Source organism: Diceros bicornis, chromosome 15 (genome assembly GCF_020826845.1).
Source record: "Diceros bicornis minor isolate mBicDic1 chromosome 15, mDicBic1.mat.cur, whole genome shotgun sequence".
Classification (NCBI taxonomy): domain Eukaryota; kingdom Metazoa; phylum Chordata; class Mammalia; order Perissodactyla; family Rhinocerotidae; genus Diceros; species Diceros bicornis.
This window is the reverse complement of record NC_080754.1, coordinates 30703236-30847414: the sequence shown is the minus strand read 5'-3', so window position 1 is coordinate 30847414 and position 144179 is coordinate 30703236. Positions and strand designations below refer to the sequence as shown.

General features: G+C 41.9%; 3 protein-coding genes across 8 annotated transcripts; all 3 read right to left on the bottom strand.

Annotated features, from left to right (window-relative positions):
• Nucleotides 1-13519: 13519 nt before the first annotated feature.
• On the bottom strand, nt 13520-15321 carry LRRC15 (leucine rich repeat containing 15). Its single transcript, XM_058555561.1, has one exon. The coding sequence runs from the start codon at nt 15310-15312 to the stop codon at nt 13561-13563; it is 1752 nt and encodes a 583-aa protein (XP_058411544.1). The 5' UTR covers nt 15313-15321; the 3' UTR covers nt 13520-13560.
• Nucleotides 15322-50384: 35063 nt separating this feature from the next.
• Nucleotides 50385-55187, bottom strand: GP5 (glycoprotein V platelet). Its single transcript, XM_058556098.1, has one exon. It carries the CDS (start codon nt 52713-52715, stop codon nt 50799-50801), a length of 1917 nt encoding a protein of 638 aa, XP_058412081.1. The 5' UTR covers nt 52716-55187; the 3' UTR covers nt 50385-50798.
• A 1885-nt stretch (nt 55188-57072) lies between these two features.
• On the bottom strand, nt 57073-141851 carry ATP13A3 (ATPase 13A3). Of its 6 annotated transcripts, XM_058556092.1 has the most exons (36): nt 141461-141851; nt 140627-140667; nt 140089-140206; nt 138883-138975; nt 115826-115924; nt 113845-114018; nt 113006-113188; nt 112648-112718; nt 110881-110961; nt 109628-109697; nt 107694-107828; nt 107162-107234; nt 104126-104257; nt 102529-102708; nt 102229-102386; nt 101303-101491; nt 99667-99728; nt 96132-96282; nt 93514-93630; nt 92887-92904; nt 92641-92794; nt 92424-92544; nt 89260-89384; nt 87601-87776; nt 86948-87070; nt 86790-86869; nt 86145-86187; nt 85948-86057; nt 85544-85640; nt 84584-84656; nt 82221-82398; nt 80763-80950; nt 75343-75431; nt 69026-69106; nt 67086-67175; nt 57073-60533 (listed from the first exon to the last, which is right to left on the bottom strand). In XM_058556092.1, the coding sequence occupies exons 5-36, from the start codon at nt 115874-115876 to the stop codon at nt 60339-60341; spliced, it is 3768 nt and encodes a 1255-aa protein (XP_058412075.1). In that variant the 5' UTR covers nt 115877-115924; nt 138883-138975; nt 140089-140206; nt 140627-140667; nt 141461-141851; the 3' UTR covers nt 57073-60338. The 6 variants fall into 6 exon arrangements, with proteins under 6 accessions (XP_058412075.1, XP_058412074.1, XP_058412079.1 ...); XM_058556091.1 differs by lacking the exon at nt 138883-138975; XM_058556096.1 differs by lacking the exons at nt 110881-110961; nt 138883-138975.
• Nucleotides 141852-144179: the final 2328 nt, after the last annotated feature.

Sequence of the window (144179 nt, the reverse complement as noted above, 5' to 3'; positions counted from 1 at the left end):
AGATTTTTAGTTTACTAAATATTAATTTTTTAAAACAAGAGCCAGCGTCCACCCACAGGCCACAAATTGGTGATGCAGCTGACAAGTGTGTTTTGTTTATCAGTCTTTTTTTATATATGAACCATTAGCCAACATGTAAAAATTGAGAAATATCACATTAAAAGTCCAGATTTCAGAATGATTTAGAGGCACTGGACTCATTCCCTCATGACAAGACCAAGGGGGTGTGCACCCCCCAGGTCATTACCTCTCCCACGGACGTCACCATTTCCACGCCTTGTAGTGGTTTGAGTTCCATGAGTTGCAAACCCAGATCCATCACGTTCTAGCTATGTCACCTTGGGCGTGTTACTTAATCTGCCTGTGCCTTAATTTCCTTATCTGCAAAATGGGGATAATAATAGTGCCTACCACGTGAGGGTCATTGTGAGGATTAAGTCAGTAAATATAAATAACACTATGTTAGATCAGTGTCTGACATAGAGTGAGCAATTAATAAACTATGCTAACTATTGTTAAAGGTTGCAAGCCACCATCATTACAGAAAAGGTTATCTGAACACCAAAAAAGTAGGAAGAACAAAATGTCCTTTAGATAGAATACATTTGGCTTTACCAAAAAAAAAAGAATAAAAAGAAAGAAAGAAGGAGGCAGGAAGGTAGAGAAAGAGAGAGGAAGGAAGAAAAGACAAAGAAAGAAAGAAGAAAGTGAGGAAGGAAAGAAGGAAGGGAGGGAGGAAGGAAGGAAGGGAAAAGAAAATCCTCGTGCAACATAATTCTAATTTTTCTCAATTTATCTCGCAGTAAGAACTCGCAACCGGGATCCACGTCGGGGAATCTTGACCCCTAACACGCTTTGCTGGCTGCCTCTCTGCTGCCCTCTGCTGGCTGCCTCCTCCCTCGCGAGATTCATCTTCAGGCCAAAGGGCTCCAGGCAAACACGGTCCTTGCAAAGGCCACGTCCGCTCCTCCCGTTCAGACATTCATTAACTCTCAGGTTTTCCAGGAATTTGTCTGCCTAATCAATACAGAAGGGACAATTTCTCCCTGAGAAAGTGCACACCTGCCTTGCGGGTCCTCGGACTCAGGCGGAGATGCTGAGTCAGCCGCAGGAGGCGGATTTTACCCCGCGGTAGGGAAGGACTTGAACAGTAACCGCGCCTGCCGGCGCTTAGGACACAAGAGCTCAGGCGCCTGCGTGCCTCCCGAGTCTAGACCCCTGGACCAGCCGGTACAGAGTTCAGCTTTCACGTGAGACTTTATTCTCTTGAGACTGTATGCGTAGAGTGCAGATAAGAAGGGGAGGATTCTGGCTGAAGAAGGATGAGGCGGCCATTGTTCCTCCACACCTGCCACCTGGCTGCCCCTGGGGGTCCTACACAAACCCCTCGGGATCCTGAAAGAAGCCTACCCTGACCCCAGGAATGAGGCACCTGGGGCACGTTTCTCCATCTTAGCAACAGCACAGTCCTTCGAAATTGTGGGTTTTCACGACTGTCCTTTCTGTGAGAAGATAGGTGTCTTCACCTCTCTACACTCAGCGTCCAGCTCAGGGTGGACTCACAGTGGGCTTGGTTAGGGTTTGTGGAGCTGAACCCTCCATGGCTGAGATGAGCAGCTTGGGAGGCAGAGGTGCCCTTCCCTGTCCCTGGAATGGTTCAAGCCCGGAGTGAATGACCACCAGCCATGCTGGGAGAGTGGCCTCAAATCCTCTTCCTCCAGAGAGCAAGGAAATTGTTTTTAACATGCCATAGTGTTAGCAACGTACCAGTCCCCTTCCTTGCTAAGCCCTTTGGTCCTTGGTTCTCAAAGGCAGTTTCCAGAAAAAAATCCACTGAAATGCACATGAGGCCCTAGAGACCATCGGGCCAGCCTCCTCGTAGAGTGAGCCAAGGCCCATCAGGTGTCCACAGCGGGGCCTGGGTTAGAACCCAGGCCTCTCGATTTCCTGATCCCTCCTGCGGGAAAAGCTGGGACCAAAGCGAGAAGTGCACGATGACAGGAAAGGCAAAGGTTTGTGAGGAACACGGTCCTCACCTACTGGGCCAACCTGAGAAGGCGTCCTCTCTTCCCCTCAGCCTGTGCCTCTAACTGCGAATCCACTGCCATTTGGAAATAACAAGCTTCAGAAGTTCCCAAAAAAGGAAGTAAGTCAAGAATTTAGGACTTGAATCAAAACTATGGCATGGGTGGCACAGAAAAGCAAGGGTAGACAAATTGGCTGAGGCTCAGGTGGATGGGGGAGGTGGGGGGACCCTCTCTGATGTGGGAGGCTGAACCGAGGGGGCTATTCCCACCTGCCAGTTCTCAAGGCTCTTGCACATACATCTTGATCCTCAGAGCAAATCTACAAGTGCAAAGAACACAGGAACCAAGGCTCCCAAAGCTACTGCGACTGGTCCAAGGGCACGCAGCTAGGAAGTGAAGGGCCAGATTAGTCCCGATCGCCTGAGCGCTCAGCAAGGTGCTTGACATGACACCACAAGTCTTCTGCACCTCAGCAGCAGAATGGGGGGGGGGGGGGAGGTGACGGGGGCAGGCCTGCTCGTCACACCTGCAGGACCCAGGGGGAACACGTACAAGTGGAACTCACTCAATGTCTGTCCCCTTCCTTGCCCACCTGATTCTCTCTGATACTGTGAGTAGAGACCCCACCCACAGCTGCCCCCTGGGCACCCCACATGCCTAAGGACGTGCACTTCTGTGACGTGGTCAGCCTAGGGAAGATGGACCTGGGGAGAATCCACACAAGCCCCGGGTCCTGGGTACCTGAAGCATGGTTTAAAGTGGGGCACACCTCTGGATGGGCATGTCCCTGTGGTCTTGCAAACTTCTCACCCCTTGGGGGTGTCATGGTGGGATGAGGTCCAGAACAGGGCCCCGAAAGTTCAGGGGAAAACCTCTTTTGTCCAGTCTATTGGGGCAGGAAAAAGCCAGGGATGATACCCACAGTGAGAGTGTGGCCGCTGAGAATTTCCAGTTGATCCACTCCCAGCCCAAGACTCATTCTCTCTTCCTCTAGAATGGCTAAGAGTTTGTGCTCTGGAGCCAGACGATCTGGGTTCAAATCCTGTCTCCATCCCTTATTCTGTGTGGCTTTGGCTGAATTACTTAACCTCTCTGTACTTCAATTTCCTCAACTTCAAAACAGTGAGCTTAGATACTATCTTCCTCATGGGGTTGTTCTGAGGACAGAATGAGAAAATGTGTGGAAAGCTCCAAGCCCAGAGCCTGGCACACAATGGGCACTCAGCAACATTAGCCATCCTGGTTATTCTGAGCTCAAGCCAGCCCCGGCTCTGTTCTGAAGTAGTCACAGAGGTTAGCTATGGAAAAACCGTTGAGATCATCCAGCCGCCCCACTTAGGGACCAGCGAGATGCCTCTCTACAGCACTTTTTCTGGTTCTTTCCTCCCAGCCAAGGGGAACATGTAATTGCTTTGTCCCTGGTTTAGTGGAGCACAGATTCTGATGGCTCTGGCCAGGATGCCCTGGACTTGGGCCCCTTCCCCACCCTGCCCTTAAGAGCAGGTTCCTGGGAGGCTCTGGAGATGGGAAGTGCCCCTGCCTAGGCGCTGTGGAGGCTGGCACCAGAGGGGACAGTGGGGCAGCAGCCAGAAGATTCCTGCTTCTTGTCTGGGAAACAGCTTCTGCATTTGTGAAGAGACCAGCACATGCCCACGAAAATATTCCATGCTTTCAGCAAGCCAAGGAAGTCTGGCTTTTTTTTTCTTTTTTGGTTGACCAGTTGCAAATGGACTCTTTCCTCTTCTCAAATTGCTTTTGGGTTGGTGCATTTCTATGTGTGCCTAAAGCCAGTCTGTCATCCACCACAGAGCCAACCCTCACTATTTCCTGAGGGTGACCAGAACCCAGAGCCGTGGCCCCAGACCCCAGGGGACTGCTGTTTATAAGGCGGGGCTGCCTGCATCAGCATCTGCCTCACCACCAGGACCAGATTCTGCCCTCCAGGCTCCAGCACATCTGGGAGCAAGAAGAGGCGCTTCTGAGGCTCATACAGAGCCCCCGACTGCCTCATCTCGGTCCCTGGGAAAGACCTGCTGCTCCCTGGACCTCGATCTCCCTTCCTCTCAACCCAGGAAAATGAGCCAACCCAGGAAACTAGCCAGGCCTGGGTGGGGCTCCTGCCTCTGCCCCTCCCCGGTCAGCCCTACCCCAGTGCTGCCCAGGGTGTCCCAGGCAGTGAAGTAACCCCTCAGAGTCCCGGGGTCTGCGTTGGTAAATTAAGAACAATTACGGTAATAATAATAATACCTAAATTACAGCATGGTTAGGGTTATAGTGGCAATGAAGCGAGATAATTGGCACCGGGTTTCTGATACTGTGATATAATAAGAAATATACGTTTTCTCTTCATCCTGGTCCCTGGCACAGAGCTCCTAAAACCCTTGGAATTCCTGAGTGACAAGAGTGAGAGGAGTGTCTTCTGTTGTTCATAATAAGCCCCTTTCAACCCACACCTGAGTTTATGCCAATGAAGTGACTCTTGATGGGTCCCTAATAGCTTCAGGATAGAGGCTGGTTGCTGAGAACCCAACCCTGCAATTGGGCAGTTGGAACTTTCAGCCCTACCCCTACCGCCTCCTCCAGGGAGAAGAGAGGGAGATGGGGTCGAGTTAATCACCAAGGACCAACGATTTAATCAATTGTGCGTATGCAATGGAACCTCCATAAAAACTCTAAACGAAGCTGTTTGGAGAGCTTCTGGGTTGGTGAGTGAATCCCTGTGCTGGGAGGGTGGCGCACTCCAAACTCCACAGGAGCAGAAGTCCTGTGCTTAGGACCCTTCCGGACTTTGCTCTATGTGTACCTCTTCATCTGGCTCTTCGTTGCTATTCTTTTTAATATCCTTTATAATAAACCAACAATAGTAAGTAAAGTGTTTCCTTGAGTTCTGTGAGCGGTTATAACAAATTATCGAACCTAAGGAGGGGGTTGTGGGAACCTCCCTTTTATAGCCAAGTCACACAGATGTATGGGTAACTGAGGAACCCACTACAGTCATGCGTCACTTGACAGGGACTCCTTCTGAGAAATGCATCATTAGGTGGTTTTGTGGTTGCGTGAACATCATAGAGTGTACTTACACAAACCTAGATGGTATAGCCTCCTACACACCTAGGCTGTATAGTACTAATCTTATGGAACCACCATCGTATATGCCGTCTGTCATTAACCAAAATGTCATTATGTGGTGCATGACTGTACTTGCAATTGGCTTTGAAGTTGGCGGGGGACAGTCTTGTTAGACTGAGCCCTTAACCTATGCGGTCTACACTAACTCCACGTAGGTAGTATCAGAATTAAATTGACTTATAGGACACCCAGTTGGTGTCTGCAGAGAATTGGAGAATTGCTTGGTGGAAAAACTCACACATTTGGTGTCATCAGTGTTGTGAGTAGAGAAAAATCACAGTAACAGGGATATAGCAAAAAACAGAAACTACCTAAACGTCCAACATGAGGGATCAGTTAAATGAATTATGCTACACAGATGTAATGGAAACGTTCTCTGCTGCCTTTAAAATTATGTTGTAAATATATATATTTATTGACAAGATATTTGCAATACCTTAAATGAAATATATCGAGAGTCCCAAAATGCTGAGTTTCCATTTTTAAGGTATGTTTGTGCATATAAAACATAATAGAAGATTAGACACAAAATATTTGCAGTGGTTATCTCAGAAAAATGGGACCGTGGGTGATTTTAATTTTTTCCTTTTGCTTAATCATGTATTTTCCATACTTTTAAAATAATAAACAGGTATCACTTTTGTAATAAGATTGAAAGTAGTTATAAAAATTGAGATAATTATGTAAAACACACAGCACAGTTACAAGTACATAATAGAGGCTTGCTGATTTCTTTCCTTCCTTGCAATTACGTTGCAAAAGCTCAAGAGAGCTTGCCTATCAGCTGTCACAGCATTCTGGAAGATGGCTAACATTCTGAAATAAGAGGAGGTTGTGAACTGGGCACTGTCCTTTCTTCAAATGCTCCCCTCAGGGCCCCACCTCTAACCTTCACATACACAGTCCCTTCCACTTTAGACTGCCCCTGTCTACCTTTTCCTGTTGCTACCTGTCCCCATTCTACCTCCTCTCCTGGGCCAGCACAAGTCACACTTCCCTGAGGAAGTCTTCTTTGACTGCCCCTCCTTTGGATCCCGCAGGTCACCATGTCCTCTGTTGAACACTTCGGTCCTTCTGCTCTGTATTCTAATCGGTTGCGCCCACCTGACCGTGAGCCCCTGGGGCCAGGGTCCCGCAGCCCGCAGCATCTCTGCACCTGGCTGTGCACCCCAGCACCACAGTAGGGGCTAGGCACAGAGAAGTTGCCAGGGCCCTGTGTGCTGAATTGAATGGAATAGGTTTGTGGCTCTCGTGACCCTGTATCTCAGGCCTCACTTTTCATCCTGCTTAGTGGAGCAGGGAAGCACTTGGGCTCTGCAGGCGCTGTGACCTCGGTTCAAATTCTGACACCACTACCTACTAGCTGTGTGGGCTTAGGGGCAGGTCACTCCCTCTCCCTAAGCCTCAATTTCCCCATCCATGATTATAATCCTATCTCTTAGGGTTAAAATTAGTACTCAGTTGGAGATAAATATGCTAAATTAGATAGTAAGTATAAAGCACTTAACACAGTGCCTGGCAAATAGTAAATGTTCAAGAAAAGATAGCTACATACATGTTTTATTCCTAGAGCATCTATATACTGTATCTTCTAAACCAGGGCACTTTTGGGAATGAAAAGGGGAGCTATTAATAATTATGCCAGGATGACAGGCATAAACCCGGGCAGGACCAGGCAAACTTGGACATATGGTGACCCTGTTTATCCCCACCATCCATTCTGAGCTCCCTGGCACAGGGACCAGGTCACCTTCATCTCAGAACCTTTCTACTGCAACCTGCCTCTGCCTCAGCCCACACTATCCTGGCTGAGAACCTCAGGGGCTTCTCCCCCCCAGGGTAGGGCAACACGGGGACTGCAGCCTGCCTGGAGTTGGGGGCATGCTCTGAAGCCTGGAAGGAGCAGCCAGCCCCTCTCCTGGCCCCTAGCTGGGGCCCCAGGCCAGATTCCTCCCACATCCCCACAGACCCAGGATCCCTGTGGTGACCCCAGGAGACCTACCGTGAGGGGCTGAGCAGACAGGGACCGACTGCCCTGGCTCTTCCTCGGGAGCAGAAGGGTGTCTAGTGTGGTCTGTGGTCAGTGTGAACCCAGCAGCCCCAGGGCTGATCAAAGTTCCAGGCAGTGGTTCCTCCCCTCACGTGACCTGAATGTTCCCGGAATGTTACCAAGGTCACAGGATGGGAAGAGAGAATCTGGGGCAAGACCTCTGAAAATTACAAAATGACCCTGAACTGTTCCCATGGACAGATCCCCAGTGGGGCCAAAATCCAGCTAAAGTCACGGTCTTGGCACGTTTAGGACCCCAAGGGCATCCACCAGGTCCTAGAAAGTTCCTAGTAGGCTGTTCCTGGGGTGAAGACTGGGACCAGGGGTCCACGCTCCCACCCTCTCCCTATGAAAGGCCAGGCTGGTTCCCAGGAGCTGGACCTTAGCTGGGCAGCCACCCATAGGCCCCTGCTCGGCTCTCAAGGCCAGGAGAAATTCTGGAAGGGTGTGGGCTTATTATTTTGTTTTGCTTGTTTATTTATTTAGTGAACTAACTTTCTGAACCCTTTCTGAGTTAAAAGGGGGAAAAGATACAGGGAGGTGAGTTTGGGCCCAATATAGAGAGGAACGCTGTCCCCCCAGGGCCATCCCCAGATGAAAGAAGCTGCTGTGGGAGGTGGCGATTTTTCTGTCTCTGGAGATGTTCGACGAGGGGCTGCAGAATGTGCATGGTGTGTGTGTGTGTGTGTGTGTAGGTGAGTGTGTATGTTTTCAGGGATACAAGGTGGAAGGATGACCTAGATAAGCCATCTAAGACCATTTTCAACGCCCAGAGTCTACCATTCAAAGTCTGATGGCTTTTAAACTCGTTGCATGGTGTTAATATTTATCTCATGCTTTTTCAAGTCCAAACTAATAATTCTTTTGCATATGAGCAGACTTCATCAGCCAAATTGCAGAGGTCTGATAGAGTGTAGTGAAGAAGAATTTTTCAATGGAAACATATGACAAATCCACCCTTTGGCAGAGAAGAGTGGGATCATGTAAGAGGGGAGAAAGGCTATGAACAAAATGCTCCCAGCCCCACCCTCAGGAGCGCCCAGGCTGGCAGGGGCAGGATGGCAGATTCGAGGACTGGCTGGTGGGGAGGTGGCGTACCTCTGCAGGAGACTCAACCAGGCTGGGGGAACAGCCCCATCTGCCCTGTGCTCTGAACAGGTTCTTAAGGCACCAACACTCACCTCCAGAAAGAGATCTTGTCTGTCAGTCAATGTCACGGTGCACAAGAGAAATTTGGCATTCAACAGATCCGGGTTTGAATCCTGGCTCTTCGACTCGCTAGCAAATTATTTCATCTATACAAGTCTCTGCATTCTCATCTGCGGCATGGGTGTGACAGAGTGCCTGGGGAGGTGCGTATGTGTGTGTGTCTTCCTGCATATGGATGTAAAATCACACTGCAGATATTTGCAGCTGGAAGGACCCTGGGCTTATGTGTGCACGTGTGGAGGGGAGATTCGCATTAAAAATTCCAGGGATCTTCTGGGAGATGGGATGAAGACTCCAACTCCTTTCCCCATTATCCAAAATTCCAGGAACTGTCTGAGTGGACAGGGTCAGTGAGTAGGGAGGGACAACAAGGCCCCGCCCCAGTCATTGAAGCTGGAGTCCAGCTGTGATATAGTGAACACACTATTGACCAATGTCCAGGGCCAGCCTCCTGGGAAGGGCTTACACCTGGCAGAAGGGACCTAAGAGCTAAAAGAGCCCACAAAAATATGGTTTGAAGCCCCTTTACTGGGCATAGCAGTGGGATAAAGGAACAGCAGAGGAAATCACCCCTCTCTTAAGCACTGGACCTGCGCCAGCAGCCGTGGCAGCTCCTGGACCCTGGAGACCTGAAAGAGCCCTGGGGACACCTGGACACCTGGGGGGTGTCACCTTCACTCAGATGGCGTCTTCTGAGAGCCTGTGACTCACTGAGCCTGGTGCTAACCAGTAATAGGAGTCCAGAGGTGTGCAGGATGGCCCTACCCACCTAAGCCTGTGTGTATGTGTGTGTGTGTGCGTGCCTGTGCGTGCACATGCACGTTAAATGAATGCCAAGTGAACTTCATAGTGACATAGAAGAAACCCCAGCCTGGGAGTCCAGAGGCCTGGCTGTAGTGCAAGCTCAGCCACTAGCTCACTAGGAGACTCTGGGAAATTCATTTCCTGTCTCCATCTCACTTTCTTCATGTAAAAACTGGGTTGAACCTATTCTTAAGGCCCCTTCCAGCCACAATGGCCTATAGACATCATCTGTTATTTCATTTTTGGTCCCCACTCACTCTCCAAAGTCCTTTTCCCAGCCTGGAATCTTTACTCTGTGAGGGATTGTCCGCGTCAACCTTGCACGCATGTGACAAGAGTTGAATCAACAGGTGTGAGATCCCCTAGCTAAGACATCCAGAGAGAGCACATACGTCCTGTGTATACCATTTATTGTTGATTCTGTACACCAAATTTGTTATAAGCAGCATCCAGCAAAGACGGGCCCCCAACCCTGCCCACCAGGGCTCACACTCTATAAAACCCCAGGGGCCTAGAAGTTTCTAAATGCGTCACCAAGTACCTGGGACTATTTGCAATGATTCTCTAAGCGAGGCAAACGTGATCTACTTTTGCAGGCAGCATGAAGGCAATGGGTTGGTGAGAACAATCTCTCCTTAGGTGAGGGAGAAGCTTGGACTGGAAGGAGTTTGGCCTGGAGGAGTGTCTGCCCACCCTCTCTGAACCACAGCGATGGCTTCCTCCCCAAGACCACCACCGCAACAACCCAGATTCAGTTCTGACTGTGGGATCCGTGGGCTGAATTCTTTGAGTGGTTTATAGCTAAAGCCTGGGATACAGCCAATGTCTGTTTACCAACTCTAGTTATCTAGTTATCTCTAGCTGTCTGCTCTCCATAAGCTTCCTGAGTTTGGAAATAGATTCCTAAAACTGCATTACACTATCTGAAAGGTTGTGGAAATTGTATTGTTGCCCATGAAGCGTTCTGAGAAATATGTTGTGCCTTTAAATTCTAAAGGGGAGGAACAATATATACACTGCCCAACAATTTCCATGAGGGGCCAGTTTTTCTTTAAGGGATGGGTGAGTTTAATTTTTTCCTGTATATATAAAGCTTTCGACTCACACAGTACCAAGTGGGGTTCCACTGGCTGAGAGGAACAATAAGAGTGACTCCCATTTTCTTTGGTTTAGTGATGAAAGCCCAAGACAGGCCATGAAAGTCTTCAGTCTTCACAAGTCTGAAGAGAGAAGGAAAACCCACAGCCTGAATACATCGAGCATTGAATAACATTGCGGAAGAACAAGAGGTTCTAGACTCTGTCACAAGGGTATGATGGTAGTGTTCATGCCCAGCGCATTGTGAGGGTTAAAAAGAAAAGGCCTGTGAAGCGCTTTAAAGGTACCTATGCACAGTGAGCATTTTTGGAAAACAGTGGTTCTAATTGGCTTTTATTATCTTTCTTCCCACATTGACCCTCCACGCCATATGGAGGCTGCTGGGACTGGCAAAGTGACCTACAGGCCAGGGAGTAAACGGGAAAGGTAAAGTGAACTCTGAGCCCTACCTCAACTTTTCGGGGGCCAATTGGCTCACTCCACCCCTGAGAAGTGAGCAAATGCATCGTCCAGTTGGAAAGTAAATTCCACCCAACTTTTCTGGCAGCTCCCTGACCGGACAATATGGTTCCGAGAGGCCAAAAGGCCTGCCCAGGAGGAGACGGCCCGAAGGCTCCATCCAATCCACTCTGACGGGAGGAAAAAACGGGCAAGCTCAGAAGGGTCCACCAACCCACCTGGGTGCTCCTGCTGGGGTCATCTGAGGACAGCTGCCCTCAGGCCAGCCTTTGGCCTGGGGACATGTTGATATTCTGGGCCGGAGAGGAAGCTACGCCAGTGTCACGGCCAATGCCGGAAATACCCAGGGGTTCTAGGTTCACATTGGCAGGGCACTCTGGATGAAGAGGACTCCCTCCTCACTTCTCTGCCATCTGTGGACCACTTGTGCCCTTGCACAATGAGACGTTGGGGCTGACTCATAAGAAGCAGCTTGAGGAATGCAGTGCCAAACCATGCTTCCTGTCTGGAGGAAAGCAGGCCGAGCTTCCCCTTTTGGCCCCAGGATCAATATGGCAGGCCACCATCAGTGGTACAATGCTCATGCCCCAAGCCCTGGGCTTACTTCCTTTTGGGCCCTCTCAAGCCTTGGTACATGTCCACCAGTTGCTAAAAATATTTGGAAAACATTTGGAGACCCAGATTTACCCTAGAAAGATGACGTCTTTTGCCTCTGACAGGCCCCATCTCTCCTAGACTCCTGGGACAGAGAGGGAAAAGCTACAAAGTGCACTAATTCTCACACGTCACTTCCTGGACGCTTTTTGTTGGGGACCTGTCACCATCATGCTGCTAAGGCCCCAGGGAATTTCTTATTTGTCTTGTGGGGCAGAGAGAACTAGTAGGAGCCAGTCAGGATTGATGGTGGATTTCCAAATCCTTATAGCATTGGCTACAGCTCTTTCCTGGGCAGACATGGACACCTACAATTCTCCATTTCACTACTTTTACTTCTAAAGTGGTAGGCCAGTTGTCCAGAGAAAGATGCATTTCCATGAGCATAATTTTTTTATCTGTGTGAATATGTGTGTTGGGCAGCAAGGGCAGGTATTTGTGTGAATGTAACTCAAGGAGAATAACCCTGGACCAAACTACTCAACTCTTACAACCAGACTACAGGCAGGAGGAGCTCCAGAGAGCCCCCGACCCAGTGTGACCTACCATGTACCCTGATGTTGCCTGCTGTACGTGAGAATTCTGCAGTTCAGTTTCTAGCTGACTGTAGTGTTGATGGAGAATTTTACCACGACATTAGAGGGATTGCTGGGTTCCATTACACTTGGCTGTTCAATTAAAGGATCTCATCTCTGAGCTATTTAACTTCCCCAAATGGAGAGTGAAAATTAAAAACAGATATAGGCATATCATGCCCATAAAAGGCCCAGGCAGAGGGACCTCCAATGAGCAGCAGACAGCATGTCAGCAGGAAAGAGTGTGTGGTTGCATTGGCCTCTGTAGTCGAGATCATTCTGACCTGGCCAGTCTGGGTGCCTCAGGGTCTGGGAATTTAGTAAAATCTCCTGTCCAGGCCAGAGTGTACCCACATCTTCTCCTCCACCCCTGGCAGCTGGGACTTTGTAAGGGCTAGCTTGGGGGGTCACTGGGGGGGCCCCCCCTGGCTCACGGGGAGCCAGTTCCCAGGTAAGTCCATGCCATTTCCACAAGCCCCAGTCTTCTCCAATAACAGCCCACGATGGAGGATACTAGTGATGTCCTTCTCTTGATCTGGATGCTGATCACACGGGTGTGCACAGTTTGTGAAAATCCATCGCACTCTACATTACCATGCTCCCACTTTTCTGTATGTATGTTATACTTCAATAAAAAGTTAAAAGAGAAAAATCCTAGGGGTGAACACAAGGACCCCCAAGTACCAGGCTCCTTTCTCCACCGAGTACCAATAAGCTGATCTTAATGTCTTTAGGGGTCAGAAATTCAACACTATTCTATTCCTTAAAGGACTAAAATTTTCAAAGCAAAGTTTGCAGTTGGGAAATCACATTCTGTAAAAGGCTGAATGTGTTGCACTGGGGCCTTTCTTCCTTTTCCAGATGAAAAGCACAAGAGAGACAGGGAGGATGGCTCTGTCTCCAGGAACTGAGCGGCATCGTTCTTCCTTCTCTCTTTCATAGCAACCTGAAAGCCGGGCGGTTGGCAGTTCTTAAGAAACCAGCTAAATGGGTTGAAGCCTTCTTTGAGGAGAGAACTCCCCCTGCCTTCAGGAGTGGAAAATCGAGAAAGACTTTTCATTTGAGGGGACAGGGTAGAGCCACGTCACAAACGAGAGGAGCAAAAGAAGAGAAATCAGCTTACATAATACTTGGGAGAGGGGCAGTCCCGGCGGAGAACTATTGCCACAAAGTGCGCAGGCGTGTAATAATTGAGTCTACAGAGGCCAGCAGGGGTGCGGGCCCAGGGAAGGCTATTCCTGGAGGAGAGATGGTGAGACTTTGGAGGAGGAGCTTTCCTGAAGGAAGCCCAGGGATGTGAATTGGAAACCCCACAGGGTTTTTGCCATGGCCAGTTGAACATCCCTGGTGGTAAGAAGGTCCTGCAAGAGCTGGTTCTCCCGTTGAAACAGGAGAACCAGGCAGGTCAGCAAAGGGTAGCGGCACCTCTCTCTTGGGGACTAGAGACAGGGAGCAGGGGATGGCTCTGTGGACCCAGAGGTGTAGGCAGAATGACAAAAGTCCCCGATCCTCCGGTGGTCCCACTATTCCCCAGCCCTGCCTCCAGCCTGCCTCTTTAACACTCATTAGGTGCCTTCATCTGCATCAGGACTGCATGGCTCCTCTTCTTGCAGCAGCAACAGCAGATGCAGGCAGCCAGGGAGCAGGCCAGGGCAATAATGCCAATGACAATGGCAGCAATGGCCAGCCCGCTCTGGGTCTGGGTCATGCCCCACGTGCTGTGGGCATTGGTGGTCACGATGGTGGTCAGATCGGTATAGTCCATGGGGCTGGTGAACTCAGTGGTGGAGGAGATGGAGGTGGTGTCAGGGTGGCTGGACGTGTCTGGGTACCGTGGCATTTCTGAGTTGCTGGGCACATCAGTGATCTCTGGCACCTGGACACTGGGGAAAGCAGCATTGATGTTGATGATGATGAGGGACTGGCCTCGGACATTGGCTGGGCTGAAACACACTGGGAGGGTGTCTGTCCTCAACCTGGGCTTGTTGAGCAGGAGCCAGTTGTGGAGCGGAAGGATGTCTGAGTCACACCTCCAGGGGTTGTCATAGAGCTGCAGCTCACACAGGTTCCCCAGGTGGTCAAAGATGCCCATGGGCAGGTTCTCCAGCTGGTTGTTCTGCAGCTGGATGGTCATGAGGCCGTTGACGTTGGCGAAGATATTCCCTGGGAGCTGTCTGAGGCGGTTGTTCTGCAGGGAGATGTTCTGCAGGTTGGCCAACATGCGGAAGACATGCCCGTCCAGCTCCTGCAGTGCGTTGGTGTGGAGGGACAGCTCCCGCAGCTCCGTCAGCCCGTTGAAGGCGCCGGGGGAGATGAAGCTGATCTGGTTGCGGCTGAGGACCAAGACCTGCAACTGGTGGAGGCTGCTGAAGACGTTGTCGGGTAGAGAAGTGATGTGGTTGTCGTAGAGCCAGAGCTCGCGCAGGTTGTACATGGGCCCAAAGATCCCCGGAGAGAGCTCCTTCAGGGAATTCCCAAAGAGTGTGAGACGGTTGAGCTGGGGCAGCTGCATGAAGATGCCGAGGGGCAGCTGGGAGATGTGGTTGTTGGACAGATAGAGTTTCTGGAGGTTACGGTTGTTGTGGAAGAGGCCAGGGGAGAGCATACCAATCTGGTTCTGCTGCAAGGCCAGCTCCTGGAGGTTGCCAAGCCCATCAAAGGTGCCCATAGGGATGTCCGAGAGCCTGTTCTCATATAGCCGGAGGACCTGGAGGTTGCCCAGGTGCTGGAAGACCCTGGGTGAGAGGTGGGTGAGGCTGTTCTTGCCCAGATTGAGCTTGGTGAGGCCCACCAGGTGGTCAAAGACGCCGTCGGGGATGTACTCCAAGTGGTTGCCGTGCAGCTGCAGCTCCTTGAGGTTGCTGAACTGGGAGAAGTGCGCTGGCTGGATCTGTACCAGCTGGTTGCTGGACAGAAGGAGCGACTCGAGGTTATCCAGGCCCTGGAAGAGGCCGATAGGCAGAACTTGAAGCTTGTTGTTGGCAAGGCTGAGGTACCGCAGCGAGCCCAGGTTGCGGAAGGCACCAGGCATGATGTGGGACAGCTCATTCTTCTCGATCCGCAGAGCGATAAGGGCCGAGATATTGAGGAATGGGGACTCACTGAGTTCGGTGATGTGCGTGTTGAGGATCTGCAGGCTCATGGCGTTCCAGGGCAGGGGGGTGGGCACTGCCACAATGCGCGCCCCGGTACACTCCACCTGGGAGGCCCTGGAGCAGGTGCACTCACTAGGGCAGCCATAGTAGGCCAAGCCTGCACCCCAGGCTTGGCAGCCCACCAGCAAAAGGAGATAATGTTTCAATGGCATGGCCTCTGCAAGAGGAGAGAGCACACATGAGTCAGAGTCATCTCAGCAACACTGCAGCTGTTTTTAAGCCAATGTTAACCTTTGGTGCCAAACACTGTCTTGCCTTTGAACCCCATCACCACATACGCCACTTATGTACCCTATGGTCTGGTCAGCAAGCCTCTTCGTCGTGACCCAGGTCTTCCTACTTCCATGCCTTTGCCCAAGCACGTCCCCCTCACCTGGAGTGCTCTTCGTCCTCATCCAAATCTTCCCCATACTTCCAAGTCTAGCTCAAATGCAGTCGCCTCTAGGAAGCTTTCCCAGATTCCATGAGTCAGCATTGGTTACCGTCCCAATGGGGGGGTCTTCCCAACCCCCATTGTGGCCATGCCACAGCTGGCCCCGTATGGCATTCGCTGTATTCCCATCTGTTTCCTTCACTAGTTAACAAGCTTTTCAAGGGCAGGGATGTTCATCTTTCATCCCTATAGTTTCCTTAAGGCAGGAACAGCATCTGATCCATCTCTGTATCCCTCACAGCAATTGAACTTGCTGGTTGAACATGGCCTCCTCATGAGGAATGGATGAGAATTGAGAACAAATAAATAGGGCCTGAATCTGGGGGAAGATGCTAAGGCCACAAACATGGTGTCCTGCTGGGAGCAGCAGCAGCAGCAGCCAGCAGACGTGGGACCACACTGCTGATCTGGGGGAAAAGACAGGGGAAGCTCAGCTTTTCCTCTCCTGGGCCCCACCCTGCACTGCCCCACCCCGCCCCATCGACACTACCAACAACCTGCCCCTCTGTTAACCCTTTCACAGATGCTTCATCTAGGTTTAATTCAAACTGCTTCCCAATGAAAGGAAATTATCTGCACTACTTCCTGTCTCCCTAGAAGGGGCTGTTGTGGCTCAGCCAATGCCTGGGGTCTGCCTACTGGGTACTAGTCCCAGTTTCCACAAAGAAACATTGAGCAGCCTTGAGTAAGTCCCAGAAAACTTAAGATGCACTTCGAGCTAAACAGTGTAGGTCCAGATGCTCCCACAGGCATGGTGCTGACCTGGGAATGGGGCCAAATTCATGAAAGTTTTGGTGTTCAGTCAAGGATGATGATAATTTTTGGATAGATAGATAGATAGATAGATAGATAGATAGATAGATAATAGATCGATGATAGATAGATAGATAGATAGATAGATAGATAGATAGATAGATAGATAGATAACATAAAATGTATAGAACATGGAGACATGGGACATGAGGACTGGGCCTTACGTGAATATTTAAAGACTACTAACTAGCTGTTTGACCTTGAATGAAGCTTGAGGCCTCCAAGCTCACCTTCCCCATCTGTTAAGTGAGGATGACAACCTCTGCCCCCTCTTGAGGCCGTTGTGAGGAGTGAATGGATGAGTGGGTGTGAGGATGCCCTGTACAGTGCTGTGCAAATGTGTGCGGCTGTTCCAAGCTCCTCCACAACATGGACTTTATAGACTCTTGGAGGCAGGAAGGCCTCCAAGTGCTTTTAACCTTGGCGCTCTCAATCAAAGGACTAAGGATGTCGTTGCCTGTGCAGAGCACCTGTAACTTCCATCTGAGCTTCAAAGGGGTCTCTAACTCCCCAAGGGTAAGAACTGCTGATCAGACACTCCCATCATTTTATGGGGATGCAGGAAGCAGAGAAACTGAGGCTCAGAGCTCAAAGCCTGGATCTCCAGATTCCTGGGTGAGTTCTTTGAGTGTTAATGCAGTGCCTCTCTCCTTCTAATGAGCAAAAATCCTGAGTCAGAGGAAGCAATTTCAAATGATGGCCTCTAAGGCATATACTGGCTGGGTGGAGACGCTATTTCTCTCTTTGTTCACCTGAACTCCTGCAGTCCTGAGTCTGGCCCGTAACTCAGAATAAGCCAGGCTTCCCAACCTGGCCTCAATTCAGTGCACCCCTCCCCCGACCTCTCTGTCTGAGGACAGAACCCAAGTTCATCCCACACCCACTCAGCACTTGATTTTTCATTGATTCACAGCCCATCTGAGTGCTGACCTGCTGTACTTTTGCATTAAGGACTTGAATAAGTATGTAGAACGGTGGAGAAAAGAAAGAATAACTTGGCCAATGGAGTCTAGAGGCAAAGGAATGGGGCCAGATTAAGCTATGGACACATCTAAAAGGACGAACTCGTCTAGACAAATGTCAGGTCCAGAAGATGAGAGCAGAAAATGAACAGCCTCGACAGGGGGCACAGAAAAAGTGATTCAACATCCCCCCCAGGAGAAAGACTTAGGGCTTTTTATTGATGGTAACAAAGGAAGGAGACTGCCCACAAAAGGTAATGTGATCTTAGACTGCATTAATAGAAACATTAAGTGTGGAACAAAGGAGGTGATGGTCTTACTCTACAGTGCCCTGATCAGGCCACACCTGTAGTGCTGTGCTCAGTTCCACCCTGAACTTCAAGAAGGCCAATGACAAACTCATCTCTTGAAGGCCTTCTGGAGAAGAAGAGGATGGTGAGGGGACCCAGAAACCACAACATCTGAGTATCCATTGAAGGAACTAGGGATGAGTAGCTGGAAGGAGAGAAGATGCGAGGAGCCTATAAGCACTTTCCTAGTAGACACGAAGGGCTGCCCTGGGATAAAGAAAACAGTGTGGCTCCAGAGGTCAAAACTAGTGTGCAGAAGCTATGGGGTAGCAGATTTCAGTTCACCACCAAAGAGAGCTTGTCCAAATCAGAATGGACAACCCCGCAGAGGCACTAAGCTCCCTGTCACTGGAAGTGTTCAAGCAGAGGCTGAGCAACTGCTTGGTAAGGAAGCTGGAGAGAAGATTCCTACAACTGGTAGGGTACTGAACTAGATAAAAGCTGTCCATCCCCAAGACTTTAGGATTCTAAGGCTGAGTCCTAGAGCAAGGATATGAGCTCCATCTACCAGGACAACCGTGCCTGTGCTCCCAGGGGTCTGTGCAGACAGGTGTGGGTCTTTGCCCGTCCCATTGGTATATGAGTGTGAGAGATTTACCCTCTGGACTGACTTACAAAAGGTGAAGCTCTGATTGTTCTTGGTGATGTCCTCGCTAGTACTTCTTTCTTTCTTTCTTTATTTGAGGAAGATCATCCCTGAGCTAACATCTGTTGCCAATCCTCCTCTTTTTTGCTGAGGAAGACTGGCCCTGGGCTAACATCTGTGCCCATCTGCCTCTACTTTATATGGGACGCCACCACAGCATGGCTTGATAAGCGGTGCCTTAGTCCGCACCCAGGATCTGAACCTGCGAACCCCGGGGCCGCTGAAGCAGAGCGTGTGAACTTAACCGCAACGCCACAGGGCCGGCCCTAGTACTTCTTTATTTTTAGTGTCTACTCCTATGACCAGCATGCTTCAACATGGCGTTGTAGCCTAAGTATCAGAGACTAACTTAAGTGCCCATAACCTGGCAAGCCCGGGGCCATCTCTGTTGAGTTTCCCCATCTGCAAATGAGGACGTGGGACAAGGTACCCTTTGAGGACCCATCTCAGTCCTTCACTGGGTCTGCACTCCCCAGCTGGGGAGGGGGCATCCAGCCAGCCCCAGGAAGGGCCCAGGGCCAGGGGACAGTGCCTCATGGCTTGGGAGCAGGAGAGAAAAGATAATTCCCTTATGGGAACAGAGCCACTGTTGTTTAAAATGGACCACACTCTGCTTGACAAATATTGCAAGAATTTGCAGATTTTCCTTTTTATAAATCCTCATGTCTGCAGAGCCCACCCCAGTACCACATGTTTCCTGTTTTCCAGCACTTGTTCCTGCCACATCTGGCACCAACCGCTCTGCAGGCGCTCCAAAGAGCCCACCTCAAGCCCAGCTGCAGAGCCTCAGGGGAGGGAGGGCCACAGAAGCAGGCCTGGAGAGCCAGCTGGGCACTTGGATTTTCAGCAAGTGCTGCTGGCACACGGCAGCCCGAGGCCCTCAGGAGCCCTGCACGCAGCCGCCTAATAGCCCACGCTGCCCAGTGCCGCTTGGCAGCCACGACAAATGCCAGTTAAAGACCCACAGCGCTGCCCTAATTACACCCTCCTCCCCAGGTGGCCAAACAAGTCCTCAGTCACTGCAGCCACTCCATCCAGCCCCTGTCCTGGGAGGGGGCGCAGCCTGGCGTGTGTCGCTGGCCTGCGAATTCAGTGAGCCGAGCAGACAGAAGGACAGACAGACAGACAGCTCACCTGGACACTTCAACATGGTCCCTCCCCAGGAGTAGAAGCACTTGGACCAGGCGCTCCAGCTGTGGGTCTCTTTAGCAAGAACTGCCTATGACTCATGAGTGAACACATAATTAGCCTGGAAGCCCTGGGCTTTGTTGGTTGGTGGGTTGGGACTTTTTTGGTTTAATACTATCATTCACATTCCCTAAACACGAGGTACCCTGGGAGGAGACGCCTTCTTATTTCAATGCCACGGAGCAAAGCTTCTGGAAAGAGCCTGGGAGACAGATGTCCTGCTCTGGTCTTGACACTAAGTTGGAGTGTAAGTTTAAGTAAATTCTCCAGGCCTCAGTTTCCTCCCCCATAAAGACTTCCAAGGTCCCTTGGCAGCTCTGATATCTTCTGACCAGAGACAGAAAGGAGATTTGGCCTGAAGCCCCTCCATTCTCTTCATCCTCCCTTCCCTATAGGTCATGCTGAACTGCCAGCAGTGTCATCTGGCCCAGCCCCACCTTCATGCCGAGGCTTGAGGAACTCATACCCATCTTCTCAGGCCCACCTTGTTTCAAAAGTTTTCCACACAGGGCAATCCCACCTAATTGGCGCATCTTCACATAGCCAATAGCCGTTTCATGGGATCCAGGAGCTGAGAAGGGCCTTAGGAGCCCTCTAAGGACCAGAGTTCTGCCCCCTCCCAGTGCACCTGGGGAAACTGAGGCCCAGAAAGGAGATCTCCCTCCCTGGCCCGTGCCCTCTCTCCACAGAGGTCTCGCTAAACATGGCCCCATCTGAAGTGAGATGTTGCCCCGTCCAGCTGAGGGAGACGCCAGGTTTGGAATTGTTGGGAGGGTGTTTCCCCCACAGTCAGTGTTGGCTTCAGTCAAGCTTCTCACCACTAGTGCTCGGTCCACTGGATCGGAAGCCACTGTCTGATTGACAGGCTCAGAGCATCCAGATCTCCCCAGCTCACTAAACAGGGAGTAACCACGCCCTCCCCCAGATCAGTCCATAAAAATCACCTGGAAGTGCCTGGGAAGCTTACTTAATAGAAGTGACCTCATAGCATTGCAGCCACGAAGATTAAATGAGTTCATACAGGGAAAGCATGCAGACTCGTTCTCGGTACAAAATGAGCACCCCATAAATGTTACTTACAATTACTGTTCATTCTGCTGTTGAGTAAAATCAGGCTTTCTGCAGGTCTACCCACAGAGATCTTGATCCCTAGGTCTGGGTGGGACCCAGGACCCTGCATGTTTAACAGATTCCCCAAGTAACTCTGATGCAGGTGTCCACAGCCCACATTCAGAAGCAGCACTTGAGGCCTAGACTGGCTGGGACACCCCGCTCCTGACCTGTGTTATTTACTGCCAAGAACAGAGAGATCAGGGAGGCTGCAGGTCAGGCCACAGGCCTGGTCCAGCTCCCTCTATCAACACTTCCTCAGTGGCCCTTTCTGGATCCTTGTCAGAAATCTGGGGTTTGTGCTAAATTGAACCCAGTGATAGAGGCTGCTTCCAGAAGCAGCACTTAGAGCCCAGTGCATTAGAGGTGCGAGGGCCTTTTGAGACTATCTGATCAAACCATCTGGTCATTTTGTAGATGGGAAAACTAAGGGGCCCAGAGGGAGGAGGGGACTTGCTCCAGATCACACAGTCAGTTGAAGATTCCTGACACCCAGATCAGGGCTCTACCTTACTGTGGAGCTTGGTGAACCCCTGAACCTTATCAGGAGGCTTCAGGACTTGTCGCGCAGGACCTGGAAGTGGGGGAGAGATAGCTTTGCTCCTTGCATCCTAAAAAGATCTCAGGCTCATATACAATCCACCCTTTGCTGCCCAGTATTATTAGCTATGGTCGAGGGCCTCTCCCAACTCCCAGGCTGCATGGTTTGAGGGATGTTCTTCCTTAAGACTGCTTTGATGCTCATGTTTTCTCGGTTTCACCTGAGTGGCCTGGAAGAGTGGAGGGAAGGAACAGAAGGGGTCACCAGAAGGGGTTGATCCCGTAATCTCAACACAGAGCCCCATTCAAGGCTCTACCCCAAACACGAAGCATCCTGGAGCCCCAAGGGAAGACCAGACACAACCTCATCCCCACCTGGCTCAACTGTGGACCCATCTCTCATGGTCCTTCAAAGCCAAAATATCGTTCTTTTGTTTAAAAAAGAAAATAAGCAAGAAAAAGCAAGTTCTTTCCAGCCCCAGGGTTAGGGGAGGCAGGGCTTCCTGCCGAGGCCAGAGCAGGGCTGTAATTAGCTTGCAAAAGCCACAGGAGATACTGACAAACTTGCCAGCAGAGAAGGGAGAAGCTGGCACATGGGACTTTTATGAAAGAAGCCATGGCTAGAGCCCCCTTCCCAGGGTAACACCTGGGGGCTGAAATTAGATGGAAATGGATCAGCCCCTCATCAAAGCATCTTGGAAGCAGTTTCTAAATCCTGTGTCTCAAAAGCCCAGGGAGACAGTGAAACCAGAAGCTGCAGCCGATCTTTAGTGGTCAGGATTTAGGGAAGCAAATTGCCATGTGTAAATCACAGCCTCTGGAGTGTTTGCTGGCAGGACCAAGCTGGGACAGCTTGTCTCCCATTTCTCCTTGTTTCTCCACATCTGTATCGACTCCCACCCACGCCCCAGCACCCCTCCATTTACTGAGCAAGCCCAGGTACTGTCCCCCAGCCCTGGGAGTGCCTTCTGTGCCCTGACTTTCTGCAGGGTCTGTTTAGAACTCTTCCCCTGGCCCCGACCTCTCTCACATGCTTGTCTCATCACGGCAGAGCCCACCCGGCTGACTCAAGACCACAGGCAAATGGGACTGTCTGGCCCTGAATGTACCCCAGATGTGCAGTTGATGCAGAGTGGAAGAAGTGACAGCCATCAGAGAATTTCCAAATTATGGAGACCGTGGCACCAACACATCTGGCAGCCGTCTGAGAAACGGTGACATAATCCCAGATAATCCTAAAGGAGATGCTGGAGTGCGACAGACAGGCATCTAGCACCTTCTGTCTGAATGACGTGTCATCCAAGAGAGAGTCACAGCCTGCCCTGAGGGAACACATTTGGCTCGAGAAGTAGACTGGCTCTCTCACACTTTGGCCTGGGTGGGACATTCTAGAAAAGATCTGATTTTCCACAGCTGGTGCCTTGGCCCCACTCCTGCCTCTGCATTTGGGCAGAGATGCTGGTAAAGGTACAACAGTCACAATTTTAAATGCACGCCATGCTCATCACATATTCATCTCCAGCCTTGACTCTCCCTGCTCAAAGCCAGCAGCCTCGGCCATGCCCCGACACCTCTGGCTGGTAAGAGAGGAAAGCTGCCAGAATGGGTCGCCTAAGCCACACACAGACTTAGAACCAGGAATAATTCTGAGCCCACAGCTGGATTCCAAATTGGAAATCTGAACCAGGCACCAGCCCATCTGCTGCAGTCACTTTTGTAGCAACTACAAGTCTATGAAAAGAGAACAGATCTGTCGCCCAGGAAGCCCCCGTTGGTCCTGGACAGACCCAAATGCAGGGCAGGCCACTGGTGGCCACCACAGTAAGGGCAGGGGAAGAGGCTGTGGGTTCCAATAACCTAGTCTTAAAAAGAGAAACTCCTCCCCCAACGGAGCCAGTATCCAGAAAGAGGTAAACTTGATGGGCAACGGGTGTGATACTGTAATCAACTTGCAATGCATCTTGCCCGTCCAAAACATCTTCTCAGCACCCTAGCTTGACATCAAGGGACGGGAAAGGTAAGTGGAGCAGCAGGCTGGTCAGGGATCCGCAGAGGGGGCTGGTGGCCCCAGGCTCTCTGGGCAGTGGGAGGACGGGCTCAGCCCCTCCAACGCAGGCTCCACTTGGCCGCTCTGCGCACACCCACCGGCACCCTGCCAGCCCTGCCCCAGGGAGCAGGGTCAACAGAAAAAGGGGAGGGAGGGAGGGAGGCCAGGTTCTTCCAGGCGGGTCGGAGGGAGGAGGAGGCAGGAGGCCAGCGTGCCTACTTACCAGCAGCTCGGCGCCCGCCCGCCCGCCGTCGACCAGAGGGAGCCCGAGAGGAGGACGCTCAAGGCTGCAGCATGAGTGGGGCTCGCCGTGCGCGCCCGGTATTTAAACGCTTCCTGGCGTGAGTCACCGCAGGGGGCAGTGTCGGCGCGGTGGCGGGGAGGGGCGCGTCCGGACAGACGGCACAACAGACCGACGGAGGCACAACCTGCCTGCTCAAGGGGAAGGGCTGCGGAACGGGTGTTCTTCTGCCACGTTTTTTTTTTTTAAAGAACACATTTTCCTCTTTTAGCCGATGTTTCTTGTGGCCTCACTCGCTGCATTGGCCGTTGCGGCTCTAGAAAAGGCATTCATTCTTGTCTTTTTCCTTGAAAATTTTATTCGGAAGTAATTTCAAATTTACAGAAAATTTGAAAGAATAATACAATGAACACTCTTATTCGCTTGAGCCAATTCACCTAGTGTTAACATTTTGGAAAAAGCATTTATTTTAAATTCGAAGGAAAGATAAAGTTACCCCCAGGGTGTCCCTCCTAAAAACAATGTTTCTGTGCCCTTCTGACATCATCCTCTGTCCCCTCACTGCCCGCTCCCTGGGTGGGTACACACGACAGTCAAGGGGCATATTTGAGAATGAGGGGCTCCCTGTGTCCTTCACTTCTGCATTGAGGCCCAGCCCTGCTGCCCCTGTGGGGACAAGAAACCGTTTCTATTCATGGTATCACCCAGAGGGTCTGGGGAGGAGGAGAAAGAAGTCAGAGCTGGAGGGGCGGGGAGGCTGCCAACTCCCAGCTTCCCCTTAAGATGGAGCCTCAACAACCATGAGCTGCACTGGGCTGAGCCACTTGCCCTTCCCTGACTCAGTTTACCCTCTCAGCCAAGTGAGGAGAGTGATATTTACACACAGTGCCTGGTGGAACGCCAAGAGCCTTAATTAATGTTTGCACCGGGCTTTGAGATCTGCGATGAAAGGAAGATATAAAAGTGCGTAGTGTTATTACTGAAATAGTCATTGGGGTGGCTTGCCATGGTCCAGCCCTACAGCCTGAATCATGCCACATTCCTCATCACCAGGGCGCCGTGATTCACAGGCAGAAACAAAAGTGCCCTGTCCATTAGGTGACACGAGCCCAGGAGGGGTAGGCACGGCTTGAGTGAGTCTCCGCACAGCTCCCAGCCCCATCTCTTCAACCACCAGCCTCCCTGCCAAATAATATTCCATGTGGAATGCCCTCCCTCTACTACCTGGCACCTCCACATCCCACAATGGGGGGTCTTCAACTGCCTTTCCATAGAACCTGCAAGAATAAGAATGCCCTCTTTGCCTTCTTTCCTTCCCCCATAATCCTAACATTCAGCCACTCTGTGCTGGGGGCTGTGGACCACATGAGGAGGAACCAGATACTTTTCTTTCCCATGAAGAGCTGACACTCGGGGGAGGGGGAGGGAGGATGAACATTCATGAAGCACCTTCTGTGAACCAGAGAGCCCCCAGGTACTTTATTACCTCTATACATTATTTCATCTATACCGGGTGTCTCAGCCTCGCCACTATTGACATTTGGGGCCAGAGGGTTCTTTGTTGTGGGGAGCTGTCCTGTGTATTGTAGGATGCTTAGAACAGCCCTGGCCTCTACCCACTAGATACCAGTAGCGTCCCTCCCAAGTTGTGACAACCAAAAATGTCTCTACACATTGCCAAATGTCCCCTGAGGAGTCAACACATGCACATACACGTGCACACACACACACACACACACACACAATTGAGAACCACTGATCTACCAAATAATCCTGTGATTGGGAATAATTGCCCCCATTTTACAGATAGGAAAACTGAGGCCAAGGGCAATTAACTAATTTCCTCGAGTTCACATGCTAAGTGACAGAACCAAAATTCAAACCCCAGACGGTGGATTGTGTGCTGTTTCCACCATCGTTGTGTGCTCAGATGCACGTAACTGCTAGCGATAAAAGCGTGGCTGTGTTTAGGTTGGTGCAGAGTTAGGATTGTGAGAGGATAAAGGGAGTGAGTCCACTGATAGAACCTTCCTTGGCATAATGTTGATAAATGTGGGTGTGTTTGAAGGGATAGGGCTTGAGTTTCATATAGAAGATGGCCTTAAAAGATGAGCAGGATCTGGAAATGTCGTGGAGGGAATTAAGGAAAATCATTGAGTCAGAAAAAGGGGACAAGGCCCTCGACCAAACACAGGGTTTGGCTGGAGCCCAGGGTGTGTCACAGACCTCACTGGAGAGGGCTGGGATGCCTCCCTGAGGAGTGTGATGTCCCTCTACAGGTAGTAGGGAGCCCTGAAGGTTTAGGAGGAGGAGAGAGGCACAGTCAGGCCCACACTGCAGAAAGTGTAGTATGGCAGGGTTTCCAGGTTCCACGGAGGACCCTTTGGTGTCTGCAGGGCACACAGTTTCAAAGCATTCCTATCATCCTCTTTGGTCCTCATGACAGGACGTGGGTTTCAATACGGTAACCAGGCCCTGCAGGAAGGACCAGTTCCCCAGACTAAGGGTGGCTGTATGGATCCAGCTACAGGACCTCCAAGTTTCAGCTTACTGAGACTCCCCTTTCATGGGGAAGCACATTCCCTCCGAGAAAGCAAAATGGCCCCAGTCGGCCCCCAAAAGTGAGATCTATTATTGGGGAAAGTAAAAGCTTGATTCACCACCCACAGGCCCTGTAAACTACAGGGCGTACTTTCCAGCCCCCTCGGGGGAACCAGAAGGGCCAATGTTGCCTCAGGGCTTCAGGGAACTCTGATTCCTCCCACCCATGCATGTTTCTCTAGTCTAGTTAGTAAGCAGAGAATCCAGAGAATGGGAGGCTGTGTGAGCTAGCCTCCCCACTGAGGAGGAAATCCCTCCACAGCACCCTCGAGAGACGGAGTTCTGACCCTGCTTGGTCCACTCCACAGATGGGGAAGTCAGTACCGCACGATGAAGTCCCCCTGGCAGACTGGCAGAATAAAAGGACGGAGAACACCCAGCGCTGGCAAGGATGTGGGTGGTCTCATGCACCGGTGATGGCAATGTAAACTGGTAGAGCAGTAGCTATCAGAACTCAAAATGTGAAAACCCATTGACCAGGGTCAGCGCCACATACGCAGACACGAGCGTGTATGTGCACAAAGCTACACACTCAAGAATGCTCAGTGCAGCAGTGTTTGTGATAACAGATCACTGTAAACAGCACGACACCCGTCCAAAAGACAAGGATGCCATGCATCATGAAAACCCTACCAAATAGCCAATTTAGAGAGATGGGATACATCTTCATTTGCTGAAGAAGAAAAATATATCCGATGTATTGAACAGATTAATAATATATATAATATGATTGCACTTACTGGTTTTAGGGGAAAACAAACCATAAATGTATAACACCTCAGCTATATTTCAACATATGGGAAATACAGTAAGGAAAACAACCTCATGATTTGTGGATCATGATCACACAAGAAGCCAGAAGACAGCACAAAACATCAGCTTTCCCATGGAATGGCCCTTCGGTGCCCACGCAGTCAGCCTCAGAGGGGCGCCCAGGGCTCTTGTCTCCCTGTCCCCCACTTCTCTCCTTCCCCAGGTGGCCCTGCTCTGCTCTCACCTGCGGCTCCCCTCGCAGTGGCCCAGCTGTCTGGGAGGCTGAAGAGCCCCGAGGCCCCACGTGTTTCCTGGCGCATTGCCCAGGCCCGGGCTGTGCTCTGAAGGAAGGATTCTAGGTTGTTCCTCAGAACAATGACTCTCAAAGACAAAAGGCATCCCTTTCGCTCATGCAGACAGCCTCTCATAACAGGACTGCAAAGGAGTACACCACTGCCTAAGTCTCTGTTGATTTACTCAGTTTTATAAGAAACCTTCCCCAGCATAGAGGAGGAACAAGAAAGAATAGTGCAGGCGAGAAAATTTCATCCATATATATACACACACATATATCTTTGTCTATATCTATACGGTCACGCATCACTTAACAACGGGGACATGTTCTGAGAAATGGGTCGTTAGTTGATTTCGTCGTTGCGCAAACATCATAGCGTGTGCTTGCACAAACCTAGATGGTATAGCCTGCTACACACCTAGGCTGTATAGTACTAATCTTATGAGACCACCGTCATACCTGTGGTCCGTCTTTGACCAAGACATCATTATGTGGCACATGACTGTATATAAATGCTTAGAAAAGGATCTGGAAGGATACACTCAAAACTGGTATAGTAGTGAGAGGAGGAAGCAGTGATGAACGCGGATTTTTTATAACAGTGCGTTGTTTTACATTTCATTTAAGTAAAAATGCATTCCTGAATTGCATCTAATTGATAATTAGAACAACCATTTTAAAAGACAAAAAACAAAGTTCTATTTTTTTAATTCTTCTCTTTATTACACTGAAACCTGCCTCCCCGGAACCTCCACCAATGGGTTCTCTTCCCCTCTTCAGGCCCCATTGTGCCTGCCCTTACCGGTGGGCCAGCCCCTCCAACGTTTGGGACCCATGGGCAGGCCCACCCCATTCCAAAGCCTCCCCTCTCCTGTACCTTCAGACATGTCACACAGCCCCTTCCCTCAACCATCCTGGCTGCTCTCCATGGAGGCCCAGGATTCGCCCAGCAAACTGAGCGTTCAGTAAGTGGCAGGTCCTGGCTAGGTGCTAGTATACAGAAGTGAATTCATTCTGAGAGGGACACAAACACGTGAACAGTCATATTCAAGTGTAAGAATGCATGAGATGGGGCCACACAAGGGAGCCACCAAGCCTGCCTGGGCCATGTGAGGAAGCCTTCCACAAGGTGGCCCTTGGACTAAGCCTGGTAAGTTGAGCAGGTGTTTGGGTGCTCTGGGAAAAAACAAATAGCATTTGCAAAGGCTCAAAGGCACAAAGGACCATGGTACATTCAGCAGGTGTCAAATAGTTCAAGATAACCAGAGAGCAGGGTGCATGTGAGACCTTTGTAGAAACACCATCCTGGGAAGAAGGCAAGATGCAATGTATGAAGGTCTCACCAACTGGGACTCGTTCTGTAGGCCATGGAGGGCCCCAGAAGGGTTCAGCTGGGGAGAGATGTGGTCAGATTGGTGCAGGGCAGTGGTTCTCAACTAAGGGTGATTTTGCCCCCATCCCAGGGGACATGTGGCAATGTCTAGAGACATTTTGGGTTGTCACAACTTGGAGAATTCAAGTGGCATTTAGTGAGTACAGTCCAGAGATGCTGCAAACATTCTCCAGCGCACAGGACAGCCCTCCCCCAACAGAGAATTATCTGGGCTGAGAAGTCACTCGTGCCACACACAGTTGAGAAACACTGGTATAGAGGATGGATAGTTCTGGCAGCAGTATAGAGTATGGATGGCTGGGGGGGGGGTGGGCGGGGAGAAGTGATGGGGGCAGGAAGACCTGATAAAAAATTATAGCAATAGCTCAGATGGGAGAGGATGAGAGCTTGAGCTAAGACAGGGCAGTGAGAATGGAGAGAGGAATCAGGCGGTAACATAAAGAGTGCCTTGGTAAAACATAGTGATGGATTGGTTATGGTCGTAAGTGGGATAATACAGTGGGGTTGTTACGATACAGGTTAGGCCACCATAACAAAGTGAGCCAAAACTAACAAGAGCTTAAACAAGGTGGATGTTTATTTCCCATCAAACCTGGAATGGTGCCTTGACTATATTGAGGACGGAGACCCCATTGTCTAATTGCTCTGCCATCCTCAATCCAAGTCCAAAATGGCTGCTTCAGCTCCTGCCTTCACATTCATATTCCAGCCAAAGGAAAGGGAGGAAAGTGGAAGCAAAGGGCCCAGTCCTTCCCTTTAAAGGCATGACCTAGAAGCTACACACATCACTTCTGCTCATGTTCCATTGGCCAGAACTTAGTCACGTGGCTGCCCTTACTTGCAAGGGAAATGGAGTCTTGAGCTGAGTGCCACATACAAAATGAAAACTCTTATAACAACAGAAGTAGGGGTGAGCAGCCATTGGAGACTATTAGCAGTGCATGCCACAGGTGAGAAAAGAGAAAAAAGTCATGAAGGGAAACAGCCAGGTTGTTAGCAGGGGTGACCAAGTGGATGGTGGGTACTGGGAGTGGGAGCAGAAGGGGCAAGGGGACAGACTCATTTTGGACAGGCTGCATTTGAGCCCTGTGGGACTACGGTGTGGTCTGTCTAGTAAATTCTGAAATCAGGTCTGAGCCAGGGGAAGGGTCTGGGTGGGGACAGAGGTCCAAGAAGCCATAGATAAGGGGGAGATTGTCCAGAAATGGTGCCTAATCCGGAGTCCGTGAGCCCCCCCATCAAAGCAGGCCCTCTGTACCTAGAGTACCAAGAGGAAGAGGCAGCCTATGAATTCCCTGAAATTGTATGTCAAAGTACACAGAAATGTGCTCTGCTTGTGCACTTTTCTGGGGAGACAGCTCATGACTTCATCAGATCCTCAAGGGGCCTGCAGCAGAGTGAGGTAAGGAGAGGGTTAAGAATGGCAGCCTGGGGCTCCCCGATATTACTGAGGCAGGCAGAGCAAGAGAAGCCAGCCAAAGGAACCAAGAAAGAGCAGTGAGGGAGGTCATAGGAGCAGTAGAACAGAGCGTTTGTGGGGGAGGGGGCAGAGTTTAAGAAGAACATGGTGGTCGATGGCTGAGGCCCATAGAGTCTCAGGAAGCCCATAGCAAGGGCATGGTCAATGGTATGGAGGGGAGTGGAAGGAGCAGGGGTAGGAGGCAGGGTCCTGGAGGGAAGGATTAGAGGGAAGGCCCGTCCTGGAGCAGACACAGGGCTTTTTAGGATGGCAGAGGATTAAACACTCCTCTAGGCTGAGTGGAAATGTCCAGTAGAGAGAGAGGGATTGAGAAGAGCAGAGATAGAGTGGATGACATTTTCTTCTTGAACCAGGCTCCTGACACCAACCTCAGCTCTGGAGTGTGGTCCCAGCAGCAGGCACAGAAGTGCTCGCTGTCACAGGAAGGACTCAGGCTTCCAGAGTGCTTTCCACCTCTGCCTGTCCCTGGCTGGGTCCTTGGGAAGTTAATCCACCTCTCCAAGCTCCCTTGTCCCCATGTGTGAACTCAAATAACAACCTGCCTGACGAGAATGATGAAAGGATTAGAAGAAAAGTCATGTGTGACATGCCCAGCTCAGGTCCTGATCACAGTAGCTGCTCAGTAAGTGGGAGGGCCCATCTCCCTTCCCCATCCTTCCCTTCTTATAGGATTGTTGCTTCTTAGTTTTCAGGAAAAGGGCAGTCTTCTAGGAAATAACTTTATAATCTTCCTGCTTGTCCCAAAGGGGCAGAATTTGGTCTATTTAAAGTATTGCACATGATCCTCATGTGGGAAGAATGAAGCCAGAAACACTGAAAATATAGAGAATAATAATAATGGGACAAACAAGCATACAGTCACCTTCTTAAAATCCCCAGTGGCAGCTCCCAGACTCATCTCCATCCACACCTGGTTATTAGTGGTGTTTCTCCTAAGACAAGTGTCATGAGATTGCTCTTCGTCCCTGATGTTCCGTTCCTGATGATGTTGATGACGATAATGTGTTTAGAGTCATGAGTGTTACAAGGAGGATGTTTGGTCGTCAAGCCTGGGAGCAGTGGGTGGAGGGCAGAGGATTTCACACGTGAAAAAGCAATCTTCAAACAAACAACACAATTAAAACATGGGCAAAGGACTTGAGTAGACATTTCTCCAAGGAAGATATACAAATGGCCAATAAGCACATGAAAAGATGCTCAACATCACTAGTCATCAGAGAAATGCAAATCAACACCATAATAAGATAACACTTCACAGTCATTAAGATGGCTACTCTCCAAAGAATAGAAAATAAAAAGTGTTGGTGAAGATGTGGAGAAATCGGAACACTTGTGCGTTGCTGGTGGGAATGTAAAATGGTGCGGCTGCTGTGGAAAACAGTATGGCGGTGCCTCAAAAAATTAAACTTAGAATTTCCATGTGATCCAGCCATTCCACTTCTAGCTATGTACCCTAGAGAACTGAAAGCAGGGATCAAACAGACATTTGCACACCCATGTTCACAGCAGCATTATTCACAACAGCCAAAATGTGGAAGCAACCCAAGTGTCCATCAACAGATGAATGAACAAATAAAATGTGATATGTACATACAATGGAATATTATTCAGCCTTAAAAAGGAAGGAAATTCTGACACATGCTACAACATGGATGAACCTTGAGGACATTATGCTAAGTGAAACAAGTCGATCACAAAAGGACAAATGCTGTATGATTCCATTTATCTGAAGTATTTAAAATATTCAAATTCATAGAGACAGAAAGTAGAATGATGGTTGCCAGCAGTTGGGGGAAGAAGGAATGGGGGGTTAATGCTTAATGGGTACAGAGTTTCAGTTTGGGAAAATGAAAAAGTTCCGGAGATGGATTGTGATGATGGTTACACAACAATGCAAATGTAGGTAACGCCACTGAATCGTACACTCAAAAATAGTTAAAATGGTAAATTTTATGTATATTTTACCACACACACAAAAGAGCAATCTTGAGATCAAATTATGCTCAAGAAAGTTGAGGACCATTGTTTAACTGGTGAAGAGATTTTCTATGAAATTAAAAATTAGGCCTTTTGGAAAATATTATCAAAAATAAAGAACACAGAAACCCAATCTTAGTGAGCTGGTGCCTGGCCCTCCCGCACGTAGACAGGTTGTAGAACCCACCCCTCTGCTTTGCACTGAACTCAGCTCTCTTCACCCAGCAGGCATGTCTGAGCCTTTGAGGAAGGCTGGCCTGTCTCCAGATGACGGGAATATGAGTCATCTTTCCCTCCTCTATAATTTTGTCTTTTATGTATTTTCCACATTTTAGGTAATTGATTTGATAATTTTTATAATGAAGAAATCATTCTCTATAAATTCTCTATATTTAAATTCTCTATATTTTAAAGACCTCATCCTCCATGCCGGCCCTGGCCTCAGTGTTTCTCAAGACAGACCTCCACTGCCCAGGCTTAGTCCGCAGGTGAAATTCTTTTCCAGATGAGTCATCCTGGTAGGGTCATAGGGATGGGCTAGGATCACAGTCTAGATGAACAAGTGTCCCAGCAAACCTATGCAGCCATCAGCTGGGCTCTAGGTGGGCACTCTGCCAGGGGTCTGCAGGGAGACATTGGGATGAGCTTCAGTCCCACCCTCAGAGCTCAGGGGACTGAGACACAAAAACAATGAACTTAAAGCACCCTGAACTAACAGCAGTCCTGACCTCATGCAAGCAGTGTGTCCTCAAAGGACAGAGGAGGGGAAGGTTGGTCCTGCCAGGGTAGATTAAGGAAGGCAGGATGCAGGGCTTTGGAGGATGAATGGGATTCTGAAAGGGTTTGAAGGGGCAGGCAGGCATTCCAGGCAAGGGCCATGGGTGAGCAAAGACCCAAAGGCAAGAAAGGGTGCTGTGTTTGTGGAGAGTGAGCTTTTACAGGTAACTGGAATGTGAAGCCATTGTATGCCAGGCTGAGAAACTTGGACTTTTTTCCATTGGTGACTGGGAACCAGGAAGGGTGGTGGTCTTTATTGTTTCATTTATCTTATCAAGAGCCCAGTCTGCCTGGCCCGAGAGGCCTCTGAGTCTGCCTTCTTGTCCCACCAGCCTTGAGGACAGTCTGAGACTAACTGGTGGCTGTCCCAGGGCCTACAAATTGTCTCAGGTAAGCTGCCAAATGTCTGTTTAAACCTTGTTTTTCAAAGAGCCCATCCACCCTTTTCTTCAAAGAGATTCAGAGAGTTTGAAAATAGACAGTTAACAGATGGGGGTGGGTAAGAGGATGAGGCTGGTTGTAGGAAGAAGAAGGGAAAAGTTCTCTTTCGCCTAAAGCAATTTATTCGAATTACATTTAATTGTACATTTTAATATGAGATTTCCAAATTCCATGCTGCAATAAAACAGAGCAGCCTTTGAAATGATTAAACTAGCAACTTCGTGGTCCTCATGGCTGGAGCAGCTTCCAGCGCGTCACCACACCTAATTAAAGGTCAGAGATGGGTGCTATAAGAGCTGCTGTGTTTTCCTTAATAATTACATGAATGGACAGGTCTGTTTTGAATGCCCTACATGACTGAAGTTTGAACAGAAACACAGGGGCATGTGGGCTCAATCCAGGGAGCCCCATTCTCCCCTTGCTCCCCACTTTGAGAAACCTGCCTTGCTCATCACTCCCTCTACAAATTCCTCTCAATGGACAACCCAAAAAGGAACAGGAAAATGCTGTTAGCTGGATAACCAAATTCAAAAAAGACATGGAAGGCTAGGAGCCCAGAAGATGGACCTTAGCAAGTCACTTCCTCCTTTGGGTATCAGTTTTCCCCTCCATAAAGTGGGGAGATTACAGGAGATAACCAATTATGACAGCCTATTATTCTACGAAAAAATCGTAATTTTTCATCTGATAATTTTTCATCTCATCTGATAAAGGAGAAGAAAAGGAGGGAGAGGAGGGAGGAAGCATAGGAAGAAGGAAGGGAGGGAAGGAGGGAGACAGATAAAATTTGTTCACAGTTCATATTTGCATCCACTCCTTGCACTGCCCACCACTCACATGTCAGTGTCCAGACCAAATAACTGTTTAATAAATGCTAAGTGAGACCCTCTTTCAGCCTTCTCCCACCATGCAGGCGCCTAGAGTGAACCAAGATGGCGGCCCCCATGGATCTGGAGTTGAAGAAGGTAAAAGAAGGTCTTGAGCAGGCGGAGGCTTCTCTTAGGAAGCTGAGGGGACAGCTGACAGGAATTTCAATTGAGTCTCAAGTCCTGCGGAAGGAAAGAGGCTCCAGGGGGCTGGGAAATGATGTGGCAGAGTCCTAAGGCGGCCTGGGTCTCCTTAGGTGCCAGTGGGGGCGAGGTTCCTCTTGCAGGATGGGAGGAGCCCGTGGGGCTGGGTCCAGTTAAGACTGCAGCGGATCTCTGTCCTGTCCAGTCGTCGTGAGCTCCAGAGCTGTTTTCACTGTGCTTGGAGCCTTCAGGAACTCAGTCCTATAGTAAGACGTGAGGAGAGGGTTTCAAATTGGAGCCTTGCCCCAGCTAAGGCATCTGCAATTCTGCCTACTCATTTGCTCTAAAAATCTCCAAGTCCAGCCTGTGTTTTTAGGTCACTTATTCCATCTCATACCTTGAAAGGTCGCAGTATCTACAGTTCAGAAAGTCAGACATTCTCGTAGCAATGTTCATCTCAGGCCTTTGCCCCCACCCCACCCCCCTCCTTTTTTGAAGGACTTGTCAAAAAAAGAAATAAGTCCAGTAAAGTTTTCCAAATAAAATCAGCATCAGAAGGAACTGGGTTTCTCCCTTTGTTCAAACAACGGCTTATAAATGTGTTATTACCCAGAAACATTTTCACCACCTAAGAGTGGTCAGGATTCTCACACCACTACTGACCCAAGAGTGTACGCTTTTTGGGAGGGGTGGGGGGAGGACAAGGATTGGAAAGGACCCTAGACCTCATCTAGTTTAAATCTATACTTTTCTAGAAAAGGAAACTGAGTTCCAGAAATGTCTCAGTCAGGGCTTGGGATTTGAACTGAGTATTCTCTGTCTTACTGCACACTTTTTGACTATTAGTTTATGTTCTTCAGAAGAGCTGCATGTTACTTCTTAAGATTGCCGTCTGGTGAACCTTTGCATAAGAAATAAGACAGCTGACATAGCTGTTGCTCCATAATAAATGAAGCTGTTTGTTATTGCTCTGAAGGGACAAAAAAATGCTAAATGATAGTAATGAGCCTAGGTTCCACTGTCAGAGCCATCACCTGAATCTTCGGAGTGACGGACTGTCCTGACACTGCCATTTCCCTACGGGCAAATTAAGGGAAGTGACTAGGCCTTGCTTCTGATGGCAGAGGACTCTGCAAGTTATAAGCAGGAAGGAAGAAGGAAGAAAAACAACAGTGGAAGACTAAAAGGGATCCAGGAGCAAAACTAAAAGTGAACACCTTAAAATTTGTTTTGTGATAATTCATCCCTCTGTACACATGTGATTTATGTACTTTTCTGTTTGAATATATGGATGGCAATAACAAAATCCCTTTTTTTAAAGGAGTAGACTAGGTTGGCATGGAGTCCTCCTTTTCTCTCTTCTCCTCACCTGCAATGCACACATGAGGCTGGAGGTGCCGCAGCCGTGGAGCCAAATGCCACAGGTCACAAGGGTTGGAGTGAAATAACAGATGGAACCAGAGACATCGATGGCGCTGTGGAGTCGCTGCACCACCGTTGGATGGTCTTCCTCTGCGCTCATCAGCATGGGAAGAGAACAATCTCCAACTTGGCTAGACCACGGTGTCAGTGATTCTGTTACATGCAGCCAACTGCAGTTCTGATACAGAAGGCAGCTGAAGCCAAGGACTTCATGAAATTGCCTAGGGAGCAAGTGGAGATTGAGAAGGGAAGAGAGTGTAGATAGACACTTTGGGGGCTCTCAGCATTTAGTAGCTGGGGAGAGGAGGCTGAGCCTGCCGGGGAAACCAAGGTGAGACACCAGAAAGGTAGGAAGGGGGAGCAGAACCTTGCCAAAGTGGACAGTATCTTTGCCTCTAAGCTTTCTAGCAGACAATGAGAAAAAGGAAACCAAGTCTGTTCATACCATGAGATACGAAGACCAGTGGATGAGTAGGAGTGTAAGTAACCCTGAGATGGAGACCAGATGAGCATTCCTCCCAAGGGTCTTTGCACAGTGGACACTTTGTCACTCAAAGGTCCTCAACAACAAGCCTCCTAACGGCAGGTGGAGCCGTGAGCTTCAAGGGGTTGTTTCTTACCACATCCCTCCCTGAAAGCCAATGGGATCACCATCAGATAGGAAGAAAATTCTATGGAGGGCCCGGTATATGTTGTCCAGATGCCAGATCTCTGTACCTCTGGCTTGTTTGAGGGACATGTTCTAGGCTATCAAGAGGAGGGCATGAGCTGCATGTCTTTTTCCAGCAGTTGTTCCTAACTATTGTTCCTTTCACTTGAGCTTCTAAACAACATCAGTGGCCGTGAAGCCACCCTGCTCTCTCGGCCAAGTGTCGAGGTGCGGCGCTCTCTCCAGAAGACACAGACCCAGGCTGGAGTTGACCTCTTATGAAATCAAGCTGCCTAAAAAGGGAGAGTCTTAAATGCCCAACAAAGGAACCACCTGGTTAATCTGAACAAAAGCAGGAATTCCTCAGAAAGAAAAGAAGATGCCAGAATTGGTTTTCAACTGGGCATTTAAGTAACATCACATAACTCAATCTATAAACCAAGGCAAAGGGCTGGGCTCTGTTTAAGAGGCTGGCACTGCAGGCCTGTCAGGAAGATGACGTGCTTGGGAAGCTGTGTCACCCGTGATGGGGATGGGTCCGTGTGAATCAGCCCCACTTATCCCACAGGCACCTCCTTGGTAAGGGAGGCCTGGAGTCAGGGGGCCAGCCAAGCAGGGACCTCCATTGCCCCACTGGCTCCCTTATCCAATCTCCAAGCTGCCCCAAACCGCTCTGGTCTCCCTGCTGCCTCAGCCTTGGTGACAACTCAAGGGCTGTGTGGTCCAGGAGTCCCAGGGAAATGGAGAAGATCCTTGAGTTCAAAGAGCCTGCCCCATTAGTAGAGGTGTGTGGATGTCTGTGGTATTGAAAGGAACCTTCTCACTTTACAGTTGAGAGAACTGAGTCCAGAGGGGAGGAGAATTTGCCCACGGTCATGCAGTGAGGGGCACAGCCACGTCACAAATCCACACACACTCGCTTGCTCTCTGTCTCTGTCTCTCGCTCTCACTCACAATCTCTCTCCAGGAAGCACTTGAACTCAACAGGTCCAACCCCAGGTACAATAGCACCTGCTGACCTGACATGCCTCCCCAGATGCTACCAGGGAGAGACCAAGCCTCATGGTACCACGGGTGCCCGGGGACCTTCCAGATATACTAAACCCTCACACAGGGCTTTGCAGGTCACAAAGCACTTTCTCACCCATGTCTCACCATGATTATTCCAAGAACGCCTATTCCCAGCCATCAGCAGGGGTGAGAGCAGGACCACAATAACCCAAGGAACCTCTTGTTATTGCACCAGGAAAAGTGAGCTTCCATACTTGGGGCCAGAGGATGAGCTTTTTCTTTGTGGCAGGGGTGGCGGGTGTCTGCTGCGGAACACACAGGCAGTGTTCCCGGTTAGCAGGGAGCCTTGGGCCCAGCCATGGCACGGACTGAACCAGGGACTCCAAGAGAACCTCACCAGGGTCCCCTCCCACCAGGAGTCATGAGAACAACCAGCCAGAATGCGTTTCTGCAAAGCGTGGTGCAGGCAGTAGGAGCTCACATGGGGACAGGGACACTGGACACGAGTCTCCACCTGTTCTGAGAAAGGCCCTTTCTGTAGCCGCTTAAGTGTCAGGAGGGAGATGAGCAGGGTCAGCCATTCAAGTGCAGCCTGGGGGAGAGAGGGAGGGACAGGCGACAGGGACGTGTCTTTGAAAGGATAGAGGTAGATGGACAAGGGAGGGAAAGTGATTCAATTCAGGACCTAGACTCTGGGTTCCTGTGGCATCAGAGCAGGAAGGACCTTCTGGTCCAGACGCCCGTTTTACAGATGGGGACACTAAGGCCCAGGGAGGGGAAAGAATTCACTCAAAGTCATGCAGCTGGTCAGTAGCGGAGCGAGGATTTGATCCTGGGCGGGGGATACCGGGTATCTAGAGGAAGGGGCACTGGGAGGTGGGACAAAACCAGACATGCATCTTGGCCAGGGGCCAGCCCTGTAGGGCCTGTGTGTGAACCTGGGATTGAGCTTTCCCAAAGCAACCGGGGAATGTAAAACTGAAGGAGGCCTCTGCGGGCCAATGAGAGGCCCCCTCCCTGGAAACAGCAAGCTGTAAAAAGCCTGCTGTTGGGACGGCTGGCTTTTTTGTATGTGTTTGAGCACGTAGACTGAGCGCAGGGCGTGAAGCATCCACGCCAACACAAGGCCTGCAAATTGCTCTTCCGCTCAGTGCAGGTCAGCTCAACAAGGCCACGGCCAACGTCTTCAGTGGCCAGTGCCTGGGCAGGGCTACACCCATAACCACCCCGTTCAACCCGGGGCAGGGCTGGGTAATCACAGACCATGAGAGGGAGAAGGGATCTTAAAGAACATTTACCAGCCTCACGCCTATCTCCATCAAACACTGGAATTCCTCCCATCTTGGGGTTGCTTGGCCACAGCCTAAAGTCCTCTGGAGACAGCTCCCGGCCCAGAGTGGTGGGCCACTCCAAGCCTGGACGGCACTGACCACATTCTTCCTTGGACTCAGCCAGAATCTCCTCCTCAACTGTCACTGTGTTTCCTGCCACTTGGTCCTCATTCTGTCCCTTGAAACCTCCCGGAAGGAGTCCTTCCTCTTCTCCATACCAACCCTTTAACTGCTTAAACACAGTGATCAGCACCCCCGAATCCTCTCTTTTCCAGGCTGAACACCCCTGGCTGTGTCCACCAGTGCCCATAAGACTGGGTTCCAGTCCTTCACACAGCCCCCACCCCCGACACCTGCATCTGCTTATTTTCTACTAAATTCTCTCCTCTTGATTAATTGTGGCTCCCCAGGATTGAAGATAACATTCAGGTTGAAGGCCAACAGCTCAAATCACCCTCCTGCTAGAGACCTGATAAGGCAGCTTCTCCACGTGCCCCTTCTCCTTCCTGTTCTCTGTGTTTGGACTCCCTGATTCGAGCCCCAGAGACCCAGACAGGAAGGCCCCACTCACTCAGAGAGAGCAAAGTGATGGGCACCTGTGCTCATCATGAAATATGTGTGGCAAATCTGATTTTTGCAAAACCTTAATAAGGAAGAATAGTTAACTCTCTAAAGGGGAGTGGGGTCAAGGGTGAAATCTCGCAATAGCACAGCATGTGCTGTGTGTCAGGTGTGCTGACACACCTCTGTCAGGTGTGATTCTGGGGGCCAGCTTATGCATTACGTACTCACTCAAGTGAGAGTCACTCTGAACTCTACTATGCCCTGTACTGCCATGGTAAAAAGACTACTTAATATATAGCTTTTACCCTAAGGAGTCCAGTGAAAGAGATCCATATGTATAGAATTACAGTAAAATGTGCTAGATGCTGTAATTGAGACATGGAAATGGGAAAAGTTGGTTTCCTACTGCTGCTGTAACAAATTACCACAAACCCAAAATGGGCCTCACTGGCTAAAAGCAAGGTGTCAGCAGGGCTAGTTTCCTTCTGGAGACTCTAGGAGAGGATCCATTTCCTTGCCTTTTCCAGCATCTAGAGACTGCATTCCTTGGCTCATGGGCCCCTCTCTCTACCTTCAAAGCCAGCAGCATTGTCGCATCTTCAAATCTCTCTCTCTCTAAACTCCTGGCTCCTTCTTTCACTCAGGAAGACCCTGTGATTATGTTGGGTTTGCCTGGATGATCCAGGATGATCTTCCCATCTCAAGGTCTTTAACCTACTCACTCTGCGAAGTCCCTTTTCCATGTAAGATAACATCACATACTTAGTGATTCTGGGGATTAGGTCATGGACATTTTTGGCAGCCATTATTCTGCCTCCCATGGGGAACAAGTAACTCTGCGTGTGGGGAGAGGCATTACATTTCAATGGATCCTTTAAGGCTTTGCAGGAGTTTTATGCAGGAGGGCCTGGCAGAAAAGGGAAATGGGACATGCGAGAAGTATGTGCTTGAACAAGGCATAGAGACAAGAAAGCATGGCTAGTTTTGTCTTTTTGATTGCTTGCTTGCTTTTCCCTGAGATAACCTGGGGTTCTGGTAGGCCCTGGTCCGGAGTTCCCTGCTGTGGCAGTCAGGAGGAGAGGGTGGGGGCTTGGGCTGTGGGGCCTGTGAAGGGAGGACGGTGCCACGGGAGAGGCTTGCCGAGAAGATGCATCCTGCATCCCTGTGCTCTCTCTGCATCCTCTGTTGACGTCCTTTGTTCCTGGGTCTCCTCTGTGCCAGGCAGCACTGTTTCCAGTTACGATCTGGGGTGTGCAGGTTGGAGCGGACACCACCTTGCCCTTGTGGTGTGCCAACAACAAGGGGACCCTTCAATGCTGAGCAGAGCTTCGGTTTACAACACATTTTTTGTTTGTTTGTTTGGTGAGGAAGATTGCTCCTGAGCTAACATCTGTACAACACATTTTTATATCCATTACCTTCTTTGAATCTCATAACAACCCAGTGAGAATGGGGAAACTGAGTCAATGGCAGAGCTGAAACCCACATCTGACACCAACTCTCTGCAGTTCTCACCACACGAGGACACCTCCTGCGAGCTCTGGATCACTCCGGCTCAATCAGGGCCGGGCCTCGGTCAGCAAAGGCCTGCACCTAGATTTCTACCTCCTTTCTCTCATTTCCTTCCCCTCTCAACTACTTCTCTCCCCATCCTTTATTCTTCCACATTCCTATCTCTTTATTCTCTCCTCTTTTCTCCTTCTCACCAGCCAAGGACCCCACAAATAATGCTCAGCTCTCAGGGAGCTAGGCCAGAGGGACTAGAACCCCTAGGTCAAGATGTCTACAACTATGTCCTCCTGGTGTGGCATCCTGCTCATCAGCAGGTCCCTGGTTGGGCAGCTGACCCATTCATACCAGGAGAAGCTGTGGGGGAGGAGGCTGGGAATAGCTCTAGGCCAGAAGCCAGGAGATTTGTGCTCACATGACAGCTCTGCCAATCATAACCTCAGGTACGTTACTGCCTCACTCTGGACCTCAGTTTTCTCATCAGTAAAGTGGGATAATAATACCTAGCTCCCAGGGCAGGAGGGTTAGGAAAATTGATGTCATAGTGTCAGGCATGTATTAGATATTTAATGAAGGTTGGTTGAATGTGGTAGCAGCTGGAACACGGAACCCTCCCAAGGGTTGGACTTAGAAATATCAATTTCTGTGCTGGGATAACAAAAGCCAGGATGCATGAAGCATCGGCAGAGAGGTGGAAGGGGATGGAGGAAGGGTGTCACTGGACAGAGGCTGTTCATTGTTTTTTTCCCTTGGGCATCTCAGGATCTGGTACTCTGAATCCAGCCACTGAACTCCATTAATACCTGTCTCTTTATGATGTTGATAAAATCATCTTGTAACATTCCAGATGCCTAACAAGGGTGTGTGAGGCTACTGGGCAGTGAGTCCTAGAATCTCCTTGCCTTTGGCACGCCCTGGTAGTAATAGTGATTTTTTAAAAGCTGGGAAGCCCAAAGTGAGTTCTCCCAAAACAGACTTGGTCAGTCCCAATGTCAGCAGCGATTCAGAGCCCAACCTGCAGTGGTTCCAGGAAGAGAAGTCAATCACGACATGCAGTGGGGGTACAGCAGGGAGACCTAAAGTGCAGGAGGAACCCAACACCCAGGACGAGGAAGACTGAATTTTGCCCAGGGAAGTCAAAGAGCCTTCCAGAGCTGGAAACTTGGAGAATAGAAATAGATGGACTTTCAGTTAAACATGCAGATTGATCATGCCAGTTGTCTCCTCTCCCTCCTTGGATCCCACTTAGATGGCAGTAAAGGAATTGAAAGGGTATAAACTGACGTCACAGGGAATGGAAGAAGATTCTCAATGGACTGGGGAGTTCAGTAAGTTTGTGGAACAGGACAGCTGAAGGTGGATGAGAAAGAGGAAGCCACAGCCAGTGTGAGCAGAGAGATCCCATTTTCTTAACGGAGCCCCAGAAAGACTTGAAAATTGATTACACCAGGTACAATGCAGGATGGGTGTGTGATGTGGGAGTAAAAACCAGGGCGTTATTTGAAAGCTAGTATATGGACAGTTGCCTGTGCTTCCATCCCTAGGAAAACAAACAAACACACAAGTTATTTAAAGAAATTACAAGGTAGGTCCTAGAGAAAACAACCCTCCACAAACATTCTGGCTTGTAGAGGTTGCAGCGTAATACTCAGCTTGCTGCCTCAGACCCTAAAATGAAGCTTGCCAGTCAACAACTCTTTGCCATGTGCACAAAGCTTTCAAAGTTGGTTATTTTATTTTACTTTCTGAGGAACATTAGCCCTGAGCTAACATCTGACGCCAATCCTCCTCTTTTTGCTGAGGAAGACTGGCCCTGGGCTAATATCCGTGCCCATCTTCCTCTACTTTATATGGGTCACCACCAGAGCATGGCTTGACAAGTGGTGCATCGGTGCACGCCCGGGATCCAAATCTGCGAACCCTGGGGCCACCAAAGTGGAGCACGTGAACTTAACTACTACGCCACTGGGCCAGCCCCCAAAGTCGGTTATTTTTCTTGCCTCACTTTTAAAATATGAACCGACAACCAAGGATTTAAGGGAAGCAAGTGAGCAACAAAAAACAACAATAAAAGTCCCAGAGAAAACAGATATAGCTCAAGAAGTAAAAGGGAACCTTAAAAACTACAAAATTTTAAACTCTAGTATCCTAAGAAAAATCCAAAACAGACTGCATCCATAAAACAGGAATAAGGGTCTACAAAAAAGAACAACTAAAGAACAGGAATCACAGAAATTTAAAATACAATTGCAGAAATTAATATTTTAATTAGATTGTTGGAAGATAGAGTTGAGAATTCTCCAGAAAGTAGGAAAGAGTGATTAAAAAGACAAGAGAGAAGAGAAGATAAAAAAGATTAAAGGAGGGGCCGGCCCAGTGGCTCAGGTGGTTAAGTGCGTGCGCTCTGCTGCGGCGACCCAGGGTTCGCCGGTTAGGATCCCAGGCGCGCACTGACGCACTGCTTGGCAAGCCATGCTGTGGCGGCGTCCCATATAAAGTAGAGGAAGATGGGCATGGATGCTAGCCCAGGGCCAGTCTTCCTCAGCAAAAAAAAAAAAAAAAAAAGAGGAGGATTGGCAGATGTTAGCACAGGGCTGATCTCCTCACAATAAATAAATAAATAAAAATAAAATACTTAAAAAAAAAGATTAAAGGAGAGGAGAAAAAATTATCAAGGAAATAGTATAAGAGAATTTCACAAAACTTAAGGACACAAGTCTCCAGAGGACTCTGGATGTCTCCAGCAGTGTAAACGAAATAAAGAGCAATACATGGCACATTATATTGAAACCAGAACACAACAGACATACAGAAGATCCTAAAGGCTTCCAAAAAGAAAAAATGAGTCCTATAAACTATAACAACAAATTCTCACCAGTAATCTTGGTGGGAGAAGATAACTTGAATTTGGAATTCTATTCCCAGCTAAACTAGCAATCAAGTGTGTGATGAGAATAAAGAAAGAAAATTTCAGGCAAGGACACAGAAAAGAGGATGCCCTCTGTATCCCTCTCCTAAGAAGTCATCAAATGAGGGAGCAAACTAGAAAGAGGAAGACAAGGAATTTAGGAAACAGTGGAAGCAACCAAGGAAAGCCATGACAGTGGAAGCAACCAAGGAAAGCCATGAAGAGAAGATCCAGGAAACAGCTGGGGAGCAAGCCCAGAGTGGTTTCTAGAAATTCTACAAAAAGGAAAGAAGTGCTTGAAAGGAAATGCAATTACAATGTAATACTTGACACTGTACTAAATAATATTTACAAAGGAACAATGACATCAACTCCTTTTTATTCATTTCAACAATCACCAAAATTATAATTATGATAAGTACATAAAAGTCATCAATCTTGACAGAAACTGGAAGGTAGAAGGGAAAAGGAGTTCTTGGGACAAATAGGAGCACTGATATCAACCTACAGAGGAAGGTGTTAATAGAGACCATGTATTGGTCCGGCCCCGTGGCTTAGTGGTTAAGTGCGCACGCTCCGCTGCTGGCGGCCCGGGTTTGGAACTCCGGGCACACACCAACGCACTGCTTCTCCAGCCATGCTGAGGCTGCGTCCCACATACAGCAACTAGAAGGATGTGCAACTATGATATACAACTATCTACTGGGGCTTTGGGGGGAAATAAATAAATAAAATTATAAAAAAAAAAATAGAGACCATGCCTAGTGGATAGAACAAGAAATAAAGGTGAAATTTTAAGTTACAAATATAATCATTAGAAGAACTACATATGGTACTAGAACTCTGAAGTTGAATCATAGTTGACTATGTTCTAGGCCATAAAACAAGTCTCAAGAATATTCAAAGAATTGAAATCATACAGACCACAACTGAGTTAGAAATCAATAATAGAAAGGTTAAAAAATTGGAATAAAAAGCACACTTCTAAATAACTCAGTTCAAAGAAAAAATCACAAAGAAAGTGAGAAAATAACAGAGAAAATAACAGAACTGAACAATAACAGAGAATTAGCATTAACAGTAATACGGCAGCTTAACACAGGCACTGTTGCTAAAGCGGTACTTAGGGGAAATCTATATCCTTAAAAAGAAGAAAGAATGAAACTTAATGGACTAAGTATCCGACTTAAGAAGTCCTGAGGAAAAAAATAACTAAATAGACTCAAAGAAAATGGAGGAAATAATAGAGAGAGAAGCTGACAATGAATGAACTACAAAATGAAGACACGACAGAAAGGTGTAACAAAGCGCCAAGATTGTTCAGAGTAAAATTTAATAAAATAGAAAAAAATATCACAAGATTGATCATGAGAAAAGGAAGACTGATACAAACAACATTAGGGATGAAAAAAGGGACAACTACAGATACAGCAGAGATTTTAAAGCAAAATAGAAATTAAAATATTATGAAAAATGTTAGGCTAACGAACTTGAAAACTTAGAGACAAAATGAACAATTTCCTAAAAAATATATAATGTAACAAATGTGAGGAAATAGAAAATTGAATAGATCCATAACCATTGAAAAAAATTACATCAGTAGTTAGAAATAAACCACACATACGTATATATACTGTTGTAGCCAGGCTCCAAAACGGCCCCCAGCTATCCTGGCCTCCTGGTATTCACACTCAGTGAATAGGGTTGACCTTCATAAACCAGTAGGATTCAGTAGAAATGACGAAATGTGACTCCTGAGGCTAGACTGTAAAAGACATTGTGACTTCTATCCTGATATCTCTCTCTGAAGTCACTTGCTCTGGGGGATGTCAGCTGCCATGTCATGAGGACACTCAAGCAGCCCTATGAAGAAGCCTCCTGCCATCAGCCAGCAAAGAACTGCCAACAACCAGGAGAGAAGCAGATCCTCCAGCCCCTGTCATGATGACGATAGTCCCAGCCATCATTCCACTGATAACCCCATGAGAGCCTGAGCCAGAACCACCCAATTAAGCTGCTCTCAAATTTCTGCCCCTCAGAAACTGTGAGATAAAAAATTTTTTTGTTTTAAGCCACTAAGATTTGGGGTATTTGTTATGCAGCAGTAGATAACTAATACACATGCACAATGAAACCAGGCCAAGATCATTTTAGAAAGGAGTTCTAGAATACATTCAAGGAGGTGCCTGCCCAGTGGTGTAGTGGTTAAGTTCGCATGCTCTGCTTTGGCAACCCCGGGGTTCATGGGCTAGGATCCCGGGCGCGGACCTACGCACCGCTCATCATGCCATGCTGTGGCGGCGTCCTACATACAAAGTAGAGGAAGATGGGCACAGACATTAGCTCAGGGCCAATATTCCTCACCAAAAAACAAAAACAAAAAAAGAATACATTCAAGGAAAAGAGAATCCCATTTTTTACAAACTGTTCCAGAGAGATGGTCCCCACCCATTTTATGAGACTGTATAATTTAGATTATACAGTCAAAATCAAAGACATTATTTTTTAAAAATGTACAGGAAATATTAATGAACAGATAAAAGTTCTAAAGAAAATATTAGCAAACCAAATCTAACAATGTATTTTAAAATGCAGGACCAGGCTTGGTTTATTTCAAGAATGCAAGAATAAATTGACTTTTCAAAATCTATAAATTTTATTCACCACTTTAATACATTGAAGGAGAAAAACTATATGAGCATCTTAATAGATGAAAAAACATTTTGATAAAATTTAACATCTACTCATGGTTTAAAAAAAATACTTAGCAAACTAGGGCTAGAAATGTCACATTTATTGATGAAACATTAGAAGCATTTAATTTGCAATCAGGATGGTTTTAAGGATGCTCACCATCACTGTTTCTATTCGACATTGTATTGAGGTTTTAGCCAGTGCAGATAAGACTTTTTTAATAGAAAAATAAATAAATAAAAGGTATAAGAGTTTAATAGGAGGAAGCAACTTAGAATTACTGTCAGATATAATTGTGTAAAAATAAATTCCATTTCTATATATTGGTAATAAACAGTTAGAAAATGTAATTTTTTTAAAAGATATCATCTACAGTAGCAACAACAATTCAAAAAAGGAGGAGGATACCTAGGAATAAATCTAACACAATCTGTGCAAGATTTTTATGGAAAAAATTCTGAAAGACTGAAAGATTAGAAAAGACCTAAATAAATGGAAAGATGAACCATGTTTATGGACGAGTGAACCAGGTATTATAAAAAATGCAAATTATTGGGGCTGGCCTGGTGGCGTAGTGCTTAAGTTCACACGCTCCGCTTTGGCAGCCCGGGGTTCACAGGTTCAGATCCCAGGCATGGACCTACACACCACTCATCAAGCCACGCTGTGGCAGCGTCCCATATATGAAATAGAGGAAGATGGGCACAGATGTTAGCTCAGGGCCAATCTTTCTCAGCAAAAAGAGGAAGATTGGCAACAGATGTTAGCTCATGGCCAATCTCCCTCACCAAGAAAAAAAAAAAGAATGCAAATTCTCTCCCAATTTAGTTTACAAATTCACTGTGATTCCTATCAGAATCCCAGTAGGGTTTCTCAGTGGAGCTTGACATGCTGAACCTAAAATGGGCATAGAATTGCAAAGGGCCCAGAATAGATGAGACTTTCCCGGAGAAGAACAAGGTGGAGTGGTGACCCCATACCAAGAATCATTAAAGCTACAATAATGAAGACAGTGAGTATGATATAAGACTGGACAAACAGGCCAATGATTTAGGCTACAGAACCCAGAAACCAACCTATGCATATAAGGAAACTTGATAAATGACGGGGGTGGCTTTACAAAGCAGAAGGGAAAGGATGGACTACATAAACAGTGGTCTGGGACAACAGGCTATACATTTGGAAAAAATACAGTTGGTTCCCTACATCACACCGTATACAAAAATAAATTCCATGTGGATTAAAGACCTAAATGTGAGAAACAAAACTTACAACTTTTAGAAGAAAATATAGGAGACTATTTTTATGACTTGAAAGTAGGAAGAATTTCTTAAGATTTTTTTTAAAGCACAAACTATAAAGTTATAATGTTAAATTTGACTAGATTAAAATTAAAGCTTCTGTTCCACAAAAGACAGCATAGATAAACTGAAGTAAGAAGGCCCAAACTGAAAAAGGGTAGCTGCAAAGCAAATAATTTACAGAAGATTAGTGTCCAGGATATGTAAAGCATTCTCACAAATCAGTAGGAAAAAGAAAAGATGCCCCGTTATATATGGGTCAGTGTCTATGCACAGATAATTCTCAGAAGAAATCTGAATGTTCAATAAACATTTCAAAGTAAGTTCAACTTCACCAGTTGTCAGGGAAATAGAAGATAAAACAACAATGAGATACTATTTCATAACCAACAGATTGACAAAAATTAAAAATTCTGACATTATCCAGAGTTGGGGAGGATGTGGAATAACGAGAAATAAAAAGAAAAGAAAAAACACATTGTGATGGAGCATAAATGTCCATCAACAACAGAATAGATAAATTGTGGTACATTCATTCAATAGAATATTATTCAGCTATTAAAATGAATGAACTAGGGCCAGATGCTTCATACAGATAAATCTCAAAAATGTTAGCCTAGAAAAAAAAAGTTGAAGAATGCTATATAGAGAGTAGCATCATTTATATAAAATTTGAAAACAGACGAAGCATTACATCATCTTGTTCAGAGTTGTAGACGCATGTAGTAAGAGTATAAAAACACCAGGCATCGGGATGTAACACACCAACTTTAGTCGGTAGGTTACCTCTCAGGAGATGAGAGGAATGAGACTGGGGAAGAGAGACACAGGAGCCTTCAACTTTATCTGTCGTGTTTTACTCTGCTACAAAAATATCTGAAGCAAATAAAGCAAAGTATAAGATTTTACAAAGCTGGTTGAGGCCTTCAAAGTTGTTCTCCATACTTTTTTGAACATTAGAAGATAACGACCAGGGGTTCCGGGGAGATGTTTTAGTTGGAGGGGACACCAAAATGTAACCCCATGGGAGCATATTCTTTGTTTTTCCACTGCTCTATCTCTCCACTGAGTGCCTGGTACAGAGGAGATACTCAACAAGTACTTGCTGAATGAAGGGACATATGCAGAGGCACTGGGACATGTTAGGACATGGTGTGTTCTGAAAGAGCTAATCATCATAACAGCCTATTGGGCCCCATATGCACCAGCCACTGACTTAACTATTTGGTATCTCATTTCGTCCTTGCAACAATGGTAAGGAACATTATTATCTTCACTCTACAGGTGAGGAAACGGAGGCTTAGAGAGCAGAGCGATTAGGACTAGAGTTTACATTGCAGCAAAAAATATGAGGTAGTTGCAAAACGTGAAACAGTGGAAATAAATAAGACAAGGTCAAGCCAAGGAGCCTACAGTGCAGGAGGCACATAAATATATACACACTCTGGAGTGAAGGGTGAGCAGGACCAGAAGAGGGGATGGGAGGTGGGGGGTGGTGCCCAGTGCCTGGTAGCCTGAGAGGTGGGCACGCAGCAGGGAACTGTTTAGTCTGCCTGGGCAGTCAGGGAAGGCTTTACCAGGAGGAGACATTTGAACTTGGCCTTGAAGAAGCAGTGCACCTACAGATGCCAAGAACCCAGCGATCTGTGCTCCACCTCCAGTTGGTGTTGTTCGGAGGATCCATTGCTCTGGACTCAGAGCACAGAGCCTAACCACACAGGGCTGAGACCACCCACAGGGAAGACAAACTGGTTTGAATATAAGCTCCGATTTGAGAAAATTTGCTCTCACCTTTATATGCACAGAGAAAAAATCAACTCAAAGCTCTTCTCCAGCAATCATGACAGCAGTGATAATTACTCACCATTTAATAAGAGCTAACATTTATTGAGCATTTATTGTATACAAGGCTAAGTCATCATAAGCTTTATTGCCTCTAATTCTCACAACAACTCTATGAGGCAGGTACTATTTATCCCTTTCCAGGGATGAGAAAACCGAGGCTTAGAGAAGTCAAGTGTCTTGCCCAAAGTCCCATGCAGTTAGTAAGTGGTGGAGCTGGGATTTGAACCCACAGTTGTCAACTCTCCAGCCCATGTTTTAACCACTGCGTCTCACAAGCGCAAACATCCAGTTAAAGCAACGAGGGTTTTACTGCTCTCAATTGGAATAAATGAGAACGTGATCCCAGTATAATAAACTAGAAACCAAGCTGATCATTACATTCATGAGCACCTGTCACATGTGAGGTGTTCCATAAATACTTGTGAAATGAGGTAGCGTTTATTTCCAGGAAATGAAAACCAACCCAGTGTCAAAATGACATACTTCACCCATGTAGGAAGCAAGCAGAAACTCAGAGACTACGCAAACGCGCAGAGCAGGTCTTCACAGGCACACACACCAGGACTCTCAGAGTCAGTGGCCCCTCCCTGCCCCACACTCAGACCTCCAGGGGAGCTCCCAGTCCTCCCCCCAGTCTCTGTTCCCCCTGCCCTCCTGATGGCCCTCCTCCTGCTCCCTGGCACTCAGCCCAGACCCCAGGCTGCAATGGCTACTGTCACTGGGTGCTGAGCTCCTGGGGGAAGCTGTGTGTTCTTGATCTCTCAGCCTGTCACAGAGTGGGCTGACTCTGAAAATATGCACCCGATGAATGGAGTCCAGCGCTCTCCCCAGTAGCCCGCAGATCAGAGATACATAAAGGGAGAAAAAAAACAGGACATGGGAAAGAACTGGAAGAGTTCTGCTTTTCAAACAAAAGTAGATAAAGAGAACCATCCATCCTTTCCCCCAGGAAAAGCCACCATCGCTTAGATAGCGTGTTCGTTGTATTCATTCATCTCACAAACATGTACCAGACACCTACAATGTGCAGGAGACAGGCCCTGGCCTGGAGTTGGCTGGCTCATTTGCACCCTTCCTCAGTAAACACTGAAGAGCCCCCTGTCTCCACCAGGCACGGTGGGCACAGAATGGGCCAAACACAACCCGTGTCCCCAGGGGCACACAGTTGTGGGGCGGGGGGCAAAGCGGCAGTCACAACTGACAAATGTTAAGGTTCCTTCCGAGGAGAGGGAACTGGGAGGGGGAAGACCCAGAGATGGGATGGTAGAGGAGAGGGGAATGGCAGCAGCCCAGCCCATCTGGATTCTCCCCAGAGCCACATCTGACAACACACTTGTCACGTTTCAATTAATTGCAAGGTTTTCCCATTGACTCAAACAAGAGCTCTCTGATTAATTTTCGAAAGAGCCGGCCGAGTTTAATCATAGCAAACACAATGATCCCGGTTATTATGGCCTGAGTGGCTAAAAGCAGAAAATAAAGACCCCAGAACGGGCTATAGTCCTGACGCTTGCCCTCCGCCACCAGCTGGGCCCACGCCCAGGGTTCTGAGCTGCTAGGCACCAAGGCACGGCGGACGGAGGCCGCGAGCAGGGCCGGCTGGGTGGGGGCTTCGGGGGGGCTGTCCGCGGGAGAGTCGGGAGGCGGGCCCCGGGTGCTCGGGCACCCCAGGTCACCGTCCAGCAGGGCCCAGAGCGGCAGGCCGGCGCGCTGCCCCGGGCCGCGACACTGTGGGGGCTCCGCTCGGCCCACGAGGCCCGGGTGCTGCCGCAGCCATGCCAGGAAGGGCCGCAGGCCGCAATCGCAGCGCCAAGGATTGTGCCCCAGCAGGACCTCCGCCAGCCGCGGCAGAGCCTCAAATACGCCGCCAGGCAGGGTCTCCAACTGGTTGTGGTCGAGCTGGACCTCCTCTAGGCTGCTGAGGTCGCGGAAGAGCGCGCGGGGCAGGGCCCGCAGCCGGTTGTGGCGCAGCGACACTCGGCGCAGCCTGCGGAGGCCGCGCAGCAAGCCGTCGGGGAGCGAGGCCAGGCTGTTGGAGCGCAGGGCGAGCACCCGGAGCTCGCCGAGGCCCCGGAAGGCGCCCTCCGGGAGCGCGCTCAGACGCGGGCTCAGAGTCACTCCTAACACCTGCAGGCGGCTCAGGTTGCGGAAGGCGGCGGCGGGCAGGGTGCGCAGCCGGGTGCCGTTCAGCCACAGCTCCTGCAGGCCGGCCATCTCCCCGAAGAGCACCTCCGGGAGCTCTTCCAGAGGGTTCTCGAACAGGGTCAATACAGTCAAATTGTGCGAATGAAGAAAGAGAGCAGAGGGCAGGAACTCGAGGTGGTTTCTGGAAAGAGTCAAATAGCTCAGGTTTGGGAGCCGGTCGAAGGCACCAGGTGCGATTGAACGGATGTGATTTCTGTGGAGCTGCAGCTTCATCAGGGCGCGCAGGCTATTCAACAACCCCGAATCCAGAGAGACGAGCTGGTTCGAGTGGAGCAGAAGTTTCTCAAGCTTAGCCTGTGCCCCAAGCAATCTCTTGGGCAGGTGAGTCAAATTGTTTCCCGATAAATCCAATAATTTCAGGTTGCCCAGATTTGTGAAGAGGCTAGCAGGAAGGAAAGTGAGTTGATTTTGGTTCAAAAGGAGCTCCTGCAGATTAACCAGTTTCTGAAACATGTTTTGGTCAATGCCCTTTAGTTCATTGCGGTCCAAAAACAACTGTTCCAGGAGCACCATCTTATCCAATAGCGCGCGTGGAAGATGAGTGATCTTGTTGCGCGACAACCTCAGGGTTTTAAGATTTATCAGGTCGTTGAAGGTGCCGGGGGCAATGGCGGAAATGTGGCTTTCGGACAGCATCAGGCGCTGCAGGACGGTCATGCCGCTGAAACTGTCATTCTGCAAAGCACCGCGGCCCATTTGGAAGAGCTGGATGAGCGTGAGGTTGGTGGGCAGGCCGAGCGCGGCGATGCGCGCCACGTTGACCCCGGAGCACCGCGCGTCGTCCCGGAAGACACACTTGCAGGCTCGCGGGCAGGGGAACGCCTGGGTGCGCAGGAGCCCGAGCACGGCGCACAGCAGGGCGCTGCGCAGCATGTCCGAAAAGGCAACAGCGGGAGGTCTGTGGGCAACACACAAGGGCAAACGCTCATATTCGATCTCGCAACCCTGCAGAGGCATGTCTCTTTCGCCAGGATTATCGCTGACTTTGAATGTTATCCAGATACCACTGAGTCCCCCTCTTCTTAGGAGTGCACATTTTCCTGGGTGGTGAAAAGACATTCCTTCTACACTACGAGGTCTCAATTCTTTTATTTTACTTATTTTCTACCTTCAGTTTAAAGCATTGAAATAAAGCGTTTTCAAGCTAGAGAACACTCAATACTTTAAAATCTTTACATAGAGGGAGCTAATTAGAATAATTATTCTCACATTCAAGCTGCAGACATCACAGAGCAGTGCCCCTGTGAAAACAGCCCTGCTCTTGATGTTATAACTTACCCAGGAGTGGCTCTAACCAACAACCATGAAAGGAACAGCAAAGTCTGTTAAAACAGCAACCACCACCTGATCCCTTTGATCACCATCATGCTATAGCCACAGTACTGACTTACTCTACCAAACAATGAACACCCCAAAATAGGAAACACCCTGTGAGGCACGCTGAGAAAAGCAGGTCATACATACCGATCACTTCATGCCGTGCATTGTTCTCAGGGCTTTATTTAAATTAATTCATTTAATCCTTACAATAACCCTGTGAAGTAGGTACTATTATTATCCCGAGTTAAAAGAGGAAGAAACTAAGGCACAGAAAGGTTAAGTAACTTAGCCAAGGTCACAGAGCTAGAATTGGAGAGTAGTATTTCTGATTGAGCCATAAATAAGGAGCTATCATTTCGAAGATGCTTAATTAAAAATTAATACTACTGAAATACATAGTATTGCTAATCTGCTAAAACAGTGTTTCCCAAACCGTTTCTTGTACTACATTTTATTTCGTATGTACACACAGACTAACCGAGCCCTCCAGTTGCCAATATTAACTTTTAAAATATTTGGCCTTACCTGAAATGGTGCTGTGCCCCAAAGCAACTGAAAGGCTTAGAGCTTTGCCTATGATTCGGCACTTTCCAAAGGAAGAGGGAGGTATCTTTGCATCCTGAGGATAAAGACTTTATCAGAAAAAAAGTCATGGAAAGGACCTTATCTCAGAGGGCATATTCTGGCTTTTAATGACAAATATCTTCACTGAAAAAGAGATCATATATAACTTAAGTCCTACTGTCAAACTGGTAAGAGCAGGAGGGAGAGAAGCTTCTCCATAAATAGCACAATACCACTCTGTGATGCTGGAAAAGTTGAATGACACAGTTGGCTCAGGGCAGCAGCCCCGCCCCCAGATGGGCCACACTTCCTTTGGGTCTTCCTTTTCATGCCACAATGCCCCAGTTCTCTACTCCAGTATCCACCCCACCCCATGAATACCAAGGCTAAGAACATTCTCAAAGGCTCCACTCATTCTTTTTTCTTTTTAGGAATAACAAGGCTAAAAACATTCTCGAATATGTTCAACAATGGCATTACTGGGTTGAAGGGTGTTACATGTTTAAATTAACTTACGAATGTCAAACTGCTGTCCAAAATAGCTGTACTAATATATGATGCCACCTACCGTGTATGACAGTTCCTGTGACACACAGCTCTGCCCACATTGGAATTGATTTTTTAAATTGAACTTTTGCCATTCGTATGAAACAATTGTCTCAGTATGGTTTTAATTTTTCATTTTCCCATTTAATTATGAACTTGAGCATCTTTCCATATTTTTAAGAGCCACTTGTACTTCATCTGAGAAATTAGGTTCTTTTCTTTTGCTTATTTATCTACATGCAAAATGCTTATGTCTTTTAAAAAACTGCATTGTCAGCATTCTTTATATAATCTGGATACTAATCCTTCGCCAGTTAAAGGTGTTACAAAAAATCTTCAACTAGTTCGTGGTTTGCCTTTTCACCTTCCTTATGTCTTTTGATGGACAGACATTTTAATATAGGCAAAATTATCAATCTGTTTTTTGTGTCTATTAAAATAAATCCTCTCCTGCCAACTCAGAAAAATATTCCCTTATCATGCCTCAAGTTTTAGTTTTGCCCTTTGCATTTAGAAAGGTCTTTGAACTGACTTTTGTGTATGATGTGAGTCCAATTTTATTTTTTTCCATGAGGATAACCAGCTGTCCTAGCCCCATTTATATATATCAGTCCCTTCTTCCCTCAGAGCTACAGTGTCAGCACTGTCGTGAGCCAACATCTCATGAATGTGTGGGTCTTTTTCTGGGCTATTTGATAATCCCTACACCAACACCACACTGAAATAACCTTTTAATGTTTAAAGCCTGAAAATATCCAGTGTTTTATGAAGTGTGAAGAAATGGACCTTCTCATACTACACTGGTGGGAATATAAATTGGGGCAACTTTTTGGAGGAAAATTTAGTAATATCAACCAAATTTAAAATATACATATCCTTTGTCCAGCAGTTCCACTGCTAAAAATATACTCTATGGATATGGTCATTAAGACGTGCACAAAAACACTTATTGCACGATTGCTTGTAATAGGAAAAAAAAAATGAAAACCTAAATGACCATCAGCAGGGAAGTAATCGTTTAAATTATGGTACCCATGCAATGGGATGCCTCGCATGGCTTTAAAAAGAACCAAGTCGAGCTGCAAATGCTGACATAAATTCTAAGATATACTGAATAACATAAAACAAGGGCAGTGTAGCATATAAAAGGGTATTCTATTTGAGCAGCATTTTTTAAACCATACTTATATGAGGATATATACATAAATATTTTTTATGGAACGATACACCCAAGAAACTTGAGTGCTCACCTTTTGGGGGAGAAACCAGTAAATAGTGGGCCTTCCTTATATTTATGTACCTTTGTGTGAGATTTATGTACCTTTGTGTGAGATTTGAATTTTTATTAAGCGTGCTTATATCACTATTATTTTTTAAGAAACTTTAATGCAAAAATAAAGTGATTTGGAAGGGAAATGGCATCATTTAAGAAAAAAGGTAAGAATACAGGTATTAAAAAAAATACTGAGACAAGTCAATGCTTGATTTGTGAAGGAATAAAAACACCAACCTCTGGAATTATTGACTGGTACAGCAAAAGTTGTTCTTAAATTATTTTACCCAGGTTGGGAGAGGAGTCCTCCCATCCATGAGACTTGCAGATGTTGTAGAAAAGGCACTGAAATCCAATCAGCCTTTGATGCAGCCAGATGCAGTCAAAGCCCAGTAAATGCTGCACTGAGTGAAATGATCCTCTAAGTCATCAGCCCTAAACCACAGAGAAAGCCACTGCCTCTGCCAGGTGTCGTGGGGGGTCTCTTTCGGCTCTGATCAAGGGAAGCAACTCCAGAGCCCAGAACAGCTACTCCGATGACCCAGTGAGTCAGCTGTGCACACCAGGCGAAAGGCCTCTCGCCCATGAGAATACCAGGGAGCCAGAGTGACCAAGGGACTGGGGAGAAGTTCTGCAGAATAATCAGAGTAAAACTTCGAGTTCAATTCTGGTGAAGCTTCCTTAGCCTCTTTCCCCAGGAAGACCTCCAATCAGAACAGCCTCCAAGTTCTGTTCTTTGAAGAGATTAGGACACTCCTATTGCCCAGGAAGGGAAAACTGGCGATGGAGGCTGCAGACAGTGGAGAAACACTGTGAGTCCATCCACTGAACAAATGGACAAGGTATTGACAAGTATTTTGAGCAATGAAGTTGAAGGCTCCAGTGTTTCAGGACCTTTAGATTTTGGACCCATGAAACAGGTCAGAAATCTGCTGTCCTAAGGGGCAGCTTCTATATAAGTCACAGAAGCCTGGCCTATGGGGTTTGGCCATTCAAAGGCAGGTGTCTGCCCGGATGAGATATGCTTTTCCTCCTCCGTAGGGGAGACTCAGAGGCTATGGCACAGCAGGGACCTCTCTGCACTTACGGAGTAACCACAACCCCAACTTTGAAGAGGGACAGTCTCACTCAAACTCCTAGAACTCCCTCTGTCCTTCTGTAATATACACTCAGAATAAAGCAGCTGGCCATGATGGAGGGGGAAGAGGAAGGAGAAAAACTAGCAGGCTGTGGGGACATGATCGTTTGCTACACAAACCACAGTGAACGGAAACAACTTGGGTTCAGACTAGGCCTTCAGACCACCCAATCCACCATCCCACCACAGCCAGCCACACGGACCACACAGAAGACACCAGCTCCTGTAGAACCCACAATACCAGGGTACCATGTCTTACATGGTATTGAGCCTTTGGTTTGATCTTCCCAATTATTAATTGATAAGTCTCTAGTCTGACATTACATCATTTCCCTCAGACCTCCTGACACTTCATATTTGGCTCTACATTGATTCTGACTAATGGGTTTCCACCGGATGGTCACAGACATGATGTATGTGGAATGTAGTACTTATTTCCTTCAAAAATCCAAAGTTTAAAAAAACAGAAAAAAAAGAAAGAAATGGAAAAGTATTAAGCAGGAAAATAAATCCAGAGAGGGCAGTATTCGAATAACTAAAAAGCAAACAAATGTATAAAGACACAGAAAAAAAAATGTTATTCATTTAAATTTTTATTTTGAATAGCTTCAATCAAAAAAGATTTCATAAGGTTATTTACAGTGAATGTACAATTATGACATATGCCTTTTTGACATCAGGGTACCATTCTTGAGCAGCAATACAATTTTAAAAATATAAAGATGCAGTATCATTTCTGATATAAAGTTACTTTAAAAAAAATCCAAAGTCTTAGGGAATTCACAAATCATAACAGGAAATAACTAATTAATTTAATGTGCACATAATTACCAAATTTTAATACATTAAAAATATGTGTAAATGCCCACACTGTACAAAAATTAACATCCCACATTTTGTTAAAAGTTCCCAACCACCACCCACCATAAATATACAAAGACCTATTTTCAGATATGTCAAAGCTGCATGCATGAAATCTTAGAATGTTTTCTAAAGCTTGAATTTTGCTCTTCTCTGGATATCATGTCTATAGCCGTTTTGGGAACAGAATACATAAACACTGATATATTATTTACCATGCCTTGAAACTGTGCAGTATTTTCAAAAACATGGGAAACAAAAATAAATAGAGTAAAAACTGCAACAGTTTTGCTTAAATGCAAGTGCAATTTGGAAAGCTTTCGAATGTAAGGATTATAAAACTAATACAAAAAGTATTTGTTTTGTTGTTGGCTTAGCCACTTTTATTCAAGCATTGTTTGCAGCATTGCTTTACAGCAGTTGGTGCTAGAAGATACAAAACATATAGTTACTACTATTTATATATTTGAGGGAGAAAAAAAACTTTAAACAACCCTGAGGGAGACACACATTAAAAATCCTGTTATTTATTTAAAAAGTTAAAAAGTTACATATCATTATTTAACAATTACTTTCTTGGACATTTCTGTCCTTTAAGTATGTGCATAAATAAAACTTAAATCGGCAATATTTATTCATCTTAATACATCAAAATAATATATGTACAGATTTTAAAATTTAGGTCTGTATACACTCAAATAATTTAATGTGAAATTCAGAACCAAAATTACTATGTAATGGTGACCTACAGAGAGAGGATTCAGTCTACCTATGGCACTGAGTAGGACCCACACCTAGACTCACAGACATTCTTCAAATAGCATTCTGGAAGCCATCAATTACAATTTGAATGACCCACGTCGTCTATGTTCAAATCTAACTTCCTAAATGCTTTTCCACCTACCTAAAAACCTCATTCCTTTGAAAACAATATGGACAGATGAGATATAAAACCCTTATAAAATCTAAATGTTAAAAAAAAGGGAGGGTGTCAAAAATATAGCTCTTTATGATTATGCTCTTAAAGATGCTAAATACAATCTGATAACTGGATTTTTAAGCTGCTACTTAGCAATTTAATTATATGCTTCAGTATTTAAATCAAAGAATAAAATTTACAATTCTGGGAAATTACTCAAGAATAACACTTGTACATATAGAAAATGAATGTGGAAATTATAAAACAATCAAGAGAATAAGTAACTATAGAAAACAGTGCTAATTCACAGCTCAAGAGGTCTAAGATGCATAGCTTCATAGAATCATTCATGGAACAATTGTTCTTATCATCTAATGTGTATTTATATTGTATCATACTTTTTGATGGAAAACTTCAATTATATTTTTGTAAGAATCATCAGTGGCAATAGCAATTAACAGTGATCCTGAGTGTAACTTACATTTTTCTACAGTTACCAAACATCATTCAGGTCTCTGCAGCATAAAAAATGAGAACCATTTGGTTCTACGGTTCTGGGTAACATTTGATAAATTGGTAAATATATATCAGGACAATAATGATCAGCTAGTGGAAAGCACAAGCCTGCTACTGGTTAAGGAGGAATATAGGATAACGTCACATAGTTTTAGTAGTTTAGTGTCCATTTTACAGCAATATCAGTTTCCTTGTTTATCATAACTGTGGGCTTTGCCAAGCTGCTGGATCTTACCTATAGAGGCATTTTTAAAGTTACTTTAATTGTGTTTAGAATTTAAACATTAACCAGGCAAAACAGAAAGGTGAAATATATTTTCCACATTTCTTTTGGCTCAATGAATGTCTCTTCTTTAACTGTATATCAATTTTTTTTCTCCCAGAAATTTCCACAACCAAATATGCTCATTTGTAACCATCCAATCCAAAATAGGTAAGCTCTGACCTCTGGCGCCACCTAATGGCATAAAACAAACTCTCATCAAGTTCATATTGCTTTGAAAAAACAGCAGTCATTCAAAAACCACTCATATTTAAAGGCTCATTATTGATAGGAGAGACATACATCAAACCTTAAAAATTTCAGGAGGTAAAATTCTAACTCAAAAAACTAAAAACAACAAAAAACAACTCACTATTATCCCATGTCTTTAGGTAATTAAAGACGTAGAAGAAAATAAAGATTTAAAATATAAAACCTGAGAGAAAAAAATAGGTATGAAAAGATACTAGAGATAGATCTACATCTACTGCCAAAAGAAATAACCTTTATTTCCTAGTGAAAAAGGCTCTACAACATTTAACTGAAGCAAATTATACTACCGACACCAGATATAGCACAAGATCCATTTCATAGCTCTGAGGGACATCTCAAGAAGGCAGTGAAGCACCTTGCTGATTAGAAAAATAAAAACCCAGGCAGTTTGTACAGAAAATATAAAACCATGAATGGAAATTACCTGAGTTGTTCTATAAGCAACACCATAAAACTCACTCCTAACTCTAGGCTATCCAAGGGAACTGGTGTATGTTTATAGAGAATGCTGTGGGAGAAATATTGGAATCAAATGAAAACAGGCTTTTCTACCTATTTTCACTGGAGGCTAATTAACACCCTTTTTATTTATCAATCACAAATTTAGGGCCTGTATATAAATGAAGACTTTTTCTAATAAGGGGGTTGTGAAAATAAATTTAAAGGTATAAACTAGGTCTTAAAACTAATGTCTAAAAACCTACCAAATACCAACTTTCTTCTGTACCCTATATAAAGAGTATCACTGAGGTGACAAGAAAATTCTGGAAATATATATAATATTTAGAATTATTGAATGAAGATACAGGACTTGACAGACTGATTAATTTCACTGACAGGCCAATCATTTTTCTGCTTTAAGGAGAAAAAAAAAAAAGCCTCTCCAATCAGCTACTATATCAGAAGGGACATAAATTGAAATGGTGCCATTCTGACACACAGGATCAGAAAGTCCTAAAGTTATGTTCTCCTCGATACTGCTACAGCACACCACTGAGACTGAGGAACTGCTATGTGATGGTGATCTGACAGGATCCGTTCCCCTGAGCGAAGGCTTTCGCTTCTGTCGTCGTCTGAGGTCTGGGTGGCCATTCCGGATCAACCGAGAGCTCCTGAGCCAGGCGCATGTACTTCGCCTTTGGCACCTTCTCTCTAAAGTGCAGGGCCCAGGACGAGCAGCATTTTGCCCACCAATCCATCGACTCCTAAGAAAATAAGGAAAAAGAAGCACACCCCAGTAGATGAAGGGCTGGCGGTTTTTAACGAGTTGGTTAAAGCATAGTACTTTCACAGCACAGAGAAATAAGAGGAAATGACTTCTGAGAACAAATGAAAAAAAAATTCACGTATTAAAAAAAGTCAGCTTTCAATTATTTAGGAACACATTATTTTTTAAGGTTAGATTTTTAAATTGTCAATGTAGTTTACTTCACTTTATATTTACTTTTATGTACCTATCTATCCTCTTGTATATGGATAAATTTCTAAAATAACTTGCAGACATGGATTCTTTGAAAGAAAGTTATTCTTTCAACTCTTCAGAAAGAGAAAACATTTTTAATATTTAATATGGAAACCCTCATACTCTATCCCAAACCATCTTTTGGCATTATTGCTCCTAGCAACTTAGCCACTTGATCATTTTTGGAAGAAAGCAGTGTAAAAATATCACTGTTACCGTTACTATCACCTTTCAAAACATGAAGCATGATGTTAATACTGTTAGGTCAAAATTAGAACTTAGATCATGTTTAATGTCAATCACTTCTTTTAAAGCCAAATTCTCATTAATATAAAAAAAACAATTTAATTTCATAATGATGGTTTCCCCTGGTGCTCCACAATTGGAAAGACGTACATAGAAAGGTATAAAGCAAGTACTATTTCTTAGTATTATTTCATTATAAAAAGCTCTGCTGTCACTGAAATCCTTCTGGTCAATCCTGATGTTTTCAATGAATGTGATTTTAGATAAATAATTCTTGAAGAACAAGAAAGCAGAGTCTGTGGTTATTGTACAGAAATGTAAATTCAACAGAGGCCCTCAGAATTCATCTTAACTGAAATTGGAAGTAAATGAAATAAAATTAAATGACTATACCAAGACCTGTAGTTACATTCACCTCAAAGAACAGTCAATTTTTAATTATTTTGGTTGTTGCTTCTCCAAAGCAAAATTTGAATCCCAGGTTGTTTTGTTTTGCCATCAACATATAACCCAGGCTGCAACTAGGTCTGATCTCAACTGAAGTCATCTCACAAAATAGAAGCATAACGTAACTGCAACAGGCATTCTAACATTAACACCCAAAATATCTTCATGATCAAGAAAGGCAAATTTGCTATGACATATATTTTGAAACATATGTTTCTAAACTGGCCAGTGGAGAACAGCAGAAATACTTTAAAATGAAAACTCTGAATCTTTTTCATAGTTGGACTTGGTAGGTCTTCTCATCTTATTGAGACAACCACCAGGAAGCTACTAGTCTTTCCTTCCCCAAGACTGTGGGGTGGGCACGTGGCGGCACTGAGAGCATGGGAAACAGTAACTAAGTGCTTTTAAAGGTCTTCCGGTTTACTCTGTCAGCAAAACACAGCACACGCTGCACTGCCTCCAAGAAGTTACAGGCAAAAATTGTGGTCACAAGCTATATGAGATCCGGGGTTGGGGGGAGAAAATTCAAATTCAAATTAAGATTTGAAGATTATTCCTTTAGTAGCCTCTTTATTGTCATAGCTAAAAAGAGTTATTACCACCACTTTAAAGAAGTCCACAAGAAAATACTTAGCATTAGGATACAGAAGAGATTAGATATAGGATTCTTCACCTGATTTAAATAATAAATATTCCTTCCCAGTGTAGGCACATACACAACAAACTTTAATATTTATCTGAGATGATGGCTCACTACTTGGATCTATCTTTTTCCCAAGGTGCTTAAATTCTTCAATCTAATTGCCGAGAAGATCATTGTTCCTAAATCAATCTGAAAGCTGTCATTTTTATTTTACGGCATGTGGCACTGTTAAAGGATCAAAGGAAAAGGCTAATAATGGTGAATGCTGACTTTAAAAAAAAAAAAAAAAACAGAAACATAAAGGCTTTGTCTGTCCAGAGGAGCTGGCTGGATTGAAGGGCAATGCACAGCAGGCTGAGTTACAGAAAGTCACAGTCAAGCATATTCAAATGTAAGACATACACACACATATCTAAACCCGCTGTTCCCTACCTGTGGAAAGCGAGGCAAGCAATAAAATTAAAACTAATTTCATTGCAAACAGAATCACAATCGAATAGTATTCTTTTTACACTAAGGTGCATGTTTAAAAAAAATCCTCATGTTCCTATTAAAAGTAAGGTACACTTATGATTTAGAAAAAACAAGTTACAAGGAACACTAGGGATCCCCCTTCCACTGTAATTAGAAACATATTTTGTTCCTATACCCTCACCTGTCCCAAATATCATACATACAAAATACACTGTAGGCAAGCATAGGCCTGTTAGTTTACAACATAAACATACCATACACATCCACAAACACAACAGAATTCACAAGGACAGAAAGTAAAAGGTGCTATACAGGCATGCTGCATGAGAAATCAATCAAGGGAGCAATGATGGTGGCAAGAGGAGAAAGGCAGGCACTGAGCAACAAGAAGGTGAAGAGGGGAGATCGCAGGGGCTTAGAATGAGCACTTGGGTCTCCTCGAACATCCAGGCATAAGTCCTTGAAGCAGGAGAACACAGGAGCCAGAGCAACTGGATCTCTTGGTTTGCTCCTGAAAGGAATGGTTAAATAACCAGGTGTGTCCCTCAGAGAAGGGAAAGAGGCCACCACAGTCCAGCAGAGAAACCACAAAGAACTTTCAAACAGATCTACAACTAAAATTCTCCTGCTTCTAAAGACCATTCCAAGCTGTTCATTCTAGAACCCCAATGCCAGTTTACTCTTAGCAGTGTCTTTTAGGAAACGTTTTCATGGGTAGCAGGTGAAATATAAAGCCATGCTTGTGGGAAAAAATGTCATAATAGTACTGTGGTTTTCATAAAAGTCTTCTTCCATACCAATCCTGAATATATAACAAATGAAGACAATCAGAATTAGCCTTCTATCTCAATGCTAAGTGGCATAAACACTACAGCTAACAGTTGGATTTTTCCCCAAAAAGGAAAATATAATTAGGCACAGATCCTCAGGCAGGATCAAACTACACAATGGTATGATACTAGTTCCACATCTACTCTGACAACCTTGGTTTACCAGACACAGGATAGGCACAAACGCTTCTTAGAGAACACACAGCACAGATCTTGTCAAACAGATGATAGTGCCCTCCACTGAAAATTTTCATTCAGTAGGTTAAGGGAGGCGTTCAACACATTTTTGATGAAGATCCTTGCTCAAAAATCACTGATATATAAAGAATCTTTTTTTGTCAGAGAATAAGTATTAACATTTGCAGCTGCTAAAGAACATTGTAGTAAAAAATATTTAACTACATTAAAGTTTTAACTTTGATTATTTGCAAATAATTTACTTAATTTGTTTTCAGTTTGATTCAATAGAAATTTACTGAAGCCACTGAGCATCAATAAGAAAAATTATCACTATGGGAAATAAATTACTATTGTAAAAATCCTTCTTGTTATCTAAATTAGGTTAGCTGCATGAATGCTCACCAGACCAAGTAGAACATGATGTCCAAAATGTCTACTATTAAATAAAATGACACACAAAAGTTCATTTGGTCTTTAAAGAATAGATGGAGGCTTTCTGGTATAGGAATATTATGGTCTGGGTTCAGATAGACCTGAATCTGAAACCAGTTCTAACACTGTTTTCTCATCTGTGAAAATTGGGATAGAGAATAAAGACATTCCTATCTCTTAAGGTTGTTGTAACAATTAGAGAATTTATACAAAATGCCTCACACAGTGTCTACCATAAAAAGTAGGTATTGATAACAGCAGCTATTGTTAGTCTCCATTTTGTCATTTGATTGTTATATTAGTCTACATCTCTATGGCCCCATCAATGATATCTGTGAGGGAGTGTGGTATAGTGGAAAAAATGCTCTTCTTGAAATCAGAAACCCTGGTTTCAACCCCCAACTCTGCCATTCATTAGATGTATAACTTTGGCAAACTGACTGAATGCTGTTTCTTTATGTGTAAAATGAAGCTAGAAATACCCTAAGACTGGGGGGATCCTGGAGGCATTGTATAGTGTGCCTTGTAGATCAACAGATATTTTGGACATGGTTACTAGACATTTCCAGATGAGGTTCTTGACTCCCCAACCCAACTGTCTAAGACCTGGAGCCTAGTCCAGGGTCTCTAGCTTTGAAACTTTCAACCCAACTCAATGGTCCCTGGGTCTATATGGTAAGGAAGGAAAAGAAGAAACAGGGCTCTTCCTCCCACAACATTAATACAGAAGGTGGGGACTTGCAGTCCGAGAAGACCTCATAGGAGTCTCGGTAGAAAGAGCACAGAATGAGCAGGTGTGGAACAGGAGCTTGTGGCGAGGGAGAATTACGGCAGCCACACAAATCCTCCTGGAGCAGGTCACTCGCATCTTGACTTTCTTTTTCACCTTATGGTCAGGGTTTCAACCTCGGCACTACTGACATCTTGGACTAGCCATTCTCTGTTGTGAGGGGCTGTCCTGTGTACTACTGTAGGATGTTTATTTAGCAGCATCCTTGGCCTCTACCCACTATATGCCAGTAGCGACACCATTCCCCCACCACCTGTGACAACCAAAAATGTCTCCAGATACTGCCAGATGTCTCCTGGGGGTAAGAGGATTGCCCCTGATGGAGAACCACAACTTTAGGGTAATATGACTGACTGACTGGTTCTCGAAGGGTCACAAATATGAACAGTGAAACCACATTACACATACAAGTGTCAGAAGATCAAAGTAGATCATTCTACGCAGAGACGTTATAAGGACTCTCTTTTCTAAAGCCAATAATTTTAAAAATGTTTTCTTAATCATGACCATAGGAATTAAAGACTGCACTTCTCGAAGACTGAAATGTCTTGACTGAAACCATTCTCAGAACCGGTAAATACGGGGCACGCTGGGGCTACCTGCTCTCGACCACTCTCTCCCTTCACACTCCCCTGAGCACTTCAGAAGTAGGACTTCACATGAAAGACACAAACTCTTAAAAATAACGAGGACAGGTACTGGTTAACAAATATTTAGAAAACAGAGATTTAGCAAATGATAGCATTTTATGCTATTTAATTTTGATTGAAAAGTGAGGAGGGATTTCCAATTCAAATACTTTAAAGGAGCTTTGATACCCATTTTTGACTAAACTGGACTATACCTCCTCTTCAGAACCTGCATTCCCTGTTTAGATCATCACTGGCCTGTTGAATAGTCAGAGATCTTTATGGAGAAGATGAAAACTCAATGTAAATGTTCTCCTCAGCTTAGGGGCCTTGGCCATACAAGTATTTCATATGAGGTCTGACGATACGAGCCAAAGTTAACCCTCTGAAGTCATGTAGTGAGGTAACCAAAAGGAAAAAAATACAGGCACAGAGGCCTGAAGGACTTGAGCCCCTGACACAGCTCTGGCCATACCCACTACTAGGGACACTGGGCACCACACTGCTTTGAGAAAAAGAAAATGAAGCTGATTCCAGACTCATCCATCATTACAAAACTAGCAGTATTCACCACAAAGCATTAGGAAAGGAAATGGCACTTTACAGGACCTCTTTTAAAGCAATCCTGTGACATTATACCGGGCATCAAGCCTGTTGAATTACCTAAATAAAGCTCAGGAAGCTGCTGCTTAGTTAAAAAAAGGCTAAAAATAAGTGATGGACCCAACTTTAAATGCCAGAGAATCCTCTTGAACTCTGCAAGCTTCCTTGTGGCTCAGAACTCACATTGTAAAGCACAGCACCCATTCACAAACAGCAATGGGTCAGATAATAAGGGCTGAGACTGTATCTTGTCAAGTTCTCTGTACCCATAAGGTGGCTCAGAGCTGTGATTCAACGGTATCGGTTTAAAAAATAAGACTGACCTATATCTTCTATGCAGAACTATACTTCAACATCCTAACACCAGGAAAGGAGTTTTATCCATCTGTTTCTCTTCCTGTTTTACCACAGAGCTTGCATATCTTTTGAATAATAGGCTACTTAATGGACCCAAAAAGTCAAAAGTCTTAAGCTATGGTTTGTATAAAAATAAGTACTGTCTCTCTGAAAATTCTCCTGAATGATGAGAGATATATGTTGGGGAAAGCCAAAAAGCCACCCAAAATTAAAGCCCAGTAACTGACAAAAAATTAGACATAATTTCTCAAAATTCTGCTCTTTGGACACTGATCCACGAAGAAACAATTCCCATTTCATAACTCCGTTTATATGACCTCAATTTAGCTTCTAATGGGACTCATGAAAATCAAAAATATAAAATTTAAACCAGACAGAAATATGGAAAAATTAACTCTCCCCACTGAGGACAAGACTTTTACACACATAGAAGATAAGGATTGGAATGGAAAAGAGACTTATGAAATTTACCAAGTCCTGAAAAGCCTGGTACAAATGTTTGCCATGAATTTTCTAGGACTCCTTATAAGAAATGAAATGCCAGGCATAGGTAAAAAGGTTAAAGCAACACACAACAGAATACCACCCTAAGAAGGAAGAGGACACAACTAAAACAGCCTAGATACACGTGAAGAATTGAGAGTAATTGCTGATTCCCAACCTGTGGTGGCTGTGTGGTGGTGAAGCGATATTCTCCTTGTTTGTCTCGATTGAACACAACTTTCCAAAGGACCATGTCAAGGAAGAAGTTCTGAGAGATATTCCAGTGAGTTAAGAATTAAAAATGACTAAGTCATTTTTTATTAACGTGCACATTTAAAAAGGGTCACACAATGCTGCATCATTAGCGAAAAACATGATTTCGTTTTCACATAAAGAATTCCAGTTAATATTGCAAAAGGATAAAGAAAAGCAACAGGACTTTTGTAACAAATATAAATCATCATCAAATTCTTGATAAAAACTCTCCTAAATTTTCCACAAAAGATGGCTTTTGTATGAATCCTCGGGTCTTTCCCATATTAAAATAATGCTTATAATCTGAAGTCTTTTTCTCAACAATGAGTTATTTCCATTGAATTAATATATAATATTAATGCTACTTCTACATATAGCTACATCTATAAATGAATATGATTTCAGAGTCCAGCACAAATAATTCTTTTGATAGTGAGCAAGAATAATAAATTAACAGGAATTATAAAAGGATTCCCTAAAAATTCCGTGTTTTTAAAAAAATTTTATCTTAAAATTTGAGTGAAAAGATGAACGTATACTATAGAAAAAGAAAAGTTTTTAAAATACAGTATCTTGGATGTGCTTTCTAGTGTCCATAAAATAGCAAAAATGCATTCCACTGGGCAACTCAAAAAGATCAGTACTATAATATCCGTCCTGCCCACTATATGGCCCAAATTTAAATACCAAGTCATCTTTTAAAAAGATAACAAATTAAGCATAATTTCCAAGTCTAGAACTATGAGCACGAAAGTATACATATTTCCCCACAAATTACCTAACTTTAATTCAAAAGCCTACACGGGCCGGCCCCGTGGCTTAGTGGTTAGGTGCGCGCGCTCCGCTACTGGCGGCCAGGGTTCGGATCCCGGGCGCGCACCAACGCACTGCTTCTCCGGCCATGCTGAGGCCGCGTCCCACATACAGCACCTAGAAGGACGTGCAACTATGACATACAACTATCTACTGGGGCTTTGGGGGTGGGGGGGAAGGAGGAGGATTGGCAATAAATGTTAGCTCAGAGTCGGTCTTCCTCAGCAAAAAAAGAGGAGGATTAGCATGGATGTTAGCTCAGGGCTGATCTTCCTCACAAAAAAAAATAAAGCCTATGCTATGAAACCCTTAACTTAAAAATAACAACTGTATCTCCTTCTTCCAATTCATATATTGCTACTGTAGGAGTGAATTATAATAGTTCTGAGAACGGACAAAACTTTATTAATAAGCAGCAAATGAGAACTTACTAGCTCCTTTAGAGAAGCTGACCGAACAGCAATCCTAACAAGAGAACAACTATACAATATACAATGGATCAAAGAGTACTTAAGACTTCTAGAAGGAACTTGAAAGTAAATACCAAGGAGGAAGTTCCAGTAATCAATGCTGAGATTAGGTAAGTTCATAATGGTCATTATTTTACACTTTCAGTAAGCTCTCTTATGATTAATATTCACTACACTTCATGGAGAAAGCCCCCCTCCCTTTCCTTCCCTAAATGGGAGATTTTACTGTTCATCACAGGACTGGCGTGGTACCTGCCCACTCTGATTTCATGGCCACTGGTTTACCAGTTTATGTGCCACCTGAGCTCCAATCTTCTCTCCTTTCTTTCTATCACTACTTTTTACTACCTCACTGCTTATCTTCTCCTATCTATATGAGTGCAGCTCAATCATAATATTAATATAACTACTATCAGTTCATGAAAAAGATCAGAAGAAAAGGCTAAATGAATTTAACTAAAATGAAACTGAAATTCTGTGTGGGCTTCCACAATTTACCTCTCCTTTTCCCCCATTACCATTAAATCACCAGGAGTCCTAAAGCAGCAAGGTAGGCCATTTGATTATCTGATGTGCTTACCTCCATCATGATAGACACAAGGGCATTGACAAGAACAATGATGAGCATAGTTACACGCCACTGATACGGCACACACACTATCTGTAAGACAAAAAGATTTAAGTTAAAATTGTAGTACGTAGTTAGCATTATATCATAATTTCCAAATTTACTGAATTCCTATTACGTACCAAGCACCTTCAGATACATTATCTACTCAGTCCTCAACAATGCCACAAGGTAGATATTATATCCACTTTTCAGATGATAAAACTCAAAGTATAAGTAACTCAAGGTTAAAAAAAAATACATTAAACTGGCTGAGCTTAGAGTCAAATCCTATTCACTCAGACTCAAAAGCCCTTGTTCTACAAGATCATGAATTTCTAAAAGTCCCTATTTTTAAAATAAAACCCTGTCTTTAAACAATGAGGCAGATACTGATCTAATAATCAAGTATTATTCAAAACTCTACACTGCTATAAATTCATAAAAGAACTACCCAGATCAATTTAAGAAATACAATCTAAGTTTTCACTTTAAAATCTGTGATTAATTTCTAAGGCCTAAAAAATAGATTAAAAAAAATCCCATTAATGCATTCATCCTTTTAGTCAGCAAATATCTGCTGAGTCCCTAAGAGACTGTGCTAGGTGCTGAGCAGAGATATGACCTAATGTCTTAGAGAAACGCCTACAACTCCAGCAAGAAGGATCATGAGGGGTGGAGACTGCAATGGGGATCTACGCAGAGACGATGGCAGCCTGATGAGAGTGGGGCGTGGCATAATAAGAAACAATATTTGGTCTCCGCTCCTGGTTCCTGACACAGAGCTCTCAAAACTCTTGTAATTTCCTGAGTGATGAGGGTGACAGGAGCATCTTACACAGAGCTTCTAAAGCCCCTGGAATTTCCTGGGTATGAGGAGTGTTTTTTGTTCTAATGAGGCTACTCTTGGTGGGCCCCTGGATAGCTTCAGGATGGGGGCTGGTCACCAGAAAGACTAAGCCACGATTAGAAGTTTGGAACTTTCAGCTCCACTGCCCCATCCTCCAGGGAGGGAAGAGGGGCTGGAAACTGAATTAATAACTGATTGTGCCTATGTGATGATGCCTCCATTAAAAAATCCCTAAACTACCAGGTTTGGAGAACTTCTGGGTTGATCCATGTGCTGGGAGGGTAGTGCATCCCAACTCCACAGGGAGAGAAGCTCCTGCACTCAGGATCCTTCCAGACCTCGCCTATGTACCTCTTCATCTGGCTGGTCACCTGTACCTTTATTATATTCTTTACAATAAACTCGTAAGCATAAGCAAGTGTTTCCCTGCGTTCTTTGCACCATTAAAGCAAATCATCAAACCTGAGAAGAGGGTTGTGGGAACCCTGATTTATAGCTGGTTGGTCAGAAGGACAGGTGACAACTTGGGACTTGCACCTGGTGTCTGAAGTGGAGGGATAGTCTTGTGGGACTGAGCCCTTAACCTGTTGGGTCTGCACTAACTCCACGTAGTTAGTGTGAGAACTGAATTGCAAGGTACCGAGTTGGTGTCCAGAGAATTGGAGAACTGGTTGGTGTGGGAACAACCCCCACACGTTTGGTGTCAGAAGTGTTGTGAGTAGAGGAAACAATAGTTTCCTTTTAGCTAACAAATGGGATTGGAGTAAAAAGAGAAACGGAGATTCAGAAGAAAACTTGAGAATCTAGCAACAGACTGGCTATGAAAAGAGAAGGAAAAAGTAAAGATACACATACACACTTCTGACTTGGATAAATGGTACCAAGAAATAGAGACGAAGCAGGGTTGAGAGAGAACATGATGCGCTTAGTTTTAAAAAAATGTTGAGTGAGGGAATTGATGAGTCAACTATGCATGTAATATTCAGTATGTCAGTGGATATTCAGGTCTAAAGCTCAGTTGAGAGCTAGGCTAAGGACATAAAGGTGGGCGTCTTCAACACATAGATGGCAACTATGGGTGAAGCCATGACTACAGATGAGACCACTAGAATGTACAGAGTAAGACGAAGCATAATTACAGAAATGTGAGGAACACTAACATTCAACGAACAGGCAGAGGGTTTGGAACCACAATGGAGAAGGACAATGAGGAGTCACAGAAGTAAGAAAAAAAATCAGAAGAAAGCAAAGCGGGGCAGGCCCCGTGGCGTAGGAGTTAAGTGCATGCGCTCTGCCGCTAGCAGCCCAGGTTCGGATCCCAGGCGCGCAGTGACGCACTGCTTGTCAGGCCATGCTGTGGCAGCGTCCTACATAAAGTGGAGGAAGATGGGCACGGATGTTAGCTCCAGGCCAATCTTCCTCAGCAAAAAAAAGGAGTAGGATTGGCATGGATGTTAGCTCAGGGCTGATCTTCCTCACAAAAAAAAAAAAGAAGAAGAAGAAAGCAAAGCATCACAAAATTCCAGGGGGAATGTCTCAAGAATGAAGGCATGGCTAACTTGTCAAATACTGCTGAGGAGTCAAGTAAGACTTGGGGGGGGGGGGGTGAAGGGGACAAGTCCAGTGGACTTAACAAGAAGGTTGTTAATTGTCTTGGCAAGGCAGTTTCAGTAGACTGGCAGGGGTGGAAACCAGAGGGGTGATGGGTGTGTGAGAGGTGAGGTGAATGTGGCACTCTTTCAAGAAATAATTTGGCTGTGAAGCAGAAGACACATGCGGCAGAAGAGAAATATAAATGTTTTGCTTTGTTTTCCTCTTTTGCTTAAAGCGCTTATCCAAATCCCTCAGTGAGGCATGCGTGGAAACAGACACACTCATGCACTGCTGCTAGGATCCTACACTGTCAACCTCTTCAAAGTTCAATAACACAGCATTTATAAAAATTAAAATTTTAGATATTCTGACCAATTCTACTTCTGCATATTTAACCTCTAAATATATATTTATCCTTCTTAATGAAGTGTGTAAGGATTTGCAATATAGCATTGTTTATAATAGCAAAACACTGGAAATAACCTAAATATCCAAAAGGAATTAATTAAATTATGGAAAAGTTCACAAAATGGAATACTCATTCCATAAAGCTCATATAACTTTGATATGCAAACCTGTCAATAACGTACAAGAAAGGAAAATTAAGTCTCATCTCACTCATGCAATCAGAAGCAAAAATCCTAAACGAAATCACAGCAAACCAAATCCAGAGGTTATAAAAAAGAATGCATCACGACCAAATTGGATTTATTCTAGGAATGCAGTGTTAGTTCAACAATTGAATATCAGTCAACTGTAATTCACTATAGTCTCCAGGGAGGAAAACCGTGTGATCATTTCAATAGCTGAAGCAAAAACATCAGATAAAAGTAAACATCTATTTATGTTAACAACACTATAGAAAGAAGCTTCCTCAACCTGATAAAGAGTATACACCAGAAACCTACAGCCCAGAATGTATCCAATGGTGAAATAATAGGCGCACTTCCTTTAAAGCCAGGAGCAAGATAAGCTACCACTATCATTACAACCAACATTAACATGGTTAATAGACAAGAAAAATACATAGAAGGTATAAGGACTTAAACGTCAGAAACAAAACCTTTGTTGTTATTTATAGATGATGACTGTCTAAAACAGAAAATCCTAGAGAATCTAAAAATTTAATAAAATTTGACAAAGCTGCTGGATACGAGATGAATATTCAAAATAACCGCACTGTTTACACCAGCATAAAAGAATTAGAAAATGTAATTTGAAATAGATACTTATCAGAGGAACAAAAACTATAATACTCCAGGAATAAATCTAACAAAAACTTGTATAAAAACCTTTAGAGAGAAAACTGTCAGACCTTACTGAAAGCCAATGAAGAAGATCTAAAGAAAGATAAAGAGATATTGTTCATGGAAAGGGAGACTAAATCAATTCTCCCAAATTTATTTATAAACCCAGTGTAATTCTAATAACAATTCCAAGAAAGCTTTTCCTAATACTTGACAAGCTAAACTTTAAATTTATACGGAAGAGGAAAAGCTCAAGAACAGTCAAAAAGATCATGATGAACAACAATGTGAGGTGGGGATATGGGCCCTGCCCAACCATATATCAATATTTCCTATAAAATCATAGTAATTTGGACAATGTGGTACTAAAGAAGAAAATGTAGAGCCCGTAACAGCTTGATAGTTATATATATGGAAAACTGATAGAGGACAGAAGTATCACTGAAGGATCAGTGGGGAAAGATGAGACTATTCAATAAATAATGCTGAAACAAATGGGTATTCAGGAAGAAAACAAAGACATTTGATCCCCATCTCAAAGGCCATACATAAAATTAATTCCAGATGGATTAAAGACTAGCTATGAAAGAGGAATATCTTTATAACCCTGAGATAGACAAGTCTGCCAAACTAAGATGTAAAAGCACAGAATATAAAGAAAACAATTGTTAAGCTTGACTATTGTAAAATTATAAATTTGTTTTTTAAAAAGATATTATAAACAAAGCAAAAGGATAAGACACAAACTGGAAAAAGATATTTATCACATATATAGCCAAAACATTAGGAATTCCTAAAAATAAGTAAAAGACAACATCCTAATAGAAAAAATGGGCAAAAGGCACGAATAGGCAATTCACAGAGGAAACAAACACGGCCAATAAACATATGAAAAATGCTCAATGCCATCAGCAATTTAAAATTAATATAATTAGCAAATTAAAACCATCATGATATAACATATTACATCCATTAGACATTTTACATCCATGCCATTGTTGGCAATGATGTAGAAAAAGAGATCTCATACACTGACAGAAGTATAAATTGGGACAAGCACTTTGGAAAACAACTAGGCACATCTTAGAAAGCTGAAGAGCGCATGCTCAGAATTACACTAGCATACACCAGAGGAACCTTTTGCCCCTAGTGATGTACCAAGTACTGGAAGGAGTATTTTACCTCTGACACTGTTTAGAATTCCCAGCACATGGTATTTAGCAGGAGCTGGACTTGTATGGGATTTACTGCTGTTTTTAAATTCTCTACAGCAGTGCATCACCCCTTCGTTGCTTGTACCTGGGATGTACTGCCCCCATCCCTATTCTTCGGTTCGCCATTACTCACTTCCATACAGTAAGAGACATGGACAAGAATGTTCATAGCAGCACTGTTAATACAGGAAAAGACTAAAAACCACCCAATTATTTACCAGTGAGAATGGAGAAATGAATTCTAGTATATTCCTACAGTGGAATACTATATAGCAGTGAGATGTATCAACATGGACGAATCTTAGAAACAATGCTAATGGGAAAAAGCAAGTCACAGAAAAATAGAAAGCAGGATAGCATTTTCATAAAGTTCAGAAGCAAGTAAAATTATCTTTCATAACATTATACATATATGGTAAGTGTATAATGAAAAGCAAGACAATGGGGTAAAAAATTAGATTAGTGCTTCCCTCACGGTGTTTGGAGAAAGGTGCACAACAGTGCCTTGCTGGTGTTGATAATGCTACCTCTTTTTAGGTTGGATGAACGACTCATGGGTGTTATTTTATCACTACTATGCTTAACAACTTAAATATCTGTGCATATTCTTTTGTATAAAACAAGTATTTTATCATTCATAAAGTTTTTAATGAAAAGAATAATGAAGAATTCAATGGACAGTGAAAAAGAGGCAGCACGTGCAGACTACTCGAGGAGTAGGTAGATAAGGGACAGATCAAATAACAGGATCCAAGTTTCTTATTTTTTAAAGACTAAGAAGCATTTGTGTATAGACAAAGGGAAATAGAACTAGAAGCAAAGATTGAAGAAACAGGAAAGAAAAACAGAGTCAATAAAAGCTGCTGCTGTTTTGATTATGTTCTTCATTATTTTTAGGATATCTTTGGGTTAATATAACTGCATCTTAGAAAACTGAAGGGCCGGCCCCATGGCTTAGCAGTTAAGTGCACACACTCCGCTGCTGGCGGCCCGGGTTCGGATCCCGGGCGCGCACAGACGCACCGCTTCTCCGGCCATGCTGAGGCCGCGTCCCACATACAGCAACTAGAAGGATGTGCAGCTATGACATACAACTATCTACTGGGGCTTTGGGGGGAAAAATAAATAAATAAAATTAAAAAAAAAAAAGAAAATTGAAGAGATCCTAGAAAAAAGACACGCAGACAGTTTAGTCTCTTTCTCCTCTTTCGTAAGAGCAGAAGAGGGAGACAGATCGCAAGCCCCAGCAAACATGCAGAAGTCTCACTCGGCTGTGTAAACTTCATATAACACTAATGCGTCATTTCTATTACTGTCTTACTACTGCTACCCCAGACACTATCACTCCTCAGAAAAACAGGGATGATCGACGTGCTGGAGCCTTACCTGAAGAACCTGGTCAATAAAGGCAACTGGATGCAACATGATGAATAATATGAAAACATACAAAATAATCAAAGACACAACAAAAAAATCTGAAAAAGAAAGTAAAACAATTGAATTAGGAAGTTCCTTTAAATAAAAAGGCATACAATAACTAGTATACTGTCAATCCTAAATTTGGCTTTGAATCTTCTGTTTAGATTGAGGAAGTATATAAAGTATGTGCTCTATGTTATTTCCTAGTGTATCATACATCATTCACACCCAAAGGATTCATTTATGTGATGTCAAAATAATCAGCATCTATAAAAATAAGAGACAGACCTTTACAGACATTTATTTGTATCTGTCCCAGACAGATAGTGACTTTATAAGATAATCAAGCCAATACATAATTCACAAATAGGAAACTAGACTAGGTATGGCAAAATGAGATTATCATTGAAAACATGTATGCAAGGACAATTACTGTGGATTGTAAAAATGCTGAATAACACTTATTCTCAGTATTAGGTATGTTATAATCCTAAATAGAGGCATTCTAAGTTGAATGTAAGCATATTTCTGTTAAGTGAATCCCACTTTTTCATTGACTTCTTCCATGAAAATATTTCCACAGAAAACTTAGCTAAAGCCCAGAAACTAGTTGATTTACTATTTTAAATGTAGACTAACCCTGGGACTTGCTGTGGTAGCTAGGAATGGTAAATTTTGCCCAGCTGTACTTTGTCATCACCTTTCTAACTCAAAAATAAAACTCCTTGCTCATGGCCATTTTGTAAACTGTGTAGATACACGCATACACTTGCACGTGTACAAGCATGTCCTATACGAGGAGCTGTAAGAGAGGCTCACATATTTCCCAATTATATTAATAGCCCCCAACTTTTTCCCCGTTTTCCTTTGGTCTAGATATTTATTTACAAGTTCCTATCTGAGGTCAGCTTTAAACTCAAACTTTACTAATACCACATATGACCAAAACTCTATTATGAAACCTTCAGATTGGGTAAGGAAGTTACTATACTACTTTATGGACTGTAAATGATGGGCCTCAGTACTATTTTTAAATGTGGGAGTCATTTGTAAATATCAACTTTGTTAATATGTCAGTTCAAAACTATAAGCCAATATTTATTGTTCTATAGAAACAAATATTATGTTTTATATATATACTTATTGTTTTATATACATTAATATATGTTTACTGTTCTACTAGCATTAAGTTGAGTTATACTAACATTTCACGCCAAAAGAGAGAAAACTTTTTTACTATGAGCCACTGACCAACAGGATGAAAAATTTGAGATCTATATTAGATAAAAAAGCAATTTTTTCTAGATTTTTATTTTTAAAACATTCCACTAAATTGCAAACAGGAAACATAACATTCTATTCAATAAATACAGCAACTAAAGTAATACATAAGTTGTATAGTTATTCAAATAGTTATTATGGTCAGTTTGGAAAGTGCTAGTTGGAAATACACAAACGAGAAAAGATTAAAAAAATCAGAAAAAGGACAAAATGAAATGGTCAGAATATAAATGCCAAAGAGAGACAGGGAGACAGAAAAGTTTTGTTTCAATAAAGTAATAGCCTATATTGAATGAAGAAATGAATCTGAAATACAATAGGATTTGCATATTCAAATCCTACTGCGTTTTTACAACTATAAGCAAAAATAGATTTGCAATCTAGTTCCTGACATATTGCCAGGAAAAAAAAAAATTTACTCAGACTCAGAAACCTCTTACACCTACCTCAACAGTGTTTCTCAAATTTTCATCTTTCTCCTAGAGCCACCCCCTTAAGAATCATGCCTCTAAAGATCTGCCAAGATTTCCATGAGGAGAAAATACATAATTGAATCTTTCCTTTGTTTAGCCAGGGGAGAAAAAGGGACAATATTCAAAAGAATTTGACAGGGCAGGTGGAGGGCTGGCAGATTTATATAACCATCAAAATGAAAAGATCAATAAGGATTTGAACCAAGAATGGAAAAATCAGTTCCTGATGCTAGAGAGGTGTCAGTTTCTAGGAGACTGCTCTCAGCTCCTGGGTTCTCCTGGCATTGTCGGTGATTCCTTAGTAATCCTACTGAGGTGCAGGTAACACCCTTCACCCTCAAACAGCTATCAAAACAAATGCTGTCTTGGTGGTGCTTGGGGGCTAGGGGAAGAATGTTCCTAAAGTTAAAGATTTAGATTCTGTTTTAGATTCTGTCACAAAGCTATGTGAATATGAATAAATCATTCAGAGTCAAATTATTTTAACTATATAATGGGGATATGATGAGGATCTAGGAGAAAAGAGTAGATTTAAGTACTTAAAATACAAAGCAACATGTAAATTCAAGTTATTATTAAAACATGTCCCAGCTTATGACATCACAGATTTGTTGTTAATGGTATCAGATCCTTTTGATGGAACATAGCATCAAAATAAGGTACCATAAAGGATTTCCTTCATATTCCCCTTAGTTAAGTGACTCAAAAATAAAACCTTACATACAGTAAATAAACCCACAGCACTCATGTATGGCACTGATATATGCCTCTCTTGTGCCTTCCTCAAAAATTACTAACTGCGGGGGCTGCCTCAGTGGCACAGTGGTTAGGTTTGCACGCTCCGCTTTGGCGGCCCAGGGTTCGCAGGTTCAGATCCCAGGTGTGGACCTACACACAGCTCATCAAGCCATGCTGTGGAGGTGTCCCATATACAAAACAGAGGAAGATGGGCACACACGTTAGCTCAGGGACAATCTTCCTCAAGCAAAAAGAGGAAGATTGGCAACAGATGTTAGCTCAGGGACAATCTTCTTCACAAAAAAAAAAAAAAAAAAAAAAACAAAACTAACTGGGGTCTTTCAAACTATAACCACAAATTTCGGGTCTTTTTATTCCTAGCCCCCCTTCCTTACTCAGTTATTTATCTTTAAAAGGCCACCTTATCCTGCAGGGCCTCTACATATCTGCTTCAACCAATTCAGGCTGGCAGATGAACAGGGAAGAGACACACATGCCCAAAATACCGGCAGTTCAGTAATGCCTTCAGAGACTGAGAGGACTTGGATTTCACAAGCAGTAAACTGTAGGGATCAAGTAAGAAATTGTAGCAAAAACTGAAGCCAAATCTCAGAAATCACATCCAGTTAAATCAGAGTGTAAGAATTAAGTCCATATCATCACAGCCCTTGAAATGATAGCATAGTCAAACGAGAAAATGTAACTGGGCTAAGCTAAAGTTGAAAATGGGTAACCACAGACTGAAATTAGGTTTTATTTAGAATCAGACTGAACCAGAAGAGAGCAAAAAACTCTGAAGAGAATGCCTTAAATGCCTAAGATTGAGATTAATTTTTAAAAATAATAATCTCAAGATGGATCTAATACATTACACTGTTTATCTATAGAGAACAGCAACTAGCAGGTCCTAGCAAAGAATAGTTAACTGTCTATTCTGTAGAAGAAAACGAAAAGCTAACATCAGCTCTACTGAAGCCTTAACCTTTCCCCATTCATTTCCATCTATATTTATACTTTACACTGTATATTACTTTATACAGTTGTACTTTATTTCTGTCTTTTCTTATTTTCTATTTTTATTTCTTTACTCATCAGTAACAACTATATTCCAAGATCAGTGGACTCAAAAGACAGACAAACAATGAGATGTGAAAATTAGCAAAATACGTATATGTTGACTTTACTGCTCCTATTGTATTTTTCGGGAGGCATATTTTATGACAGCATGCACTTCTGTTTATCCACTGACAGACATGCACAAGCTGCTTATAGTAAAGACAAAGGTTTTGTGGCTGTATTTCTGCTAAAATATAATTTTTAATACACGTTTTAAAAAAATAGTCTAGTGGTCAACAAGCGAGTTTATTAATTATTCAAGCCAATTTGAAATTAAATGGGAATATAAAATACCTTACACCTTTAATTTTTTTGAAGTTTTTCAAATAATATAAAAGATGCATTTAAAAAATAGGCAACTAATAGCCTCTCTCTCTTTCTTTTTTTTCAGTTGGAGAAGTATGGATAGGGTGGGTTTACTTAGATCTCTAAAATTAACTTTTCTGATGCGAGTAGATAGATGTAGTACATTACACTGTTTAGATACAGAGAGCAGCAACTAGCAGGTCCTAGCAAAGCACCTGCTTACCAACCAGTCTGAACACCAGTTTTCTTTATATAAAGAAAGTATTGTTCTTTGCTAGATATTTTAGCTACCCTTGGGCATGTTCAATATTTCCTTGAAATTTAAAAACATTGAACTAAAAATAAAACATGTATATCAACTTTAATTATTAAGTTCATTTTATAATAAGTTAACTTTAGTTATGAAGTCCTCTTAGAAGTATACTGATAAACCTTCTATGGAAGGCTTTTTGTCCCACAGTATGGTTCTAATATGGTTCTCAGTAATATAGTTTCTACTTGTTAGGAAATATCAGTTCTTAAAAAAAAAAAAAGTAAAAACAGATTTCAATATTATTGATACATATATTTCAACAGTCTTACCTGCCCAAAATATAAAGTAATAAAACCTACAAACCACGTAGAGGAGAACTAAAGAATAAATAAGATAATGTATGAGAAACGCTTTGTAAACTCGAACATGAGACAGAGATGCTGATAGTAGTTACTCCTATGACAGATCAAAATCTGTGACCTGACATTTGCCAACCAGAACACTAGCATTTCTTAACAACTACAGCAAAAGAATAACTACTAGTCATTCCGAGATACCGCAAATGTCTAAAGTTCTACATGAAAAAAAATTAAGTTGTTCTGATATATTAATTAGTATATTCTCAATTTTTTAAAAACTGGCAATGTATATATATAGTAACTGATTTTTTTCCATAAACTTTAATTTTGATCAATCCAAATGCAATCTCCTACTGCCATAGGCAGACAATCTACATAGGCACAAGCTTCCATTCTACTGGCTCCTTCTGCAGTGGATGCAAAACTGACAGAAATGAAGAATTCCAGGTGAATACTGGTTGTACCAGTGTCAAAAATGAAGGAAAGACAGCTGGTGCTGTGCAGACCACCCAGAAGGAAAGTATAATACCACTGTTCCAACTGAGGAACCTCTGTTCCTGCTTCTCATTCTAACTCTCTCTGCAATGGGTTGTAAAAATAAAAGTTGGAGCCAGAAGTAATAGGATGTGAAAACCAGGACTGTTCAGAACTGGTGGCTTTCATTTTAAACTCAGGGTGGCAGCTATCATGAGAATGAAACAAAACAGTAAACATCTAAATCACTAGCTTATTTAAATAACTAGCTTCATTCTATTTGTGATGATCTGTTTTTCTTTGAAAGGACAGTTTTAACGCTATTCTTCTTACATTGTTTTTAAAGAAGGGAAGCAGGATGGAAATCACAATAAATGCCAAACTTACAATTCTTGTAGCAAGGTTGCCTGAAGGGTTTTCCTTTTGAAAAGACAATTGCCACTACGAGGTACTGAAAACTGGAGATAAAAAACACTGTGGTATTTTCATAATTTTGTATATTACGTGAATCAGGTTCAGTTTCATTGTACGAATGTGAAGAATTCCACTGTAGACTTCTTGTTGTATTACAAGCACTAAAACACATACAAAAAATTCACATTACTCCCATTTCCCATAAGAAACCAATTTTACCTTAACTGCCTTGAATCACTATCATAACATAGAGAGAAATAAGGTGCCGTTCACAGCCCGAGATCCAACAATATCAAGGTTAAGACACAGAACAGGCAGAAGAGCAGAAGGGTTTTCTTCTCTCTGGTCGTATTCCAATCAGTTAAAAAATTGGAAGAAAATTCATTAATTAGTGAGCCCCTCTCACGTTTAATAAACCCCCCCTCACTTTTTTAATTTTGGGAGTAATTTTAGCATAGTAAAGATAAACAGACTGTGGGTTTGACCTTAGCTCTACCACTTTTTGGCTATCACTGAGGAAATATTATTTAATTTCCGAGCCCATGTCCTGACCCTTAACTGGATACCACCTGCTCCATCACAGGGTTCCTGTGAGGAATGAGTAAGACAATTTGTGTAAATAACTGCCTAGCAAAGCACTTGGCACTCAGACGGCCCTCAACATTCTCCAGCTATGGCTCTCCCGTCTACCTCCAGGTGGGCAGGACTGTCAAACACGCATAGGACGGAGAAGTGCCCAACAGCCGTTACTAAAACATCAACTACAATAAGCACAGGCAAGTGGTAACAAAATGTTACTTTGCTACAAGTGAACTCTGGAAAGATTCTTGAAAACAATTCCATCTATTCCTTTTCAGGTGCAATGTTCATATGTACATAAGCAAACAGCCATGTTAAATTTCTTAAAGTATTCTAAAACTTTGAAAGACAATCTTCCTCAATCAAGCCAACTAAAAATAAATGTTTGCATCTGAAAATTTAATTCTACAAAATTACCTTAGTAAATAGATTATATATTTAATTAATTAAAAAATAGGAGAAGCACTTAGTACATTTTTAAATTATTTAGGTTTTAAAATGTCATTTCCTAAACTGGGGGTAGAAAAGTTAGAAGCACAAACATATTGGGTTTAGAAGGACTCGAGCAATTAATTTCAACTTTCTCATTTGACAAATTAGGAAAGCAAGGCTCAGGAGCAAAGTAAGAAACCAGTCCAACGTCCCCATCTTGGTAGTGATTATTAGGACCCTGCCTGACCATCTTCCTACAGGTAGAAGGAATTAGCACGATATAAACTCAAACACAGGCCAAATTTTTTAAGTGTCTCATCAAGCTGCATGCAAACTTCTATATAAATTCTTGGACTTATTTTACATGCATATATGTTACACACACTTTACACAGATTTTAAAATAAATTGACCAACTTACTCTGATTGTGGATGCCATACTTCATACCAAGATTGCTTCTTGACCCAAAAAAAACCCAAAGATTGAAATCCAATGCAGATGAGGATCTGAGACAAAACGGAGAAGAGAAGGGCCCCAGATATAAGACCTGAAGGTGGTCTTTGTGCCACAAGTTCCTTCCAGGCAGGATTTAAACTCACTATATTGAGAAGAAAAAGAGGAAAGGTTTGTATCTAAATTAATTTGTCACTATAAAATACATAACCATATTCACTTATGAAATTAAAAAAGTTGTCTAATGAATCTTTAATATGAAAAATGGCCAGGGGCCGGCCCTGTGGCATAGCGGTTAAGTGCTCACGCTCCGCTGCTGGCGGCCGGGTTCGGAACCTTGGCACACACCAATGCACCGCTTGTCAGGCCATGCTGTGGCGGCGTCCCATATCAAGTGGAGGAAGATGGGCACAGATGTTAGCCCAGGGCCAGTCTTCCTCAGCAAAAAAGAGGAGGATTGGCATGGATGTTAGCTCAGGGCTGATCTTCCTCACAAAAAAAAAAAAAAAAAAGGCCAAAATCCAAGCCAGATGTCACACATATTTAAATAATCTGTAAAAGCAAACAATTTAGGCTTTTCCAAAAAGGCCTCAGGAGTACTTCTTACATTAGTCTGTTGAAATTCAGAGAAAACACAGTCCAAGTAAAAAGAATATGAAATATAAGCATATAAACTATAAGACTGGGGCCGGCCGGGTGGTTAAGTGCGCACGCTCCACTTCAGCGGACCGGGGTCCGCAGGTTCGGATCCCGGGCACAGACCAATGCACCGCTTGTCAAAGCCATGCTGTGGCCGGCGTCCCATATAAAGTGGAGGAAGATGGGCATGGATGTTAGCTCAGGGCCAACCTTCCTCAGCAAAAAAAAAAAAAAAACAAAAAAAAAAAAAGAGGAAGACTGGCATCAAATGTTAGCTCAGGGCTGATCTTCCTCACAAACCATAAATAAATAAATAAAAACTGTAAGATTAATCACTACCCTTATATGTTTAACTAAGAATTTACTTCTGAATCTTTAACTGCAAAGTTACAACTAAAATATTTCTTCCTCTTAAGAAGACGTTACCAAAAGTTTGAAGCAATATAAACGTAACAGTAACATTAAACAAGGTTTTTATCACTTATTAAGGTAGTGTCCACCAAGTTCCTCCACTGTAAAGTTTTTATTTTTCTCTTTGTAAATAAGTAATTTATAAAAAGATACTGAAACTGTGTAAAAATCTTATTCCTCATCCAACTTTCATTCACTAGTTTTAGCATCCACTGAAGACTGTCTAACTCAGTCACTCTCAACCAATGTAATTTTGTCCCCCAGGGAACATCTGGCAATGTCTGGAGGTATTTTTGGTTGTCACCCTGGGGGAGTGTTACTGGCAACCAGTAGGGTGGAAGCCAGAGATGCTGGTAAGCATCCTACAATGCAGACAGTCCCCCCACAACAAAGAATTATCTGGCCTAAAATATCAAGAAGATCAGGGTCTTTTCACAGTCTAAGTCAATCATTCCTTCTATATTTATTAGTTAGTATTTTACTACAAGGAATAGCTTTCCCTTCTCTCCCAATTATTTATTTATTCATTTCCAGTATGGACTTACTAATTTTTATTTGATTAAATGGGTCATATCCCATTACCATCATTAATTATTTTGATGTTAACATCACCAATACTGAAACAAACCAACATCTTGTGTTTCCTTATCTCATGTACCTAGAAGGAAACAGCATCACTTCTGTGATATTCCTGCCAAGAATTCATAGCCTGAGTTTAATAAGAATACATCAGACAAACCAGTATAACTGGTCTACTTTCTTCACAAATGTCAACATCAAGAAGCCCCAAAGAAAGGCTGATGTACTATTCTGGATTAAAGAAGACCAAAGAGACGTGATAACTAAATCAAGTCCATGAGCCTGGATTAGGTCCTGGACTAGGGGAAAAGATAGGTATAAAGGACATTATTGGGAAATATTACAAAACTTAAACATGGGCTGTGGGTTAGACAACAATGCATCAATGTTAAATTTCCTGATCTTTGTAACTGTGTTTATTTATATAAAAGAATGGCTTTGTTTTTAGGCAATATATACTAAAATATTCAGAGGCAAAAGGGCATGATAATGCAAACTTACTCTCAAATATTTCAGGAAAAAATAGAAAGAGAACAATAAAACAAATGGGGCAAAATATAAACAGCTGGTAATAAAAGAACATATTTACAGGGAATCTGGAGAGGTATGCACTGTGTTACAATTCTTGATGCAAATTTGACAAAGTTTAATAAGCCACATCAGAATTTCATATGCTTTGAAATCAGTAACAAAATACTCACTTGTAAATACCACTACCAAAATGATGGCCAGATCAATGAAGAGGAACTGGAAGTCTCCTAGGTTACTTAAGATCTACAGAAGTAATTTTTAAAACATAATTAGTTTTCAGTAACTGTTTTTACACCATTTCCCCCTGGTTTTAGGCTTTTCACCCTGGTTTCAGTTTTTCGCCCCCGCCAATAATGACAACTTTAAAATGACACTTGGACCTGCTTAAAAATTGAACTACGTTTGCCTTTGAAATTAGTGAAATATAACATATATTTGCAAATATTCAGTTTACTATATTAGTATAAAAGTCATCTCCTAAAAATTCATTCAATGAAAACCTTTTAAAAGTTTTTAGGCAAAACGAAAATACAAACTTTTACTCACAATCTTTAACATTCTTAAAAATTAGTATCTTGAAGCTTCCTTAATATATAACACCATCCTTCCTGATACTTGGGATGTCACCAATGTTCATTTAGAGGAGAATTTAAAGTGAGATTCCTACAACTATAAAATCCAATGAAGTATGTACGGACAGGACCGTTTACACTTTTTCTCCAAATGTATAATGTCCTATAAACATTGCTCAAAAATCTTTTCTCATTCTGGGCCCTTCCTGCAAATGCAGAGCAAAGTTAACTACAATTCTGAGATGTGTCACAGCCTGATATTTTGAAGAGTTATAAAAGAAAGATGTCTCATCTGCGCTAAAGGCAAAAAAGAATACAACCATCTTATATTCACAAGGCTTCAGCCACAGTTGTTGGTCTTAAGAAAAATGCTATTTCAGATTAATGAGATTGTCAATCTGCTACTCAAAATACAGTAAACTAAAGGAAAATTTACAGATGCTACTTATATAAGTTCCATAATTAATGGATGAACTCAAAATCAAACATATCTGCTCAATATCTTAATTTAAATCTCTTCACACTCAGTGGCATCCCTGTAGGAACGCCGGTACTCACAGAATACAGCAGTGTAACACTGAAGTACTGTATGATGCTGTACAGGGCCATGAACTTAAATACACAGAAGGAAGTCATTAAAGCAGCACGGCCTTCCCTGTGAAAACAAACGTTGGCATGTGAATAAAAGCATTTTAACCTCCCCCTCCAAACCACAATTATATCTTGACAGATGAACATCAACATTCAACAGCTACAACAAAGCACTTTTCTACCAAGAGAACTAAGCCAAAGCAGAACTGGAAGAGATGAGGAGTAGCAAGCAATGTGCTGCCAGTAAGTTACAGATCAAATATACTAATATACCGTTAAACAAATTCATAATCCTTTCTATGATAATTTTTCTTCTAAATTATTAGAGCAAGCTACAAAGAGATAACAGGAAATTTTTCAATTTGTACTACCTGATAAGGTTTGGCACGCAGGAAATACTAGGAGTTTTGGAGGTAAAGGGAGATGCCACTGAAGCCTCAAGCTCTGATAAGGAAATGCCTCCATGTGCTTTCTTCAAAGCCTAATGTTTGAAGAAGAAAACTGGTTAAGTTTTGTGAATATGACTTAGACTAGAGAAAGAACTATAAATCACAAAGACTATACTTACACCACAATCATTTGCACCATCACCGCACATTCCAACAAAGTAACTAAGAAATAAAAATTATGTTAAGATTTTGATTAATTTCTTAAAATACACATTGAACTTAAGATTTATCCAATATAGTACTATAAAGAGCTAAAGGACCAAGATTCCCCCAGTTTAACCAATGAATCTTATCATTACAATGACCACAGGCATGTTGCTTTGCAAACAGCACCAGCCTGCAAGTCAAATGACCTGGGTTATTGTCCTTTTTCTGTCACAAGATGGGCAAATCGGTTTATCATTTTGGCATCTCAATTTCCTAATCTTTAGAGCAAAGGACTTGGGCCTTTATAGTCTTTAGAACACTTACTTTAGAACACTTTAAGGCTATCAGTAAAGATTTCTCCTTTAAAAACTTGAAACATAATTTTTTACTAAAACTATAGTCGTTTCGATCAAGCTGAGTGAATAAACTCTACATCTCACAGATATTACCTGAAAAAAGAATTGTAGTTATTGTACTTGAACTAAATCCATGAGCCCATAAGCCTCTTTTAAAAAGGCATCTATAAGACAAGTGATAACTTTAAGTTACTTTTCTGGGTTTGAAAATGAAACTACAATTCATAAAAGTTAAAAAAAAACACCATCACCAATACTTACTCTACATTTTGCAATGCTTCTACTAATTGTGTCTTCTGATCGGGTGCCATACGAGCAAACACGGTGCCATGCAACATCAACTGGAAAAAATATGAATTTCTTTAAAATATTGTTCGAATGTATTCATATGAACACATACATAAACCCAAATCACTAACCTTAGGGACAAGTTCTTGAAAATGCTCCAGTATCACTGAAAACGATTTTCCATTCATTGCAAAATGGTAACGAGTCACCTGAAAATCCTCTAAGCAATCATGGACCAATTTCATTGGAATATCCTGTGTATGCGACATTCACAAGAATATTTAGGCACCAGACCAAGGAACACAATCCTACTTTAAATGTTTGATCCAAAACTGAATCCTTTCATTCGACATTTTACACAAGACACTGAAGGTTTAACATTTATTGAAAGTAAAAGGAAATTCAATTTTAAGGTAATCTGTCTATAATGTTTACTTAAAAAAAAAATTAAGGAAGGCTAAATATCAACTTCAATTTGAAATGATCCATGAACTGAATATTATGGACCACTTGCATCATTTATCAATATTTATCAATAGGATAAATATTTGGGATTCTTATATCTTAAAACTGTGCTTCTTACCTTTGGCTAAATATCAAAATTTAAACATTGAGATTCCTGGGTTTACCCCAGTCCTAATGAATCAGAATTTCTGAGGAGATGGCCTGGTATTCTGTTTTCATTTATTTTTTGTTTTGTTGTGCTTTAATGAACAATTTTTTATTTTTTCAGACTAAATTCAAACAAGCAAGTTTCAAAAGGGAAAATTCATCTTGACATTACCTGCGAGTCAATTGCTGATAAATTACTGCACTGTGGTAGGGTGTCTGCATAATGCCAATTTATCTTGGCAACTTTCCCATCCCTTGGAGGTAATGCTTCAGCAATAATAACTTTATCCTGAGGTAGTATCATTCCACAGTCTCTGGCCACAGAGACAGCAGTCAACATGTTGTCACCTAATTTGCAAAATATTGAAAATACATTAAAATGAAAATGGAAACATGAATGTATGAAACAAGTACTTATTGAGAATCTACTACAGTCCCCACAACCAGGCTGGGCAAAATGAATATAATGTATGGTCCTCGCTTTTGGAGTTTAAAAATAACAAAATCACGACATGCTTATCAAAGGAAGCCTCAAAAAATTCAGGCACATATATGCTAAATAGTTAGAACATTCTCAACAATTTTTAAAGCCAAATTCATTCTTAATCTTTTGAAGTCGTGCACTAGTAGTACCCACTCAACACCGGGCACAGAGCTACATACAGAGCAGATGCTCAACAAACCACTGTTGAAATAACCTAGGAGTGACTGGTGGTCCCTACAAGAATATTAGAGTAATATCACAGGAAAAAGAATGAATTACAAAAGCAAGATCACACAAAACAAAAAGATAAGCCAAGTAACAAAAATACAATCTTTACAAGAAGCAAAGAGAAGGAAGACAACTTCTCAGTCATGAGAGGAAAGAACTGAGGAGAAGCCCTGTAAGGACAGGATCAAGAGAAGAAAAAATAAACTTACAGGAGAAACAGGCAAAGGTCTGGGGAGCCCATGGCTACCAGAACTGAAGGGCAATGTTATTTCTTCCCCAATGCCCACAAACTATTTCCAAGGGTGTCTTCCTGTGACCAGACAGACCACCTTGGGACACAAAGCCAGTCTATCATGGCAGAGAAAGAGGGGGAAGGGACACAGATGGAAAGTGCTTTGAAGGAGGAGTCATTAGAATCAAGAATTGCTGGGATGCTAATAAATTTAGTTACTTGAGCTATATGGTAATAAGTATGCTATCAGATGGATCTCTGAGTCTAAAACAAAAATACACACAGGCCTTTTCCACATAAGTCTTACTGAACATGTAAATGCCATAAAATGAATATCTTAAATCTGATTATTTGCTAAGAAAAAAATACTTAAGTGTTGCCATGATTTCACATAGCTAAGGAATGGAAATTATCTAATATTATCAACAGTATAATTAACACCAGGAGAATCATTTAGATCTAACAGTCAAAAAACAAAAACAAACCAAAAAGTGGCTATGTTCACTACTATACATTCAAGCAATGATAATAAACGATCACATATAAAAATGTAATTCTAACAAACATCTAGTAATCATTTTCCATGCTCTGGCACAGTTCTAAAAGTTGCAGAAGACCCCAAAATGAGTAAAACACTCCTAACCCTCAAGAATCTTACATTCTAGTAAACAAATCTACAAATGATTTGCAAAAATCTACAAACTTTGCAAAAATACCTTAAAAGAGTATTGCAAAGTTACCTTATACTCTGGAAAAATGTTCAGAGCTGAAACAGGACAACATAGGACAGAGTCACTACACAATATATTTGTATAACTAATGGATCTTTCCTCAATATTATATAACTTGAACTCTACTTTTTTCTGTGCCCTTTTATAAAGTCTAACCTGTGACCATAACAGTGCGAATGTTGGCTTTATGCAAATTTTCAAGTACTGCAGGGGTTTCTTGCTTTAATTTGTTCTGCATTATAATTAATCCCATGAAATCCATGCTGTTTTCAATGGCATCTCTGCAGAAAAAGAAATTTTAACACATAATGGTTTAGTCAAGAGAACAGGTATGCTCATTCTATATTGATAAAACAATTTAAAAGTCATAAATTATAAATTAAAACATTTTATATGCTGAATAAACCACAAAAGTGTAACTTTATGAGTTCAATATCTTGAAAAGTTTAAATCTGGAAAAACAACTTCCAAGAAATACGTTTTGAATTAAATTTTTCCCTTGGAAACACACAAGGATCATTTGGAAATGCATAACTTTGTTATGACACTAAATACTTCTAGTAAGGAATATTCATCTTGTATCCTACCCACAAAATGAAAAGCATAAATAAATCAATTCTTTACTATCCCCCATATAGCATACCCTAATTTAAATGTTAAGAGAAAAGGAAAAAACTACCACAAGCCCATCTGATATAGTTATACTGGATTCATTATCAAGTCTTTGACGAATTTTAGAAAACTCTTGATCAAATTCTTGATCCTGGAAGTGTGATACAAAAAGTATTAGCAGTCCAACAATGGGATCTACTTGGGACCCTGAGATGGATCTTTTAGAATATTTATTAATATTCAATAGTTATCAAGATGCTATTCCTTCAAATAGTTGAGTGTCTACTATGCACCAAGTACTACACCAGTCTTTGCAAGGTCCAAGATAAAAAGGCATGATCTCTACTCTCAAGATGCTTTTGTGGGGAAACAGACATGCAAAGAGAACATGTGAAAATAGTATGTGCTTCAGCACAATAACGGAGATGAAGTCTCTTCAGTGATAGCTGCATTCTTATATCTCAAGCTACCAAAATTATATCACAGAAATATTTTTCTCAATGGAGAAAGGGGGCTTGAGGTTAGGGACCAAAACTTCAGACTTGCAGTAACCAAGTGGTTTTTCTACACAAAACTTCGCCAATAAAGGTGCTTGAAGTATATGGCTATGAAACCTAAACATCTTTGAAATAAAATTTATTAACAATGGGTTGTAAAGATATTAAAGACTAGTTAGGAAACTTAACACAAATGATATTGCTGGTAGTAAGAGGAGAAACAAGCTTTGAAACCTGAAAATGCATTTCGAAGCACAAAGCTGTACCAGTGTGAAACTACTAGCTCAAGAGCACTGCAGCCACTCTCCTATGAGGGACTAATGCGCTTCCGGCTGCAGGTGATTTCCTAACTCTCCTACAAATGGTACAGGTCATGGAACTCTGCTCTCTAATTAATGAAAAGTACAATACTCAGTTCAAGATATAAAGGTTCAAGCTGTAAGAGAAACTCCAAAACCTGTCCCTACAAGGTAGAATGGAGACACACCGACAGTCTCGGCTGAAGGATGAGGAAGGAGAGTAGAGGGAGAGAGACAAGTTGATAGGGATGGATAGGGTATTCCAGGCAGAAGGAACAGCCTGAGCTGTTCTGAATATGGCAGGCTCAAGAACTATAGGCAATTCAATTAGTCTTTAAGGGGGGAAATGGCCAAAGGTGAAGCTGTAGAAAAAGGAGCCTAATATGCCCTTCATAGGAATTTGGATATAATATTTTATGTCAGTGGCTCCCAATCAGCATATGCATCAGATCATTTGGTTATCACCTTTTTTCTTTTAAATGTTCATACTCAGACCACATCCCCAAATATTCTGCTTTAATAGATAGAATTCCCAGTGTAGTTTTTCCTTTTAGTTATTTGGCTGTCCTCTCCACTCCTTTAGGTCTCATTCAGAAAAACAGGATTGTATTATAAACACTGTCCTACCATTTTCAGTTCGTGTGCCTGGATTAATTAACAGAAGTATTAACAGCCCATAATTTAACCACTGCCCTATTGGTGAGTATTATGTTATTTACAGTATTTAAATATAACCTTATGCACACGCAGAAAGATTTCTTTGGGTTGAATTCCTAGAACTGCACTTACTGGGTCAAATTCTACAGGCAAATTTAAATGTTGATAGGTACTAAACAAGATCTTCATGAATTTACAATAGTGTAGTAGCAATATGTTGTCAAAATTTTCTCAAAACCTCACTAACACTTGGTAATACCAATCTTTTCAATTTTGCCAACCTTAGGAGAGACGCGACGTCTCATGGTGGTTTTATTTTGTAGTTCTCCAAGAACTGAAGCGTTCTATCGTTTTCATGTGTTCACTGGCCATTTGTTATGTCCTTTTCTAATACTGATCTGTTTGTATCATTTGCTTCCTTTTTTTAACCAAATATGTGTTTTGTTTTGTTTCTTTCCTGATGTGCATCCCTGATTGTGAACTCCTCCAGCAGCTGATGGGGGGCCATTTGTAAGAATTCCAGGTGGAGACAGGTGTTAGATCCGAATGTTAAAAAGCTCTCTCTGGAGGCAGTGTGGAACACAGGTTAGAGAGAGGGAAGACTGGAGAAAAGAGCTGAGTCCCTGAATTAGAAACAATGGCAATACGGATGGAGGAAGGGAAGGCTATTGGACAGAATCAGCAGGACAACAACAAATAGTCCTTTCTGCTTAAAATGCTAGGTACACCATGAAATATTCCTAAACAAAAATCCTATCCTAAAGTGTGGGTCTATATCAGTTACAGTAAAAGTGACAATCCTTGAACATGAACCCTGTAGCTATACATGGAACTAAATGTGACGCTGGTAATGCCATCTGACTAGGGAGGAGGGGAGACAGGTACTGGTTATTGTGACTCATGATACTCTGACCAAATTAGTACTTGGTTCCAACCACTGGGCAAAAGCAAGTTGATCGTTTGGGAAAAATACACTTCTGCAGAATTATGTTTACTAAAACATACTTGTGTTCCTAGAGCATGCCTGACACATAGCAGGCACTTGATAAATATTTAACGAATGAATTGAAAATAGTTCTGAAGAGTTGTACTTTTATCTCAATACCTAAAACAAACATTGCATTGTGTATATTTGCATACATTCAATAAATATTTAATAAATACCCAACTACATACAAATTATTGTGCATGACTTACAGAAACATAAATGATGCATTACCGGAAAAACTATAGAAAAACGGTTCATTAACCTTACCTGGTAATATTCTGTACTTTATGCCAGGTCAGTTTTGCCTCCAATTTTCTGTGTGCAAGAGCAATCACACGGAACCCCTGTTTAGTATAGTCTTCTAAAACACTTTCAAAGTCAACAGGAACTTTGTAAAAGGAAAAAATAATAGTCATTGTGAGACCTGCTAATACAAGCTTACACAAATACCAAAATTTTATGCAAAGCCTGGTTGTTTCCTCACCTGTCTCAGGTTTACAGAGACTGGCAATGACCTCAGGTGCTCCTTTCACATAGGCATCCATTTTCCTATCCCCCAGCACCCTTGCAACCACACTCATACGTTGCAAATCGGAAGAAAATGGGAACTGGCGAACAATTCCTATCTCATAAATAGCCTATATGATTTCCAAAGATGCACAAAGTATTCGTTACTCTTTCAGAATGAAAACAAATAGACTTAGGTAACAAGTAAACACTCTTCACTTACTGGAAGTTCAAACAGCTCCTGAAAACAAAATAAAACAAGAAGAAATAAGAAATAGTACAGATTAACTCTGTTAACATACTCAAATTTTTTAAAAAAAATTTTTACTATACATCCACAAAACATTATTTGGAAAATAGCAAGGAACTTTGATTATTTGAAAGTCAGGTTTCAAGATTGCTTCTCTACCACCGCCCATTTTTAAAAAGTATATTCTTGAATATTTTCAAATATTCTGCTATCCTAAAAATATTAATATATTAAGTACTAAAATAAACTAAAGGGAATATATTAAAAAGTCATCTAACAATAAAGCCTTTCACATATTCTTTTTATTAAATTCTAGGAATACGGATGCACTTTAAAAGGATTAGTCACTGTGTAGCTAAATCACAAGGCGCTCAGCTGCTCAGTAAATAGAAGGAAAAGTAACAAGACTGAGAATTAAATCTCAATATTTTACAAAGAATGTCTGCAACACACCAGGTGTAGTTTCTGATAAATGCAGTTAAAATATTAATATCTGCATGAGAGTTAAATAAAGGACATGTGATTTCATCTTCTAGCAACGTTTCACACTGAAGATTAAACGTGAGCATCAACAGTATCTAGCTTAAAATGTTTTCGCACCATTTCTTGGTTTCCTGCAGGTGTAGATTCAGGAAGCAGTTGTTTTGGAGGACGAACCACAGTAGGCATAATTCGATTATGAAGTGCTGTTTCCTCTTCAGTTGCTTCTTCCAGAATCTGAAAGGAAATGTTCAACAGGTTGCTTCACAAAAATCAATTCATTGGTTTCATTTTTAAATGAAACATTATGACTACCTTCGGTGAATGGGAAAAAAAAATCAGTGTCCAAGGAATACATGAGCACTACTAGATCATTAATAAAGTAAAACAAAATATAAACAAAGCTAGTTAAAGTCCTAGCAACCCATGGGAGAGGGGAGGCAGAGGTTAGAAGCGGGTAAAGAAATAGAGAAAAGCTTCTCTAAGTTGGCGCCTACAAACTGTTGGGTTTAGAGACTAGTTCTGCAAAAAACAGAAGGTTCTTGCAGTTCCAAAAGTTTTCAGTCTGCCATCTGGGGCTTCCTTTCTGCTAAGAGGACTCAAAAGTATATGGAGCTCAGACACGGCTAATGGAATCACTGGGGAAAGAATACACTGAGGTACAAAGATGTGAGTTTAGTGTTTCAGCCTGAACACTGCTGGTTAAGATACTACTACCCTAACTGCTTGAAATTTAATTTAAAAACATTGCTTTTGGGGGGCCGGGCCCGTGGTGTAGCGGTTAAGTGAGCTCGCTCTGCTGCTGGTGGCCCGGGTTCAGATCCCGGGAGCGAACCGATGCACTGCTTGTCAGGTCATGCTGCGGTGGCGTCCCACATAAAGTGGAGGAAGATGGGCACGGATGTTAGCTCAGGGCCAGTCTTCTTCAGCAAAAAAGAGGTGGATTGGCATGGATGTTAGCTCAGGGCTGATGTTCCTCACACACACGCACAAAAAAAAACACATTGCTTTTGGTAAAAAAAAATTCACTTAAATACACATACATGAGAAACAATAAACTAATTTGGCTCTATACAAGAAAGAATCAATCAATGGGAAAATGATGGTAGTGGGCATTGTGTCCAAATAGCCAATTTTCTACAATTATAAGACACATTTTAACATCTCTGAAATGAGGATGCATCTTACATGGTATCAACCACGTCAAATAAGAGCAGCGCCTGTTACGTGAAAACATGCTACTGATAATTTGTGGTAAGACCAAGCACCAAAGCATCCCAGAGTCAAGAAAACATGCCAGTATACAAACTTACTGATTTAACCCATTTTTTAAAAGATCCACAGACAGAACACTAAATCTACTGAAAATCTATTCAGTTGGAGAGAAGCTTTAGAGAACATCAAAGATCAATCAGCCCTATTTTGCTTTACGCTCTATAAATGGAGTGGGCCTCTTCTTGGGAATTAAATTTAATGAGTATTTATTGTGAGCTTTCAAAAGATGGCAGAGCACTTCATTCATTCATCTCACTCCTCTTTCAAAATACTAGCAAAAAACAAAAAAAAAAAGAAATAAACCTGTAAACATAAACAGAAAGGAAAGCAAGGAGGGGGGACTTCAAAGATGAAGACAAAAGGAGAACTGAAACATACTGATGGATACAGCAATGAAGGAAACAGCAGCCCAGACTAACACAAGACGACGTAGAGGAGAGGTGCACTTCTTATCAGCCAGGATAGCTGAGCTAAGCAAAAAAAAACAAAACCAAAACCAGGGATTCATTCTCTAGAGACAGGAACTACCTGTCTGAGAGGAGAAGGGCTGCTAGGCGCGTTAGCACACCAGAGGAGAGCTCTGCTGTTGCAGCACTGTGGAGCGGAGAGGAAAGCAACCTGAAGATTAACTCTGCTCCTCTGAAACTGAAGAACACCTGCTGATGAGAGCCACCCAACACACAGCCAGCTCCCCCAGTCAGCCTTCCCCTTAATGGAGATGCTTCTCAAGAAAACAGACTAACACACATATCAGCAAGGATAAAAATCTCACTGCAGCTACCCAGACCATCAAGATGTATAATGAAAACAAAAGCATGAAGGAGAAAGACCAAGTGCAGGGAGGGGAAAAAAACTGACCCAGAGAAAATAAATAATTCAGAAAGCAGAAGGGAATTTTGAAAACAAACTATTATTGCATCTATAATAAAGAAGAACTGAATGCAGTAAAATGCTAACAACCACAGAACATAATAAGCACTCAGAAATTAAAATGGTCAATGGCAAAACAAATAGAAGGAAGTTGTAAACACACACACACACACCTCTGTGCGTGTGTGTATGTGTGTGTAAGGACACAGCACGTAGGAGAGGAGGACAAAAGAACACTGAAGACATGTGACTACTCCATACTTTTTACCTGCACTGATGCTGAAGATCATCTACTGACTCAGGCCCACTGCCCCACGTTGCTGATAGCTGGTTTCTCTTATAAACATAAGGCAGGGGCCTGAGCAGGTCATCATCTATTAAAGGTGTTTAAATGAGTCAATTTAACTAAAACAGACTTTTTTTTTTTACACAAGTAGAAATTTCTCTCCAGTGATGTATCTTTAGAAATTACATAGTTCCTTTTATGTACAAGATATACTGTCATCAAAACAACCAGCAGAAACAATCCTTCTGCAAGGTAACTTTTACTATAGTTTCCTAAAGTTACTTGTGCTTTAAAACATTGAACTTACCCATCCAATGGCTTCAAACATTTTCAAATCAAGGGGATCACCAGAAAGTTCTCCTTCAATTTTTGTCAGTGAATGACAAGTAGCCATACAAGCAACAAACTGAGACTTTACCAACAGCTCATTGCAAACATTTTCTTCTGGCAAAAGAAAACTAAATATAAAATGCACTGAATTAGATTCATAAATCCCAAGACTCAAGACAGTACTCTAACAATATTCAGTTTTTATAATTTTAAAAGATGGAAATAAAATGTTTACACATTTCTCCATGTATTCATTTTCACAATAGTTTTGGCATTCAAAAATATTTTCTTCCATGAAAACTATAGATGACCAAAATACAATATTACCTTAGATTCTGAATAACTAAGCCAGACATAGCAATATAGAAAATACTAGATATTAAACAGTAATTAAAACTCCTGCCTATGGACATATGGCAGATTGGAATATGTAAAAACACAAAATGAACGTGTAACATACAATCTTTTAAATGCAAAACTGAGCTCATAAGAAAGAAAGGGAAAGTTTTAAGTGCCAGAAAGAGAGAGAGAGGAAAATCAGAGGGGTGTGAACTTGCGTGGATGCCGTGAGCCCGGGGGAGAAGGAAGGAGAGGGAAGCCACCTCAGTACCGAAGGACTTGGGTTTACACCCACACTGGAACAGGAGGCAAAGTCCTGCCACATACAACGTCGGGAGGGAAACTGAAAGAATCCCTCTCGCCCAAGAAAGCCAGTGCTCTTGAAGAGCTACATCCTTAGAAAAAGAATATACTAGAAAAAACTTATCCACAGACCCAAAGGCATAACTAAGAATAAGCTTATCTTTTTCCCTCACCCAAAGTTCAAGAAAATAGTTAATATCTATATAATGTTTACTCTGCACTAGGCACCGTTCTAAGAACTTGAAATATATTTGACTTATTTCATCTTCACACCACAGGAAGGTGTTTCATTACCCCCATTTTATAAAGCAGACTGGTTAAGTGACTTGTCAAGGTTACACAGCACATAAGTGGCAGAGCAAGCATTCAAACATAGGAGGACAGGTTTCAGGGCCTAAACTCTGAACCACTACACTACTCAGGATGAGGTTTGGATTTGAATACATGCTGCCACCTGGTCCAGAAGTCCCCAGGCTTATTACAGTAACACGAATGCTTGTCTGGCACCACTGATATTACTCTTGGCTCTCACAACACAGCCACCAAGGAGTCTCAAAGAAAAATTCTGCTACATATGAGGCCATAATTTAAAAACACACCAGGAAACAATTCTCACAAGTCAACAGACACAACAAAGACAGAATTAGAATCTCATAAATTTGAAAAACTAGAATGGCAATCTGAAAGAATGCAAAAAAGGCATTTTTAAATTAAAGACTTAGAAAAAGAACAAGATACCATAGGGAGAGAGGAAGAGAGGCAGATTTGGAAAGAACCAAATGAAATTTCTTGTCCAATATATGGTTAGGATTCCCAGATGGAGAGAAAACAAAGAACGCAGGAAAGGCCATAAAGGAATAGAAAGACGCTAAAAAATTTCCAGAATTTATGAAAAGCACAGATCATGGTGAAACTGCAGAAATCAAGGATAAGAAGTATTTTTGAAACAACAAGGGAGAAAAGAGATTACTAGAGACTCGGACTTCTCCGTAGCAGTTACAAAAGGAGTCAGGAGAAATGGAGTAACACCTTCAAAGTGCTGAGAGAATATAACTGTTGACCTAGAAATCTACAGTCACACCATCACCCACGAGTGACAGCAAAACGAAGAATTACTAATGAATGTAGTTCAAGATGGCAATTTAATCCAGAGGAATGGGAAACAAGAAGCAATGGTTAGTAAAGATATTTGAAAACCTACGTAAATCTTAGCATGCAGATTGTATAAAACCAAAATCATAATCGTAAAATATTATACAACAAATACATATAAGAAGGGAGGGGAATAATCAAAGTAAAAGTATTCTACAGTCTGTGGGGTTTTTTTGGGTTAAGAAACCAATAGATACCCATGAACTTTAGACTCTAAATATGACTATTAATTATTTAAGGACAAGCAGTAAAAGATTAGAATGTATAAATTCTGAGAAAATACGAGAGAAAAATATGAAAAAATGTGTGTGTGAATTGGGGTAAGCGATGGTAGAAATCATTTCAAATATATCTGAAATCACAACAAATGAACACAATGCCACAGAAAGACTGAAAAGTAAAGAGATGGAAGATACACTAGGCAAACATTAGGCAAAAGAAAACTGGTGTGTAACTACGTAAATATTAGATGACACAGAATTTCAGGCAAGATGAATTATTAGAGATAAATAAGGTCATAATGTGACAAACTATTTACCAAGAAGATGTAACAACTCTGAAATTACATGAGCCAAACAACAGTCTCTCGAATTATATAAACCAAAATCCCGCTCACTTTTGAGAGAAAAAAATGACATAAACACAACTATAGCAGTAAAACTTTAAGCATCGAAAGACAACAAAAACAGAATAAAAGATGGGACAGATTGGTGGAATATTTTTGCAACACACAGTACTGAAAAAGATTACTATTCAGAAAATACGAAGGACTTCTAACAAATGAATAAGATAAAGACTAACAACACGATAGAAAAATTAGGACATAAACTGACAATACACAAAGAACACTAAATGACTCTCCTTCCAAAAATGTGAAAATGTGCTCAGCTTTACAAATAATGAGGAAACTGCAAATAAAGCCACAATGAAATACCATCCACTTCGTATCTATCCATTTGGCAATAATAAGAAGTCTGACAACACCAAGTCTGGCAAGGATGTGGAGCAACAGGTCCTCAGAACCACTGAGGGCGAGAGTGCGAGCTAGTGCCTCACTCAGAGAGCAAGCAGGAACTACTACTACAGCTGCAGCCATGCGTGCGCTATATAACCCAGCACTGACATATCTAAGACACTAGCTTACTGAAACTCAAGCACATGCTCACAAGCAGGGTGTGTAAGAATCTTAATTCCAGCACTGTTGGTGAAAGTGGAGGGGAAAGGGGGGAAAAAAATGAAACTGTCCCTTAGTAGAAGAACAGATATTTTAGTTTAATCATAACAGTGGAGTAGCAAACAGTTAAGATTAATAAATTAGATCTATACTTATCAACATGGATAAATCTTGAAAACAATATTAAGAGGCAAAAAAGCAGCAAAAACATATGTACAGTCTATCAGTCGTGTATATTTATTTATAGATCTTGTTAAAGATGGATATACGTAGTGAAAATATAAAAACATGCAAAGATAATAATAAAACACAACTTCAGAACGATGGTAGGGATGGGAAAAGAGATAGATTAAGACTTGACAATATCTGTAATATTTTAAATCTTTTAAAAGAGATCTGAAGCAAATACGGCAAAATGTCAATGGCTTAATCTTGGTGGTGGGTACACAGCTGTCTGTTATATGAGTTTCTATATGTTTGAATGTTTCATATATCAAAATGTTTATTAAAAATTAACTAATGATCAAATCTAGCTAACATTTACCGTGCATTTTCCACTCGTCGGATCCCCCAAAGATCTAAACCATCTTCAGTAAGAGTTCCAGTCTAAAAAAAAAAAGCACACATGTACAAAGTAGATAGCGCCTCCAAAAACAAAAATCATGAAATGCTACGCTGCATATACCCAGTGGAGTACTATACAGCTATAAAAAAGGAAACAAGGTCTCTGTACATTCTACGATAGGAGTACCTTCTAGGACAAATACACAAGCTGAAGAAAAGGGATTAGAACACTCCCTACAGTATGGTTCCCCTATTTGTGTGTGTGTGTGTGGGGAGCAGGGGAGGCTGGGGTATACGTGTAGACTATATATTTATGTGCTTGCATTATTTAAAACAGTAGAACAATGCACCAATCAACCTATCAATCAATAAAGGAGCCTATATGGGAGGGAGAGATTAGGGCATAGGGAGCCAAAAAGGGAAGAGGAACAAGTTAAATGACATCAGGAGGAAGCAATCAGCCAAATTCAGGACGTAAATGACCTGGTTCCTGTAAGATAACTGGGGATAAGGGGTAAGAAAAGCAACTGTTACAGATAATTGTAATCTTATTTGGATTCTGACTGAAAAAACAAATTGTAAAAATTCTGAGACATTTTTGAGAAAGGCAGAGAAATCTGAATATGAACTGGATATTAGATAATACTAAGGAATTGCTGATTTTGTTAAGTATATTAAGCAGTGATGATGATAGTGCGGTACTGTTTTTTTTAAAACATCTTCTAGGGTGAAGTAACAGAATATCTGATGCTGCCGCCTTCAAAGTGCAGGGGTAGATGAAGTCAGATTAACAAAATATTGTTAACTGTGAAAGGTGGGTAACGGCTAAGTGAGGGCTTATTACACTTACATCTTCTCTCCACTTTTGTGTCTACTTAAGAATTTTAATCATAATGTTTCCAAAAAAGACAAGCATAAGTGAAATTTTCTGAACAGATAAATATGAAATATAGTTTTGAGATATGACCCCTTTTTTTGCTTTTTACAAAATGTCTCACATTTTTTTCCTTTAATAATGAAGATGCACAAAAATCAAATTCTTATCATGATCAGTTACCCACAAGAGTTTGATGGAAGGTTTCTTGGTCAAGATTCAATTCTCAAAATAAAACTTTTAGGAAAACTAATTTCAGCCAAGGAAAGGAAACTCTGTGTAAGAGGCAAGGTATACTTCACACAGGCACAAAATTTGTCATTTTTACATAAAACCACAAAATCAGTGACCTCCATAATTCTGAAACATATTCAATAAAATCACAGCAAACACTAGGCATATATACTTTATAGCAATAAAATTCCAGTAAATATATCTGTATGGAGCCTATTCTGTTAAAAACACAACAGATCAGATGATCTTTGGCATAATTCTGGATCTGAATGACTAGTCATCTGCAGATTTGGGCAAATAGGCAATATCCAAAGTATTAAAAATTGAAAAAGCACTAAGATGAAATATACAAAAATGACGCAAGTGCCAAATAAGTTGAAAAAGAGGAAAATTAGAGAAATATAAAATAATGTGTGCAAATTAGTTGATAAAGAATCTAGAAACCATTAATCTAAATATTTAAAAACTGCAAAGTAACCTTTGAGAATGATTATGAAACTGAACCAACCTTGTCAAAGCAAATAAGATTCAGCTGTCCACAGATATTTATCCTTTGGGGACTGATACAGAAAATACCAACTTTTTTCAGTCTCCTTTGGGCGTACACAATACCAGCAGTCAGTGCAGCCGGAAGTGCAGGTGGCACAGTAATTGTGATGATATCAAGAGACTCAATAATTATTACCCCAACTTCTACCTACAAGTAACAAAAATAAATGTCAGACCACCAATATCAAATACTTACTAATCTAATGTGGGTATTTCTTTGTGAAAAAATCTATAAACCATTTCCAATTTTATATATAAGAAGTGCGTGTCCACATACATCTATTAACCATTTATAATTTTTTTCCCTTTAGAGATTCTGCAAAATAGGAAGCTCAATGAATCATCAATGGACTGCTGAATGAGAGCTACTTTTAAAGGAAACTCATTTTAATAGCTCTACATACTTCACACACAACACACTTCAAAGTTCAAAAACATCTATCAGATATGGACTCTTACTACAAGCACCATACTGTGCCAGCCTCTACAGGGGACAGAAAAGAGAAATTTGACAAGGTCCCTTAGAAATACCATCAATTAAGTAATCACAAATAATTTTAATGCTGTATATCCCAGAGGTTAAAAAAAGACAAAGTAAAGCTTTTTGGTGAGTATGTGGTCACCCCTCCCTTTAAGTCACAAGAAAGCAAATAAAACACCATCTAAACTAGAGCCGTCCAAAAGAACTTTCTGCTATGATGGAAATGTTCTATATCTGTACTTTCTAGTATAATAGCTACTAGTCTCATATGGCTTTTTTAAGGTAAAATTAATTCAAATTAATTGAAATTTTAGTTCCTCAGTCTCACTAGCCACATTTCAAACCCTCAATAGCCACATGTGATAATCAAGAATCAAACCCTATTAAGAGTCCCACATACGAACCTCATTTAAAACGTTATTGACAATAGTGTAGATAAACCCAATGCCAGCCACCGCCACGAGACACAGCAGAAACAAGTAGGCATCTCTGTAGAGTTTAAAATCAGTTGGTTTGGGATACAATATGGAACGAACGAGCTGTCCCTTGGAAGTACTAAATCCTTTAAAAAGAAAATTAAAGAAGAAAATGACCTTATTTTTATAAGAAAATGAGAATTATATCCCAAAACAGAATCTCTTTTTAAACATTCAGTAGGCATCAAATACGCTAAACCATGCAAGCAGAGATTAAATGATTTCTACCTGTTCTAACTACTATGGCCTTGACAAACTCTCCAGTGTAGAAACGAGTTTGAATTACAGTAGTCCCACAAAACAAAGTGTGTCGCCTATGTATTTCTGGACTATATAATTCATCTCCCGTTCCTTTTATGTCCACTGAAGGATTTGGCAAATTAGTCTTTGTCACTGGAACACTTTCTCCTTTAAAAAAAAAAGAAAAATATTATAAATTAAAGCATAGAAACCAGCATCTAAAATACAAATCTTGAACTGTTAAATATCCTAAATGTTATCATACTGTTTACAATGTTATTAAGAAGTCTAATGTGGATAACACAGCTTCATCATTAGCTTTTTGTCTACCAACTTCCTTACCCCAAAATATTAAATCTTGTCTCCCACAATAACTCCTGAAAGTGATCTGTGACTCAAAGGTAACCATGTGGAGAGGATCATGTCAAGTTTCAAATAAGAAGACCAGGCAGTTGCCACAACCCCAGCACCTGTTCTCTTATCCCTAAGACCTGAACTGAAAGGCACCCTGCAACCTCAAGCACACCCAGAGATGTCAAGACCTACTCCTAACCACCCCCTACACACATGTGCGTGCACTCACATGCATGCACGGATGCACACACACACGACTAGGGAACAGAAAAGGCATCTGGGCATGGGAGAGAGGACAGAGTAGGATGGCAGTTCTCTCAAACAGTAACAGCCAAATTCTTTTTAACATTAAAATTTAATTCCTTGTAGCATTCACACTTCTTGCTTCAAAGGTGGCAAGTATGTGGGGATATTTATGTTTGTGAGTATGTTTTAAGACAAGATTCTTAGCAATTCAAAAATGTATTATACAGGAATCCCTTTCTTGCCAGATTGACTATGACAATAAAAAGAAATTCACATGGGGGCCGGCCCCATGGTGTAGCTGTTAAGCGCGCGCACTCCGCTGCTAGCGGCCAGGGTTCAGAACCCCGGGCACGCACCGATGCACCACTTGTCGGGCCACGCTGTGGCAGTGTCCCATATAAAGTAGAGGAAGATGGGCATGGATGTTAGCCCAGGGACAATCTTCCTTAGCAAAAAGAGGAGGACTGGCATGGATGTTAGCTCAGGGCTGATCTTCCTCACAAAAAATAAATAAAAAAAATAAATAAAAAATTCATGTGATAAAAATATATAAAGCTCTACCTCCAGATAGTGAATTTTCAAAAGGAAGTCATTGTAAAGTCTACTTCTCCCCAGTTTAAGAAAAATATAAAATCTTTATTCCCACGTTTTACACATCAAATAGGGAAGTAAATATGCTGCATTGTCTGTGGGCAATGACTTCCTTTCTCTTCTCTCACTATAAACCGTGTCCTCATGTCACAAGAGTGGCCAGAAGCAGGCCAAGAAACGCAATGAACTCCAGCACAGTGATTTAGTATCACAGCTGAGCACAATGCAGCATTTGGTCCCCTCAAAAAAAATCTTCACTATCCATCACATTTACGACATTCACAAGTGAAGGATACAAATAGCATAGCTAATTTTGAAATAGCTTAATCGGTAACTACTTAATCTTAATATTATAAACAACTCATCTTATTTTTACTTCTGTGACTGAGTTTACCTGTTAACATGCTTTCGTTTACAATGCAAGTGCCATTAATAAGCACTGCATCACAAGGCATGACTGTCCCGTTCAGTGGAATGATCATGACGTCTCCCGGCACAAGGTCTGTAGAAAAGATCTCGTCTACTTCTGGAGTTAAAGACAGAAAAAGGAAAGTCTGAAAAGAATCTTCTTTAACTCAGAATAAAAATACAGCAAACAAAAGAACTATCCAAAGGCCATCTGATCTCAATAAGAAGTTGAAAACATAATGGAGTTACAGAGAAAAATCCTAATAAATGAAGAGTTTCAACAAATAAGATTATTACTCTTTAGGCTAACAAAACATGGTGTTTAAGTATGTCAGCTAGTTTGTCCCCTGACAGACCACCATCTGTGCACAGGTGATGCCAAGTGCTTTCTGACCTGTAAACAGGTAGGCGGGCTTCAACACTCATTACAATGGTCCATGATCGAGTTTAGCTATCAGCCCATTCTTAGAAAAGAGACACAGAGAGCCCACACATGAGATCCCCCTGCAACAGGTAAACAAACTCAGATTTCTGTAATCCCTCAGAAACAGAAGAAAGCATTGGAAATTTGAGCGTACTTTCCTTTTTTAACAGCATTTTTCACAGCATTTTTTGTCTCATTGCCACTATTCATAACCCATAAAGTCTCACTGCCTTCTCAGTATTCCTACAATAGTCCCAATAATATTTTAGATATTATTTTAAATAAATTTATAAGTTAAACACTGTAATATTTTTATCTAGTTCATTATTTCCTTAGAAATTTATGTATTATATTCAAGTTAACTAAACACTTCTTTAAAAGATCTTCTCAAGTAAAAGAAGGTTTTTCTTGGGCCAGCCCCGTGGTATAGCAGTTAAGTGCACGCGCTCCGCTGCTGGCGGCCCGGGCTCGGATCCCAGGCACGCACTGACACACTGCTTGTCAGGCCATGCTGTGGCGGCATCCCACATAAAGTGGAGGAAGATGGGCACGGATGTTAGCTCAGGGCCAGTCTTCCTCAGCAAAAAAAGAGGAAGATTGGCATGGATGTTAGCTCAGGGCTGATCTTCCTCACAAAAAAAAAAAAGGTTTTTCTTTAGGATTGCCTTATATTTGGGCATTCTCTCTCCCTCCCTCTCATTCTTCCCCCTTAGGTTTAATACTATGCTCAGAAGAGTTACACGAGTTTGTAAACAAAGGCAGGTGAGGAGAAAACTAGTGTTTGTGATGTTAGTCTGTAGGACAAATAATCTTTCCTTTCTAAAAAAAAAGGAAGAAGGACTTTACTAAACTATGAGGAAACAACTTTTAAAGAATTCTAATGATATTTAGTACACCGTAGGTAAAACAATATTCATTTTTTAATAAGATGACTTATTTAAAAAACTTGAGTCTTTTAAAGCTTTAACGTCACTTGAAATTTCTGTTAGGTGTACCAGGAAACAAAATATCAGTGATCTGTTAGACTACACAAAGAAGCTAAGTAAGATACACACTGGATGCTGCATCTGCCCTAGTAGCATCCTCAGTGTCTTCAGCAGCAGCAGAGTGGGAAGAGGAGGAGCACCAATAAGCCACACATCTGCGACTGCAGCTAGGAGAGGCAGATACCCCCAGCTAAAGCAGTAAGTGATCAGGAAGCACAAGGAAGGAAGCCACCTGCTGGGCCAAACTATGTTTACACCTGGATATGGTGTACTGAGCCAAGAGAATGCAGACTGATTTGATATTCTCAACAAATCAAAGTGGCCACTGCCTCCAAGGCCCACAATGCTGTGCTGCCTCCCATTTATCTCCTTCAGCACTTCAGTATCTTACCAGAAAACTAAGACATCCAAAACGTTATCCTCCTCTACAATCTTCCTTCTCCTCTAGTATTTCCTATTTAATTAAATGGCACCAATGTCCATCCCCCCGGCCTGATACTGCTCTATCACCTTGCATCCAATGAATCACCAAATCCTGTTCAATGCCCACATTTAAGTATATTTCAAACCCATCTCATTTCTCTCCATCTCCACAACCTTCATCTTGGTCCATTTCATGCCTTCAATATTACTCCCCTCTACACCAGTCTGAACATGGCAGCTAGAACGATTTTTTCAAAAAGGCACATAAGATATCACTATTTCTGCTTAAAACCCTTCCATGGCTTTCCATTGCCTTTTGGAATGAGTCCAAATTCCTTAACATGCCTTAGAAGGCTGTTCAGCATCTAGTTGCTGCATCTGCCAAACTGAGTTTCTTTGTTATTACAATGACGGAACTCTTCTAATTTCCAGACCTTTGGGCACTTAGAACCCTCTTCTCTCCCTCTCTCACTCCCACCTTACCACCTTCTCACCTACCTCTTATCTAGCTAATACAAGCACTTCAAAATACTTTATCAAAGAAGCCATCCCTGACACCTACAGTAAATAAGCTCTAATATCTAAGTTCTCTGACCTCTCCCTATCATTGCATTTGTCACACTTGATTGTTACTGTGCATCATCTGTCTTTACAACTAGACTGAAGTTCAGTGATGGCAAGGACTATGTCCATCTTAGTAACCAGAGCCTAGTATAGTACCTGTCACATTGCAAAAAACGAAAAATACAATTTTATATAAATGAATTCGACACAAACTCAGAGATGAGTACAAATCCAAACACATATTTTTATTTCTTAAGAAATGAATGTAGGGGGCCAGCCCGGCGGCGCCATGGTTAAGTTCGCACACTCTGCTTCGGCAGCCCAGGGTTCGTGGGTTCAGATCCCGGGTGCAGACCTACACACCCCTCATCAAGCCATGCTGTGGCAGTGTCCCACATATAAAGTAGAGGAAGATGGGCACAGATGTGAGCCCAGGGCCAATCTTCCTCACCAAAAAGAGGAGGATTGGCAACAGATGTTAGCTCAGGGCTAATCTTCCTCACCAAAAAAAAAAAAAATAGTAAGAAATGAATGTATATGTATAATACACTGGGTTTGCTTCATACATTAGTACTTAATGGATGTTTCTTAGTTTACTTTTCCAAGAGTCACCTGAAGTACTGACCTTCATTTACTCTGCAAACTGAAACTCTCACAGTACTGTGAGCTGCCACCATGTCATGCAACATAATATATTGCTGAAATAGGAAAAAAACATTAACTAGCTTAAAATAAACCCACTCTACAAGATATTAGAAAGCAAGAATGCTATATAAAATAAGTTTAATACATAAATGCATATTACTCTGCCTTTAAAAATCTCAAGACTAGAAGAATATTCAATGTTTTAGCAAGACAAATAAGAAGCACTTTAATGAGACAGCCCTAAAAACAGCAGAATCAGCCCTCCAGTATTCCAGTCTGTGATAAGCAACAATAGATCCTCATGGCCTCTAAGCAGTCAAGTAATAGTCTGACCGTAAAAGCCACCTGCATTCTCCCACATCAAAAAAAAGGGAGAAAGGGAGTACATATTCGTATAACTAAGAGAATAACTGTATCAAGTACTTACTTTATACGAAGCACTGTTCTACACACCTTACATGTTATTACAAGATACAAATGAAGCTGTGAAACCCATCATAAATTGGACTTACCTTTCTAATGGAATATAGGGAGCTTATAATCGATACTACAGACATAATCACAATGGCTAGAGCATAGTAATAGTATTCATCAGTGGTCCACAGTATAACACTGAATAGCTGGAAAATGTAAAACGGGTTGAGAACCTAAAAAACAAGATTTTTAAGTCAAGTTGAATGAGATATTTATAACCATACATATTTTTCACCTTTTCATCTAAGAAGTAACCAACAACATACTTACAGGATAAGCTCTATAGTCTCTAGGGCATATATTACTTAAAGAGAAGGACAAGACATTAGCATGGTACGTTTTTTACCATTAAAACTACTAGAATTTGGGGGCCGGCCCAGTGGCGCAAGCGGTTAAGTGTGCACGCTCTGCTGTGGCGGCCCGGGGTTTGCCGGTTCCGATCCCAGGCGCACACCAGCGCACTGCTTGTCGGGCCATGCTGTGGCGGCGTCCCATATAAAGCGGAGGAGGATGGGCATGGATCTTGGTCCAGGACCAGTCTTCCTCAGCAAAAAGAGGAGGATTGGTAGATGTTAGCTCAGGGCTGATCTTCCTCACAAAAAAAAAAAAAAAAAAAAAAAAAAACCCTACTAGAATTTGGTTAAGTAAGCCCAATTTAACTTATCTGCGTTCATTTAGATTCATACCAAACCCAAACATAGATTCAGCTAGAAACAGCTAAAATGTGTGAATTTAGCCATTCTTCCTTCTGCTTTAGCAATAAAGTACATTTACTCCCAATAATTACAGCACTACTAAAGGATGGATGAAATGGAACAAACGCTTACTTATTATGAACTCCAAACACTAATTTACTTATAAGTCAAAGGTTCAGTGGAGTCCAAAGGGAAGACAAATACAAGATGATAAATTATACTGTTTTGTATTGTCTAATGAAATAATTAAGGATTTTAAAACCTGAATGAAAAAAGGAGATAAAAGAGTCCTGGCAATGAACTTTGTTTACCCAAATTTCATAGTATTTTACCACTCTCATTAAAAACCCCCCAACGTCTTAAAATTGATGCCTCTGTACTTTTCAAAGTACTTTCACATATATGGCCCCATTTTACTTCAGAATCAAATGAGATAATTAGAAAGAACTTAGTCCAATTTTATAGATAAAGGAGCAACAGAGAGGAAGGTCTTCTAAAGATCAAAGCTAATTACTGATGGAACCATATTACAAACCAAGCTTTCTAATTCCTAATCATTATACTATGCTATGTTCTAAAGCAACATTATATGGCCATTCTCGGGAACTAATGGAAAATAATCTATTATTTCTACTAAACGTATTCACCCAACACAACTAATTCTTGATCTTTAGCCAAAAATCAGAAGGAAGACTGGAGAGCCTAACTTTGCTAGGCAAAATCACTTACTCCCTTCCTTTACATGCACAGTCCTTCATTCACACCTCCTGTATGGCACTTACAACCGAACAGTCACTACAATATCTACTGACACGTGTTCCTCCCAGGCTAACGTGCTTTCAAGTCCCTCAGTGTCAATCATGATGTCATGTTTTGTATTCCAAACTTCTGGTACAATGTCTAATTTCCAAAAATGTACCACAAAATACCATGTGAAGAAGAAAACATAATAAACTGTTTAAAAAAATAGGGGGCAAAAAAGACAAGACAGGCGTATACATCCGTCAGATGGGGCAAAGTTTAGATGTGCAACTTTCTGAGAGTAAAAAAAAATATCTACAGACAAGAAAAGCAGAAAAAATTAGACAAAATAGAAACAGCTAATTCATGCCTCAAATTATTTCTTTACCAGAGAAACGCCTTACCTTCCCAGTAAAACTATAAGCAAAGAAAAGTTAGAAACAGAAAACCAAGAATGTCTTATTACTTAAATCATGGCTTTTTTCAAATTGACAAATCTATTATCACAAATGCTGAGACACGTACAATAGTCTTACCTCCTTAATTAGAAGTTTAAAAACAGAAGGCACTTTCACACTAATTTCATTTACTCCATAAAGCAATTTTCTATAACAGGAAAATATAACAATAGCATTACATTATATTATATAATAGTACAATTTGGGAAGACATTGCATTAGATAAGGCTAAAACCACAGACTGCTCTTAAATCTGGAACTTTAACATTCACGTTTCTAAATATTTGTCTTCTATCATTTACATTCTCGACCTACAGTATTTAAATCAAAGTAGTCAGTACTGGTAACTATACTATTACCATTTTATTTCATTCTGGCTCATATCTTTTTGTGTGACAAGTATCCTTCCCACTAGTCTGTAATAACCGTGTCAGCAAAAGGCTTTCTTTTCCATCCTTAAACACAATAGGTCTCAACAATTTTGAATTGCAATTAATTTTTGCAAGAGACTAAGTAAGTAAATTTGAGGGGTCTCTTACCAGTTTTCTAATAAGAATACTGCACTTAGAATGTTTATTTCAAAACATTGTACATGTGACTTTTTAAAATAATGCTAAAGAAAAGTTGCTTAAATCCTTCCACTTAAATTCCTTATAATAGTACTTTCTATATGATACAGCAATTCTTGCCTTTTATGAAGTATTAAATCTGAATGAATGAACTTTTTCATATTCTAACCCTTTGAAAGAATATGCTACAGGAGTACAAGAAAATCTCTAAGTTAAAAATGGCATTTATCTTTAAAATATGCAATACGCTGATATATTTTTACACTTTAGCAAAGAATAACACTACAAAAAGGATTATACCTCCCAATTTACAAATTTTCATTGCAGTAAATTTGAGCTTGTGCTTACAATTCCCAATAATATATTTCAGAAATTCTAAGATGCTATCAATTGTAAGACATACCATTATTTTATGTACTATCAAGAAAGATAAAAATGCTAAAGGAAGATACTCCACACACCGTATGACACATCCCCCTTTTAGAGATGTTAAAATATGGGAAAATGTGCACCTCAGAATTGGTGAAAGACAGCATACTTTCAGGGATATCAACTTCAAAATATCAGCTTCGACATTTTTATAATTCTTAAACTGAGAGACACTCTTACCCAAATAAAATATCAATAAGTTGTCAACTACTATATCTATAATATTTAAATACCTACTAATATGTATAACTATATAGTAAAAGGGTGGACTATATATACTACTTTATTTAGGTATTTTGATAATAGATCTAACTTTAGTTGGATAAAAATTACCTGTAGGCATGCATCCCCTTTGTCAGTCCTGCACTATGCTTTTCATAAATTGACGTACAAGAAACACCTTCATCCAGTCCCCTAAATAAATCCAAAGTTTTTACTTTAAACAAAGTTTAAAATATCCAAATTTCTTAATGCCTCATTTTTCTATATTCCTGATTTTAAAGTGTAACTTCCTTACAAATAGAAACGCTTAACAAAAATTTAGATAATGAATGAGAATTTTAAAATCTCAAATTCCTAAGATAAACAATAATAAAAGGTCTAAGTCTCCAACGTGGCCACTTCTAAGTTATCTAATGTATCTATCACATGATAAGATGGCTCTAAATACTCATGTTTATATGATATTATTATTTTCCTTTAAGGCTGTGCCAAAGCTGTTAACAGCTAATAGTTAAACTAATAAAATTAAAGGTAAAGTATGACTAACTTAAGAATTCCAAACTAAAGATGAAAACAATTTACTTTTATCTATATAGTTTCCCCTCTTCAATTTTTTAAGCTTCACACTAAGAAATCCTATTCATTTCTTTTTCTTTCATTTCCACAAAAGCATCAACCCAAATCCTTCCCTGATCTAATACAGACTCAAGAGAGAAGTACAGAATTATATGAGACACAGGCAATGTCTAAAACCTGTAACAATTCTAACCGGATTCAACTAACATTCTACTTTTCCCTCCAAAATGTCTTAATTATGCTTATTTTAACTGAGAATAGAAGTCATAGAACTCTAAAGCAAACAGAATCTTAAACAACAATTTATTCTTTTCCACTTTTTTCAAATAGGAAAACTAAGCTCCATAATTAACTGCTATCATTGGGATAAGTTTAAATTCTACAAGTTTCTATGGCTGGCAAGGCCACACAGCAAATATGTTTGGCATTTTTCCCCCACTGAAGTTGATGACTTCTCCAAAGGCAGCAGGGATCAGCTCCAAGTAAAAAAGAAACTTTTTAAACAAAATGGCAGCTCACTGGCAGTGTTCTATAGGCAATGGTTCTTAACTAGGAATAGTCTTCAGAACTAGGCATGTGGAAATGCTCAGGTGCACTCCAGAACATTCCAATTCTTTAGTGTGTCTGAGGGAAAAATCCATGCGTGTCTATTTTAAATGTTCATAAGGTATTCGCTCTTTATAGCTAATATTAAAAGTTGCTTTGGCACTCTCAAGCGATGATACTCAATGAGTGTTTATAATAATCACTTTCACAACAGCAGTAAAAATAGAATCTGAATTTAGTAATTATATAACTTGAAGCCTCTACAAAAAATAAATTTTACGAGATTACTCCAATTTGTCCTACCCAAGACTTAACGCATTTGAAAATATCTCATCTTTATCCACATAGTAAAGTTAAATTCCTGTTTGTCTGTCACTCCATCCCTCAACTACAACTGGCTAGAACTGTCAGCAAATTAGGAGGTGACAGTTCAGATATTCCAGTAGGCTATGAGGTGTACTCAAAATTCACTTTGAGACAAACCCTCAAAGAGAAAAGAACTCAAACTCAGATTTGGGGATCATAATGCTTCTAAGTTTTCTGTAAATTTTGCCAAGGTTCAAGTTGCAGGTGGGATTTATTCTAAAATGGTTAGTGAGTATTCAAATAACACCAGGGAGTTGTTAATGAATAAGTGAATAAATGTTATGCAATAACAAACCTTCAATTTTACATAACACTGGAATGAATTCCTTTCTATCTAGAACATTTTCAAGATACTTGTAATATAATCAAAAAAAAAATCAAAAAACTTACTTTAAGAAATCAAAATTGTGAAGAGTATCATCCCAGAAGTATCTTACACTATGGTGGGTGAAATAACGAATCTGTTGAACACAAATAAATGTTACGTCAAAAAGCATTATCATTATTTGTTAGCAATCAAGTTTACTAACACAAATCTATCATATATAACACCACATACATTAAAATTAAAATGATCACATGTGACATGTCATCTGTTTCTTCTAACAATACCTAAATTGTATGTTATATAGAGACGGTATTTTATATGCATATAAATTTATCTCAAACAAAAATAACTGCAAGCACAAAATTATAGGCTGTCCATGATAGCATAAAATGTAACAACTTGATTTTAAAGAAACAATACCTGTTGCGATTGAGTCTGTGAATACTTCCTCATCTCACGTCTGTTCTCTTCAGCCCGATTTTCAGCTAAATGAACAGCATGGCCATTTGAAACTTTATTGATTATAGATTTTGGACTCAAAAATGGGTGCATTTCCAAAGAAAGAAAGCGAATTTTTGCACAAAACCACCTTTTGAATTCATCCTTAGAAAAGAGAAGTGGATAAAGGTAAAAGTCAATTACATATATAGCTGCCTATAAATTTTTATTTGATTTCCATTCTTTACATACTATTTACACACCTCTAATTGAGAAAGCATCACTTCCTACTCACTAAATAGTAAACCACTTCATGAAGACGCATAAATTCAAACATGAAGTGCTTTCCATTGCTCACCATTTTATAGGACGTTCTTCACTAATACAATACCCCGTAAAAAATCCTAAGTCATTTCTCAATTTACCCATCTACATACTCAGACTAGATATTAAAGCCTCTTACAAAATGCTCTCAATTAGGATTAAAAAAAAAACCTGGGATGTAGCAGCATCACAGAGTAGAAAGGGAGCTAGCTGGTCTAGAGAATGAGTGATCTGGGATACAGTCCTAACTGCCTCGTGACCTTGACAGACAAGCAATACATTTCTCTGAGCATCAAAAGCTATAAAAAGAAGGGAGTGGATTTGTGATTCCTTTATACTCTTTTCACTTCAAACACAGATGATTTAGAAATACCAGGATTAGTATTCCTCATTACATCCTAGCAGCGATGTTGTCTTCTTATATTATTTTGAACAAAGTACACCACAGATATTATTTCACTCCTCAGACAATCAGCTATGTAAACACACGGACTTACAGTAGTCCTCAGCAGCACCACTTCACAGTCTCGAACTGCAGCTCTAACACAGGTCGCCTTCACCCGCCACTCAGGCAACCAGTAGAGGAGGAGAAGGAGAAAGCCACCAGTGCAAACCACGCCTAGAGAAACTATGGCAAGCTTCCAGCGACTCAAATTATAGCCATAAATCTCCTGTATGGACACAGTGATCACATGATTAAATATCAAATGACACGAGAGAAAATAAGTTCCAAAGTTCTTTGTTTTCCAGATGTGTATTACTGTCTTGTCACATAAACTGCAAATATTTTCCCAACCCATAATTGATCTTTAAATTTTGTTTCTGGCAAGCTCATTGCCAAAGTTGCCTTTTTTTCTGGTGAGGAAGATCAGCCCTGAGCTAACATCCAATGCCAATCCTCCTCTTTTTGCTGAGGAAGATCAGCCCTGGGCTAAAATCCGTGCCCATCTTCCTCTACTTTATATCAGATGCCGCCACAGCATGGCTTAACAAGTGATGCATCGGTGCGCCCCTGGGATCCAAACCTGCAAACCCTGGGCCGCCAAAGCAGAGCATGCGCACTTAACAGCTGCACCACCGGGCCAGCCCCCAAAGTTGTATTTTTAAGTAGTTAAACATGTTGTTATTTACATGTCATGGTTTTACATTTCATGTTATTCTTAGTAAGTTCTTTCCTGCTGACTTAACATATTCATATTTAGTATATTTTCCTAGAACTTTTATAATTTCATTTTTACATTTACCTTTCTAATTCATCCAGAATTTATCTTGTCATAAGGTAGGATTGTTTTTTAATAAACTTTTAATTTTGGAATAATTTTAGATTTACAGAGAAGTTACAAAAATATTAAGAGTTCTTAATATGGGCCAGCCCAGTGGCATAGTGGTTAAGTTCACGTGCTCTGCTTCAGCAGCCTGGGGTTCACAGGTTCAGATCCCGGGCTCGGACCTACACACCACTTATCAAGCCACGCTGTGGCAGACGTCCCACATTTAAAGTAGAGGAAGATGGGCACGGGTGTTAGCCCAGGGCCAATCTTCCTCAGCAAAAAGAAGAGGATTGGCAACAGATGTTAGCTCAGAGCTAATCTTCCTTACCAAAAAAAAATTAAGAGTTCTTGTAGACGCTTTGTCTATTTCTCCTAATGTTAACATCTTGGTACACTTGCCTAAATCATGAGCGTAACAGTGGTACATTACTATTAACTAAACTTAGTCTTTATTAGGATTTCACCAGTTTTTCCACTGTCTTATTTCTATTCCAGGATATAATCCAGAATATCACGTTGCATTTAGATGAGGCAGGTTTTAACCCTATTTTTTTCCCAAATGATTAGCTAATTGTCCCAATACCACAGTGACTGATCAATTTGAACTCCTGATCCAAATTATTTCAATTGTTTCAGTTACCTCCCACCCCAACAAGGGATGTCAGATTTAGCAAATGAAAATGCAGAGGGCGCAGTGAAATTTAAACTTCAAATAAAAAACTAATAATTCCTTTGTTTGTCCTATGCAATATTTGGGACATCCTTATACTAAAAATTTATTCCTTAATTATCTGAAATTCACATTTAACAGAGTGTCTTATATTTTACCTGATAACTCTTTTTCTCCCTGACACACACAAAAAGAGTTGACAAGTTTTTTCATTAAGCTGATGTTAAACTTTTTTATAAATCAAAATCAGAAATCTTGTATTTGAGATTATATTTAAGCATTAGCTAACTTAACTTCTTAAACAAATGAAAAAACATACTTCTTTCCTCTAAGTTTTAACAGTTCACAAATGAAAGAGGAATTATACTAAAGCCAACAAACAGAAATGTTACATAATCCCAATTCAAAAACATAGTCAGGATGAGAAAAGCACATTAATTTAGCTGTTTTTTTAAATGTACTTTCTACTTCCCTAGAATAATAAACTGCAGAGATAAATTCTTCACACTTTACAAGTAAATTATAAAAGCTGATCACCATTTCATCTTCTTGACCCCGGTTGATAGTCTTCCTTTCTTCTTTGTCCATATCTACAGTGGTTCCAAAGGCCCTGTGCTTCAGAACAGTTGAGGATAACTGAGAGAAAAGAGGAACAAGTGTTAGGGAGTTATTTTGTATCTTAGTAGCCCCTATAACTTCATACTATCAGATTTCTTGTTGTGATACATGTATCAAGGTTTAACCATGATATTTAAGCAGTCACTAAAGAGCTAGTTGATTCTAATGACATTTTCAATAGTGTGCCAGATCTTGAACATGCATTATTTACTAAACTTGGCATATTTCATTAATTTATACTAGCAATAGCTTTGCTACAAGACACTTTAAATACTGAGAGAAACTACTAGAGAACGTTCCTTTGTCATTCCCCAGACTCAGAGAACTAGCCTAGTTTAACCATCTTGAGCTAAAAGTACTTCACATAACTCAATTTACTGCCTGAAGTCTAGTGAAGAGGCAAAGCGCCAGCAGGGAAACCAACCCAAAACCTCTCAGGGATCATCCAAGAAATATTCACCAAGCACCTAGAACATGAATGGCAATCCCTGGCCAAGAGTCAATCCCTATGGCAGGCATACCCCTATTGCAGATCACTCAACTGACGCCCCCATTCTGAGTCTAAATCCACTAAGCAATCTTCTGATTGCTGCTGACTACCCGGGATGCTTGTCTAGGAGAAAATTCACCAACCTCACTGATAATTTTTTCCTGTTTTAAAAAAGAGAGATTAATTTCAAATATTAGACATTCACACACTTTAAAGAGATTTGCAAAATGCAAAACAATGCCAGTTTTCTTCCGAATTTTTTTTGTTTTTTGGAAAATATTTTTCAAAAATGTTATTTAATATGTAATAAGTTTATTACTGTTATGTTTCATCAAATTAATATTCTCCAAGATATGTCAGTCTTAACTAACATAGTATCAACAGATATAACCCAAATAAACAAAAGCTCTTGAGAGTTCATAATAATTTTCAAGAATGTAAAAGGATCTGAGCCCAAAGAGTTTGAGAGCCACTGCTCTAGACTAGGCTGATCTCTGCAGAACAAAATGGGAGTGTTACCTCCTCCCTCGTTCCAGATACCATACCTCTACTCATCTACCCAATGTGTAGCACAGGCCTGACACATGGTAGGCACTCAAAAAATAATTGTTGAATGAAATGACCTGATATAGAATTTGTGCTAAGACAACAATAGCTACTTCATATTTCCATGATATGTATTAATAGCCAGATAAAACCAACTGTAGGAGTTCAAACTAATCCCATATATAAGACTACTGAAATCTCTTGATATACATCATCAACAAAATGACCAATAAAAAATACTGATGCCTCCTGCACCGGCACCTAGAGCTTCTCTATATTCCAGTAGCCCCAGAGACAGGGTCAGAACTAGGAAAGGTCGGGGCTTTCTGGAGGTATCTGGTCCAACTTCTCTAAAACAAGCCACATTGTAATACAAAACGCTTCGGGCAATTTAGTAACAATTTCTTCTCTAGGGTAGTGTTACAGCCCTGAAGCATACTACTAAAGTTGTCCACCAGGGTAAGACTGATCCATCAAATCAATATGACTTGAGGTAGCGGTTATTCTCTAGGGCTATAACCTGCTGCTATAGACTATGGGGAGAATGAGCAAGCCCAACCTCCTTCCCTGTACAAAAGATGAGCTGCTGTTGTCTGAACGTGCAAGGTACAGCCCACTCCTGCAAGGTGGTAAATGTGCCCATGCCTACCTTCAAAGGGTAAGGCAAAGGCACTCTGCCCCGACACTGTCCCCACTAAAGAATGCCAGTCTGGGGTTCTTAACCCTTAGTCTGTGGTTCTTCATTAAGTTCTGGACTGAATCTCCGGGTCATCACTCAGGATCCATCAGAGTCACTTTTGATAACCAAATTCAGTAATGCGCTGCATAACGCCATTTCAGTCAATGACGTACTGTATATATGAGTGGTCCCATAAGGTTAGTACCATGTAGCCCAGCTGTGTAGTAGGCTATACCATCTAGGTTTGTGTAAGTACACTATGATGTTCTCAACACGACGAAATTGCCTAACAATTCATTTCTCATAATGTATCCCATCCCTGTTGTTAAGCGATGAGTAATTGTACAAATAATTCTGATCCCCATTTCCCGTCACCACCACCTAAAATATGTTTCTTGAGGGGAGAAATTCCTTCAAATTCTTATATGGAGAGACTTCTGCTTTCAACCAAGATGGAAAAACAGGGACCAGATCTGCTCTTTACCTAAAACAACAACAACAATAAAATGGACAAAATATATAAAATGACAGTTTTCAAGGAATTGGACACAAGGCAATGAAAGAAACTAATACAGGGATGGGAAGCAAACTAGGGGAGTTCTACAGTTGACCAGGTTTAGAAACTGAAGAGTTTCCAGGCTTGCAAAAAAACGGAGGACAGGGAACCCATTGGGGGGGGGGGGGGCGGGGCAGGGAGCAGTCTTCCCTGAGATGGAGAGATGAAGCTGGGAGTCTGAGGAGGCACCAGAGTGACCAGGTTTGCAGGGCAGATTAGCAGAGGGGAGATCTGCACAGAGAAAGAACACTGAAAATCTGCAAGATGGTCCCCTCAAGTCTTCAGCTGAGTACTCATCAGCACTTCTATGTGAGGAAACTACCAGAGGCCAGGGAACCAACCACCCAAAAAGAGTAAGAGGGAAAAAGCCATCAGGGCTCACATAGGGCTGGGATGATGCCAGTTCCCACCAACCACAGCAGAAAACCTCATTAGTCACAAGGAATCAGGGGGCGTGTTCAGAAGGGTTTTGCTTCAGTAATGGGATCAAATTACCCCTAAACTAAAAGCTACTCTGGTCCTGCCTAACAAAGCTTTAAAATAAGACCTGAAAGAATAAAATTGTTTCCAAGTAACTTAGCTGCTTCATAGAACAAAGTTCAAGGATATTGATAGGAATATAAAATATCTAGTCCCAATGAGTCACAATGTCTGACATCCAATTAAAACTTAACAGGCACACAAAGAAGAAAATACAGCCCATAATGAGAAAAATCAATAGAAAAGGACCAAGAACAGAAAAAGATATTAGAATTGGTAGACAAGGACATTAAAACAGCTGTTGTAACTGTAGTCCATATGGTCAAAAAGCAAAGGGATAGACTGAACATGTTAAGCAGAGACACGAAAAGATATAAAAAAAAAAAAAAAGAACCAAACCAAATGTAAGATAAAAAGTACAATGTCTGAGATGAAAAATATACCAGATGGGATTAACAGCATGTCAGAAATTGCAGAAAAATCAATGAAGACATAGTAATAGAAATATCCAAAATGAAAAATGGCGAGAAAAGAGACTAGTGGGGGGAAAAAAAAACAGCATCAGTAGCTGTAAGACAACTTTAAGCAGCCTAATATACATGTAAGGCGGGAGAGATCAAAAATTATGTAATGATATAATAGCCCCAATTTTTTCCAATTAGATGAAAAAAATGTAAGTCCACAGATCCAAGAAGTCCAACTAACACTAAGTACAGAAAGATTAAGAAATTACACTAAAGGGCCGGCCCGGTGGCTTAGCGGTTAAGTGCACACGCTCCGCTGCTGGCAGCCCGGGTTCGGATCCCAGGCATGCACCGACGCACTCCTTCTCCAGCCGAGGCCGCGTCCCACATCCAGCAACTACAAGGATGTGCAACTATGACATACAACTATCTACTGGAGCTTTGGGGAAACAGAAAGGAGGAGGATTGGCAATAGATCTTAGCCCAGAGCCGGTCTTCCTCAGAAAAAGAGGAGGATTAGCTCGGATGTTAGCTCAGGACTGATCTTCCTCACCAAAAAAAAAAAAGAAATTACACTAAAGCATGTCATCATCAAACTGCTCAAAACCAGTGATGAAAAAAAAGCTTAAAGGAGCCAGAGAAAAGAGCTATGTTACATCAAAAGGAGCTAGATAGGAATGACATCAAATTTCTTGCTAAAAACAATGCAGGTAAAAAGACAGCGGAGCAACATCTTTGAAGCACCGAGAAAAAGAAACTATTCAGAGAATTTTATGCCCAGGAAAAATAATCTTCCAAAATCAAAAGTGAAATAAAGACTTTTTCAGACACAAAGGCTGAAAAAAATCATCATGAGCAAACCTACACCATAAAAAAACCATTAACAGAAGCCCTCAGGCAGAAAGATAACTGATGGAAATGTGGATCTCCACAAAGGAATGAAGATCATCAGAGATGGTAACTATATGGGTAAATGCACATAACAATAGCACAAAGAACAGGGAGAAGACGAAGTATACTCTTGCAAGATTCTTATATTCTACATGAAGCAGTTTAGTATCACCTGAAGGTAGACTGCAATAAGTTAGAGATGTATAATATAAACTCTACAGCAATCACCAGAATAAAACAGTCATAGCTAAAAAAATAAATAAATCAACAAAGGCAATTAGATGGAACCATAAAAAATACTCAACTGATATAACAGGAAAAGAGAGAAAAAGGAAACGAAAAAAGATGAGACAGAAAACAAACAGCAAGATGACTAATTTAAACCTAACAGTACCAAAAATCGCATTAAATATAAATGGTCTAAACAGCAACTGAAAGGCAGAGTTGTGGTTGTATTTTTAAAAAGCAAGACTATAGGCAACTGTATGTTGGTTGTAAGAAATACAACTTAAATATAAAGGCACAAGTAGGTTAAAAGTAAAAGTAAGGAAGATATACCATGCAATGCATGTCTGCATTAATATCAGACAAAACAGATTTCAAAGCAAAGCATATTAACCAGGGATAAAGCCATTTCATAACAACAAAGGGGTCAACTCATGAAGATAAAATAATAATCCCGAATATGTACACATTTAATAGACCTTCAAAATACATGAAGTAGAAACTAATAAAACTAAAAGGAGAAAAGAAGTTCACAATTATTAGTGGAGATTTCATTTCAATACCACTCTCAATAAGTGATAGAACTAGTAAATTTTAAAATACCAGTTAGGACATAGAAGAGCTGAACAACATTATCAATGAAGCAGTCTCTGCTGATATTTACAGAACACTCTACTCAACTACAGCAAAATATACACTCTTTTAATATGCTAACAGAACATTTACCAAGGAAGACCAGATTGTGGGACATAAAAAAGATTCAAATCATAAAGTATGTTCTGAACACAATGGAATTAAATAAGAAATCAATAACAAAGTAGAAAAGCCTTATTATATTTGAAAACAAAAGAATGCACTTCTAAAAAATTCGTAAGTCAAAGAAATAAACAGAGAAAACAGAAAGTATTCTGAACGGAATAAAAATGAAGACATATCAAAATTTGTGGGATGCTGCTAAAATAGCACTTAGAAAATGTACAGCACTAAATCCCAATATCTGAAGAGAAGAAAGGGCTCAAGTCATGACCTCAGCTTCCACCTTAAGAAATTAGGGAAAAAACAGCAAATCACACCCCGAGTAACCACTAAAGGGAAATAATTCAATTCAGAAGAAATTAATGAAATAAACAGAAAAATCAATGAAACCAAAAGCTGGTTGAGATCAATACAATTGATCATTTCTAGTTAGACTCAACAAGAAGTGGAGAAAGACACAAATTACCAATATCAAGAATAAGAGAGAAGACATCACCACCGATTCTGCAGATATCAGAAAGATAATCAATGAACTTAACAACTTTACACCAATACACCAACTTTTCTGCAGTTTGAACTTACTTCCAAATAATTTAAAAATTGAAAAAACCTATCTTTATCAGTCAGGGGATGGCCATGAGTTGTAACTGCTAAAGCTAAGTTAAAAACTGAGTGATAGGTACATGAGAGTTCATTATACTAATCTTTCTACTTTTTAGTATATAGAAACTGTCCATAATAGAAAGTTTTTTTAAATAAACAAAATAAGAGCCACCCACCTGAAGACTTTAGCAGAAGAAAATTTTCAGAAGATATTCGTTCCTGGCACCAAAGGCCACAAATCTTGAGAACTCTGCCTCTACCTAAGTCCCAATCCACTGACTCAATCTATCATGTAGCAGGCATTACCAATGAATTCTTACTGCTAGGCTGTGAATCTAACTCTTCTTCACTCTTGTCTTCTATCCATTGCCTAGAAATACAGATGTACTTCCCAATTTTGTAAATCCTAATTTTTCATTGTAGAATGTAGTAGTAGATAAATAGGCATCCTTTTTATAATTTTAGAAAAGGAATTCAAATTCAATGTTTTCATTAAGTCTATGTACTTAGAACTACTTAAAACCTTTTCCCCAAACATCTCTTTGACAGAGTTCACCTTAGTCTAATATAACTATATTTTCATCTCCTCTTCTACAGTTCAAAACTGATCACAGCAAAAAATACTCCAATTAATTATTTTTAAGTGAGGTATTATACATGGTGCACTGACTATAAGAATATATTTTCATACTTTTCTAAATACAATTCTTGACCATATCATCTCATTACTCTTTTCACAAGTATCATTTCTCTGAAACTTAGCTCAATGTTTAAGGCAAAAATCTTAAGTCTTACCAAATTTTACCAAAGTTGAAATATTAAAAATAACTTAAATAAAAATTTGCTCTAAAAATCACCAATTATTATTGTCTTTAAACATATTATACCTCATAGGAAATTACCCAAAAATTCACCTTTCACATAAACTTTTAGTAAAATACACTGAAATAATTGTAACAGCTTACATTTAAAACATACATATATTATAAATGTATATTTAAATTTTAAAAACATGTGCACATAAATAGAAAGCCCTTAATATTTCTATGACTCCATCAAGATAAAAATCTATATAAACATATGTCAAAATATATTGCTTATCAAAATGAAAATACACATTAAAGACTATTCTACCATATATCTAATTAGACATTTGAAGCATTAATATCAAACTTGTAAAATCCATTTAACTTACAGAAGTATAACTTCACTGGTTTGCTGTAGTACATGTGTTTCTTAATCAAGTCAACTTCTGGATCATAGAAAAGAAATTAAAGAAATTTTTCTTACCAACGGCACTGTATCATCATTCTCCCAAACGCTGATATGAGCAGAGCTTTCAAAAGCTCCCTCTTAATAATAAAAATAAAATAAAACTAAGCATAAAAATCCACTCAAACAAGAATTTCTGCCAAAATCTGTTTTGGTTCTTTTTGAATTGCTTTTAAAATCATTAAGACATTAAAATTTGGGATTTTTTAATTTACCAATTTAAATAGATTTTCAGAGGATATACCCTTCTGCCATCTGACTGCCACTGGGAGAGCTCCTATAACTGAATAAATCACGTCTAGCTAGCACGCTGAAGTCCCAATTCCACAGTGCATGCCTGAGCCTTGATGTTATCTAAAAAGCAAGAAGCTTATAGGCTATTGTGATTAACCAAACCCTTCCTTGCATTTACAATGAACTTGATTTTTTGTGTGAATAAAAACAGCAGCACAGGACAAAGTGAAGCTATGAGGAATAAATCTAATACCAATTTTTGAAAGTTTGCTTATTTTTTTCACATTACATAATTACTAAGAACCATTTAAAGTATAGTCTTTAATCTAGGATAAGAGTTAGTCAGATCTCATTTCCTAAAACAAGATGAGTTGGCCTCAACAGGCACAGAAATCCCCAAACCTCTAAGCCATCTTTGCTTCAAACCTGACTTTCTCATGAGCTCTAACAATAGCATTATAACAGTATGTGTGGAGGGTTTCCTTCAAGGATATTCTACATATGTGCCTCAAATTCCAAAGTAGGTAATTTCACAAGGTGATTAGGGAGTGATCTGTAACTCAAGCAAAACTTCAAGCAAAGCAATTTTGAATAATACATTTTTAATTTAACTTTTTACTTTAGTATTTGCCACCTTCAGCGAGACTGAAGTAGAAAATTGAAATTAAAAATGTATTACTCAAAACTCACAAACTGAGTTAAGTATAAAAGAAATTCTCAAATAATTTTTTTTTAAGTAATATATACTTCTGGAGTTCTAAAAATTAAAACTGCACTAAGACTTTGGGCCACCTTGTATTCTTGAAGGAAAGAAAGAATCGCCCCACTTTGTTTTGTAGCTGTGAATTTTTTCCTGAGAATTAAGCATACCGACCCATGTTAAATAAAGATTTCATAAAGCCATCTTGAAGGACCACTCAGGGAAGGGTGTTTTAAAGATCCTGAAGTACAGACAGCACAGCCAGAATTCTGAATATCATTTCACTGTCAAATCTGCAGCATCCACAGCAACTAAGATGACCTTCTGCAATTCAAAAGCACTTCTACCTTTACAACCGAAATAAAATGTGCCCTAATACATGTAAAATCCCAGCTCTACTCACTGAACAATTTCAAATTAATATCTACACAAATATTTGTGTAAAAAGAATTTTAAAAAAAATCTCAGTCTCCCAACTACAGTAACTAAATTGTGACAACTCTTTGAGGGCAAAACTTAACACTTCAAGTCAGCTCCTAACAATAAGAATGACATAATATAATTTAATGAATACGTGGAAATTTTACAAGGATCCCAGCTAAATTTTAACAAAGCTCTACTGAATACCCATTTTATCACTTCCCATCTTAAACTTTCTCTTATAATACATGCTTTTGTTTCTGTGTTTAGGCTTAAGGAAGACCATTGTATCCAATATACACCAAACCAAGACTGTATTTACATTTGTAAAGTGCAGTCTTTGTATAATTGTACCTTTTTGTATGTTACAACAATATGATAGATATAACAAAATAAGTTATAATTAGGAAAGATAATGTAATTACTTGTCTTAGGATCAATATTAAGAAAATTAAGTTATAACTTAGCCTGCACTATAGCACACTTGCAAACAATGTTATCACTTTTATTATACACATTATTTAAAGGAAGAAATCAACCCTCTTATTCAGATAAAACTCCATGTGGTAGGACTGTCATCATTAGACAAAACAGTGGCTTTGAGTATTACAGTCAATAGTATAATACTTAATCAGTAAAAAATGAGAAAAGGTACCTTTAGACTGAGAAATTATATCTATGTTTTATTTTCTCTATAAGAAAGGAATTGTGTTAAAAATAATTTATATACAACATAATAAACAGTTTGCATTTTTTATATGTCTACTTATATGAATAAGAGATTTCCTTTCATTTATCTAAGTTACTTTGATCTTATAACTTTCATACTTCCCCTTAAATATTCCTCATGTATGTGACTTTTCAAAACTCCATATTCAAGGACTGAGTTATGAAAGTGTTGTAACTGCTAGATTGATTTCAAAATCTCACCATCTATTATGAAAAATGCTGCAGCAGGTGACAAGAAATAGTAGACAGGACCACTGTAATAAGACCAGTCCTACAGGCTGAATATTCAACACTGGCAGAACCAAAAAGGCCTAGAAAGAAAACTGACACCTATCCCTGAGACAATCAAAAGCCGAATATATTAACAAACTGGTGACAGTGGCTACCAACGGTGACAGTGTGTTGGGGGGGCAGGGAGGGAGAAACTTTAGTGCTTGTTGAATGCCATCTACATGTAATATTTTAAAATAGCTGAAGAAAGAAAGGAAAGGAAGAAGGAAGGCTGAGCGTCTGTAATAAACTCCTAATTCTACAACACGGCCAGGCATGGGTCTGAACTTGCAGGAACCTCCAAAGCACTTCATGGTGCTCTATCAGACCATCTCTGTGTTTGGATCTCACTCTTAATCAAGTTATTTCACCCCAGGCAAGACCGAGCAGTCATTCTGAAGGCTCCTTTAACAAGTACATTTCTAGTAAGCTACAGTTGATCACGTTTATTTTGTATCTCCTCCACATCTTGGCTCTGCTGAGGAAAAGTACTAGCCAGTGATACAGCATAAGTAGCAGCAAATTTTAAATTATTTTATCAAACTAACTCATCGATAAGCATTAAGTGAGCATATATGCCATGTTCACTACTATATTAGGAACAGTAGGAGATATACTTTACCCCAAAATACAAAAAACAAACAAAACCAAATTAAAAGAACACAGAACTCAAGAGTCAGTTTTAACTTGTCCTTAAATGACAGTTAATTCAACATCAACTATTTTGTAAGTTCCTTCACCTGTTTTGGTTTCAACTTCTACACTAAAATAAGGCAGTTGTAATAATATTCCATCTGTGCAAGTCCGGCCTACACAAATAATACCTTGCATATAGCTGCTGCTGCACGCTGTCACCACTAGGTGGCGGTCCAACATTGGGAAGGAAAGAGGCTAACTTTTCACAAGCCTTATAGAGCAGCTGCTGACCAAGAGGGATTAAAGATGAGAAATTATATGTAAGATTTTACTTTAGTACCTCCAGAGATACTAATACGGGAGAGTAAGAATTGCCTGTATAATAGAGCCTCTGTTTCATGTGTCTCAATGGAAAAATAAGACATGCAATAAACACAAAACAAATGATAATGGGCAGGGGGGAAGACAGGTTATTATTATTCCCTTTATAAAGATTACTCCCAAATTCACAATTGTCTGAAACTAGAACTTAGGGATCTTACAACATTGTGGAGCAGGGGAGGGGAGAACAGTAACAAAGAGCACATGGACCTATTAGAGAACAAGATGAGGTAAAGCATAAGATTATGTGGTAAAACATTACTTGCCCATTAAACTGGCCAAAAAACAAGACAAGGAGCACTCTTATACATCGCCGTTAAGAGTGAATCTGCACTAGCTTTTTGGAAAACTAACTGACAGTATATGAAAATTTAAAACTCCTGGGCCAGCCCCATGGCGTAGCGGTCAAGTGCGCGCGCTCTGCTGCTGGCGGCCCGGGGTTCAGATCCCGGGCACACACCGACGTACCGCTTGTCAGGCCATGCTGTGGCTGCATCCCATATAAAGCAGAGGAAGATGGGCACGGATGTTAGCCCAGGGCCAGTCTTCCTCAGCAAAAAGAGGAAGATTATCATGGATTTTAGCTCAGGGCTGATTTTCCTCACAAAAAAAAAAAAAAAATTTAAAACTCCTACATACTTTGATCCAACAATCCCAATGAGAAATCCATGTCACGTGTACCTGTACATAAATGTTACCATTAAGTTTCTTCACATTCCTCCGTATTGTTACACTTATGAAACAGAGTATTAAAACTGTGTTTTAATTTGGAGGTGACAGTGGGTACTTACAAGCAATAAAATCTTGTTGAAACAAGTAAGAGCATTTTAAAACAATCACCAAAGAAATTGTGTGGTGTGGGCGTGGGCATTTAATACAATACGAACTGACAGATCAGAGTTCTAATAACAGCTTGTATAAACAAATCAAATTGATAAGTGAGCCTAACTCTCCAAACCATAAGCTACACTTTAAAGTTCAGAGCTGAAGTAAGGGGTTTTGTTAAGTAATATATAAATGAATGTTTCTTCCATTTTAATGCAAATGCGTGACTATTTCTTCTCAACTGTAATGCTGTTAATCCTAATCCCCAATAACCTGACATTTCAATCAGCAATTTAAAAGATGGTCTTTGAAATCCAAACTCTCATTAATTCTAAGACTCATATTTTCCACATTTTAGCAGAGCTAAAATCAGGATGCAGCTTAGATGAAACCTCATTGTTGCTACTGGCAGGCGGCCGCCATGATGCAGTGGTCACTGCTCGCACACGCTCAAAGCTGGTCTCGACTGCTCAGAGTGCCATCCTTTCAGTCAAGTACAGTGCGTTGTTGGTAGTACAGCGCTGAGTTTAAACTGTTGATTAAAAGTACTCAAAAAGATTACATTGTAGCTCCACGTTGAAACAAAAAAATAAGAGTGTGCACAGAAAGGTACCAAAATAGAGCAGCAGAGTGGAGAGGAAGGGCTAGGATGAGAAGGGGTGGGGAGGATAGGAAAGAGTACAGAAGAAAAAAAGAGAACAGAAGAAAACCTTCCAGAGAATTACACTTCTAAGTCTTCAGTATGTTAAGGAGTTATACAGAAGCCCCAGAGATGGTCGTTTTTCTTAACAGCAAACCCAAAAATAATTTTTCTTCATTAACTCAGCATGGTTCAGTTCAGGATTATTGTGTCATGTTTACAAGAAAGCAAAATTAGTTTTACTCATGATCTATACTACAGTATGGCTCACATTTCATTCTTCCAGGCATTATGAAGACTCAACCTCAAAGCAGTACAGAATCTCTAGGAAACTATTCTGTATAGAAAGTACAACCCTGGGCGGGCCCTGTGGCTTAGCGGTTAAGTGCTCGCGCTCTGCTGCTGGCGGCCCGGGTTCGGATCCCGGGCATGCACTGACGCACTGCTTCTCCGGCCATGCTGAGGCCGCGTCCCACATACAGCAACTAGAAGGATGTGCAGCTATGACATACAACTATCTACTGGGGCTTTGGGGGAAAAATAAATAAATAAAAATTTTAAAAAAAGAAAGTATAATCCTGAAAGTCTACAATTATAACTGATAGGCACTTGGATCAGCTTTTTAAAATTACATCAATTTGTCTTTTTCCACTTTACTCCTTTTTCCCAATTTGAAACCTACCCATATTGACTCAGCATAGAAAGAAGTACAAAGCCCTTAACATCTGCATTCAACAAATATTTCAAAAATACAGCACTGTAAACCGCTGGTGAGGAGGATAATGGCCTTACTCATAACACAGCCATCACAGAAATCCGAACTTTCTCATTTTCTATGGTCATTCTGTAATCCACTATTCAGGATTAAAAAAAAAAAAAAAATCAATGTATTTGGGAACTGTGCCAACCATAATAATACCAACAATAAAAATTGACATTTGTACAGGGATTTTTAGTTTACAAAACACTTCTACAGGTATTATCTAAATTACTTACCATTTTTTAATCAATATTGTCTTTTAAAAACAGGAAAAAAATAACCTTCAGTTAACCAAGATTAGCATTTTTCACTTTCCCTAGAAAGTGAAGCATGGGATGACGTTATATATTAAAAAGGCTTTCCAACAAATTTAAGAATGACACGCAGACAGCACCATCTTTCAAGGGTCTATTTTCCAAAAATTCATTTGAAAGCCAAATGTACTTGAAATATGTTCTTTCGTAAGGAAAATAGTGACTAGGTTCACAAGATGGGCCACAAATGACCTTTCTACCTCCCAAAATTCTGCTGAGTTGTACTTCATATTATGCTAGCCTGGGTCATGGGGCAGGTAGCCAGGTGACCAAGCTTCTACTTCCTCTGCCCACTTCTTAATTATTAACACTCCCCAAGCTGCCAGTTCCTCTGCCCATTTCTTAGTTATTAATATTCTCCAGGCTTCTCTCTTTGTAACAACATCACCAAGGGCCAAGGGTGGCACTCCTGGCCCCTCCATCTACAGTGGTAACCGCCAATTAGTATTTCCAGCACTGATCTCTCACAGGTTCCAGACCCACAGATTCAAACATCTCCTAAACACGTTCGCAGACAGCTAAAATTCAATAGGTTCATTTTATCTTTCTTCCAAAATGAATATGATGTGCCTAAAGAGCCATGCCAGGAATCTAGAATTCATCCTAGCCTCCCTCCTGTTGCACACCTTCCATATCCAACTGGGCACTAAGTCTTACACTTCCACCTCTCAGATTCACCTCACCATGCCCTGTCTCCATCGGCATTGCCTCAGCTCAGGTCCTGACCCCCTCTCTAGTCTCCCTCATTCAAATCAACACACAAATCACACGGGATCATTCCTCTCTCTGCTTAAAATTTCAGTAGCTTCCTATTGTCTGCAGCAGCATTCCCCAAATGGTTAAGAGTCCCTCCAAAATAAAATTTTAAAAAAGGCATCCCCTCCTCCTACAAATTGAAGAAAAATACTGGATTAAACAAAGGTAAGCAGTCCTCTCACTGGCAAGCCTTTGAAGTCTTACAGTGCACAATTCTATGCGCTTCCCTACCACGGGGAACTGGGGTGGAAGAGAGGCCCAACTGGGCTCCAAGGACAAAGTCAGGACTAACTGGAAGATGTAAAATCCTTCAGAACCTGGCCCTGCCTAGTTGTCAACACCATCTGCCATTCACCAATGGGTATCATTCACCTCTTACAAACCTTACATCCCACCTACACAGAATAAGACAACTGTAGCTCCTCAAAGAGCCCTACTGTTTCCTGACTCCATTCCTTCGTATATATTGTTCCTTCTGCCAAGAATGCCCTTCCCTAACTTAGTCTGGCTGAAGAGCTCCTACTAGCCCTTCCAGACTCTAGTCAAGTATCTTTGATTGTCCCTTCCACCTCCCAGCAGAGGACTTCTCCCACCTTTGCCCCTCCTCTGTATGTGTCAGAGCACTTGTCCCACGATAGTGGACTTACAGACTAAAAACCTTAAAGGTTGAGAACCAGGCCAGCATCCAGAAATGTACCTCAATAAATGACACAGGGAAAGACGGGGGGTGTGAGGAAGAGATAAAATTCTTCCTCTTTTTCTGTGCAAAACACTCCCACATCTCATCCCTATGCACCTTTCCTGACTCTCACAACACACTCTCTCCAGGCCCCTTAGTGACCTCACATAATCCTATACAACCCCCACCACAGCACTAAGCTCTTCAATATCAACTGCTTTCTCTTCCTCTTCCTCAAGAGACTTTCTGTTCAGAAGTTAATAGATAAATGAGTTATAGCTTCTCACAGCTGATGAATCTCAAAGTAATAAAACGAAAAAAAAGAAGTATGGAGATGTGGGGAGTGGGCATTGCAATTCTACCACTCAGAGAGGCTGGTCCATGTAAGTCTGAGATTCTGCCTCATGGGGCTTCCGTGAAGTGTTCCCACTTCTTCACTTCACCCACTCCTGCACAGGAACAGTAGTGGGCGCTACTGACAGACAGAGACAGAGCTGGGGCTACCGCAATGCTATGAATCACCCGTTCTTCTTGGATTGAAAAGCTTTGTTTATCTGTTTTAGAGACCATTTATGGTCAATTTTTCATTATTATGGACAGAAAGTCTCACCAACATGTTCACCAATGAACTTAAAACAGTGCCTTTATCCTAGCCAAGCAGTATTTTGAAATCTAACCTCAGACTGTTGCTTTACTTAAGAAAAGGCAAATTAACTGAGAAAACCAAGATGTTGCCCAAGTATCCTAATATTTCAAAATAAATTGTGTAAATATTAAATTATCATTCTAATAAGAATCATTATGGCTTATCGCCACTTCTGATTTCATAAAAAGTCATTTGTTAGAATGTCACTGTCTATAAGTGCCAAGTACTGTGCTAAATGCCGGAGATCACAAAGATTAAATTTCTAACATCAAGGAGCCAAGCCTAGCGGGCTAGACAGATAAGTAAGCAAACACATCTTAAGCAATGGTTGAGTGCTGCAATCAAGCAGGGATCATGGGAGCAACAGGGAGCAGGGAAAGGAACAGGGGAGGGAGCGGAGGGCAAAGGACAGAGAAGACTTCAGAGAAGAACTATCCCTTGATCTAAGATAGGAGGAGTGTGAAATTCATCACGCCAACAAGCAGTAAAAAGAGGGGAAATAACAGAGAGATGGAATCCAAACAGAGGTATTACCATATGCAGAAGTACTAAGGTGCGAAATCCTAAAAAACGTCTGGAATACAAGTTTCCTAAACTGGCTGGCGCACAGGGTGTCCTGTGGGGAGTGGCTAGAAACAGAGCTTAAACAGATGGACGGGGGGCCAGCCCCATGGCCTTGTAGGTAAGTTCGGCAGGCTCCACTTCGGCAGCCCAGGTTTGTTCTCAGGCGCAGACCTACACCACTCAGCGGACCTACACCACTCAGCGGACCTACACCACTCAGCGGACCTACACCACTCATCAGCCATGCTGTGGTGGTGACCCACATACAAAATAGAGGAAGACTGGCACAGATGTTAGCTCAGGGCAAATCTTCCTCAAACAAAAAGAGGAAAATTGGCAACAGATGTTAGCTCAGGGCAAATCTTCCTCAGCAAATAAAAAAAACAGATGGACAGGATCAGATTATGATGAAGGGGCTTGTCTGACATATTAAAGATATGGATTAACTTGTACACAATGGAGATTCTGAAATCTTTTCAGCTGAAGTGCGACCCATGGCCACGTCAAGGGGACACATTCCCAACGAATACAATGTGAGTGGTGTCCTCTGGACTTGGGCAATGCAGCAGCCCTGTGTTCACCTGCCACACTGTGATCTCTAAGATGGCAGAACTCACTCATCAACGTACACCCAGCATCTAGCCCTGTGCCTGGTGCATATAGGAACTAAAAAAAGTACTGAATAGTTAAATGTGCCAACACAATCCTAAGGGCATAACCAAGAGGCCCTAACCAAGCCTCCTTCCTGACTGCCTATAAAATCACAACTCTTACACACTACAACAACTGGTAATTGCACAACTTTTAAGGGAACTTGTGGAAGGGTCATTCACTATGGGCTGCACCAGAGATGAAAAAGGACTTGGGGAAAAAACACAGTAAGGGGCCGGCCCGGTGGCACGGCAGTTAAGTGCGTGCGCTCCACTTTGGCAGCCCGGGGTTTGCAGGTTCGGATCCCAGGCATGCACCGATGCACCGCTTGTCAAGCCATGCTGTGGCGGCATCCCATATAAAGGAGAGGAAGAGGGACACAGATGTTAGCCCAGAGCCAATTTTCCTCTGCAAAAAGAGGAGGATTGGCATCAGAAGTTAGCTCAGGGCCGATCTTCCTCACAAAAAAAAAAGAAAAAGAAACACAGTAAGATGGTTCTGGACCTGATTAAATTAAGCAGTTTATTCTATTCTTCTCACCAAAAACTAAACAGAAAACAACCATGGGTTAGCTCAAAATTATTCACCAACTAACTCTAAGGCAGCAGTGATAACTATAAAAAGCATATTTTCAGATCAAAAGGACCCATGAAATAAAAATCTATTTAAGAATTTGCTGGGTTAGTGTAGTCTTTCAAATAACTAAGAGCTTCAGACAAAATTAGGCTACTTGTCTTGTACTTTAAACTTTACTTAGTAAACTGACATATTATTATAATTGGCAAAACCCCTTCTCTGATGCTTGGGAAAATAATAAGGAAAAAAATTTTTAATAGAAATGTTAGGAAAGCATGAACAAAAATAAATTATAAATGAGCTTGGAAAACTGATGGCTTAAGAAGTGAAGGCAGGGGGCCGGCCCTGTGGCATAGTGGCTAAGTGCACGAGCTCCGCCACTGGCGGCCGGGGTTCGGATCCCGGGCGTGCACTGAGGCACCGCTTGTCAGGCCATGCTGTGGCGGCGTCCCATATAAAGTGGAGGAAGATAATAGGCACAGATGTTAGCTCTGGGCCAGTCTTCCTCAGAAAAAAGAGGAGGATTGGGATAGATGCTAGCTCAGGGCTGATCTTCCTCACAAAAAAAAAAAAAAAAAAGAAGTGAAGGCATAATCTAGAGATGGAAGAAAAATCTTTGGTCTATGAAGAACCAGTGACTCATATTAAAGAAATCAGTCCAAAGGCCACAGAAGTAAACTAAAATTTCAAGTCATTTTCTTAAAGAAAAGATGTAGATATATTTCACTAATCAGTATTTCTAAATGAAAATAAGGCACATAAAATAAGGCACATAAAAACACAACTAAACATATTTTTTAATTTTATAAGGTGGCCAGGGAGAAAAACAAGTAACAGTGTCATAGAGGACGTGAGAAAAAAGAAACTGCATTCATACCCAGAGACACAAAGAAAAAGACAAAAATATACATAAAATGTACATTAGAGATACATGAGATTAACATCTTGAGCTTTTTAGGATGTTATTACCAAAGATGAAAAATCATGGTATTTTTGGCATGAAGAGCCTGAATATAATCCTATGTCATCACTGCCTGCTGCTCCAGTTTAAAAAACAGCAATCCTCAACCATGCCCCCACACACACACAAGCTCATGCCACACTCATGACACTGACACACATACACACACACACACACACACACACACACGACTTGTTCTGAATATGTTAAATGTTATTAAACTAACAAATAATAGTTAAGTTACCATTTACTGAGCCTCTTACCCTCACAACTCCCTTAGGTAGGTTTTATTATCTCCATTCAGCAAAAGAAGAAACTGAAAAAGGTTAAGTGACTTGACCCAGACTACAGAGCTGATAAGTGATAAGGCTGGAATTCAAAATCACCTGTATACGGCTCTGAGGCCCACACTTTAACCAATACAGTATGCTCTCTCCCAGGGTATATGACTGTTAAATCTTTAGCCACCACAACGTTTTTTTAAAGACTGCTGTTTTCTTACTGTGCTATCCAGAGTGATGTTTAAGGTCAGATAATTTAAATTTCATGGAAAACCACTTATATAATTCTTTTAAAATAATGTAGATCTTGCTGGCAGTAAGGAAGACATTAACTATTAACACTAAAAAGTAGCTGAGTATAACCCAGACTTTTACAAACTAACAACAGTCCCCAATTATTCCCAACTTTATTACTTAGCCTTTTAATTATGCTAGGTTCTTCTTGTGGTATAAACACCCAGCACAACCCTAAGGAGAGAGCAGATTTTCATAAATACCTAATTTCTCTCTCCATTATTCACACTGCGGAGTCACGTCATATACGCATTTAATTACTCATTCAACTATCTGTGCTGGGGGAAAAAAGAAAAACAATAGAGAAAAATACTTCAAATAATGGTGGCAAGATGCCTGCCTTTACAACCCTGTCTCAGTGTGAGCATGCAGTGAGACTAGAAATCTGCTGTTCCTCAGTCAATCTGAAGTCCCATTCACCCATCAAAAAGTAACTCATAGAGCCAATTATGATTCCAGCTCACCAAAAAAGTAACCTGTTCTAACAGTTGGAGGAAACACTGGCTGTTGGAACTTAAAGACAATATGTCAGTTAACCAGTTTTCAAACTGGTGCCTTCCTAAAGGACTTTTTCAAGAGTAATTTTGACTACATAGGATTTTTACCTTAAATGAGAATTTAGACCCAAAGCCCCCAAATAAAAGGTGATTTCACTTTTCTCATCTCTTTAGGTTTGAAAGAATTAGGAACCAAACCTTCGTCTTTTATATCAAAATAAGTTAATAACATATTTTTCATCCTAGTTCACAAATGGGAAAAAAGAGAGCAACAGGGATGCTGTAAAGAAGCCACGCTAGGCAGGTATGTGGGAGCTATTCCATGACTTATTCCATTATTATTTTCCAATCTCATACCTCTTTATTTCAATGTCCAATTCACAAATTCCTTTGTGAAGAAAATAAGAAAAACTAAATAAAATAGGAGTCAATTAATCTAGCTTGCTATCATTGAGGTAGAACTGTCTCTCGTATCAACACTCAACGGTTATAAATATTTTTATTTAAAATTTCTGAGAGATTCTACAGACATCAGCAAGTTCCACATCATATAATCAGGAAACTCTACTTTACACCGTTAACTCACTTTTCCCAGAAATTACTTTCTTACCTAACTAGTATCTGTGTGTCAACAGATCATTTAAAAGCAAGATCCACAGGGAGTAAGTGCAAGAGTCAACAAAAGAGCAATTCTGATTAAGATATTAACTTACTCATCCCATCTCACACACGTAAACAGATTTCAAAGATGGGGTACTTCTTCCTGCATTCTCAGTTCATACTAGTATTAGTGGCCTTTGGTGCCAGGAAGAGGTAAAAAATGCATTCTCACCAGGACCTTCAAGAACTTGCCTCTGAGGAGCTCCTTTTCATAGGTCTATGTGGCCTCTTTCCTTGGGGAGAGGCCTTGTGGTATGTAAATCCTTTTTTTAATTTGGCAGTCTTAAAATTTACTGAGTTAATGTTTTACCATCTCAGACCCAGCAAAGGCCCCAGTATGAGCCTTTGGCCTAAGATGTTACTAGATCTGGCGTTAGACAGTTCTCTCTGGAGAACTGTTCTATGGAAACTCTTCAGCAATCTCCATCCTCAATTTTCCTCCCTCTCAGACATTTGATTATTTGAATAGCTCTCCCTTTTCTTCCTTCCATTTTTTTCCCTTCTTACTGATTACCACAAAATCATTTTTTAGCTACTATTATAACAGTGATGATTTTTTTTCCAATTACCACTTATTCATGACATTTCACATTACCCCTATTTTTAATCTTACTAATGCAAATGTTTTTAATTCATAACTTCTATAACTACTAGTGACCATTAACTTCAAGACATTCTATCTGATAAATACCACTTACTTTTCTCCAGATTAAATAAGCCCGGAACCTTTTACTTTTTTACCTAAATCTTAAAATACGTGCCCCAACTCTGATTCTCTGTTATTTCTCTATTCTCAAAATTTGACAATCAACAAAATTCAAGTAAGACTCTAACAACTATTTCCTTGCTTCTTGCATATTTCCTGGACTAGTTAGGTGAGTTAATTAGAAAAATGGTTTTGATGACTGATTTACTCTCTCCAAATGCCAGTTAGCTTCATTTCACACAGACAAACTATGTTCCAAAACCAAAGACTCATAAAGGCTGTCAGCTACCTCTTGGATCCAGATTTAACCAGATGAGCTTTATGGCACACACAGATCACATTCCATCAGGAACAAACCTTCTGGTGACGTATCAGGTAGATGTCAGACACCAGATTATCTTCTTTTAGCATACCACCGTGAATTGCTTCAAGAGTTTTAAGAATGTTATCTTTAATAAGTGATAAGCTGCGAACTCGTATTCAACTTATGATCCATTCTCAAGGTCTCTCACTTAATACTTGTATAGGTAGTTTAGGTTCCCAAGTTTACCAGTGAACAGAATCCAACTTTAGGTAAACCAAGTAATCAAGATCATTTTGAAATTCTATTTCCGTCTTCCAAGATTTTAGAAATTACAACCACCTTGTTGTCATTCACAAGCATAAAGTTCTTATTTCCACCATCACCCAGACCACTGGGGAAAAATATAGGATAAAGACAAAGTTTCAAAGGACGCCCCCATATCGCTGATCATAGCCCATTTCCTGGGACGGCTGCTAATCAGGAATACAGTATACTCACATTTTAAAACCTTATTCTCACAGTGGTTACAAAACCACCATGCTATACAAGCAGGGCTTGATTCAGTATACGGAATGGAAGGGGAAAGGAACTATTTATTATGTGCCAGGAAGAGTACTACTTTCTTTACATATGTTCTCAGCTAAGTATTAGTATTCTTTGTTAGTTAAAAAAAAGAGAAGAGATGATGATGATGACGAGCAGCGAAGCTAAGCAACTTATAGTATAAGGGACTCTGAAGACAGCCAGAATCCTAGCGCTCTAGTAACACATGTTACTGTATGTGACAAGAGGTTTCTATTTCTAGGTTTACCAGGTTAGCTGTATGTGACTCTGGGCAACTTAACATCTCTGAACCTCAGTTTTCGCATCTGTAAAATGGGGTTTAAATGAGATAATTCATGTCAAGTGTTTAAATCAAAGTCTAGCAGACAGTAAGCTTACTCAATAACTATTAGCAATAGTCAAAGTCAAACAGCTACTTAAGAAAGTCAGAAGCGATTCCCCAGTCAGGCTTTTCCTACTACACTATGTCATAACTGCCAGCACACACTTATTATCCACATAAGAATCCATACTTGAAATATGACATAGACGGGAAACTGATGTTACCTAAATAGGGTAACTATTAAAGGCTAACTAAACCAACACAAGTATTTTACCTCTAATATCTAATAAGCAGAACCAAGTAGAAAACTCCTCAGAAGATACTGTTTAGACATTCAGGTTTATATAGCTTTGTTCCAATTACTATGAAACTTATTTTCCTACCTGAGATACTGGCCCTCCCCTCCTGCCCACTTCTCTGCCAAATGCTGGGCCTAAATTGCAGTTTAACAGCTTTTCCACCCTTGCTTTTACTATTATCAGAAATAACAAGAGAACAGATGCTGGCAGCTCCCCCATCAACTCTATCCCATAGACCCCCTCAAGCCTTGGCGGCTTCACTCCAGCAATGGCTGTCCCTCCTGGTCTTCCCTGACCCTATTCAGCCCCAATGGCTCCTGATCCTCTTTTCCCATCACCTATCAGGGTCTTTTCAAGCCCATAGGCACATTCCTAGGTCCACTGAGGCCCCACCAAGTCACACTCCCATACCAGCTCACTTGATAAGGGCACAGAGCTGGGGCCAGGCCAATCCAACTCCTCCTGAAGCTGGGGCAGACTGGGCTGACAGGGCCCCAAAGGGAAAGGAAGTGGCCCTGGTTCCACCCACCTCACCCCAGCATCCTGCCTCAACCACCCACCCTGCTCCCTGCAGGGGAGTGATGCGAGTGCCATCACTTACTCTACTCTTTTCAGGGTCTGAGATGATGCCAGGGGCTCTGGGTCTCAGCTGAGGTAGTGGGGCGGAAGTAGGGGGGGGTCTGGAATGGGGATTCCTGGGTCTTAGCTAGGAAATGGGATGGCAAGAGGCGAAGTTAGGATAGGGCTGGGGGTCAGAGCCCAGGTGATGAGAATGTGTGCCTGAGAACCAGGAGGTGCAGAGGAGGAGACGGAAGGGGAGGGTGGTTTCCTTTGCGGTCCCCGAGCTTTAGGCCAGGACCCAGGTGCAATATTGTGACTTATGTGTTAAAGAGAAAACCACAGGCCCAAAACGGCGTCACTTGTGCTAAAGCCCACAATACCAAACCTAGATTTAATACCTGACCTAACTGCAGTTTCGACCTTTCCAAGAAATGTACTCTTAATCAACCAGTCTGGAATTTTCTGGTCAGTACCAATGAGGTAATCTGTCACGTGGACCCTCTCCATCCCACACAGGAAAAAGCAATTTGCATGATAAAACCCTTGTGTTCCCTTCCCTCCAAAGAGATGTCCTGGCCCAAAATAATCTTTTCTTTCCTTTTGCTAATAACTTCCCTGCCCCACTCTCCTTCCTATAAAAACCTTCCATTTCGTATTAAGTCCTCCCAGTATTTCTCTACTTGCTAGATGGGATGCTGCTGGATTCATGAATCACTTAATAAAGCCAATTAGATCTTTAAATTTACCCAGTTGGATTTTGCTTTTTAACGTAAGAAATACATACTTGGTCATTCAGATGATCAAAATATATTTCTCATATGTATTTGGTCTTCGTCCACAGTTCCTGGCTCACAGCTCCCAAAACCCTTCGAGTTTCCTAAGTGTTGAGAGTGATAAAGGTGCCTTTTGTTATGTGAATGAGGTGACTTTTGGAAGCACCTAAAGATGGGGGCTGGTTGCCAGGAGAACCAACCATGCAATTAGAGTGCTGGAACTTTCAGTCCCACGGCCCCACCCCCACCCAACTCCAGGGAAGTGAGAGGGGCTGGAGATTGAATCAATCTTGCCTCTGTAACGAAGCCTCCATAAAAACCCAAAAGGACAGGGTTCAGAGAGCTTCCAGGTCGGTGAACTTGCGGAGCACTTGGAGACAGCGAACATGGAAGCTCCGCGCCCTTTCCCCATACCTTGCCCCATGCTTCTCTTAAAGCTGGCTGTTCCTCAGTTATATCCTTTTATAATAAAGAGGTGATCTAGTAAGTAAAATGTTTCTCTGAGTTCTGTGAACCGCTCTTAGCAAATTAATAGAAACTGAGCAGGAGGTGGTGGGAACTTCGACCAGAAGTACAGCTAACAAACTAGACTTGCCACTGGCGCCTGAAGTCCAAGAGGGAGCTCATGGGAACCTCCAATTTGCAGCCAGTCGGTCAGAAGCACAGGTAACAGCCTGGGCTTTTGACTGGCGTCTGAAGTGGGGTGAAGGGGGCAGTCTTGCTGGTGTCCAAGAACTGCTTGTTGTATGTGTGGGGACCGACACCCCCCCAAACCGACACTAAAACTGAGTCTCAGAACACAAAAAGACCACCTACGTAGGAATTTATCCTATCTCAAATCAGTTGTAAATTAAAATTTTAACTACCAGAGGTACTCCAAATAAAGCTCCCTGGTTGGCCTGGACAAAGACATCGGCCCTCCTACTACATAATTTGAACACCGCATCAAATCGAAGCCTGCATCAACTTATTTTCAAGATAAACTGCTAGTTAATAGTCTTATTTATTTATAAGTGTACTACTCATAAAGTGAGGCAAGCAGTGTCACCACTTTTCCTACCCAATCCTCTGACCAAAAACAAGCTTTGTTGTTCTACTGATGCTCAAAAATCTCACTTAACTGTCTCACCCTCATGTGATCTAATGGTGGAAAATGAAAAAAAACAAGCATAGCAGCAAAAATAAACTTCCATAACAATTATTAATAATCAGCTTACTATTTCAAACAACTTCCAGGAACTGATTTGCCTGAAGAAAGGGTTGCTGAACCAGAATGGGATGTCCACATAAATTTCTTTTGGCAACCATGGCCTATTCAGCAAAGCAACAATCCTCCTAAGAAAAGAATGTCACATATATTCCAGTGAAACAAAATTAATATATGTGCTTTGGTAAAGAGGCTGAGTTCTAACCAAAGGTACAACACTTTTAACTATATAATTGCCCTTCAAAAGACAATCAAATCAGAACACCTTCACCTTAGCAACAAAGCCTTTAGAAGACAGTGTTCATTTTGCAATAATCTTTAACATTCCTGCATTTCTTAGATTTTTAAGAAAGTCTAACTTCCTGACTCATGGATCTAAAATAGTCATTATATATACAAATGTTCTACTCATTTAGTTCAGAATCATGTGTAGGAAACCGAGGTTTCTGTTTCTAGGTTTACCAATTCATTTTGCACTAATACAACCACTAAATATAGCTCTAAGACACTGATGATTAAAAGTAGTTAATTATGTGAGTGATTCATACCTATGTCCAGACACCAAGATCCAAGGATGTTTCTGTCAGATCTATAGAAAGGAGAGACGATAAACACCTGTCACAAAAGCTTTCCAAATTGGGAAGACCCAAACCGAGTTACTGTCAATCCCCAATCAGATTCCCTCGTCACCCCTCCTCTCGAAAAAAAGAGGTCACACATCCACCCAACTTTGTGAAGAGAATGGGGAGAAGGGAAGGCCATAAAGAAAGTGGCCATGGAAGTACTGAAGCAAAGGCCCCTGTGTTTTTCTAGTCCCCACGATCAGATTCAGAGTGAGAGTCCTTAGGCAAGTCCGAAGTCACGCCTCGTCTCTGGGCCTCATTTAGTTTATCTGTAAAATGCGGTGACTGGCAAGGAGCTCTACCACTCCGTGTCTAGGGACGATTCCAGAGTCCCTCAGTCAGCATCCGCAGAAATCCATCAAGCGCCCAGCCAATACCTCTACCTTCGACCACACCATCTCCCGGACTTCCTAAAAGGGGGGCTGGAGCACCATCCCACTCCCAAGCCCCAACACATACTCGCCCTCCCTGCCAGGCAGCGTATCCAAACCAGGCCTTCCCACCCACAACGCGGATCCCTCCTCGCCTCACCTGTCCCAGACAGACATCTCGCGGTCCAAGCGCTCCTCTCTCCACCCTTCCCCGAGAAGTGATGCCCGATTCCGGCCCGAGGGGGCCGACCACAAGCTCACCTGGTACCCGCCACCCCCGACAATACCATTCGCCTCCCCCGACCTCACCCATCACCACCACCAGCCACCCGCTCCAGGCCCCGCTCCCCCTGCCCGCTGGCGCCCCGGGAAAGCCAGGGCCACTCACCGGCGGCCGCCGCGCCGTCTCTTTGGCGGCCTCCCGGCCGGAGCAGCCGAGGGGCAGCGGGGGGCCGGGGCCGGGGCCCGCCGCTGTCGCCACCGCCGCGCCTCGCCTCAGCCCAGCCCCATCACCCTCGGCCAGAGCCGGCGGCCGCGGGTCGCTCGGGCTCGAGGCGCCGCCGCCGCGCGCTGCGGCTGGGGGTGAGGCGAGGGAGGCGCCGCGGCGGGGCCGGGGCCGAGCCGGGCGCAGGGCCGTCCGCGCTCTCCTCCTCTGCGGCCGCAGCGGCGGCGTGCAGCCGGGGCAGGGCAGCACAAGGAGGGTGGCGGGGGAGGCGGGCAGGGGAGGGGGGCGGACTGCACTCCGAAACGGCCTCCTGCCGCCAGCGACGGAGCGAACCCCCCTCCCCTCGGCGGCGGCGCCGGGATCACGCAGCGCGCAGAGCCGGCGGGCGAGAGAGGGAGCGCGCGCGGCGAGCTCGGGACTCCCGCGCCGGACGTGAGGTCACGTGATTGCCTCCTCCCAGCGCCGAGGGCGGAGGGGCGCAGAGGGGACGTCAGGAGGGGCGGGACCAGGCGAGGTGGGCGGGGCGGCGGGCAGGCAGCTTCTAGCTTTCGGCCCCGCCAGGCGAGCGAAGAAAAGAAAGTAAGGAGGGCGCTCCGAAAGACCTGGGTGTTGGGGAAGGGGTTAGTAATGGAGGATGCTTTTTTTGGCAGGAGGAGGTGGAATTAGCCACTCTGGCCGTGCAAAGACACGATCATAGTTCAAATCCTCCTTTTGTGAACAGGGAAACTGAGGCCCAGGGAGGGGCCTAGACTAGACTTGCCCAGAGTCTGACGGAGAGGAAGCCAGATCCTGGCTCCCAACCCAGGTCTCTCATTTCTTAACAGCAACGTCCCCCCGCCTCCAAAACAAACAAAAAACTACGTGTAATTCGCATTTGCCAACCGGCTCGGCGCCCGGCCTCGGGCGGAGGACTGGGAGGCGTACCCAGCAGAAAGCTCCCACGCGCCCACTCCACCGCCTCCCGCGGGGAGTCTCTTCCGACTGTGCTGGACGCAAATTAAATACTTCCCTTCGCAGAAGCTTTATCTCGGCGTAGGGCCCCGGCCGGATGTACAAATCACGAGTTTGGTTTTCGCGGCGTCCCTTCGGCGCGCTTAGGGACCTGCTGCTCCGGGCTCTGGCCATCTTTCGGTCTTGAGTCTACCTCGCCCGCGCCTTTAAGGCCCGGCCATCGCTGTTATTGTTATTCCACCTTGCCGCTAACACAACTCAGAGCTGCTGGAGTGTAAGAAGGGAAGGATGGCACGCGCGCGGCCCATGGTCCAGCGCACTTGGGGACACCTCGCCGGAGGCAGGGAGCGTCCAGGTTCTGGTTCATAGCACATGGCGACCCTTCTCGGGGGCTGCCACCTCTGGTCCGCGACACATGGTCACACCTCATCTGGGGCATCACACCGCCCCGAGTCCACGGCACCAATGTCACCTCACCCGGAGCCAGGAACACGCTGCCCCTGTCCCGGCCGCCGCCCGCCCCCCCCCCCCGGCTGTGTGGCGCTGGCTAGTCGGCGCATTTCCTCACACCGCGTGGCGTGGATGGCGCGCTGGACCGAGATGGAACCATACCTCTCTTCCCAACCCCTGGGCTAAGTTTCACCCTGTGTTTGTTTCAAACTTAGTGGTGGTCAAATGATTAAATGAGATGAGAGGTGTGGAAGTGTTGGGCAAACTGTAAGAAGCTATCTTGGCCAGGTTGAGCCCTTAAAGTCTCGTCCCCAACCTCTCCCGGCTCCTTGGCTCCTGGCTGTTTCCCCCTCAGCATTAAAACAAGCTCAAGTCTCTCAAGTCCTAAAAACAAAACTATCGAGCTAACCCTCCACTCGAAGTGCCCACTCCAGTTAGCCTCCAAGTGCTTCTCTCCCTCTCATGCAGACCTCTTCAACAGTGTTCCCCTTAGCTGTCTCCACTTCCTCATTTCTCAACACTTGCCAGTCTGGCTTGTTCTCCCCACACACACCCTTCCGTTACCCTGATCAGGCAACGGTAACCCAGGACCTTCATTTTCCCAAATGTGGCAGGCGTTCCTCAAACCTCACCTCTCTGGATCTCTCTGCTACATTTGACACCTCAGATGACTCTCCGCTTCTGGAATCTCAATACTACCTTGGTTTCCAAAAGAGTGTACTTTCCCAAGTCTCCCATCTCAGTAAATAAAGCCTCTGCCTCCTTTGGTGGCATCTTTAAGTGCCACCAATTATCAGTCTGCACCTTAAAGCAAGATTCCGCTCTAAACCCACAGCTCTTCTCACTCCACTAACTTGTGGGGCATCACCTCCACCCTCATGATTTCAACTACCAAATTGGAGATCTCCAGCCCAGACCTCGTCCACAAAAGTGAAATCCAAATAAATATCCAACTGCTTGCCAGGCAGCTCTGTCTAGATATCACAGGGGCACCCCAAAGTCAGCATGTCCAAAACTGAATTCATCCTCTGCCTACATAGCAGCCCCTCCCTCAGCTGTGGGCACCACCATCTACAGTCATCGGAATTGGAAAGTTGGGAATGAATGAGTCATTCTTGATTCAGCCCTTTGCCTTATCTGATCACTCAGTCCTATTTATTTCACCTCCTTAAATCTCTACCTGGAATCTCTACCTCCATTCCTAATGGGAGGAGTTCCAGCCATCATTTCTAGCCTGGCCTTTTGCAGCAGCCTCTTAACA

Excerpts from the sequence above, each read along its gene's own strand:
- ATP13A3 (XM_058556092.1), bottom strand. The coding sequence starts at position 115,876 with ATGGACAAAGAAGAAAGGAAGACTATCAACCGGGGTCAAGAAGATGAA. Across the intron at positions 107,235-107,693 it reads CCCTATATTCCATTAGAAAG|CAATATATTATGTTGCATGA; the intron begins GTAAGTCCAATT and ends TTCCTATTTCAG. Across the intron at positions 86,870-86,947 it reads TTCAAGAACTTGTCCCTAAG|TTGATGTTGCATGGCACCGT; the intron begins GTTAGTGATTTG and ends TATTTTTTCCAG.
- GP5 (XM_058556098.1), bottom strand. The coding sequence starts at position 52,715 with ATGTCTTTTCACCACCCAGGAAAATGTGCACTCCTAAGAAGAGGGGGA.
- LRRC15 (XM_058555561.1), bottom strand. The coding sequence starts at position 15,312 with ATGCCATTGAAACATTATCTCCTTTTGCTGGTGGGCTGCCAAGCCTGG.